Source organism: Mus musculus, chromosome Y, assembly GCF_000001635.26.
Source record: "Mus musculus strain C57BL/6J chromosome Y, GRCm38.p6 C57BL/6J".
Taxonomy (NCBI): Eukaryota; Metazoa; Chordata; class Mammalia; order Rodentia; family Muridae; genus Mus; species Mus musculus.
Window position 1 is genome coordinate 58,473,463 of NC_000087.7, and position 144,179 is coordinate 58,617,641.

Sequence of the window (144,179 nt, forward strand, 5' to 3'; positions counted from 1 at the left end):
TATCTGCACAAGCCACAGTAGGAAAGCCCATGTCTGCAAAGCAGACTGTGGGAACTTTGCCTCCCACTGCAGGAACGTTGGGGTCTACCCAAATCCCTCCGGTGGTCTCAGAGTCTTTGTCATCTGATCAGAAGCCTCTGGGAATTTCTTTATCTTCACCAGGAACTCTAGGCTCTTCATCTTCCATAGAGGCTTCTGGACATTCCCTTTCTGACCAAGGGTCTCTAAAGCTGTCCACAACTAAACAATGGACTGTACAAACTGTACCATCTTCTCCAAAGTCTGTGCAACATCCAACTTATTGCCAGAAATGTATGAGATTTTCTCCCCTTTCTGAACCTTCTGGACATAGATCTTCAGCGTCCTCAAGGGACATTGGGCCGTTACTACCTTGCCAGAAATCTCAAAAATCCATTTCATATTCACCAGCAGATGTAACACACTCACCATCTGTACTAGGTTCTCAGGAGCAACCTCTATCTAGTAAAAACTCTCAAGGATATGTGCTAACCTCTCAAAATTTTAAGGACCTTTGCACAGCTGCAGAGGGGACTTTGCCTGTGCAAAGTTCTTTGTCATCCACCCAAAGGAATCTAGAACCTTTGGCAGATTCCACAGGGATATTGGGCTTGGGACAATGTAAACACACAGAGACTACCTCGGGCCCTTTGCCTCTAGTGAGGGAGAATACAGAATCTTCTACATCTGCTTTGCCTACTCTAGGACCTTTGCCACCATCACCTCGAGAACCTGGTAGACATTCATCTTTTACTCAAGAAGGTGCAGAAACTTTCCCTTCTGGTCCCGGGAACCTAGCACATTTACCATCAGCCCAGGGGCCTCTGACACTTTCCATCTCAGCCCAGTCAATGGTCCATATCTTGGGATCTGCTGAAGGGGCTCTACTGCATTCATCTCCTTCCCCAGCAGTTTCAGAAACAAATACATACTCTACATCTACCCGAGGGACATCAGACATTCCCAGAAGTGATGGACAGCATCTGGATCTTACTACATCACTACAGGTGTCACCATCATCTTTGAGATCTGAGCAAGGAACTCTGGGACCTTGCTTATCTGAAGGGACCAAATCTAAGAAAAAAACTGTAGGGTTTTCTGCATCTGCTCAGGGTACTAGGGGGCATTCCTTATCTGCACAAGCCACAGTAGGAAAGCCCATGTCTGCAAAGCAGACTGTGGGAACTTTGCCTCCCACTGCAGGAACGTTGGGGTCTACCCAAATCCCTCCGGTGGTCTCAGAGTCTTTGTCATCTGATCAGAAGCCTCTGGGAATTTCTTTATCTTCACCAGGAACTCTAGGCTCTTCATCTTCCATAGAGGCTTCTGGACATTCCCTTTCTGACCAAGGGTCTCTAAAGCTGTCCACAACTAAACAATGGACTGTACAAACTGTGCCATCTTCTCCAACGTCTGTGCAACATCCAAGTTATTGCCAGAAATGTATGAGATTTTCTCCCCTTTCTGAACCTTCTGGACAAAGATCTTCAGCGTCCTCAAGGGACATTGGGCCGTTACTACCTTGCCAGAAATCACAAAAATCCATTTCATATTCACCAGCAGATGTAACACACTCACCATCTGTACTAGGTTCTCAGGAGCATCCTCTATCTAGTAAAGACTCTCAAGGATATGTGCTAACCTCTCAAAATTGTAAGGACCTTTGCACAGCTGAAGACGGGACTTTGCCTGTGCAACGTTCTTTGTCATCCACCCAAAGGAATCTAGAACCTTTGGCAGATTCCACAGGGATATTGGGCTTGGGACAATGTAAACACACAGAGACTACCTCAGGCCCTTTGCCTCTAGTGAGGGAGAATACAGAATCTTCTACATCTGCTTTGCCTACTCTAGGACCTTTGCCACCATCACCTCGAGAACCTGGTAGACATTCATCTTTTACTCAAGAAGGTGCAGAAACTTTCCCTTCTGGTCCCGGGAACCTAGCACATTTACCATCAGCCCAGGGGCCTCTGACACTTTCCATCTCAGCCCAGGCAATGATCCATATCTTGGGATCTGCTGAAGGGGCTCTACTGCATTCATCTCCTTCCCCAGCAGTTTCAGAAACAAATACATACTCTACATCTACCCGAGGGACATCAGACATTCCCAGAAGTGATGGACAGCATCTGGATCTTACTACATCACTACAGGTGTCACCATCATCTTTGAGATCTGAGCAAGGAACTCTGGGACCTTGCTTATCTGAAGGGACCAAATCTAAGAAAAAAACTGTAGGGTTTTCTGCATCTGCTCAGGGTACTAGGGGGCATTCCTTATCTGCACAAGCCACAGTAGGAAAGCCCATGTCTGCAAAGCAGACTGTGAGAACTTTGCCTCCCACTGCAGGAACGTTGGGGTCTACCCAAATCCCTCCGGTGGTCTCAGAGTCTTTGTCATCTGATCAGAAGCCTCTGGGAATTTCTTTATCTTCACCAGGAACTCTAGGCTCTTCATCTTCCATAGAGGCTTCTGGACATTCCCTTTCTGACCAAGGGTCTCTAAAGCTGTCCACAACTAAACAATGGACTGTACAAACTGTACCATCTTCTCCAAAGTCTGTGCAACATCCAACTTATTGCCAGAAATGTATGAGATTTTCTCCCCTTTCTGAACCTTCTGGACAAAGATCTTCAGCGTCCTCAAGGGACATTGGGCCGTTACTACCTTGCCAGAAATCTCAAAAATCCATTTCATATTCACCAGCAGATGTAACACACTCACCATCTGTACTAGGTTCTCAGGAGCATCCTCTATCTAGTAAAAACTCTCAAGGATATGTGCTAACCTCTCAAAATTTTAAGGACCTTTGCACAGCTGCAGAGGGGACTTTGCCTGTGCAAAGTTCTTTGTCATCCACCCAAAGGAATCTAGAACCTTTGGCAGATTCCACAGGGATATTGGGCTTGGGACAATGTAAACACACAGAGACTACCTCGGGCCCTTTGCCTCTAGTGAGGGAGAATACAGAATCTTCTACATCTGCTTTGCCTACTCTAGGACCTTTGCCACCATCACCTCGAGAACCTGGTAGACATTCATCTTTTACTCAAGAAGGTGCAGAAACTTTCCCTTCTGGTCCCGGGAACCTAGCACATTTACCATCAGCCCAGGGGCCTCTGACACTTTCCATCTCAGCCCAGGCAATGATCCATATCTTGGGATCTGCTGAAGGGGCTCTACTGCATTCATCTCCTTCCCCAGCAGTTTCAGAAACAAATACATACTCTACATCTACCCGAGGGACATCAGACATTCCCAGAAGTGCTGGACAGCATCTGGATCTTACTACATCACTACAGGTGTCACCATCATCTTTGAGATCTGAGCAAGGAACTCTGGGACCTTGCTTATCTGAAGGGACCAAATCTAAGAAAAAAACTGTAGGGTTTTCTGCATCTGCTCAGGGTACTAGGGGGCATTCCTTATCTGCACAAGCCACAGTAGGAAAGCCCATGTCTGCAAAGCAGACTGTGGGAACTTTGCCTCCCACTGCAGGAACGTTGGGGTCTACCCAAATCCCTCCGGTGGTCTCAGAGTCTTTGTCATCTGATCAGAAGCCTCTGGGAATTTCTTTATCTTCACCAGGAACTCTAGGCTCTTCATCTTCCATAGAGGCTTCTGGACATTCCCTTTCTGACCAAGGGTCTCTAAAGCTGTCCACAACTAAACAATGGACTGTACAAACTGTGCCATCTTCTCCAACGTCTGTGCAACATCCAAGTTATTGCCAGAAATGTATGAGATTTTCTCCCCTTTCTGAACCTTCTGGACAAAGATCTTCAGCGTCCTCAAGGTACATTGGGCCGTTACTACCTTGCCAGAAATCACAAAAATCCATTTCATATTCACCAGCAGATGTAACACACTCACCATCTGTACTAGGTTCTCAGGAGCATCCTCTATCTAGTAAAGACTCTCAAGGATATGTGCTAACCTCTCAAAATTGTAAGGACCTTTGCACAGCTGCAGAGGGGACTTTGCCTGTGCAACGTTCTTTGTCATCCACCCAAAGGAATCTAGAACCTTTGGCAGATTCGACAGGGATATTGGGCTTGGGACAATGTAAACACACAGAGACTACCTCAGGCCCTTTGCCTCTAGTGAGGGAGAATACAGAATCTTCTACATCTGCTTTGCCTACTCTAGGACCTTTGCCACCATCACCTCGAGAACCTGGTAGACATTCATCTTTTACTCAAGGAGGTGCAGAAACATTCCCTTCTGGTCCCGGGAAACTAGCACATTTGCAATCAGCCCAGGGGCCTCTGCCACTTTCCATCTCAGCCCAGGCAGTGACCCATATCTCGGGATCCTCTGTAGGGGCTCTACTGCATTCATCTCCTTCCCCAGCATTTTCAGAAACAAATAAATACTCTCCATCTACCGGAGGGATCTCAGACTCTTCCAGATGTGCTGGACTGCATCTGGATCTTACTACATCACTACAGGTGTCACCATCATCTTTGAGATCTGAGCAAGGAACTCTGGGACCTTGTTCATCTGAAGAATGTCGTCTAGAAGTGACGAAATCTAAAGAAACTACTCTAGAGTCTTCCACATCTGCTCAGGGCACTGAGGGGAATTTTTTATCTGCAGAAGCCACAGTAGGAACGTCCCTGTCTGCAAAGGAGACTGTGGGAATTTTGCTTCCCACTCCAGGACATCTGGCGTCTCCCCAAAATACTCAGTTGCTATCAGAATCTGTGTCATCTGATCAGATGCCTCTGGGAATTTGTTTATCTTCACAAGGAACCCTAGGTTCACAGGGAACCCTAGGCTCTTCATCTTCCCAAGAGGCTTTTGGACATTTCTGTTCTGCCCAAGGGTCTCTAAAACTTCCCATTTCTAAACAGGGGAATACACAAAGTGTTTCATTTGCTCAAGATACTTTGCATCATCCAACTGCTTGTCATACGGATGTAGGATTTTCTAAAACTGCCCATCATTTTGCAGAAAGATCCCCAGGTTTCCCAAGGGACACTGGAACTTCCCTACTTAGCCAGAAATCTCAAGAAACCTTTTATCCTTCACCATCAGATATAGGGCATTGCCCACCTGTACTGGGTGTTCAGGAGCAACTTGTACCTACTCCAGTGGTTCTAGAAACTTTGTCATCTTTTCAAAAGCCAAAGGTACTTTTCAGGGCAGAAGAGGGAACTTTGCCCATGCAAAGTTCTTTTATCCCCAACCACAGAAATCTGGAAAATTCAACAGATGCCACAGGGATATTGGCACAATATGAAGAGTCACAGAGTGCTTTAGGCCTTTTTCCACAAGTGAGGCAGGCTGTAGCATCTTCTCAGTCTACTTCGGCGACTCTAGGTACTTTGCCACCATCACCTCCTACACTTGGTAGACATTCCGTTTCTACCCAAGGAGGTGCAGAGACTTTCCCATTTGCCCAAGGGTATCTAGCACCTTTGCAATCTGCCCAGGGGCCTCTGAAACTTTCTATCTCAGCCCAGGCAATGATGAATACATCACAATGTTCTGAATGTTCTCATAATCCTCTGGGTCTTTCCTCCTCAGAACAAGGGACTCCAGCATCTTCTGATCCTGCTCATGGAGGTGTGAGTCCCGGTCTCTCTGCACAGGGTATTGTACATCTGTCCCCATGTCCACAAAGGTCTTCCCAACATTCTACATCTTCCAAAAGGTTTTCAAGTCCTTCTTTACATACACAAGTTATAGGAACTCAGTCCACATCTACACACTACACAGTAGCAGACTCACCATCTTTCCCAGTGTGTCAGGGATATATGCACCCTGCTCAAAATACAGCAAGGACTTTGAGATCTGACCAGGGATCTCTGAGGATTTCAGCAACTACACAAGGATCTGTAGAACCTTTGCCATCTCCACAGGGGACTCTAGGATATTCATCATTTGCATCAGGTGCACAAAAATTTTCAACAGTTACCCCAGGATATGTAATATCCAATGACTCACCTCTGGAACTTGCAATTTCTGCCCAACTTAGTTCCTCATTTTCTTCCCTAAGCCTTTTGGATCCTTCCCTTTCCACAGAAGAGCCTTTAGATCTCTCTAAACCTACAGAGGGACCTTTAACTTCATTCCAGGGACCAAATGAGTCTTTGAATTCTCCACAAAGGGTTCAACAAACAGATCCATCTGCTTCAGATCCTTCAGAATCTATGCATTCTTCCAAAGGACCCATGGTAATTTCTTTATCTGGACGAGGAACACTAGGATCTGTATCATCTGCCCTAGAGCCTTTGACAATGTCCCTATCTGCTCAAGTGAATCCGGGACCTTTGCTATCTGCTGGAGGCCCTTGCCTGTCTTTACAGGGGAATCTGGAAGGTTGTACCTGTACACATGGCAAGCCAGGAATGTCCCATGCTTCACCAGGACCTTTGGAAATTTCAGCCTCTACCATAGTGAGTCTAGGACCTTCTCCATCTGTCCAATTGGATTTGAAAGTGTCACATTCTGTCTTAATGTCTCAGAGACCTTCCCTGTCTGCCCAAGGTGTACTAGAAACATCAATATCTTCCCAAGGGCTTACAGAAAATTCCTTGTTACTTCAAGAGCCTCCAGGACCCTGTTTGGAAAAAAAGGCTTTAGGATATTCACCATCCAATCCAGAAGATCTTGGACTTTCTGATTCTTCCCAGGACACACTAGAAACACGGGCAGGTATGCAAAATAGTGCAGAAATACCACCTGTCACCCAAGAAGTCATAGAATTTTTGTCAGCCACACAAGATTCTCCCAAATTACCAGCTCCTTCACCACTTAGTCCAGAGGCAGAAGAACCTCGGACATATACACAATCCATTTCTAAGAGTTCAGAATCTGTGCCAGGGACTCCAGAAGCTTTGGCATGTGTGTTAGGGTCTCTGTGTCTTTTGAAACCCAATGAAGATGCTATGGGCCCTTTAGTATCTGAACAAGGGATCCTGAGAACAACAGCATTTCCCCAGGAAAGTCTAGAACTTTCTCAACCAGCCAAGGGGCCTCTAAAACCTGTGCCATCTCCCCAAGAAACCGTGGGTAATTCCTTTTCAACGGAGTTTAAGGGACTGTCCCTTTGTGCCAAAGGGGACATTATTCCTACCCCTCCTCATGAAGATGGCCAGAGAAATTCCTCTTATCTCAAGAAGAGCCCTAGACGTTTCAAATCTAACCAAAGGATATTGAAACATGTCCCATTTCCTGAAGGGGATACCAGATACTGCCTTTCAGAACTTGATGCCTTAAAATGTATCTCTTCTGCTGAAAGTAGCCTCACATCTTCCAAGTATGCAGAAAAGAAATCCAGTCCTACCTCTACTCCTCAAAGGAGCATCTCCCCCTTAAAATCATCACAATTGAGTTTCAGATCTAGTATCCTTTGTAAAAAGGGTCTCAGTCATTCTCCTCCTCCAGGAGATTGCCCCACACCTTCTAAATTGCGGAAAACAAGACCAAGCCCTTCCTCTGTAGATCAAGAGGGCCTGAAATCTGTGCGCTCAAAACATGAGGGCTGGAAACACTGCCATTCTTCCAAAATGTGGGTCAGAGCTTGCAAATCTAAGAAAAGAGGTGTAAATCTTAAAACTGTGACTAACATAAACTTTGCCACTTCTGATTCTGCTAAAGGAGCCTGCAGATGCTCACCATCTCATGAGGTGGGCCTCCGAAGTCCCCTATCAACCCAAGGCATTCACAGACCATCCAAGTCTACTGAAAACCCATCAGAAAAAGCCCCTTCTGACCAATGGGACACCCAAACTTCCAATTCAGAGCATGAGGTTGACAAGCCATCCTCCATCCTTACAGAAGAGTGCATGCGAACCACTCTTTCTCATGAAGACAGCCTCAGGCATCCCACCTCTCCTCATGAGATTCCCAGACATGCTATTTCTACCAGAAGGAAACAGAGGAAATCCTCTGTTACCCATGGAGCCCTGCAAACTTCCCCTACAGATCAAGAATGCATTGAGTCATCTCCAGATGGAGACAGTCCCCGAAGAGGTGTGAAACTCTCATCATCACCCCAAGAGGATATCAGGCACCCTGTTTCTACTAAGGAGGGCTCAAAACATATTCCTAATGTCCAAGAGGGAGAGAAACCTTCCAGAAGTGCCAAACAGGAGCCCATAGCTTTGGTGCCTACCCTATGGGGATTTGTACCTCCAAAAGGGAGTACCACATTCCCTTTTGGAACATTCCCTGTTATTCGAAGATATTACAGACGTACAATACTTCAAGCAGAGGATGTGGTACCTGCTCTCTCCTGTCCTTGGAGAGACCCGTCATTACAATATGAATTTGGGTTCCCCCTTTGTGACCTAGGAGGCCACAAATATACACGCCATATGCAAATCAATCTCAATAGGATTGCACGGCAAAAGGGGAGTTGTTGTTCTTTCCTCTCTCCTAAAGGAGGTGTCAGACCTTCTCAATCAGACCAATGTGGACTCACACTTTCCAGTTCTCACCAGAGGGACTCTGGCTATGTGATCCCTGTTTCAGAAAGGCTCAGAATGCTTCAGGCTGAAAGGGGTGGCCTCTCAAATGCCCCATCTAAGAAACTGTGCCTCACAGATACTTTTTATGACAAAAGAGATATCGAAAATGCTCTAGGAGGCTTACGACTTACTCCTTGCTTCCGACTTACCCCTTCTGCCCAGGGACGCACAAGAGCTTCCCAGCCTGCCAAATGGAACCTGTAACGCAGTCTATCTCAAGAAGGTGGCCTGGGCCCTACTCTCTCTTACCCTGGCATTTTCAGTTCTTTTTTGATCCAGAAGCTGCCCTCATATTTTCCCTTTCTATGCCCCTTATGAGCAACATGAATTTAGAACTTTTTCTTTTCATCAACACTCTATCAAAATTACAATTTCCACTCCTAGCTGCCTCAGATGCACATTGAAGCATCATCTATGCCCCTGTGACTAAAAGCAGGACAAGAATCCCCTTTCTGATTAAGAGTAGCTCACAATTGTGGCCAGATGTATGTGCTATATAATTTTCACCTAATGGAGAGTACTATGTGATTCTTCTGATCATTGAGGACCTAGACCTACCTACTAGATCTGGTCTAGTCCATGACAAATCGACTCCCTTGATCTAAGGTGCACCAAGTGCTTCTTATTCTGATCCTCTGACCTAATTACTCTGTCCAAGGATCAGGACCCGGGTGCCTGAAGTCTCAGAGCTTAAGAGTAGCCAGCAAGTTCATAAACCCAGGACATAGACATTAAGTTGGCCAGCAGAAACGAGAAAGCCTTGCCATTTTCAGAAGTAGTCAGCAGATTTATCAGGAGAACTAGCTGGAAAGTGCCTCCTAGCATACTGGAGATTGATTAAGCTGTTGCATGGCCTGCATGATATGTGTGTTCTAGGTTCCCAGGAAGCCTCGATAATGAAATATTCAGGCCTTCTCTCCTCTCCAAATCGACCCTTGATCTTGTACAGATACAAGAGTCTTTGGCATTTCTACTTTCCCCAACATGGTGTGAACCTTTCTGCCTCTAAAAGATGGCATCCTTTATAGATTGTTTGTGGATACATAAACATTATCACTCTGTCAATGGGTCCTCCAAGTCCTGTTTCTGACACAGAAACCTCAGAATTATTCCTTCAGCACCAAGAAGACTCACACATTCCCCCCATGCTTGAAGTGGAGCTTAAATCACTCTCAGTGGCTCAAGGAGTCATCAGGTACACTTTGTCTAAATTAGGAATTCAAAAACACTCCAGGCATTCTTCTCTGGTAAGGTTCAGACCTACAGCTTAAGAACCACAGATCTTCTAAACTACTGTGTGGACCAAGGGAACTTCTGATCTGCCCATTCTGAACCAGGGATCCTCAGATCATCCCCAATAGCCTAAGTGAACTTCAACTTACCTGTCTAGAATCAATATGCTGGGGCTGGAGAGATGGTTCAGCAGTTAAAAGCACTGACTTCTCTTCCACAGGTCCTGAGTTCAATTCTCAGTAACCACTTGTTGTCTCACAACCATCTGTCATGGGACCCGATGCCACCTTATGGTGTGTCTGAAGACAATGTCAGTATAGCCACATACATCAAAAAGAACCAATGTGACTCACATCTTCCATCAATAACTCAAGGGGGTTTCAGATGTAACCCCCAAAATCAAATATGTTAGAAACTCCCCAGTATTGAAGGCAGCATTAACATATGAGAACAAGAAACCTCAGAAATTCTTTAATTCCCCTCAGAATTACCACTTCAGAACAAAGGTGTCACATAGGTCCTCAATAACTGAAGATGCCCTGATCCATATGACATGATAAACAAAGGACTTCAGACCTCAACAACATTTTAAGAAGGCCACGAAGATGGCTCTTTTACTATCAGCATGCAATAGCATTGATGAAGTTACAATGGGGACTCAGATGTACCCTGCTAGACCCAGGATAATTTATACCTCCAGCATAAATATCAACTCCATCATGTCAGGCCCCCTCAGATGTAAAGTATCCCATAACTTCAAGGGGGCTGACACCCAGTTGGTTTATCTTTTGAAGAGGGCCTAAACCTTGCTTCCTCTAACCATAGTATCCCTTGACATTATGCGTATGCCAAAGGGGTCAGCCGACCTTGAGTAAAATGCTTTATTCTTCCTCCTTCTGCACTGCAAGGGTCTGAGACATGCCTCTCTGATGAAGCAAGGTATAGAACTGACCTTGTGAGTGAGAAGTTTATCTCAAATATTCAGGCTCAGCTCTAGTGTGCTTCAGGCTGAATCCTTGGTACCAAGAATACACAACAGCTTTGGTCTTTGTTCACGGTGGACTCAGGTCTACCACTCAACTAAGAGCTTCTCCCTCAGACCTTATTGGTTAGGGAATATACTTTTGACCACCAAAAACAAACAAACAAAACAAATCTCAGAGAACTCCAGAGTCAAGTCCCATGGCCAATTTATGAAAACCTCTGCCTGGATCCAAGGCTCTCTTTAAGCTGGTCATCAGAAAGGTAACTGTACTCTACAACCACACCTGTGTGCTTCCTTGTAAGTTTAATAGGGAACAAATCCAGGGACTTTGAGCCGACTTGTCAGAAGAAACCTCTGAATGCTGTCAAATCCGCATAGAGTCCTCAGAGATAAGAATTTTTTTAGAGTTCTCTGAAGATGTGGAGGCCTGGAGTGCCTGGAACAAACTCCTCTACAGAAGGTGAACAGGACAACTCCCCTACTGTCCAACAGGTTTGAGAGACTTTCTCTTTTCCAAACCTATAGTATTTTCCTTCCTGTGATGATCAAGGTCATAAAATGTACACCTTTGATGCAATGGGCTCTCATAAAAATCCCTTCTATTCAGGAACCCATGGGATATTTTACCTCTGATCAAGGAGAATTGCTCCCTCTGCTCAAAGTTCACAGAAATCAAGAGGAGGAGGCCAATCCTGGAACCTTATGCCACTTCCTTGAGTATAGTCACATGACATCGTGTGAATTCATCATTCTAACTCAGTTCTGGTTGGTTGAACATAATTTTTAGGAGGCAATCATGCTGAGGATACAATCCAAAGCTTTTCATGAATCATGGTATCTATATTTGGTGCCTTGCTAATTCAGCTAAGGATATGGATACCCCAGGATGTGAAGAACGGTTAGAAGGTGTGGCAATGCTAGGACCTCATGAGCTAAGGTAAGCAAATTAATTTTTGCTCAAAATATTATGGGGATTTTTATACTCTGTTCATCTCTCCTGTTACAAGGATATCAGCACCTCCTTTCCCCGAGGGCTAATCACTCCTTCTACCATTGCTTAAGGAGGCATCACATATTCCCACTGAAGCAAAGGGAGCCTCTGATCATACCAGTTTGTCCAAAGCAGGCTTGGACATTCATTTAGGTCGAGGAATCCCACAAAACTTGCTGATATTATGGACTGAACCTTACATATTTTTCCTAATGTTTCCCAGATTTTTCCTCAGTTCAAGGTAAACTCTAGGTTCAAAAAGGTTTCAATGAAGAATCTTTGACATAGATACTCTTTCAAGGAAGAAACTTTCATTTTATCTTTGAATTAGGGAAATATAGATTCACCCTTAAATTTGACCGGGGATTAATACAAATTCTGCTGCTTATGGAGCCTACAGAAAAGCCACTGACATGAAAAACTCTAGCCGATGTTCTTTTTTTTTTCTTTTTTTTTTCCTTCAAGGAAACTTTAAATCAATTTCCCTTGACTATGCTTACCTCAGAAAATCCACTTTTATCCATAGAACCATGAGGTCTATTCCTCTAGGAGGTCCTAAAGTTTCCCTTCAGACATGGATGGCCAGACATGCTCAAATAAAAGAAGGGATGCCAAACACTCTGAAATGATGTCCTGGGACATGACAGTAATTATATGAACCCTAATTTAATTTTTAATTTTAAGCCTGTCACTTGAAATGGAGCAATTCCATTTTGGTGCCTATGCCTGGGATGCTGCTGTGCAGCTTATGGAGAACATAGAACTAGAGTTTACCAAACAATTTGTAAGAAAAATACTCTGATTGTTGGCAAGCAAAACTCAAAGTCTCAGAACACATGAGTATTCTGGACTATGAGGACATTTGCACTTGATAAGTTATTTTTGACATCTTACAATTCCCAAGGTAAACTTTTGCCTGAGGGATTCTGTGTCCTTCCTGCTCTTCCTTATCCACCCAAAATGTTCTCTTTCTCAAAAATGACATTCACATATATGAAGTATATTTGTGAATGTATACATCAAAGTAGGATTATACCTAGCTGATCAGCCATATTTCCAAAAGTGACTCCTTCTTTAAACAAGGTACCCTAGTCCACTCTGGTTTGAGGTCCCATAGTCCAAGTTACAAATCAGAGCAAAGTACCTGTGCCATCTGCCTTTAGGCAAGTCAATAGGAATGTAATAACTTCATTAATTCTGCCTAGACCTGGATAGATGAACAAAGTCATCAAAAGTCATTCAAAGCCTTTGGAAGAAAAAAATATGTTGCTGCCTTGTCTCTCCTGAATGAACACAAACTATGAAAATACAAAACTCTGAATAAGAATTGGAAACTTATGATCATGGCTGGAAACATTCTCCACTCTATAAGGTACCAGGGACCTTTAACTTTGACAGAAGTGTATATGGCAATTTCACATTCTGCCTCAAGAGGATTCTGCCCTCCTCTTTCAGTAGGGCCTTCGAGATTTCCTCTCTTACATGGGGCACACATTTCCCCATGGTAACTCATTTTTTTTTCTCACTACACTGAATAGAATGTCAGAACTCTCCTAGGGCTAACATTGCCTTAGCCCTATTGGTCAAATGTCGCCTAAAACATGTATTATGCCTTATAAGGAATATTCCTAATCCTACCAAGTAGCTTTGAATCATTTTTCCTTAAAGGGATGTCAGACCATAGGAGACTTACACCACTCATTCTACATAAAAGAGAATCTAACATTCCCTTTCTTCCCAGTAGGAATCTGGGCCTATTGTCTACTTCAATTCACCAAGTGGATTTTAGAACTTCAGTTTCTGCAAAGGGGGTCCTGGGAAATCAAAGACTATTGAAAGGACTCTCAGAACTAGCTCCTGTGTCAAAGGGGCGTTTCAGACATCTACTCTCTGTACTAGGACACTTCAGATCCATCTGTGCAATTATTGAACCACCAGAGATTCTCTTCTGGCTGTGCCTCACAAATACCTCTATTAAATAAGTTTGCTTTAAACATATCCATACAATACATACGCGACCAATGACACCTCACATTTTCTATCCTTTTAGATCATAGGACACTAAATAGAAATCTGAAATTGGCTCTCATATCCTGTGCCTCAAAAATGGTCATCAAAATGCACCATTCCTATCTCTTATTCACAGATGTGTGCAGCTGAACACAGCCTCGAGGAAACATCAATGCTTGCATAACTACTTATGCTGGGAGATTGTTGTGACCACTGACTGGACTCTCAAAGATGTTACACAGGGTATGCATATGGGGGAAATACTTGGAAGCTAGTGAGGCAGAGGCTGAACATTCCTCCAGTACCCAATGAAGCCTAGAAACTTCCCCTGCTGACCATGGGTGAACTGGATATTTCTGACCTGCAAAATATGACTGGGGACCTCTACTTTAGGAACTAAGACATTCACGATTTCTCCTCTGTTTAAGGTGGTCTTAGAACTTACCATTCTGAGAAGAGGTTCTCAGAACTCCTCTGTTCCCCAGATTCCTCTCACACTCCTTTTTTTTTTTGGAAGTAGCCAAGAGAACTAACCTGGGTGAGGCTGAGTGAGGTTCAGTCTTTTCCTTCCCCCAAAATATGGCCTTGGATCTTGTTCACTTTTGCAAGGGAGGGGAGCGTTAACCACTGTGTTTGACCAAAGGAAGGTCACACTTTTCTTTATTCCAAAAATGCCATTAGATATGTTCTTTTGAATAATAGTGCATGGTGCATTGTATCCTCCAGCATTCACTTATGACTTTGAACTATATCAAATGTATATTCTCTAATTAAGTAAGATTCAAGCCTTTCCCTTTTATAAGGATGGCAGGGGAAATATATTGTTTTTCTCTGGTTTGTGGTCCCAGGTCCTATATATAGAATTATTGACTGGATCCTATGTTATGCTTTGCAATCCAGTTGAATTGTTGGTGCATATATATGTACATATTAAGACAAACTGAAGGAGGCAACCTAGCCAGGGACAGACATCCAGGCTGTTTGAAAAGGCTTGGACTGTTGTCTGAACTCCTCCAGGCTAAACACAGGATGTGGAACTTTTACCAACTAAGGAAGATTTGGAAGCTGAAGAGCAGTGGAGGGACTTCCTTTACTGATCAAGGTAAAAGGGACATTCATGCATAACAGGATGTTGCATGGCACTTACCCCCTCTCCAAGTTTTTTCTAATGCATACCATTGTACAACCAGGTCTCATTATTTTCTCTTACTCCTAAGTGCACAGTACTTCCTCTCTTCCCAAGTTACCTCAGTCCTTTTTTTTTGTTTTGTTTTTCACTGAAGAGAATGTCAGACATTCCTCCTATGACTAAGCCTCCTGCAGACCTTCTCTATTTGCCCAAGATTGTCTAAAGTACTCATTTAGTGAAAAAACCCTCAAACTTTCAGTTTCGTTGAAAGTGGGACTCAGTCATTTCTCTTGTGACAAAAGATGCCCCAAACCACTGCCTGCCAAATACAGAAGTGGATGCTCACAGTCATCCATTGGACAGAGCATAAGGTCCCCAATGAAGGAGCCAGAGAAATACCCAGGGACCTGAAGGGGACTGAAGCCCCATAGAAGGAACATCAATATGAACTAGCTAGTACCCCCCAGAGCTCCTTGGAACTATGCCACAAATCAAAGAAAACACATGGTGGAACTTGTGTCTCTAACCACAAGTGTAGCATAGGATAGCCTAGTAGGTCATCATTGGGAAGAGAGGTACTTGGTCCTCTGAAGGCTCTATGCCCCATTATAGGCAAATGCCAGGGTCAGGAAGCAGGAGTAGGTAGGTTGGGGAGCAGGGGGAGGGGGAAGGCATAGGGGATTTTCAGAGGGCAATCTAGGAAAGTAGATAATATTTGAAATGTAAATGAAGAAAATATCTAATTAAAAAAAGATGCCCCAGACCAAGCAAGCTTCATGCCATTCCCACTGAAAAAGGTAGAATGATGTCCACTCACATGCAGTTCATTGTAGTACAAAAGGGGGCTATAATTTCCTCCTTCAACCTCAAGGAACATAGACATCTAATTGCTGGCCAATAGTGTATGTGCCATGGAGCAATGATGACAGAGACCTCAGGTTTGGATCCTATGGCCAAGAGGGTCTCATTTATTCTACATGTAGTCATAGGAGCTTCAGATATAGCCTCTTGGGATGCCCAAGAGTATTCATTCCAAGGGCACCTTAAACTTGACTTAAACTCATATTACCGCAGTGCCACTCTCTATTAGAAAGATTGCAAGGCAAACACAATTGCAACTTCACAGTGGGCTCTCACATGTTTCTGAGTGTAGGGCAGAGGGCAGAACATAGAAAGGAAAAGTAATATACATCCGATCTTCCTAGAGTTAGGTGTCAGAAATGCTGTGTTCCTGTCTCTCAGTTATAGATAGGTACAGACAAATACAACCTCAGGTCAGACAACCACTCTCCCTGTTGGACGAGTGTGCTGATTGTTCCTTGTATTCTTCCCAACAGTATATACAATATATGGATAATGGAAGGTGGGGAGACAAGATGGAAGCAAACTATGCACTACCATTCTGTTCTCCCTCTACCCAAGATAAACTAGATTTTTCCCTTTTGCACAGTGAGGTGACTTGTTCCTGCTATTTGGTTAATCATGGCCTGAAACTCACTTACTTACTTTCTTTCTTTCTCTCTCTCTCTCTCCTTTCTTTCTTTCTTTCTTTCTTTCTTTCTTTCTTTCTTTCTTTCTTTCTTTCTTTCTTTCTTTCTTTCTTTCTTTCTCTCTCTCTCTCTCTCTCTCTTTCTGTCTTTCTTTTTCTTTCTTTCTTTCTCTCTCTCTTTCTTTCTTTCTTACTTTCTTTCTTCACTACCTCCCTTCTTTCTTTCTTTCTTTCTTTCTTTCTTTCTTTCTTTCTTTCTTTCTTTCTCTCTCTCGCTTTCTAACTCTTTCTTTCTATCTCTCTCTCTCTCTCCCTCCCTCCCTCCTTCTCTCTCTCCTTCTTTCTTTCTCTCTTTCTTTCTTTCTCTCTCTCTTTCTTCCTTCCTTCCTTCCTTCTTTAATCCCTCCTTAATTTCTTTCATTTCTTTCCTTCTTTCCTTCTTTCCTTCCTTCTTTCCACCCTTACTTCCTTCCTTCCTCCCTTCCTTCCTTCCTTTCTTTTTTAAGTATTTATTTATTTATTATATATACAGTGTTCTCTATGCATGTGTCCCTGCACATTAGAAGAGGGCACTGAATACCATTACAGATGTTTGTGAACTCAGGAACACTGGGAGAGACGTCAGTGTTCTTAACCCCTGAAATATCTCTCCAACCCCAGGTATTTTCTTTTTAAGCAAAACAGGTCAGGAAGGTCATAGAAGTTGCAGGTATGAACATATGCTACTCAACCTGTTTTCAAGTTATCTCACACCATCACCTTTGGATGAAGGGTCATCAGAATTTCACTTGGGATAGGTGGCCTTCATGACCTACTGCTGTTACCAACAATACTCAAAACCTTCAATTTCTGCCCAAGGTCAGTTATAATTATGACTGTAGTTTACTATTGGAATCTCAGAATTTTCATTTTTCCCAAGGGTACCAATATCCAGGTATCCTAAGAGCATCCCTAAATACATATGGGCCTCAAATATAACACTCCAATCATGAGCTTTAGATCATTTCCCTCCAACCATAATCTCTAGGAAATTATACTTCACTTAATTCTGCCCTGCATTAACAGAGCCTGAAACTTAGGTCATCTATCCTTCGTACCATCCTTCATGCAAACACCCATATAACTGATGATAAGCTTCAAGAGTGCTTAGAGACTTACAGTCATGCCTGATGCATAATGCTTGTATTGCTGCCAGGCTTACCAAGGTGTATGTGAAGATGGGAATCTTCTAAGTTTTGAAGCATTCCTACCTCTCCTGCTTAAGGTAGGCTAGGTCACTCCCTTAACCCTAAAGAGGTTGGGGACATTAAGCAGACTCTAATTCTGCTTTAATCTTCTACTCCTAAACATCAATACTTAGACTACTAATTTGTGTCCATTATATATCAAATACACCCTCTGTATACATGAGGGTCCAATATCTGTCTTTTAAGCCTGACGGGCCTGAGATCATCTCTACCTGCTCCAGGCCCCAAACTTCACTTCCAGTCCAAAAGGTCTTCAATAATTACCCTCTCTGACCAGAAAGAATTACAAACTATTCTCTATCTGATGGAGGGCAAAAATTTCCATTTAACTGTGTCTCACATCGGACTCCTCATTTGAAAGGGGTGCCAGAATGAATCTTTTTGTTCCAGCAGTTCTCAAATTCACATCCTCTGTCGAAGAGGTCTATAAATTTCATCCAGTCATACAAGTGCTTCAGTGCCTCTCCCTCTCCCTATGGGAGCCTCAGACACACCACATCTAGTCATACATATTTCCTGTTCTCCCTCTGTCTATTGGGCAACAAAGCCTTCTCAAATGACTATATTGGACTGACATATTTCCTTTTATTTTCAGTGGTGGACTCATACCTACCCTCTCTTGTAAAGTGTAAATAGATCTTGTCGTATTGACTATGTGTGCCTGCTATATCCCAACTGTCTAAGATTACTTCCAAACTTCTTCCTGCTACAAATATTCGGGGACATTCCCCCATTCAAGAAAAGTGGCCTTGCTCTTATGTCATCTGACTAAAGGTTTCATAGACCAAAGATAACCATCCAACTTGTTGGAATACTGAAACAATTGCTGCCTGCTGTCCACACACCACATAAAATATGTGGATTTCGTAAATTCTGCAAAAAAGGTTTGGAAGCTGATCAATCAATACTGGAACTCCCTCTTCTCCAGAAGGTATTTGCATTTTCACCAATGTGAAATGGTCTTTCTTATTTATTGAAAATAGCCAGAGATTTTACCCCTCTTACAAGTAGGTTTAGAATTTCACATTTGCAAAGTGTCACAGAAATGCTGCTTATGATCAGAGTGCTTAAACTTCCTTATTCTCATGAAGTTTGCCACATTACCTGTTTGATGAAGGGCACAATCATCCTACTTCTGTGCAAAACTGCCCAAGCTCCTCCCCTATCTTACTTAGAAGATTTAGACATTCACAACAGAGAGTGCTCCAACCTGTGTGGAGCACAGTGTGTTTGAGGAAATCCCCCAGATTCATCATCTTCCCAGTGTATGTCCTACCTATAACTTCTAATTTCCATGGTCTGGGAAGCACTGTTCTGACCTAAGAGATTTCAGAACACTCTGTACTGAAATCTCAAACAGAAGAGTATCAAGGTAAGGGTAAATCAGATTACTATCTTTGTTTTGTTTCCTTGGACAGAGACATCCAGGCCTCCATGCAGAGGAATGTGTGGATGGACATATATTTAAGGAAGACACTAAACCAGAAACTACTACATTACACCCTCTTAGAAGACTTCTAAGATTGTTGTCATGCCTACCACAGACATTCAGATGATGTGTATTGTTGATTGTGATTTCATGTTTGGACCTGATGAAGGAGTAAGTACCTGGAATTTCCTATAATTCTCAAGGTATCAATCAGTGTTCAATTTCTGCTCAATAGTGCTGCAGACATAGGAATAACAGGATAAAACTATTCTATACAATCCTATGAAGTTTCTATCACCATCCTCCTATTTTAGAGAATCTTAGATCTATCACTAATCCCGAGATGGGCAGAAACAATTCTTCTCCTGCACATAGGGATACTGCATATGTCTCCCCTTACCCAAAGTATTCCACTTACTGTCTTTTACTGAATTGGCTTTTAGACTATACCTGAAATATTTCACTTTTCACCAAAGGATCTACCAGCCCTCCCTGTTCTAATAGAGAGCTACAGTCCACCAATATCCAAAGGGTTCTCAGACATTCCAAATATGCCCCTGTGGGAGTAAACTTACTAAGTCTATTTAATTGGGCCTCAGATCCTTCTGCTTTGACCAAAAGGATTTCAATCAACTGACTCTGAGTTACCAGGGGCCTCAGATCTCATTTTCCCCAAGTGGTAATCAAATATGCCTTTCTGACCTATAATGACCTTGCAATGTTCTCCTCTGATGCAGACACTTAGACAACCCCCCTCCAATTTTAACTCCCAAATGGACCTCCAGACCACCCAAGCTTAAAGTACCTGAGCCGAACATTAAGAAGTACAGCCCAGAACAAAAGCTCATTTCCTCAAGGCAGAAACTAAAATGATGTACTCCTCACCATTCATACCTAGACCCAGGAGATGAACATATGCCTGAGAAGACGAACTAGTGTGGAACTGTCAGCCAGGTTTTTGATGAGTGCTCAGACTGATTCCTGATCTAGCAACCACATTTACTATAGTGGACAGATGCTCTAGTCTCTGATGAGGAGTTGCTAGCTGTTAGGAAGAACCTGAAATGGGCTCCACTGCATGAGGTAGGCTGTGTCTTTGATCTCACGTCAAGGAAAGAACATGCAAATTTAAACTCTACCCAACCAAACATACTAGTTTACCTGTACAAAGGGGTTTTAGATTTCCAATTTCTCACAAAGATGCCCTCGTGTATTTCCCCTCTGACCATTGAGGTTTTATCTATTTTTCATGGCTCATAGGGTCTCATTTCTTCCCAATATCCATTACCTGCTCACTTCTGACCACTAGCCATACATTTCTGATTAGTGTTGGGGGTGTTCTCGGTTTGACACTAAGGCCAACAATAGTGCCTACATGCCATTTCTGAATAATTGGATCTTAAATTCCACCTCTGTCCAAGTGTACTTCTGAAAGACTTTTCTCATTACATGGGGTCTCTATAGTAGCATCTTTATTCATCAGGCCTCTAGTTGTACCTTCTGGCCTAAGCAGGTCTTATACTTCACTTAAAGAGATGCCAAATTTACACAATGTAGACAAAGAGGCATTGAGCATTCTCATACTCATCAATATAACATTCCTCCCCTCAGGTTTGAAGTCTCCAGAGCAGCAAAGAGAGTGGGGAGTAGAACTCATCATCTTTAGGTCACTCATCATCGATGGATTGTTTCCAACCTTAGTATACAGACATGGATGGTTGAACACAAACCTGTCAGGCTGATAAAGAACTAGACATCTACTAACGTCCTTGGAATCATGTTCAGATTGCTGCACATCCTCCTGAAGATGCCACGGATGACATGGTTCCTTGTGATTGTTGTTCTCTTCTTGTTGTTGCTCTTTTCTTTTAACTTTTGAAGAGGATACTTTATTAGTCTGTTGCTATGTTAGTCATCTCCTGGCATTAGAAACCAACATCCCACTGTTTAAATGTTTTACATTTCCTACTCTTTTTGGAAAACACAATGTATGCGCATCATTTTTTCCTATTGTTTCAAAGACATACCACTATGTAATTCAACTTTACAATTGTAATCATTTTGACCAATATTCACATGAATATAAATTTTATGTGTAAAATTCTTCCTGTGCTGTGTTATTTTTCACCAGATGACAGTTTCATTTGAGGTCATTTGGAAGATCGTTCCTTACTATGTGTCTTTAAAAGATATATTTTGGAGCTGAGGGGTATGGCTGAATATCTTCAGCACAATAAACACCTTCTGTAACATTACTATCTAGTGGATTATAAGTATCAGGTTGTACACAGTAGTCACTAAAATAATGGACAAGTTTGAGAAAGATTTTAGGGTGTAATCTCTCATAATATACAGAAAAAAAGGAAATCATAGATATTAATATAATCTATGCACACCAAATTAACATTGTGGGTTTTGTGGGTTTGTTTGTATATGTCTTTGTAGTTCGAATGTTCAACTTTTATGTCTTAATTGAGGATTGTAAACAATGCTCAGGGTGTGTGTGTGAATTAAAGGGCACCATGTCTTTAGTGTTTAGATTAATTTCGCATATAATTATCTGTCTATCCGTCATCTATATATGTATGTATGTATGTATGTATGTATGTATGTATGAAGTAATGATTGAGTGTATTTATATAGATATGTATGCAACTATTTCTCTATCATCTACCTATCACTCTCGCTCTTTCATTTTTCTCTCACCCTCTTTCTCTGTTTATCTCTTATGCATGAATATATGCATGCAAGTAGCTAGGTAGGTGTGGTAGTTTTAATGTAATTGGTTCCCATTGGCCCATAGGGTGTATTAGGATGAGTAACCTTGTTGGACTAGGTGTATCCTTTTTGGAGAAAGGGTGTCACTGGAGGAGGTGGGTGGTCTCACACATGTTCAAGTTATGCACAGTAGGGCTCTGTGTGTTTGCTGTCTCGCTGTCTTTCCAAGAGTAGCTGTGATAGAGTGTTCAGTGATTCAAGGAGGGGATGTTGGTTAGATGGCATATAAAGAAGGCAAGACACATTTACATACATGGTAGAAGAAGCAAGCTTTAAGAAGCACAAACATTCACACACACACACACACACACACACACACACACACACACACATTTGTTGGACAGTGCAAAGCTTCAACCACTTTAAATATATACTCACATTTGGTGGATGGAACAAAGCACCAACTTTATTTTTCTCACACTGCTTATATATCTCTGCACAATCTTTCAATTAGTATAAAATGTATACTGGTTACTTTCTATTTTCTTCTAGTGAATAATTATGAGTATATATAAGGAAAAGCATCTTCTCTCTATACTTTTATGATGAGCTATTTATAAATTATGTTTATAAATATCCAATATCATTCCCAAGATCCAACACACATTTCTAACTAAAAAACTTGTTATAGATTAACAAGTTGTAAGCAAGTAAGGTAATTTTTTTTTCATCCAGTTTCTCTTACTGGTAGACTGAAATTTGCTGTTATACAGAAAGGATTAGTTTTTATCTATCTCAAAAATTAATCCTTCAAAAATCTTAAAAGAATCACAAAACTAAACTTTCATATAAAAACCTATCATCCCTTTCTACTTTGAATCCACAGGGTGCACATGTGTTCATTAACCATGTTTTTCTTAAATCATATCAGGAATCAGAATGAGGAAATAGGTACAAGGAAATAATAATCATCTGAACACCAGCCTGACTTTTGAAAAAAAAAAGGCATGCTTTTCATAGTAATTCTTTCCAAGATCGTGGTTGAAGTATTAATCTGCATCAGCTGCAATCCTTGAGAAAGTTAGATCTAACTAACACTTTGGGCGGCAATGATATTGCCCAGTGAGGGGCTGGAACCCCCCTTAAATTTTCATACCATCCATAGATTATGAGGGATGTGATGTGAGGACAGCAAGTAGAGAGAAACTCTACAACAGCATGAGTGGTAACAGAGTGGTACCAGCTTTTAAGTGTTTAAGAGTGGTAAGAGCTTTTAAGTGGTTCACCTCACCAAGAATCCATCAAAGCCCAGTATTTTGGAGGTAAAATGTACATTCCTGGAAGCCCCTCTGCCATGCTTAATACTCTAGTAAAATTAAAAATAATATTAATTTCTCATTTAATAGACCCTGCTTACAGTCCCCCCAAATTTTACTCCCCACGGTTCTTTTACTACCTCCCATCCTCTCCAGTTCCTCCCCCTTTCGGTCATCATTCATCAAATACTTCTCTTTCAAATATCTCTTCCTGCATTTCCTTATTCAACCCCATCTCCCTCCACCATGCCACCTGATCTTCTCCTTCTTGTCCACCTTTGTCCAATAATAAAATCCATTCTATTTCTCTATACCATGGGCATCCATGTATGCACCCAAATCCCTTCCTCTATACCTAACTGCACTGGATCTGCAGATTGTAGACAGGACATCACATATGTAATGTTGAATGTCTTAATGTTTCTATTGCTGTCACCAAAAACAATAACCCAAGCACAAGTTGGGGAGGGTAGGACTTATTTGGTTTACACTTCTTCATTGCTATTCATCATCTGAAGACAGACAGAACAGGAACTGAAATGGGCCAGGAACCTAGAGGCAGGAGCTGATACAGAGACCGTGGATGGGTGCTGCTGCCACACACGCCAGTCGAGTCAGCTTGACAGGCCGAGAGGCCTGGAAGTGCTCATGAGGCAGAGTTTCATGGAAGCTCATTTTCTGGAGTTTTGGAGTTCTCATTAACCCATATACTCATACCCTATTCCAGCGTTAGTCTGGTGTATGGATCCACATGCTCTCTTTTAGTGTTATTTTATTATAAGTGCTTTTAAAGATTGAATTCTGATATAGCTAAGCTTTCACCAGTGTTCCAATGTCCTAGAAAGTCCTTGAGCTGACCTTGGGCTTGGAATTCAGTAAGAATGGTGCCTATTCAGTAACATTCAGAATTGCCTCTGGTATTATACTACCACTTTGAATAAAAGCTAAGTCACTGCCCTACACAGGAATTTATCATCATCTAGGAAGAAGGAAGTTTGAGACCTAAGGAGGAAGCAGAATACATACTTAGAACTATAGATTGCTGAGTTCCACACATATACACGTATTTACAATGGCCTAGGGGGAAGGTGGACTATACAATAGACTAAAATAGGAACTATAGCAAGGGCATGACGCCATTGACCCTGGCTTCTAAGATTAAGTGGATCTTTGGTGGAGCTCTTTTTGATCCCAGTTGTTAACAATGAATTGTATCCCTGGTGTTTCCTGCCAGACCTTCTGTGTTTGTATTCCTCCGTTTTCTGTATGAATCCAGTAACCTCTTTGTACCTTGCTTGTGTGTTACCCAACTTCCCTATTCTCTTCTGTATAAAAAGTTTGATGCTCAATTTGACACTTTACATTCAGATTCTACACAACCTCTCCTGTGTGTATCTGTCTATCATTTCATCCATCGCTTTGCCCACCTGTGACTAGAGATCCGTTCCACGCAGACAAAGGGGCCCAGAGTGTCTGCAGCATTCTGCTTAGTGGCTAGTTCCCCATGGTTTCATGCTTTCTCATAGAGAACTCAGAACCACAAGCACATTGTTGGCAGTATCAACAATGGGCAGAAATCCTCCCCATCAATCATTAATTAAGAAAATGCCCTGCAGTCTTGCCTGCACAGACTAATCTTATGGAGACATTTTCTCAATTGAGGTTCCCTCCTCTCAGGGGACTTTACTTTGTGGCATTTTAACAAAAAACTATCCAGCCCAGGCAATATCAACATATAAATCAACACATAGCATATTTATCTTCCTAGGACTGGGATACGTTATTCAGGTTATGTTTTTGTTTTTTGTTTTTTGTTTTTTTCTGTTTCCATCCATTTCATAACAGCTGAGTAATGTTCTATTGTAGAAATATATATGTTATACATTCTTCAGTTTATGGACATGTAGGTTGTTTCCAGTTGCAGATAATTATGAATACAGCAGCAATTAATATGGTTGAGCAAGTGTGCTTCTAGGAGGAAGAAGCACTTTGCGAAACTTTCTGACCTATCAGGTGTCTTTTGTTATGTCCCCACCCATTTAATATCTGATTTTGCTAATTTGGATATTATCTTTTTATTTTAGTTAACTTGGATAATAGTTTGTTGATCTTAGTGATCTTGTCAAAGAACCAATATTTGTTCCAAAAATTTATTTGTATTTTTCTTTCTATTTTATTTTTTTCCACCCTGAGTTTTACTATTTCCTGCCACCACTTCTTTTGGGTGTCATTTCTTCTTTGTGTTTGAGATCTTTAGGATGTGCTTTTAACGTGCTAATATAAGGTTTTGCTAATATTTTTTAACTCATTTTTTATTAGATATTTTTCTTCATTTACTTTTCAAATGCTATCCTGAAAGTTTCCTATACCTTCCCTTACCCTGCTTGCCAACTCACCCACTCCTGCTTCCTGGCCCTGACATTCCCCTGTACTTGGGTATATTATCTTCACAAGAACAAGTGACTCTCCTCTCTTTGATGGCTGACTAGGCCATCCTCTGCCACATATGCAACTAGATACATAGTTCAGGGGGTTACTGGTTAGTTCATATTGTTGATCCTCCTTTAAGGTTGCAGACCCCTTTAGCTCCTTCGGTACTTACTCTAGATTCCACATTAAGGGCCGTGTGTACAATCCAATAGATGACTGTGAGTATGCAATTCTGTATTTGCCAGGAACTGGCATAGCCTCACAAGAGATAGCTATTCCAGGGTCCTGTCAAAAAATTTTGCTGGCATATACAATAATGTCTTGGTTTGGTGGTTGTCTATATGCCCATGAGAGGTATTGTGGGATCCTCTAGTAGTACCATGTCCAATTTTCTGAGGAACCGCCAGACTGTTATAGAGACAAAGTTTGTAGCTGAGACAAAAGATGGACCATTTAGAGACTGCCCTGTCCAGAGATCCATCCCATAATTAGACTCCAAACGATGACACCATTGCATACAGTAGCAAGATTTTGCTGAAAATACCTGGATATAGCTGTCTCTTGTGAGACAAGGCTGGGCCCTAGCAAATACATAAGTAGATGCTCACAGTCAGCTATTGGATGGAGCACAGGGCCCCCAATGGAAGAGCTAGAGAAAGTATCCAAGGAGCTAAAGAGATCTGCAACCCTGTTGGTCAAATATCATTATGAACTAACCAGTACCCTGGAGCTCTTGACTCTAGCTGCATATGTATCAAAAGATGGCCTAATAGGCCATCACTGGAAAGAGAGGCCCATTGTACATGCAAACTTTATATGCCACAGTACAGGGGAATGCCAGGGACAAAAAAATGGGAATGCATGGGTTAGGAAGTGGGGGGGGAGGGTATGGGGGACTTTCTAAATGTACATTCTAAATGTAATTGAGGAAAATATGTAATAATAAAAATATTAACAAAATAAATAAATAAGGCTGGTATGAACATTATAGAGAATGAATCCTTATTACACATCAGAACATCTTCTGAGTATTTTCCCAGGAGAGGTGTTGCTGGATCTTCTGGTACTACTATGTCAATTTTCTGAAGAACCACCAGACTGGTCCAGGTCCCTGCCGAGTGTATTCTGCAAAGGCCCCAGACATCCAGCCACTTTCCCGGCCAGAGGAAAGGGGGTCCGCCCGGTGCAGAAGTGCTTTGCCTGAGCATCGGCAACAGACATCTTGGTTCTGGGACCACGCCAGGTGTATTCTGCACAGGTGAGAGTATGGACTACAGAAGCCAAAAGCTTCTTGGAGAGGCGAGAGCCACAGAGCTTCTAAGACAGCCCCTTTTTCGGGCCCCAGACACCTGGCCACTGTCCCAGCCAGAAAAAAGGGGTCCACCCGGTTCAGGAGCGCTTTGACTGAGCATCAGTAGCAGATATCTTGGTTCCGGGACCCAGCCGAGATTATTCTGCACAGATCCCAGACATCTGGCCACTTTCCCAGCCAGAGAAATGGGTGTGCCCAGTGCAGGAGTGCTTTGCCTGAGCATCAGCTGCAGACATCTTGGTTCCAGGACTCCTCCGAGAGTTTTCTGGACATGTGAGAGTGTAGAATACAGAAGCTAACACCTTCTGGGAAAGGCCAAAGCAACTCAGCTTCAGGACAGGTCCTGTTTTGGGACTTCGTCTTCGGCCAGGAGGGAGGTCTTAAGAACATATATCTGTGCACCTTTCCCGTGAGAGGAGAGCTTGACTGCAGAGAGTGCTCTGACCACTGAAACTCAGAGGAGAGATCTAGTCTCCCATGTCTGCTGATAGAGGCTAACAGAATCACCTGAAGAACAAGCTCTAACCAGAGACAACTATCACAACTAGCTCCAGAGATTTCTAGATGGTGAAAGGCAAATGTAAGAATTGTACTAACAGAAATCAAGACCACTCACCATCATCAGAACACAGCACTCCCACCCCACCTAGTCCTGGGTACCCCAACACAACCGAAAAGCTAGAACCGGATTTAAAAGCATATCTCATGATGATGGTAGAGGACATCAAGAAGGACTTTAATAATTCACTTAAAGAAATACAGGAGAACACTGCTAAAGAGTTACAAGTCCTTAAATAAAAACAGGAAAACACAACCAAACAGGTAGAAGTCCTTAAAGAAAAACAGGAAAACACATCTGAACAGGTGATGGAAATGAACAAAACCATACTAGACCTAAAAAGGGAAATAGACACAATAAAGAAACCCAAAGTGAGACAACGCTGGAGATAGAAACCCTAGGAAAGATATCTGGAACCATAGACGCAAGCATCAGCAACAGAATAAAAGAGATGGAAGAGAGAATGTCAGGTGTAGAAGATTCCATAGAGAACATCAGCAAAACAAAGAAAATGCAAAATGCAAAAGGATCCTAACTCAAAACATCCAGGATATCCAGGACACAATGAGAAGACCAAACCAAGGATAATAGGAGTAGATGAGAATGAAGATTTTCAAATTAAAGGGGCAGCAAATATCTTCAACATAATTATAGAAGAAAATGTCCCAAACCTAAAGAAAGAGATGCCCATGAACATAAAAGAAGCCTACAGAACTCCAAATAGACTTGACCAGAAAAGAAACGTTCAGCATCTCGACTTTACCTTTTCATATGGCTTGCTAGAAATTAAAAATGAAATCCCAACTGAAAGGCCTGATGATCTGAGTAATATTCTGCCAAAGAATTTCACCTTTGCATTGTTTTTATTGTTTGGTTGTTGGATTTTTATTTATTTGTTTGGTGTGTGTTTTGTTTTGTTTCATTTTTGTTTTTATTTTCGTTCTGAGAAAGTCTTCGGTTTCTGACTTGACATCATCCATGGTGGTTATTTTTCACGTTCCAACCTTTCCCTTGGTTATCTTTAAGCTGTGCTTCTTATCATAAATATTGCAAGACTCTTTGAGGAAGCACACTGGATAGCACACCAATTTTCACTTTATGAAAACCCACAGTTAGAGGAGGACTATTTTTATGCAAACAAAGCTGGAATTTGACAGGGTTAAATGACATGTGTTGATACCAATGGCAATCATGAATTATAGATTCTTTGGAAAGTAAGAGGACAACATAGATCTTGGGCATGCTTACAAAGTTGTGATAAACTTAAAACAAACCTGATATCTCCCAGTCATATTTTAAAGGTTTTTAAAATTTACCAGCACTTCTGATTATAAGGAATTTCATAGATTAAATGCAGTAAAACAGGATGAAATAGATGAGGTAATTTTACTTTTGAAATATGTGTAGACAGAATATTGGACACAGGTACGTATAAAATTTTCTTGCAAATTAGAGGACACTTTAATTGTTCATGGCACATAGATCTTCAGTTCTTCAAAAAAATCCTTTTCAGTACCTTCCATGGTCCCACCACACCCTGTACATCTTCTGCATAGGATATGACACTATCCATAGAAAGCTAGATCCTTCAAAAACAGTCATCAAAACAAAACAAAACAAAACAAAAACAAAAAACAAACAAAAAAACATTCCTTAAGGTGTGGCCACAGGCCAATGTGATGGATGAAGTTCTTTATCTGAGATTCTATCTTCCCATGTTGATTTAAGTTCAAAAAAAAATCTAAGAAGGACCACTACATATCCATATCATCAATATTGATTGCCTCACTGTATGAAACATACATGATATGGAGTGATTTTAGATGTCAACTACTGGATGAATGGCTTAGAAATGAGAGAGAGAGAGAGAGAGAGAGAGAGAGAGGGGGGGGGGGGGCATATTAATATATTTCTCATCTATGTGTATTAGTGCAGGGCTTTGTTTTAAAAAAATGGATGGAACGGTAAAATACAATATATTAGGTTAGACAAGTAAAATTCAAAATGACAATTGTGAAAATATAAATTTAATAAGGGACATTAAAAAATAGGAGGTATTTTGGAAGAGTAAGTGTAGCAGCAGGGGGGAGATTTGATAGCAATGGAGGATAGTGGGGAGGATGAAGATGGTAAAAGGACACTATAAAGCTATAAACCTGTGCAAAGGGTCAAAGAAAAGGCCTGCGACTTGTACACTTAAAAAACACTGGTATAAAGTAACAGAGTCCAAATAATATTTTGATTAATTTGCGGATTTTAGCTTCAAGACACTATAAAATGTATTTGTATTTTTCTACTCACGTGTGGTTCTTGCTATTTTAAACTTGATATAGGTGACAGGATATGGTAATGTGCTTCAATGTTTGTGTATCATTTATCATCAAATGCACATGTCACTCAGTGAGCTGCAAGGCTATCACAGGGAAGGAGGTATCTAAAGATCTTAAGTGTACTTGACGTAGGGAGAATAATGCCCCCACACTACTATAGATGTTGAAATAATCACATGTGTTTCCCCAAAATAACTTTCTGAAAATTAATCCCCAGGTGTGAATATATTTGGAAGAAATTGAATGGGTCAGGAGGGATATGACCTACATATAAAAATAATTTAATAATGGTGTTATAGAAAAGGTTTAATTATGAAAGGGAGTTTGGTTTCCTCTTTTCTCTTTCTAGCACATTGGATCCCACTGTGATGACATCATCTCACAAGAATTCATTCATTTGCTGATGGTGTGTTCATCATTGAATATACAGACTCCTGAAAAGAGTCATACAAAATATGCTTCATTATATACTAGACAATTAGTGTCATTCTGTTTGGCAATACAACATGCATGATTATGCCTCAGAATCATGAGCAACTTGGCCATATGTGAAATATAATTAGTGTATTTCTGCTGACTGAAGATCAGATGTGTTGAGTGTTATCATGTGTGCTGTTCATGAGAGGAAGCAGCATAGATGGTGAGTATAGATCAGAGAGGAACATCCAAGGAGGACACAATGTAAGGAACCCTAGGAAGAGCACCATCACTGCTTTTAGCTAGTAGACATATTTTTAGAATCCCCACTTTCTAGGGTGGAAAAGAAAACTGTATTACTCTAATTTACTAAGTATGGTCATTTGATACATCAGTGATCATCACCAAGGTGAACAGGTGTTGACAGAAGTTTGGGGACTCAGAAGAAGCCTGTTCTGGGAAAACCCATTGCCTTCAAAGTACGGAGACTTCTGACCAGCAACACAGGATAAACAGTCTACATTGGCAGCAGTAGCCCCATTGTGTCCAAATTAGTGCTTTTCAAACCATGGAATTAGACTCCTTTGAGTGTTCAAACAACCCTTTCACAACTGTCACATATCATATATCTTGTTTATAAGATATATACTTTACAATTCATGACTACAGCAAAATTATATTTATGAAGTTGCAATGAAATAACATTATTGTTGTAGAGCTGTATATTAAAGATTCACAACATTTTGAAGATTGAGGACCACTAGTCCTGACTTCTCTAAAGCATGCCTGTCACTATGGGCTGGAGGAATAATCCCCTTTATTCAATTAGGCAAACGCAGAAAAATCAAAGCATTACCCAATAGTTATGAAAGTTAAACATCTATTGTACCACAGTCTATAAGGAGGGCATGCTGGCATCTTAGACAAATGAGATCAAATGAAAATCTCTGTGACCAAATGAGAAGCAGAGGAGAATAACCAGTACCCTAGTGGTGACATAAGTGGGTATTAGCCCAGACACTTAGAATACCCAAGATACAAGATACAATCTTCCAAACATATGAAACTTAAGGGTATTGAAGACCAAAATGCTGACACTGTGCCCCTTCTTAAAATTGGGAACAAAACACCCATGTAAGGAGTTACAGAGACAACCTTTGGAGCTGAGACAAAAGGATGGACCATGTAGAGACTGCCATTCCTAGGGATCCATCCCATAATCAGCCTCCAAACACTGACACCATTGCATACACTGGCAAGATTTTGCTGGAAGGACCCAGATGTAGCTGTCTCTTGTGAGGCTATGCCATGGCCTAGCAAACACAGAAGTGGATGCTCACAGTCAGCTATTGGATGAATCACAGGGACAGAAATGGAGGAGGTAGAGAAGGTACCCAAGGAACTTAAGGGGTCTGCAATCCCATAAGTGGAACAACAATATGAACTAAAGAATCCCCGCAGAGCTCATTTTTCTAGCAACTTATCAGTGCTCATATTTCTGGCTGCATTTGTATCAGAAGACGGACTAGTTGAACATCATTGGAAAGAGAGGCCCATCAGTCTTGCAAACTTTATATGCCTTAGTTCAGGGGTATGCCAGGGACAAGATATGGGGGTGGTGGTGGTGGTGGGGTTGAGGTGGGTATGGGGGGACTTTTGGGATAGTATTGGAAATGTAAATGAAAAAATACCTAATTAAAAAAAAAAGAGGAAACCATTGTCAGAACCACCAGTAAGAATTTTAAATAACTGCCCTAAAGTCTGGATTTAGGATTCCTCGAGAATCTTCCAAAACAAAAGGCAATGCAGAATCTTGCTGAAATAATTGGAGAAACAAGAGAAAAGCAAAGGAGAATTCATCACATAAAAACAGACAGAAGAAGTAGGAGTTAAAGACATATTTGTGCAAGATGAATAGTGAAGTAGAGATTAGAGCAAGCAGAAAGGACTGAGGAGAGAGCTCACTGCTTAGGCCTACTGATTGCTTTTGCACAGGACAAGGGTTCAATTTCTAACACCCACATGGTTGTTCACAACCACCTGCAATTCTAGTTCTAGACGATCTGATGACCTCTTTGGACAACACACACACACACACACACACACACACACACACACACACACACACACAAACACACACATCACACACATACACTCACCCACAGAGAAAAAAAAAACTTTTAGAAAACAATTATACAAACAAAAAAGAGGCAAGTATAGTTTTATTCCCCTTTTACACCAGCACTCAGAAGCAGGCTAAACTCTGTAAGTTGAATGCCTGCCTAACTGATAGGTGTGTTTTCAGAATTTTATTATTCTTTTCTTTTTTTTGGGGGGGGGAGATTTTAGGACTATTTCAGTATTTGTTTAAAGATTGTAGATTATTTTTTTTTTCTGATTTAATTTTTCTAATGTTTTAGGCTTTTTTTCAGGCTTTTTAGTATTTTACAGTTTTCAGGTTTGTTTTTTTTTTGGGAAGAGGCGAGCAGGCAGGAGGGTAAAGCCCTTTGGGTTATTTAGAGTTTTAGGGTTTTAATGGTTTTAAATTTGGGAGGTTGTTTTGTCCTTAAAGTTTTTTTTGGGGGGGTAGGGTTGAGGTTATTTATTTATTTATTTATTTATTTATTTATTTATTTATTTATTATTTATTTGTTTGTTTGTTTGTTTGATTGTTTGTTTGTTTGTTTTGGATCTTGATTTCTTTTAGAAATTTAAGGTATTTTAGGGTTTTAGGGCTTTTTAGGTTTTATAAATAATTTTAGGATAATTGTAGTTTTTTGTGTGTTTTTGTTATTCTTGTTTTGTTTTGTTTTGTTTTTGTTTCTTTTTACACTTTTAGTGTTTTATAGGGTTTTAGGATTTTGTAATAGGTTTTTGTGTTCTTGTGTGTGTGTGTGTGTGTGTGTTTTTTTATGAGTTTAGGATTATTTTTATGTCTTAGGATTTTAGTTAATATTTTTGAGTTTTGTAGGTATTTTTTTGGCGGGGTGGGGTTAGGATTGTTTTTAATGTATCAGGATTTTAGTTAGGGTTTCAGGGCATTGTAGTTTTTTTGTTGTTGTTGTTTGTTTGTTTGTTTATTTTTGTTTTGCTTTTTTAAGCTGGTTTTCAAGTTTTTTTTTTGAGTTTCAGAGATTTGATGTGTGAGATTTGATGTGTTTTTATAACTTTTTAAAGGAACTTTTTTTTAAGTGTTTTAGAGATCTTTTGGTTCTTTTTAAAGTTATTGAGATTGTTTTAGAATTTTAGGGTTTTTCTTTATTTTTTAGTTTTTTTTTAATTGAATTAAGGAATTTTTAAAGATTGTTTTAAGTCTTTTTGTTTGTTTGTTTTATTTTGTTTTTAATAAGGTTCGTAAAATGAGTTTCTTTTCCAGTGTCTTTGGCGATTTTTTAAGGCAGTAGAATTTGTAGTTGTTGGGGTGGTGGTTTTGTACCTTTTCATTTTCATTTCCTTTTTTTTTAATTGTTTTTTTATTGTCTCATTAGGGATCTAGACTTGTAGAGTTTTTGGATTTTTTTTAGGGTTTTATAATTATTTTAGTGTCTATTTAGAGTTCTTGTGTTTTCTTATTTATAGAATTTTAGGGTTTTAAAAATGTTTATTAAGAATTTAAAAATAGCTTTTTTGGGTCATTTAGAGTTTGTTTAATAATTTTAGGGTTTTTTAGGGTTTTAGGTTTTGCTTTTATTATTTTAGGATTTTTTTGTTTTGTTTTGTTTGGTGTTTTTTTACAGTTTTTCAATGATTTTAAGGTTGTTCTCAGTGTATTTGGCGAGATTATTTTTTTAAGACTTAGTGTGGTGTTGTTGTTCTTCGCTTGTTTGTTTGTTTGTTTATGGTAATGATTTTATGTTTTTCTGGGTCTTTGTAGAGATCTAGAATTTTTTGTTGATTTTTTTTGTTTGTTTGTTTTTCTTTAGGGTTTTAGGTTCTTTTAGTTTTCTTTTTTCAAAAATTTTATGTTTTTTTGTTTGCTTTTTTGTTTGTTTGTTTGTTTTGTTTTGTTTTTTTTGTAGGGTTTTTGTTGTTTATTTAAAGCTTCAAGTTTATTTTATTTTCTCTTCTTTTTTCATTTTTCTTTTTTAGAGTTGTTAGGGTCTTTAAGGTTTTGTCTCTAAGGACATAGAAACTGAACCTATTGCTTTAGATTATTCATAAAATGTATTCCATTCTGAAAACAAGAAACACTATAAAGTCAAGTTTGTTCATTTGTGTGTATGTCCCCAGGAGCTATAGATTGTGTTTGCCTAATGCAGAGCTCTAGAATATGACCTGGTCATACAGATTTAATTGTCACATCATGAAAGTTCAAGAACTATACTATAAAGCTATATCTATGTATCCTAGTTTATTCATCTTTCAAACAAATATAGTAGAAATGTCACAGAGGGCAGAATTTATTGATCATGATTTCAAAAAAGGACCTCAAAAGTCATTAAATCAAGTATCTTATACTACCCAAACTCTGCCCATCTAATCAGTTCAATCCTGTAAGAATAATTGCACCTGTGTTTTGGTTAATTCTTATTAAATTCTCCAGTAAAAAAGGCCTTTATTAGCCCCCCTTCCAGCTTAGTGAAAAACTCCATTCCCTCTCCTTCTGAAAGCAAAAGCATTTTTCTTTCACAGACTATGTTAATTTTCCAAAATTTGCCTCTGGATGGTTTCCATTTCCATAGTTGTGTTTGCCATGACTCAATATTTCATTTCTATTCAGAAAACTCCTCTCATATACTACATGTTAATACACAAATTCTCATTTGTGAGTCATGCCAATAAAGTGGGATGAGCTTGGGGGATACAGAAGAGGGAAAGACACAAGATCAACAGAAGTATCATTAAGCTGGATACTACTCTAGAATACTGCATGCTATTCATGTATCCTGGGGATCCAGAAATTCATCTAGACTGGACCCTAGTTATCCATTGGAAGGATGTGGTCTGAAGCTTAGCCTATTAACTGGCAGCTCCCATAGCTTTGAACTGATCCAATGATTGTTATTTTCCACACACCAACCAGTAGTATCCAAGCTTCATTCCCTGACACAGGCAAAAGACCTGAAAAAGGAAAGAAAGCACTGTACTGTGTGCTAGGGTAGTGCTCATAGTGGCAATCTGCACTGAATCTATTACCACAACTGCAAAGGTATGTGGCACAGGCAATCCAAGGATCACCATGCTTCCCATTTTATCTCTCCAGTCTATATATCCACTCCCAACTCTACCATCTATGCTCCTAATCCTAGGGATCATTTAGAGGTCTCATAAATATCACCATGTATAACCGCAGACGATGAGAGAAGTTTGAAGCACATTGATAGATTTTAAGTCTGACAGTTGTTGATGTCATCAAAACAATTTTCTGAGGTGTGTTGTGCTTTTGTCAAACGATGGGGCTAGAATGGCCCTGCCAAGATCTGAAGCATTAAAAATAGTTGTTTTTTTTTTTGTTTGTTTGTTTTTTTGTTTGTTTGTTTTTCTATTATTATATTGGAACATGCCATCATCAATTGCACTGCCTCAGTCTAAAATAAGAGGTGATTCTTACAGTTATTTGCTGCCATCTCTAAAGTCTGGGCAAGGCAACTCCTGTGATTCTCCAAGCCTTGCTTATTACCAGTTCTAGGCTATATGCTGTCAGGATAATGTTCTAAACAGGGAATTCTATGGATATCAAGATTTCAATAGTTTTCACTTCAAAAATATAGTAAAAAATTTCCAATTGTACATTTATTTTAGTATTTGTGGTCAACATTTTCCTACTGAAGTGACAGAAATATTTACTATTTTTATATCTTTATACTAACATTATATTTCTGTTTAATTTGTAGAGGACATGTTTATTTGAGACAGTCCTACATTACTCATGCTGAACTCATACTCACTATGTAGCTATGGACAGTCAAAGGCCTTGATCCTTCTGCATTCAACTGCTAAGTGTTGGGATTACAGATTACAGTACCATAGCTATTAAAAGATTTTCTATGACTGATAAAAGAGGTGAGGATTTGACTTTAGGATTTCGGTATTTTTCTAATTGTAGTCATAGTTTATATTGAATAGTCATTATGTGAAAGGTAACAGAGATTCTGGTCTTTCAGATTTCTACTCATTAGTAGATCAGTTAATACATTTAAATATCTGCTAAAAATGTCATTCCATACAGGAGAACAGTAGTTTAAGATCTTGCCTAGGGTGGTTTCTGATTTTTAAAAGATTCAGTAAATAAGAGTAGATTTATGAGTTTAACATGAATGAGCATGTCTTATCTAATTTGCCAATGTTATACATAATACTACAAAACATAAATTTTAAGTTTTTAGAATTATTTTCCTCAAAACATATATATTTTTGACCAAATGAGCTAGAATTACTCATAACAAATATTTAATATTATAAAAAGCCTAAATTTTGTTGAAATAAAATGAAACTTATTCTGTTGAATTTATTGTAGTCTGTTATTTTGATAAGTATTTCTGAGGTTTTTAGAGATCTAAAGACAAAATATTCAGTGTACTTTTTAATGATAATTTCCAAGTAAGGTAGTATACTGAGACTAGGCTGGTAAGCGCAATGCCCACACTACAAAGAGGTTCTAGCTTTTGGTCTGTAAATGACTATAGTGTTTTTTGCCATGCTATGAAAGGTTTAAAAATGGCCTTCATTTGCCGTATTTATTTAATTTTTATCTGTAGTCCCTATCTCTTTCCTGAACTGACTCATAATGGCAGCACCCTCCACGTTGTTCACAGGCAGGAAATGATCTCGTGTTCATTTCAAATTGAATACCCCCCCAAACAATTAACCAACCAAATTAAAAAAGAAATGGTTAATATGGGAATTGCCTCAGATCTTACTTGGAAACCATTTGATGACTACAGTGATTGTTATATTAATGGGGAGATGATCTAAAATAGTTTGGTGATATTCTTCCACAGGAGTGTTTTGCCAGGGTTGTTAGGAAAGTTGTTTCCATACACTTTTTTTTTTTTTTTTTACTAAATAGGGACTAAGTTTAGGATTGTAAAAACTAATTTGCTAGTTTGAGTTGGTTTTCTAAAATAAACGACAGAGTCTAGATGACAACAGTAAGTAATCTTTGTCTATCTTTCAACTATACCTGAGGCTGACATATTGTAAAAACTGGTAATCCTCTCTTCATCTCTCAGCAAATGTCTGCCTCTTGGAAATTTATGATCTCGTCTCCATTAAAATTCTTAGTGGTATTCATTGGTATAGTATGTAACCATACCTCTCTGATTTACAATTCAATAGGACTAAAACAGAACCAAGGATAGTTAGATAATGAGACTTAATATAGTTTCATGTGTCAAACACAAGGCCGGTTTCTCCATTCTTAATTAATACATAGGTATATGAGGTTATTTATAAAGTTATTTATTATACCAACCACTGTTTTTTCTTGTTCTTTATTGAATTTCTGTACACCCACATCCAACTTCTGAAACATATTTTTATACTGCTCATATAATTTGTTGTTGATCATGTCCCTGTAAAGTAAAGTAATGAAAGCAGTCAAATTTATACAAATAGGAAAAGAACTCTCAAAAAAAATTAAATTGTTCTTTTCATACTATAAAAAGAAAAATAGCAGTAAAAATCATCAAATGGGAAGTTATTACAGATTTTTTTTCCTAAGAGATTATCAGAGAAGTTTTATTTCATGTTTTAGATTTTCAAAATTAAAGTTTACAGACAGATAAATAGATAGATAGATAGATAGATAGATAGATAGATAGATAGATAGATAGATAATCTTTTTTAGAAAATTAATTGTATTTCAGAGTAGGGTTTTATTCTGTTCTACCAAATAGAAGGTCTAATTTTTTTTCCTATATTGACTCAGTTAAGACTTAATGTAAAACATAATTTAATTAAAATATACAAATTGCCTGCCTGTATATGTAACTGATTCTTTTCCATACTGTTAAACATAATAAACCATAAAGTACATTTTTAAATCTTTGTGGAAAACTTCTGAATTTCCACAACAAATGTAAAACAAAATTTAAAATCTTATTAACATTTACTTAAAGTAGAAAATACCTTTCTGTTACTCGCACCAAGCAAGTTAAAGATCTGTGTGACAAGAACTTCAAGTCTCTGAAGAAAGAAATTGAAAATCTCAGAAGATGGAAAGACCTCCCATGCTCATAGATTGGCACGATTAATTCAGTAAAAAATGGTCATCTTGCTAAAAGCAATCTATACATTCAGTGAAATCTCAATCAAAATTCAAACTCCATTATTCATAAAGATAGAAAGAACAATTTACAAAATCATCTGGAATAAAAAAAAATCCAGGATACGAAAAAACTATTCTCAACAATAAAAGAACTTCAGGGGGAATCATCCTCGACCTCAAGCTGTAGAATAGAGCAATAGAGATAAAAATATATGCTAATGACAAAAAGACAATGACTTCATTAAATACACAGGCAAATGGAAGGATATAAAATATATCATCCTGTGTGAGGTAACCCATTCCCAAAATTACAAACATGGCACACACTCACTATTGAAGGGATATTATTCTAAAAATTCAGAATATCCAAAATGTAATTCACAGACCACATGAAGGTCAAGCAGAAAGAAGATGAGAGTGTGGGTGTTTCAATCCCTCTTAGAATGGGGAACACAATACTCCTTGGAAAAAATATGGAGACAAAGTGCAGAGCAGAGACTGAAGAAATAACTATCCATTGTCTGCCCAACCTGTGGATCCATCCCATATACAGACACCAAACCCAGTCACTGTTGTGGATACCAACACGTGTTTGCTGACAGGAGCCAAATATGTCTATCTCCTGAGAAGCTCAGCCATTTCTTGGCAAGAAAAGAGGCTGATGCTCACAGACAACTATCAGACTGATCATGGCATCCCCAGTAGACGAGTTACAGGAAGAACTGAAGGAGCTGAATGGGTTTGCAACCTTATAGGAAGAACAACAATATGAACCAACCAGACAGTCCAGAGCACCCAGGGACTAAGCACCAACCCATGGTTCCAGCTGCATATATAGCAGAGTATGACCTTGTCAGACATCAGTGGGAGGAGAGGTTCTTGATCCTGTGAAGGGTTGATTCCCCAGTGTAAGCATGTACCAGGGTGGGGAGGGTAAAATGGGTGGATGGAGGAAGGCCCTCGTAGAAACACAGAGAGGGTAAATGGAATAGGGATTATCTGGGGTGAAACAAAGAAAGGACTAATATTTGAAATGTAAAGAAAGATAATATCTAGTAAAAATAAATAAATAAATAAATAAAATAAAAATAGTTACAAAACACCACATATAAAAAGTATAATTCACTATGATGTCATACAGTATATTAACTAATATTTCCTAATATAGAAACTATGCTAATACTATATAGTTTTAAAAAATTATATATCCAAAAATGTACCTTCAAATTTTCCCAGAAGATTTTGTACTGGAAATCTATAAAGAAATTAAAGTTTTAAAAAGTAAGAATGCAGATGTTAGAGTTTGATGGCTCATCTTTTGACCTACAGGCATGACAATGAGAGTTTGACCCACCACTATACCCTCCAAGAAAACCATTAAAATTAAAGATTAATCATATAGAATTATTGTTTGGAATATACATCATATGCAAAATATTAATATAGATTACTTGCTATAAAATCAATTATACTTTCATTGAAATACTTACACTAAGAAGTAAATAATAATAAGTTTGAACATATTACAGTGTATATCCAATCACTTCTTCAGAATTTGCATTCTAATTATCATTAGTTACTGGAGATTCTGTTCTTGGTTGGTAATACAACACGATATATAAATTTTTTTTTTGCAAATGTTAATGAAATACTTTTCGCCTGACTGGATCCTTCTGCACACGTTTATTGGGAGAGCATTGATCGCACAGGTGAAAGAAGAACAACGAACAAGGAAAATGATGCTGCTTATATACCCCTCTATGTGATGTGTCAGCTCCTGATTAGCTGCTCACTCATCACCCCACTACTACGCCCCAGGATGGGCAGTGACTTGGCACAAATTTACTCTTGCATCTGCGCACATTACTTGTTTACCAGTTAGGTACAGAGGAGCTCATGATGGCAATTGCTCACGGCTCCCCACACCTAGGGACTAATTGTGTTACTGCACAACAATCTCTTGACTGGACAAAGACAGCTGTAGCAACACATGGGGTCAATCTGGTGCTACAACCCCCCAATAATAATTACCAGGTCATAGAAACTGGAATAGTCCAGGTATGATTGCAGAGGTGTCTATGAGAAGTAGGCATATCTCCTATATATTTCCCTAACCCTGAAATTTCGGCTAAGGTGAGCCTATTTTTATACTACCCCCAGGGTCTAGGGCTTGCAACTGAAGTCACAGCAATTGATCCATCTAGTGCTTCTCCTTCATAGTATGTGGGCCCAGCTGTTTGTGATATTGGTTGCTGAGAAAGAGTCAGAAAATCTCCCCAGCAACCATATCCCGGCTAATCCGGAGTTGCTACACCTGCACCAGACTCTTTCCTTATACCCCTCCCATACCCATATCCTTAGAATAGACATTTTTTTAGATCTGGAAATCCCCGACTCCCCACCTTCTCCTTTCCCCGTGATGGCCTATAAAATCTGGAACCTCTTTCCCCTCGTGGTCGACTCCTCTACCCCTACATGGGATCTGAGTTGTCCCCAGAGCTCTGACTTTCCCTTGTATAAAGCCTCATGTGGTTTACATCAATCTTGGTCTGTCGTGAGTTCTTGGGTGTCTGATAAAATCCAGAGGCCTGAGCAAGGGGCTCTTCTCGGAGTCTTTTATTTTGGGGCTTGCCTTGGATCAGCATGACCACCCACATCTCCAAAAACCCACTTGGCGGTGAAATTTTTTGTCTAAAAATATTTCTGTGAGCCGGCGAGTTTTAGTCCTGAAACTTGCAGTAACTACGTTTTGTGAGAAACAGTGACTTTGCCTTGGGGTTAGGCACTGAGTGTGAACAGCAGACATGCTGGAATCAATGGCTGCTGCTTGCTCTGAGGGACACTGTGAGTGAGGGCGATGACTCCAAGATTCCGTCTGGAGCGGGTATTGCACTTTCCTGACCTTCTGCATTTCTGAGTTGATTTTGTTTGTACGTTAGAAGATGGGCATTTGTCAGTGTGTATTTGTTTTTTGTGTCTGTTTTCAGGTATTTGTCAGTGGTTGTGTGTGTTTTGTGTCTGTTTTCCATGATATTGGACAGACTGTAATGCCCCCCCCCGAAGTTTGACTTTAGGCCACTGGACTGAAATTGGATCAAGACCCATAATTTTTTAGTAGAAATTAAGAAGGGACCTAGGCAGACTTTCTTGAGCCTCCGAATGCCCTACTTTTAATGTAAAATGGTCACTAAAGGGGACTTTTGTTTTGAAGCTTATCGTTGAAGTTAAAGCCATTGTTTTTCAGAGCGGACCTGGATCCTACTCGGATCAACAGCCTTTCAGAATCAACCACCATAAATCAAACCATGGATTCCCGCATGCCTCTCAGAGCTCTCCCCCAGCTGTTCCCATGCACGAGGGTGGGTCAGCACAGTGCCCTCGCTTTCTGCCCTAAGAAGCAGTAAGCACAGTGGTTATGGTGGCAGCAGTGGTGATAGTGCAGACCCTGCCTGAACCAGTGCGATTTCTGAGCTGGCGGTGAAAAGGCATGCAGGCCTACTGCTCAAGCCGCTCCCACTCCCCAGGTCCCTGCACCCGGCTCTAAGTTTGCTAAAGGCACAGTCTGAGGACCGAGTACCTGCAGCTGGGTCCCAGAGCCGACAAGCCCAGAGTCCCCAGCAGATGAAGCACCTGACACCACTTTTGCCTTTTCCTTTACTAGCTGTGGGCAACCCACACACAGACAGGCAGTCTCTGCAGACCCTTCAATATTGGCCTTTCTCATCGGCTGATCTGTACAATTGGAATGCTGCATTCCCTCTTGACCGGCCAGATTAGAACTACAACATGGCTCAAGATAGGCTGAGGTTGACAGTTTACCGGCCAGGATCTAGTCTTAAAGGGAGCAATGAGAAAACCCACCAATTTGTCTAAGGTAAGAGAAGTGATGCAGGGCACTACAGAGCCCCCATCTGTTTTTCTAGAAAGATTGATAGAAGCATATAGATACTATACTCCTTTTAACCTTACCTCTGATGGTCAACAAGTCGCGGTTGCTATGGCTTTTGAAGATTACATGTCATGGCTTTACAAGATTTAGTTAAGGAGGCAGAAAAGGTATATCACAAGAGAAAAACAGAGGAAGAGAAGAGAGAGAGGGAAAAGTGAGAAGAAGAAGAGAGGGAGAATAAGAGGGAAAGAAGACAGGAGAGGAATTTAAGCAGAATTATGGCCCCAGTAGTAGGGGAACGTAAAGGGAGAAACAAGCCAGATAATAGACAGACAGGTTACCTGGGCAACAATGAACCCAGACCTGAAGGAAGAAGGTATGCCCAGAAGATTTTAGAGAAGGACCAATGTGCCTATTGCAATGAAAAAGGACATTGGGTACAGGAATGCCCAAAGAATGGAAGCGTCCCTAAGGACCTACCTCTGAAAAATGATGAATAGGGGCGGGGGCACCCCGAGCCTAGGGTAAACCTGATGGTGGAGGGGACCCTCATGGACTTTTTAATTGACACAGGGGCAGAGCATTGTTTGTTGAAATATCCACTGGGAAAATTAAAAAATAAAAGAACCATAGTGATTGGAGCCACCGGTCAGAAACAATACCCCTGGACCACTGCACGCACAGTAGATCTGGGTAAAGGCCAAGTGAGTCATTCCTTCTTGGTCATTCCTGAGTGTCCCACACCGCTTCTAGGAAGAGATCTTCTGACTAAATAGTTGCTTACATTAGATTTATCCAAGAAGGGCAGAGAGTAAGTTGGGAATCTCACACCTCCGTAGTCTTAGCCCTGCAGCTTGAGGAAGAATACTGATTCCACAAAGGCATAAAGCAAACGGAGGTGCTAGACCTAAAAATTGGTTGAGTGCTTTCCCTAGAGCATGGGCAGAGACTGGAGGAATGGGAATGGCTGTCAGAGTCCTGTGGTTGTGGGACTGAAAAGCGGTGCAACCCCTATAGGAGTGCAACAATACCCGATGAGCTGTGGAGTAAGAGATAGAATCAGGCCACATATTCAGAGACTATTACAATTAGGTATTTTGGTACCTTTCCAGTCACCCTGGAATACTCCTCTACTGCTGGCAAAGAAACCTGGCACCAGTGACTATCGACCAGCCCAAGACCTGAGAGAGGTCAATAAGAGGGTTCAAGACTTTTACCCAGCTGTTTCTAATCTCTATAACCTCCTCAGCTCACCCCCTCCAAAGCAAAAATGATACACAGTACTTGATTTAAAAATGCTTTCTTTTGCCTGAAGTTACATCCCTCCAGCCAGCCCATATTCGCCTTTGAGTGGAGAGATCTTGACATGGGACAAATGGGACAATTGACCTTGAAGCGGTTACCCCAGGGGTTCAAAAACTCCCCCACCCTTTTTTCATAAGTCTCTACATCGAGATTTAGCCTCCTTCTGAGCTGAAAACTGCCAGATAACTCTGCTTTAGTGTGCTGATGACTTGCTCCTTGCTGCAGCCAGGGAGAGAGAATTCTGGCAGGGGACCAAGAGATTGCTAGCCGAATTGGGTGAGTTGGGTTAATGGGCTTCTGCTAAAAAAAGCCCAGCTATGTCACATAGAAGTAGTCTACTTGGGATATACTCTCCAGGATTTAAAACAGTGGCTGACAGAGGCTAGAAAAAGGACTGTGACTCAAATACCAACACTGGCTACTCCAAGACAGGTGAGAGAATTCTTAGGCACTGCTGGGTTCTGCAGACTTTGGAAACCTGGGTTTGCAACACTGGCCACCCTCCTGTACCCCTTGACCAAGAAAAGTGGAGAATTCAGATGGACATCAGAACATCAGAAAGCCTTTGAAAATATAATGGAGGCCCTGCTGACTGTTCCAGCCTTGGCACTGCCAGATCTAACCAAACCCTGCATCCTCTATGTTGATGAGAGGGCTTGGGGGCCAGAGGAGTTCTTACTCAGGCTCTTGGGCCCTGGAAGAGGCTGGTAGCATATTTGTCTAAGGAGCTGGACCCAGTTGCCAGGAGATGGCCCACATTTTTAAAGTCTGTTGCTGCAGTAGCACTACTCATTTAGGATGCTGACAAATTAACTCTGGGACAGCAAATAACTGTGGAAGCCCCTCACTCTCTTGAAAGCACTATTTGTCAGCCCCCAGACCTCTGGATTGCAAATGCCTGGATGACTCACTACCAGAGTCTGCTCCTGACTGAAGGGGTCATGTTTGCTCCTCTTGCTATTCTCAATCCTGCCACCTTTCTGCCTGAAACGGACATCTCCTCACCCGGACACTGCTGTGCAAACATTCTTGCAGAGGAAATTGGGATTCAAAGTGATCTACGTGACCAGCCATGGCCAGGTGTTCCAAGACAGAAGCAGTTTCCTAGTGTAAAGTAAGAGGATGGCAGGGGCTGCACTGGTAGATGGTAAGCGAGATGTGTGGGCTGGCGGCCTGCAGGAAGGTAAGTGAGCTCAAAAAGCTGAATTAATTGCCCTGACTCAGGCCCTTTAGATTGCTGAAGGGCAGTCCATCAATATTTACACGGATAGCAGGTATGTTTTTGCTACAGCCCATGTCCACGTTGCCATGTATAGGCAAAGAGGGTTGCTGACGTCAGCAGGCAAGGACATAAAAAATAAAGAGGAGATTCTGAGCCTCCTTGAGGCTATTCATCTGCCTGCCAAAGTGGCCATTATACATTTTCCTGGACATCAAAAAGGACACAATGCTGTGACAAGGGGTAAAAACATTGCTGATGTTAAAGCTAAACAGGCTGCACTTGTCCCTAAGATACTGCCCTTCAGACTCAATACTGCCCTTCAGGACGCAACAGATGGAACCTCTCCAGGCCCTAAGATACTGCCCTTCAGGACTCAATACTGCCCTTCAGGACTCAACAGATAAAACCTCTCCAGAAAGTTGCTCTCCCAGAACCACAAAAAGAAGGAGAAAGATTTTTGGAAAATATACAATACTGTCCCACCTGGGAGTCAAACACTTCAAACACTGGTAAAAGCTTCTACTTTTTATGTTTTAAGACTCACTGATGTTGCAGAAGCAATAGTTAAGAACTGTGTACCATGCGCCATGACTAATGCAGGACATTCAAGATATGCTCCAGGGAGAAGACTAGGAGGAGATCGCCCTGGAGCCTATTGGGAAGTCGATTTTATTGAAGTAAAGCCAGCTAAGTATGGTAATAAAAATATTTTAGTTTGTATAGACACGTTTTCAGGATGGGTGGAGGCCTACCCAACAACAACAACAACAAAAAAAAAGAAAATTCCAATGCTGTGGTTAAGAAAATCCTAGAAGAAATTTTCCACGGTTTGGAATATCTAAGGTAATTGGGTCTGGCAAAGGACCCACCTTTGTTGCCCAGGTAAGTCAAGGACTGGCCATCCAACTAGGGGTTGATTGGAAATTACATTGTGTTTATAGACCCCAGAGTTCAGTCTAGGTAGAAAGGAAAAAAAAAAAAAAAGAAACTTGACTAAATTGACCTTAGATACCCACGGTGGGAATAACTGGACAGCTCTCCTTTCCTTTGCCTTGTTCCAAGTCAGGAACACACTGGGAACATTTAAGCTCACTCCATTTGTAATCCTGTATGGGGGAGGGGGTCTCCCCCGCTTACTGAAGTGAGACAGTGTTATATCCTTTAAAATTTAACCCTGGTTCTTCCTTGTTTACACTCATGAAAGCCCTAGAACTAGTAAGAAACACCACCTGAGAGCAGCTCAAGGAGGCCTACGAACAAAGAGATTTGGTGGTACCACACCAGCTCCAGGTGGGAGATGCAGTTCTCATCTGACGACATCCAGCTGAGAATCAATAACCTTGTTAGAAAGGCCCTTGAATCATGCTGCTGACCACTCCCACTGCTATCAAAGTAGAAGGCATCTCTCCTTAGATTCATGCCTCTCATGTAAAGCGAGCTCCTGAAGAATAAATCCTCTTAGTTGACCACACTCATTTTTATTCTGATATAGCTTCAGGTCAGGGATGGTGATTTCTCCTGAAGTTCCTTTATTGTTAATTATTTCCACTATTCTAATTTTTTTGTTTTTGTTTTTCCAGATGAATTTAAGAACTGCTCTTTCCAAATCTTTGAAGATTTATGTTACAGTTTTGTTGAGGATTGTGGTTTTTTTTTTATAGATTACTTTTGGTTGGATTGTCATTTTTACTATGTTAATTCTACAAATCCAAAACATGGGAGATCTCTGTGTTTTCTCAAGTCTTCTTCCATATCTTTCTTGAGAGACATAAAAATTTTTTCATACATATTTCACAGTACACTAATCAGAATGCCCAAGATCAAAAATTCATCAGTTGGAAAGGAGTAGAGAAAGAAAAACACTTCTCCATAATGTTGTTTGGATTTCAAAGTGGTAGATCCACTCTGGAAATCCATCTGGAGGTTCCAAGATAATTGGAAATATATCTACCTGAAAACCCAGAAAACCACTCTTGGTCATATACCCAAAAGATACCCTACTATGCCACAAGGGTATGTGCTCTATTATGTTCATAGAAGTCTTATTTATAATAACAAGACAGTGCAAACAACCCAGATGTCCCACAATGAAAGAGTATATACAGAAAATGTGTTCCATTTACACAATGGACTACTACTCTGCTATTAAAAATGAACATATCATGAATGTTGCTGGAAAATCCATGGAAGTAGAAAATATCATCGAGAGTGAGGTCAGCCAGATTCAAAAGGACATTCATGGTTTGTACTCACTAAAAGTTCATATTATTCAAAAAAGTACTGAATACTCTGGATGCAACCCACAGGACTCAAGAAGTTTAACAGTCCGAAGGGCCCAAGTGAGGATATTTCAAACCCACTTGGGAGCAAAAGAAAGCACTCACAGAGCAGGGGACAAAAGGGAGGGAGGAGATAGAGAGGCAAAATTGGGAAAATGATGAGGTATTGGGCAGGGAACATCACTGAATCTCTGATAGTCAGCAGACCTAATTGAAACAGGCATTCTCAGGAGGTAGAAGGTGGGGGAACCCCCAGAATGCACAGTAGATCTGGGATGTAAGAGACTCTCAAAACTCAAAGGGAGGGACCTTCCTATGCTCTACAGTATGGAGAGGGATCTTGTAGTTCCCACTTCCGGTGGATGGACAGGACATGAAATGGTGAGATGCAGTTGACAACTCACAGTCAAAAATCTGACCAAGAATTGTTCCTCTTTGAAGGGTAAAAATGGAGAAGATAATGAGAGAAAGGAGGTCCATTGACAGGCCCATATTGGGATCCAGTGCACAGTGAGGCTGGGAATCATGACACTCTCTATTGATGCTGTGGTGTGTATGCCAAAAGGAGCCTAGCAAGGCTGTCTGCTGAGAGACTTACCAATTACCTGAAAGAGTCAGATGTAGATACTAGCTGACCAATAGACAGAAGTTGGGGACCCCTGCAGTTGAATTAGGGAAAGGCTGGAAGAAACTGAAGAGAAGGACGACCTGTAAAAAGATCATAAGTCTCAATTACCCACGATAACAGAGACCTGTCAGACACTGAACAACCAACCAGGCAACGTATATCACCTGATGTGATAGGAGGCCCCGACACATATACATCAGATTACATACAGACATTCTGGTCTGTCCTGAATGAGAGAAGATGCAACTAATTCTTGAGAGACTTGAGGCCACAGAGAATAGGGAGGTGTAGTGGATTGAGAGTAGTTGTGAGGACATCCTCCTAGATATGGGAGGGAGGGGGGAGCAGGGGAAAGAGGTAAGTGATGGAGAACAGTTTGGTGTCAGACTAGGATAGGAATGAAATGTGAAGTTTTAAAATGATTTAAATAATAAAAAAAGAAAAGAAAAATTACTTCAGACCAAGTTCTCTTCTGAACATTGATGAAAAATCCTCAATAAAAGACTCATAAACTGAATCTAGGAACTAATCAAAAATATCATCCAAAATAATTGTGGTAGATTAGAAAGGAGATGGCTACAAGCAAAATTGGATGGATGAGCAGTTAGGCATTCCAAAGAGCAAATGGTGCTAGACTAACCTCCCTAAGCTATCTCCCTCTATTCTCTGGGACTGATTGTTGCTAGTCTATTTCTGTTTGTCCTTATATATCAGATTGATATTCCCCAAGTGTTGTTCCTCCATGCCCAGAACCCTTATTTTTATTCTTACACCTGAGCAAGCTTCCTTTCATTTTCAGCTGATCTGCTCAGTTTTCAATATTAGAGAGCATCTCAGCAGAGCTTGCAGCTCTATAACCCTGCCACTCCCACTGCTGCTTTCCAACTAGCTGTTCTGGACCCATCACATGTTCACCTGCAACTTTACTCCAAGATGATTTGGCGGGAATCAGGTCCCTACCCCTGCTTCCTAAATGAGTTTTAGAAATAGTAAAATTGAGCTTTGTTCAGAATTTTGTTTTAGCTACATCTTTCTCTTCTTGGCCTAGCTCCCTGTTCTCTTCCAGGTTTCCAATATTCCTTTCCAGATTAGAACCCAGACATGTGAGTGGCTGGCCAGACACAACACATTTGAATTGGTACTTGTGTGTGAATTACACATCTACATGCTCCTGAGGCTGTCAGGAGTATAATCTGTTTCACACTCAGCAAAACTGAGTCTAGGAGGCTAAAGGCAAGCTAATGGCTAACAGAAAGAAGGTATTGAAACAAAGTTGCAGAGTGTTGAGTCCTGAAACAATGAAAGGCAGAGATGACCATGCCTTAAGTGCTTCTCTCTCTGACAGGCAAATACCAAACAGAAGTCAATCTCTTTCTTGATCCCTTGAGGTTCTATGCCCCTTCAGGGTTCTCATTCTCTAAGCTTTGCATGCATGCCCGACATGACTAGGTCATGTTTTGTCTTCTGCTGATCAGAGGAAAGATTTGTCCTGCTTTAGAGCCAGGCCCCAGGAAGTTAGAACCCAATAAAAGCAGACCTAATGATTTATATGAACTCAGGCTGTGTCCTTTATTATCATAGCACAAGGAATGCTAAAATATGGATAGTTATGGTGAATTTGATTTTGGCTCATTTCCACAAGACTCTGGGTGGTTGTGTAAAGGTTTCTCTTGGCTGCATGAGCTTTGCTAATTTAGATATCTGAAGCCTTATGTCATGGACCTTGGCCCACAAGAATCCTGATTCCTTTTCTCCAGTTTTATCCAGCATGAATCCTAGATACTGCTGAAATATTACTTCTGAGTCAGACATTGAGCAAAATTTTGTGTATGAGACCTTACAAGAGAGCTTTATACAATGCCCAAGTCTGACTTCAAGATAAACAGTTCAGATCAGATCTACCTTTACTGGGATCTTCCATATTCTCTGCCCAGAAATCACTCTATTTTCCCCAGGACCACTTTTTTTTTTCTCAGCTGGAAGTCTAGATTACATCTGCCTCTCTCTGATCTCTATGCTCCCCATTCTCTCTCCCAAGTAGATGCTTCAGAGATGAATCATCTCTATAGAAAGGGTCTGAATGATTTAAGAGAAGTTCAAGTTGCTACAACAGTAGTGGTATCAGAGTGGATGACCAGAACTCTCCAGGTTACAACAGACTATTCAGAGAAGGGACTGCAGATATCGTGGTGAATTGTGGAGAGCCGGTACATGCTGCGAGCAATCGCCTCCATGCCGCCAGTAATCTCTGAGAAGAGCCATGTGTGCCGGGAGCAATCACCATTATAAGATGGTGCGGGCCTCCGCTGTGCCTAAGTAGTAAACAAGCCTTGTACGCAGGTGCGAGAGTGAATTCACTCCTAGTCACTCCCATTCTCGGGGTGTAATAGTGGGGTGATGGGCAAGCAATGAATCAGGAGCAGTCACGCCATATCAGGTGCTGAAATGTCACGCTGTGGGTTATAAAAGCAGCGACATTTTTCTGGTTCGGGATCTTCCTGAGAAGCAAGCAATAAAGCTCTTGCCGCGGAAAATTCTGGTTTGTTGCATCTTTCTCGCCGGTCAAGCGGGACGCAATAAGTGGTGACGAAACCCGGAAACTGTCATCACACCAGCGCAAGGAAGATACTTCGTTTGCGGGGCAGAATCAGAACCGTGGGACAAAAGGCTCTACAAGTTACGTACAATCTTGAAATTTCTCCAGAGTTAGAAGCCCTTTTGATTGTTTGCACGGCGATTACACTTTTCCTTTCAGTTTCGTTTTGTTTCCACCACTGGAACTGCTGACTGGTTCTTAGTCGTGGTCAGGCCTGGACAGCGGCAGTATGGGAATCTCCCATTCTATAGTAGTGGCCTTATGCTTGGTCCTGAAGCAGTGTGGCCTAAAAATCGCCACGAAGACCTTAGAGGGATTTGTCAGAGAGATAGACTGTGTTGCACCATGGTATGCTTGCTCATTGTCATTAACTGTCGCCTCTTGGGACAAATTGAAAGGAGATCTAGTTAGTGAACAGCAGAAAGGCAAACTTAAAGCAGGGATTAGGCCGCTATGGAAATTGGTGAAATCGTGTTTAACAGATGAGAATTGTCAGAAAATGGTAGAAGCAGGTCAGAAAGTTCTGGACGAAATTCAAGAAAGTCTATCAGAGGTAGAGCGGGGAGAGAGAGTAAAAGTAGAGAGGAAACAAAGTGCACTGAAGAATTTAGGCCTTTCCACAGGCCTTGAGACTGAGAAAAAAGGAATGTCAGGGAAAATATCTGGGGAGAGATTAGAAAAAGGGATGGAAAGGGAGAGAAGAAGGGAGATCGAGCTGGAGAGGAACATAAGGAAAGGAGCCTCTACCTGCCACTAGATGAGTTTAAGCAGCTAGCTGTCAGTAGCTCAGAATCAGATAAGGAACTTAGCTCCTATGAGGAAACAGACTTAGAGAAGAAAGTGACAGGCTGTGAGGGAGAAAGATACCAGTCAGATGAAAGACGAGTTAATCAGTTACAGAATAACACGAAAGCAAGTAGAGACAAATGTCAAATCGTTGCACGGTCTTCGGATATGCAACTTTAGGGTTCTAGTGCACCTCCGACTTATGTGCAGAGGCACCATTCGGAGCCTTATGTGCAGAGGTATCATTCAGACTTATTTATTCCAAAAGAGGACAGAGGAAGATGCAACAGGCATTTCCAGTTTTTGAAAGAGCTGAGGGAGGGAATGTTCATGCTCCAGTAGAATATATACAGATTAAGGAGCTTGCAGAAGCAGTCTGTAATTATGGAGTCAGTGCGATTTTCACTGTAGCACAAGTTGAAAGGCTCGCGACTCATGCTATGACTCCTGGTGATTGGCAGACTGTAGTAAAAGCTGCAGCCCCCAGTATGGGGATGTATCTTGAATGGAAAGCTTTGTGGCAGGACTCCTGTAAGACGCAGGCAAGGGCCAATGCCACCATGGAAGGAGACCAAAGGACATGGACGTTCGAATTGCTTACATGTCAGGGACAGCATGCTGCTAACCAAACAGATTATCATTGGGGAGCGTACGCCCAGATCTCAGCTGCCACTGTTAAAGCATGGAAGGCACTCTCTAAGAAGGGAGAGGCAAGTGGTCATTTGACCAAGATCACTCAGGGGTCCCAGGAGTGGTACTCAGATTTTGTGACTAGAATGACAGAGGCAGCAGATTTGGAGATACAGAGCAGCTATGCCTTTAATTGAACAGTTGATATATGAACAGGCTGCCCGGGAATGCAGGGCGGCTATTACACCTAGAAAAAGCAAGGGACTGCAGGACTGGTTGAAGGTTTGCCGTGAACTTGGAGGGCCACTCACTAATGCCGGTTTAGCAGCTGCCATTCTACAATGGCAAAAATGCCCTGACATGGCTGAGCTCAAACTCTGCTATAATTGTGGCAAACCGGGACACTTAAAAAAGGACTGTAGAGCCCTTGTCAAAAGGAGAGTGCCAGGATTGTGCACTAAGTGTGGAAAAGGATATCATTGGACTAGTGCTTGTCGTTCAATCAGGGACATTCGAGGCAGGCCCCTGCAGCCAGGATTCCCTCAAACAGTAGATCATGACACCATTTCAAAAAACCAGTACAGGGCCCTCAGGTCTCAGGGCCCGAAAACATACGGGACCTCGACAGGCGAAAAGTGGACCCCACAGTCCGCAGGGCAACAGAAGGCTCAGCTGGATTGGACCTCCATACCACCACCCAATTCATGCTGATCCCTCAAATGGGAGTGCAGCCTATTCCTACTGACTATAAAGGACCTCTGCCATCCGAGAGTGTCGGCCTAATATTGGGCAGTGCTTCCCTTACACTACAAGGTCTTATTGTTCACCCTGGAGTTGTAGATCAAGATTATGAAGGGGAACTTCCAGTTCTCTGTTCCTGTCCTCAGGGTGTCTTTTCTATTTCACAAGGAGATAGAATAGCTCAGTTAGTAATTCTGCCAAGCCTACATGGCTGTTTTCCCTCTTCTGGTGTCCCTCAAGCTGCCAGAGGGATTGGTGCTACTGGAAATGATTCGGCTTATTTAATAATGCCTTTAGATTCCAGGACTTCTTTAGAGTTAGTTATAGAAGGGAAACAATTTAAGGGGATTTCAGACACAGCAGCAGACAAAAGTATTATTTCTTCTCACTGGTGGCCGAAAACTTGGCCAGTTATTCAGTCGTCACATTCTTTGCAAGGTTTAGGTTATCAGTCCTGTCCCATTATTAGTTCCCGTTCTTTGAGCTGGACAGCGCCTGAAGGTCAAATGGGACGATTCACTCCTTATGTCTTACCACTCCCAGTAAATCTCTGGGGGAGAGACATCTTACAGGCACTAGGACTGACCTTAACTGATGAATGCTCGCCACAAGCTGTTCGAATGATTAAGAAAATGGGCTATAAAGAAGGAAGGGGATTAGGAAAAGGAGAGCAGGGTAAACTTGAACCTATCCCTCAAAAAGGTAATAATGGGAGACAAGGTTTGGGTTTTTTCTAGAGACAGCTGTTGAGGGTTCCATGCCCATACCATGGCTTACAGAGGAAGTTGTATGGGTTCCTCAATGGCCTCTCTCCTCTGAAAAATTACAAGCAGCCACAAAACTAATTTCTGAACACTTGGGTCATTTAGAGCCTTCTACCTCACCCTGGAATACACCTATTTTCGTAATTAAGAAAAAATCTGGCAAATGGTGCTTATTACATGATCTTAGAGCAATTAATGCACAAATGCGTCTGTTTGGACCAGTTCAGCAAGGGCGAGCACTACTTTCTGCCTTAACCAAAAATTGGGAAATTATAATCATAGACATTAAAGATTGCTTTTTCTCTATACCTTTATGCCCTCAAGATAGGCAAAGTTTTGCGTTTACCATCCCAGACATTAATCATTTAGAGCCGGATCAAAGATACCAATGGAAGGTCCTACCTCAGAGGATGGCGAATAGCCCCACCATGTGTCAACTGTATGTACAATTGGCACTTAAGTCAGTTAGAGAACATTTTCCATCATTAAAGGTGGTAATTTATATGGATGACATTTTGATTTGCCATAAATATTCACAGTTATTGCAAGATGCATACCCTATATTAATAAAAACGTTAGGGCAATGGGTATTGCAGTTGGCCACTGAAAAGGTGCAAGTTGCTCGAATGGGAGCCTTCCTAGGGTCACTCATTTATCCTGACAAAATTGTTCCTCAAAAATTAGAGATTCACAAAGACCAACTACATACCTTGAATGATTTTCAAAAATTGTTAGGAGATATTAATTGGCTGAGACCATTTTTGAAAATTCCATCAGCAGAATTAAATCCATTATTTGACATATTAGAGGGAGATACCCATATCTCCTCCCACAGAGCACTTAGCCCAGCTGCATGTCAAGCTTAACAAACTGTAGAAAAGGCCCTACAAGATGCTCAATTACAACGCATTGACGAGTCAAAGTCATTTGAATTGTGCATATTAAAAACGGCACAGTTACCCGCAGTAGTCTTATGGCAAAATGGGCCCTTGTTGTGGGTCCATCCTAATGCTTTCCCTACAAAATTCATTGAGTGGTATCCTAATACAGTTGCTCAACTTGCACTTAGGGGGATAAAAGCAGCCATTACTTATTTCGGGAAAGAACCTTATATACTGTGAGAGTATACAACCGAGAGGAAATTTATGTCATAGGGGTTAGGATAATATCCTCTGATCTAAATTGTTATGATCATGTCTTAATAGCTATGTATCTTAGTACCTGAAAACTATTTCCCTACATTCATTTGCTTATTCATGATTGGAATATATATTGTACGCTTTCTCATTTCGTGGTATGTTAAATTTGGAACTTGGTATGAAACTGTTAATAATCCGAATGTGCAGTCTTCAATTGCATTATATATGCCTTAAACACCAAGACGGAAGGAAATGAATATAATAAATCTTTTTTTTTTTGCCATGTAATACAAACTTATTCAGAAAACCTACTGAAAGACCCCCGCGGGGAGTCCCTTCTCAGGGAAGCACGCACCCCATAGGACACTGAGGCCGAACTCGCTGTAACTATACAAGACTTTAATGGCACACAAACACACAAACAACAAAGGATCACTCAAGCCAGCGTGCTGGGGATGATACTCATGCACCGCGCAGGGGGCAGGGGAGATCAACCCCAGCCCAAACTTTTTACAGGCTTATAAAGGCAAAAACCACAAACCAAAAACAGGGGAGCCAAAAGAATTCGCACCATTACACATAATTGGCTTATTTAAATGGCGGCGGGATGATTACAAATTAACAGGGTAATATGTGCCTGCTAAGATGTAGAAAGACACAAGGGCTTGGGACTTCTCGAGGTCAGCAGGACACCTGGTCAATGTAGGAAGTAGCTGCCCGGGAGGCGCCATCCTGCACGTGGCCATATGGTCCTTTCTGATAGCAGTGACTAGTTCCTGCATTCTCTTTTTCATCTTTTATGGCTGGACATTCTTAGCTACAGGGTGGGTTTGGCTGTGCCTGGACCTGCCTGGGTCTATTCTTCAGCCCTGAATTTCTTGAACTTAGATACCACAATGCTATAAGACCCAAAATTATAAGTTTTTGCTGTTCATTTCCCACTTCTTTTAGTGGATAGCTCTAATTTTAGAACGACCTTTCTTCTTGTTGAAGAGTCTGATATTGCTGTCTGAGGACCATGACTTGTATGGTGTTTATTTTATCTTTAACAAAAGCAACCAGCTTATTTAAAATACATGGCCCAAAAGAAAGCAGGAGAAAAAAAAATAATCAGAGGGCCTGCCAGGGTAGATATCAGTGTCGTAAAACAGGGAGACCTGTTAAACCAATTTTCATACCATCCTTAATATGCTTCTCTTTCTTTGCTTCGTTTTTCTAACCTTTCTCTGAGCTTATCCATGGAGTCCCTGATAAGACCAGAATGGTCTACATAAAAACAACACTCTTCTTTTACTGCGGAACAGAGTCCACCTTCTTTGAGAAAAAGTAGATCTAGCCCCCTCCTGTTCTGTAGCACTACCTCTGATAGCGAGGTCAAAGATTCTTCAAGTTTGGTGATGGACTGCTCTAGTGCTCCTAGGTCTGCATCCATAGCGTTTGTGCAATTCATGGAAATAGTGGGGGGTCTGTATCAAGGCAGTTGTGCCTGTGCCGACCCCAGCTGCTGTTCCTAGACCCAAAAGGACTGCTAAGGTCATGGTAATGGGTTCCCTTTTATACTGGGTCCAGTGGTTGAATCCATTGACAAAAAACTGTCATCATGATACAGAAGCCTCGGAACACTCTGAACTAAACGACAATAATCTTTAGAAGTATTAAAAACAGAAGTAAATACACAGGGAGTGAGTCCAGTGTTGCAAGCCCATACTGTGTCTAAGGGAGGAACTAAGTTCTGACCTCTATTATTGGAAGACTGGAGATGATGAGTCTGATTACAGAGTTACCGTTTGTCATGTGGGACTTGTTCCAGGCAAAGTCCATTTCCCGAGACAGCTGCTAATGTTAGTTTTCTGTTTTCTCCCCAAGGACACTGAGAATTGTCCTCAGCCTTATTGTATGTCCTGACTTGAGCAACTCCCTCATAATATGGGGGATTGGAGGCATAACACAGCCAACAAGACTTAGTGATGTTGGGATTGGTACAATTGAGTACCAAAAAGCCCCCTGTACCAGACTAAACAGACAGTTTTCAGTATCTGGGGGAGTAGGGGCAATGTAAGTTTCATGTCTGAGGAAGAGGTATAGACTTCTGTTGGAATAGCTGGACCAACTAGGGTAGGTCCGGGAAAGGTAGGTCTGGGAAGGGGCATTGGAAGTTTTTTAACAAGAACGTGGTTAGGTCTTACTGCCTGGGTTGGGGGACACTTCATCTTTAGCCGAATCTTAAATGTGAATCCAGGGCCTGTCCCTGTCACATAAAATGTTAGGCCCCACTGTCTTCCCTTTATCCAATCTTTTTTGTCTCTTTTGCTTTTTGAGTAAAAGTGATGTTTAAGGAATCATGGCCCTTATTTCATCTGGATACTATAATAATATCGAGCTAGAGGATGGGTCCCAATGAGTGGTACCAGTGGTTTCACATCTCTACTGACTACAGAAGATGCCCTCTATTCCCCCACACCAGCAAGCCTCTTTTTTATTTACCCTGTCCCTGGGACAGACATAAAAGGGCTCCTGACCAAGTCTCCTCTGTTTAGACCTACTACTACAGCCTGGTATATCTGCAATGTACTTTCCTTGGGAACTTAACCCCTGGTGATATGGCAGCTTGTGATAGATTACCTCATCTTGGGGCACCGTTTCATGTGACTATTCAGGGATATCCCAGGCGTCTAATCCATCTATCAGGGCACAGATTTCAGGAAACAGAGGGAGCCACCATGTATAAGGGGGGGCCACCTTTGAAGTACTCCATACAGTATCTCCAGCTTGAGAGATGACCTCCCATGTCAGGGTCATAAGAGTGTGAGGATTATTACCCAAGGTTGGGGTACTGCGAAGGCACAGTTTAAGAGAATTATCAGTAGCGGCCACTGTCCAATTTTCTCCGAGGTCGTCTTCATCCTGGTTGGGTGCCTTTTTTTATGTGGGATGTGTGGATCCAGGCGGCGATCCTGTCTACCTTTGCGACCTTGGCGGTGGTCAGCAGCACTAGATAAGGTCCCTTCCACCGGGGCTCAAGCATGCCAGCTCGATGTTGTCAGACCAGAACTGAGTCCCCGACCTGGAACCCGTGGGGCACTGCAGTGGTCCCTGGTGTGTAGGCTTTTTTGATCTGGTCCCAGATCTGTGTTTTGACAACTTCTAAGGCCTATAATGGGTAAACAGAGAAGAGGGTGAGGAAGAGTCATCACTGGAATCCAATATCCCATCAGACTTGGTCAAGGCGGGTGGTCCCCCATGTAGAATTTCATAAGGAGTAAGGCCGAAACATCCAGGTGTATTTCGGGCCCTAAGGAGCACAAAGGGAAGGACGGTCACCCAGTCTTTACCGCTGGTCTCAATAGCTAATTTAGTTAGGGTTTCTTTTAGAGTCCTGTTCATTCCTTCTACCTATACTGATCTCTGGGGTCTATAAGCACAATATAACTTCCAATTGTTCCCCAATTGTGTGGCTCATTCCTGACTTACCTGGGCAACAAATGCAGGCCCATTATCCAAGCAAATTACCCTGGGGATCCCAAACTGGGGTAGGATCTCTTCAATGATCTTCTTGGTCACCACCTGAGCAGTTGCAGACTTGATGGGGAAGGCTTCTACCCATCCTGAGAAAGTGTCTATGAAAACTAGTAACTCTTTATTACCATATTTTCCATGTTTGATCTCAGTGAAGTCTATTTCCCAGTAAACTCCAGGTCTATCCCCCCGTTGTCATTTTTCTTGTTCATTAAAGGGGCGTGCAGCATTAATTAGGGCACACACTTGCAGGATTTATAGTTACTTGTTCGTCTAGAAGCCTGAGCACATAATAGTTTGAGGACTGGATTAAATCACACAATTTCTTTGCCCCCAGATGTGTCAGGGGATGGATGCCTTTTACATATGCCTTTCCTTCTCTATAGGGCAAAATAATTGTTCCTTCTTTTGTTCTTGCAATCCCATGATAGCTAAATCCTTTGGACTTCCCTTGTTCTTCAAGATCTTCAATCATCTCATAATCTTTGGAGGTGTATTCAAAACTGATCTCTGGGGTTCCTTTTGGTTCTTCTATAGTCTCTAGAGGCAGCACAGGGATGCCTTGTACCACCTGTTTGGCCGCCCAATCTGCCATCTGATTTCCCTGGGCTACAGGACCTTGCCCCTTTGATGGCCAGGGCAGAGGATGATGGCCACTTTCTTGGGCATGTGTATAGCCTCTAGGAGTGCCAGGATTTCTTCTTTATATTTGATTTCCTTGCCTGCCGAAGTAAGTAGCCCCCTTTGTCTATAGATGGCCCCATGAATTGCCTTACCTTCTGTCAGCTGCAGAGCTTTAGTTAGCATCAGGAGCTCAGCCTTCTGAGCCCAAGTTCCTTCTGGAAGGCTACTTGCCCAAATTACCTGTTTTCTGTCAACCACTGCCTCTCCTGCTCTTTATTTTCCCTTTACCACAAAGCTGCTACCATCTGTGTACCAGTCAGGCACACCTGGCCAAGTTCGATCAGTCAGATCCTTTCTCGTTCCAGTTTCTTCAGCCAGGATATCAGCACATTGGTGTACCCAGGTGGAGTCATCCGTCTCGGGGAGGAGGGTGGTAGGATTGAGGATGGCAGGTGGGGTAAAAGTCACTCGGTCATTTAGCAACAGGCTCTGGTAGTGGGTCATCCGGGCATTTGTCATCCAATGGTCAGGGGGCTGTCTTACAATACTCTCTAACACATGGGGAGCGAATACAGTCACATGCTGACCTAGAGTAAGCTTGTCAGTATCTTTAACAAGTAGGGCTACTGCAGCGATGGCTTTTAGGCAGGAGGGCCATCCACTGGCAACTGGGTCCAATTTTTTTTGACAGGTAGGCCACTGGCCGCTTCCAGGGTCCCAGAGTCTGAGTCAGGACTCTGCGGGCTACTCCAGCTGGCTCATCAACGTATACGGTGAAATGCTTAGTCAAATCTGGCAGGGCCAAAGCCTGGGCTGCAATCAGAGAAGCCTTTATGCTGTTAAAGTCTTTTTGGTGTTCCTCTGTCCAGGTGAACGGGACGTTTTCTTTAGTGAGTGGGTACAGAGGGGCCGCCAACATTGTGGACCCTAGTATTCAGAGTCTACAAAAGCCTGCCTTTCCCAGAAACTCAAGTACTTGTCACAGAGTGGTGGGGGTTGGGATCTGCATCACAGTCTTCTTTCGAGCTTCAATGAACCACTGCTTTCCTTCTCGGAGGGTGTATACTAGGTAGGTCATGTCCATAGGGCATAGCTGAGCTTTCTTAGTGGTATACCAATTCACTTTTTTCATTTAGAAGCTTTTTGGTCTCTTCAAGGCACAGTTCCTGGGTTGAAGCTGCAAGGATTAAATCATCTACATACTCCAGGAGAGACATTTGGGGGTTCTGTTCCCTAAAGGGCACAAGGTTGTGGTGGACCACTTCATCAAAAAAAGTGGGTGAGTTTTTGAACCCCTGTGGCAGCCTAGTCAAGGTTAGCTGACCCGTATATCCTCCTTCAGGGTCTCGACACTCAAAAACACACAGAAGTTGACTGCTCAGGTGTAATCTGAGACAGAAAAAGGCATCTTTTAAATCCAGGACTGTTTACCAGGACCGTTCAGGTGGTAAGGAACTTAGCAAGTTGTGAGGGTTGGGCACAGTTGGGTGAATGTCCTGTACCCGTTTATTGACTTCTCTTAAGTCCTGGACAGGCAGATAGTCATTTGTCCCAGGTTTACACACTGGCAGGAAGGGGGTATTCCAATGGGACTGGCACGGGACCAATATACCCTGTTATAGCAGTCTCTGGATATGTGGTCGAATGCTGTTTTTAGCCCCTTGACTCATGGGGTATTGCCTGACTGAAACAGATTTGGCAGCCACTTTTAGCTCGACTATGTTGGGTGGCACTTGCCTAGCTAATTCCATCCCAGCCTGCTCTGCCCAAACCTCTGGAAAAGCTGTCAACCATTCTTTAAAGGGTAAAGTCTCAGACTTCTGTTCGTGGAGGTGATATTGTTCTTCTAAATTTAAAACTAAGCATGCCACTGGATTCTTCTTCCATGATACCTCAGATCCGTCAGAAGTAAACTGGACTTGTGCTTTCAATTTTTTCAAAAGGTCCCTGCCTAGCAGGGTGCTGGGCACTCAGGTATCACAAGAAAAGAATGTGTCACTTTATTTTTTCCTATGTCTAAAATCCTTTTGGTTGTCCAGGGATAAAGCTTGCTACCAGTGGCTCCCATAACTAAAATCTTCTTTGATCCTAATTGTCCTAAAGCTTCAGTCAAGACTGATTATTCAGCTCCTTTGTCTATTAGAAAATTAACGGGGGTCCCCTCCACAGAGTGAGTTACCCTAGGCTTGGGGAGGGGGACCGAGCCCCGACTTCCCTGGTCTTCTTCAAGGGCCAATACTTTGGGGCCCCTCTGCTTCTTCTTTGGGCAGTCTCTGGCCTAATATTCTTTTTTCTTGCAGTATGTGCATTGGTCTTTCTCAAGTGGCGGTCTCTGTTCTCCTGGAGGTCTTCTTGCCCTGTTGGGCAGGTACCCTGACTGACCCTTCTATGAACTTTCTCCACCTACCACTGCGGCCAAAATCTTAGTCAAGTTCCTATCCTGCTGGCGTTCATGCCGGTTTTCTCTTTCCTCTACCTCTTTCTCTTCTCTCTCTTGCTTTTCTTCCTCAGTCTCTCTCTTGTGGTACACTTTCTCAACTTATTTTACTAAATCTTGCAGAGTATAATATTGGAGCCCCCCTAACCTCTGTAAATTTCTCTTAATATCAGAGGCAGACTGACCAATGAAAGCTATGGCTACAGCTGCCTGCTGTCCCTCCAAAGAGGGATCAAACGGGGCATATCTCCTATAAGCCTCCATTAGTCGTGCTAAGAAAACGGAGGGCAGCTCCATTGAACCATGAAGGACTTCTCTTACCTTGGCCAAATTGGTGGGTCGCTGTGTGGCCCCCTCTATCCCTGCCACTAGAGTCCAGCAGTAGACTGTGAGACGCTCCCTATCTTTCACAGTATTGAACTCCCAGGCAGAACGGGCCAAGGGGAAAGCTGCATTTATAAGGTTGGGGAGATTAGTGGGGGTCCCATCTGGTCCTGGGATGATTTTTTCTGGCTTCTAGCAGGATCCTCTCTCTCTCTTCAGTTGTAAAGGAGACCTGAAAAAGTTGCTGGCAGTCATCCCAAGTGGGCTGGTAGGAGAACATTAAGAACTCAAGGAGTCCTTTTAAGCCTGAGGGATTCTATGAGAAAGAGGAGTGATTAGTTATACATATCTGTTATACATATCTGCCAACATATCTACCAATGAAAATGGCCAGTACTGCAATGGGACTAACTGCCCGGGGCAGGGGCAGGTCCTCCTACATAAGCTCTTAAAGGCAAAGCAACAGTGGAATCTGGTTTAGATTCACTTCCCTCTGAACTATGGCCTTCGCAGCTAGGAGCCCCTCCCACCGGTCCTGTCACAGAGGCCACCCTGGGGTCTGCTGGGGTGGGCAGCTGTGAGTGACCAGGATTAGAATTTCTTTGGGGGTAAGGGGGTGAGAAGGAGTCAAGGAAAAAGGCATCATCAATTTCAGGATAGATCCTCAGGGGGGCCGATGGAACGTGCTCTGGCAGACCTGCAGGCATCATTTTCGGTTTCATGGCTACTGCCACCATCGCTGCCTCAGCTCCGGAAGTCCAGGAACACAGTCAGGGTGGCAGATTTTGTACCAGGTCCTGCCACACAATTATATACGGCACCGGATCAGGATGCCCTCCTGCGGTCTGAAAAATAACTTTACACCTAGAATAAAAGGCAGGCTAAAATTTCCCTGCGAAGGCCAGCCCACACTGAAAGCTGGCCATTTAGAGGAGCAAAAAGTTTGCCAAGGTCCCTTCTTGACATTGAAGGAAAGATTGTTGGCCCTAGTCATAACGTCTGTCCAATGGTTCTGAGTAAGTGTTAGTGGGGTCGTCACAGTCTTTCCCACGTTAAGCTCTGTCACACACATGATAAAAACGATTACAAAGGCTACAAGACTCAAAAACAAAACCAGTCGCCTACTCTGTGTCAACCAGAGTTCCTGAAAAGAATCAGAAGGCCTAGTAACAGGTCTCAGAAAGAGATCGTCAAGGAGAAAATTTATCTCCTGACTTTTCCCGAGGGGGTTCACTAGGCATCCCTGGCCCTGCCCCTGACTTCCCTGAACGTCTCCCAGGGCGAATAAATGGTGGACCCCTAGACACATCTGTCTTTATCCACTTTGCTCTCCCTTCAAAGCGCTGTCTCATAAGAGCATTTGCAAAACTGAAACTGTGATCTCACAAGATTTTCAGACAGAATATAGAGACAAAACCAAGACAAGATAGAGGGCCTTACCTCCAATTGGGTCTAGGACCCCTGGGTGGTCACGCACTTCCCGGCCAATGCACCACATGAAAGACCCCTTCAGTGAGTCCCTCTTCAGGGAGGTGCGCACCCAGTAGGACACTGAGGCGGAACTCGCTGTAACTATACAAGCTTTAATCTCACACAAACACACAAACAAAAAAGGAGCGCCCCAGACAGCATGCTGGGGTCGAAACTCATGCACCGCGCAGGGGGCAGGGAAGTTCAACCCCAGCCCAAACTTTTTACAGGCTTATAAAGGCAAAAACCACAAACCAAAAACAGGGGAGCCAAAAGAATTTGGGCCATTACACATGATTGGCTTATTTAAATGTTGGCGGGATGATTACAAATTAACAGGGTAATATTTGCATGCTAAGGTGTAGGGAGGCACAAGGGCTTGGGACTTATCGAGGTCAGCAGGACACCTGGTCAATGTATGATTTATGGGGAGCTATAGGGAGGTGCCATCCTGCCAGATGGCCATTTGGTCCGCCCTGATAGCAGTGGCTAGTTCCTGCATTCTCTTTTTTATCTTTTATGGCCGGACATTCTTAGCTACAGGGTGGGTTTGGCTGTGCCTGGACCTGCCTGGGTCTATTCTTCAGCCCTGAATTTCTTGAATTTACACACCACAATGCTATAAGACCCAAAATTATAAGTTTTTGCTCTTCACTACAACATCCAAGATTTTACCTCTTAATCAGATCTCTATCTTTTTAGCTCCAAGTTACTTTGGGTTTTGCAATTTTCACAGGGTGTCTGACAATCTCAATCACTACAGCCTGCTGCTGTTCTTCAACAATTGTCTAACAGGCAACCAAGCTCCTGCTGTTTCTATCAAAGAAAGTCCCACCCATTCCTCTTGTTCAAAAGTGGGGCTGGACAGGCACTCTCAGGCCAAGGAGGCCTCAGTAAACTTTATCTGAACATTCAGGTGCTCTCAGGCACTCCTTTGTTGAGCCATGCCCAGGCTTCGGAAAAAAAAACAGCCCAGTGGATAAAAGTCATTTCATTTGTACCTGGCTGTCCACTTTGAACAAATGAGCAATAATTCTGTTTTTGTGAAATATAACAGGTAATGAATATTTTAGTTTCAGTCAGTGGAAACTAACGGCTGTTCCCATTAACTCTTTCACACCAATTAACATTTTTGCTTCATAGTCCCTTTAACATTTTCAATTTCCACAGTATTCACACCAGGATGAATACTGAGACATTAAGACCAGGGACATCATTAGAGCAAAGGTAAACAACTCTGTCTCAACATATGTCCTTTCACAATGGAAACAGACCAGAGACCATGGGGATGCACAACTCTGAATAGTTTATAAAGGTATCTGTTCCTGTATATTGAGGGGTGTGTTTAAGTGGAAAAAACTTACAGCTGTCATTTGGGAATAACACATATAAACCTCAAGTGTTTTTTTTTTTTAATGAAAAATGTTGACAATTACGTTTCTTATACATAGGGAATATCTTGATTAAGAACTAGTCCATACCCAGACTTCACACTTCCTCTGACCCTGACTCTGTACCTTCCAGGCTAAGAATAATCTTGATGGCCTGATTTCCCCAGTAACAGGCTATCCAGTAGAAAAGAACAACAAACTTCTCAAGATGCAACCAGTATACTAAGACATGGTTCATGTCTAATTGTTTACACAGACAGGCAGAATACAGTACCACTACAAAGATTTGGGAATAAGAAGCCAGTGTCTATGAAAATCAAAGAAACCTTCTGCAGCATCATGATATGAGCAGTGGAAACTGCAAGCTTTGTGGCTGCAGTGGTAATACTTCTTCACCTGATAGCTCATGCCAGATTTATCACACTAGCCTCATAGGCCACTGTGAAGAATACAAACACTTTGGATGTGCACAGCTTAAGACAGAATGCTACCCAACAGGATGCCTTACATAGGCTCTATGTGGTAAGGTTGTTACAGAAAGTTAGAAGTGTCTGAAGGCATTACTTGGGAACCGTGATGAGGACATCTTCTAACGAAGTATTGTGAGACAGAAAATTTAAAAAAAATGTTGATGTCTGCTTAGAAAGGGGTTTAATCTCAGGATTTGGTGATAAAATCCAGTAGATTTGAATTCAGGACTGAACTGCACAAGAAGGCCCAGAATTGCTAGGACTATACAGAAAAATCCATTTCCAGATAAGTTAAACAGAAAAAAAGGAGAGGAATGAAATGAAAAAAGAAGAATGTCAGTGTCTTGATGGTAAATTCTGTCTTTGTGAGCAATAATCAACAAACTTTGAAAGGAATAATGCAACAATGTGAAAAAAATGGACACACCATTTGAAATATCTTACATAAATCAGTAAAAAAAAACATTAAAAATATCTCACTAAAAATGGCAATATTTGCAGGGTGTTGGTGGTGCACAGCTTTAATCCCAGCACTTGGGACGCAGACGTAGGCAGATTTCTGAGTACAAGGCCAGCATGGTCTACAGAGTGAGTTCCAGGACAGCCAGGGGCATATAGAGAATTCCTGTCTCGAAAAAATCCAAAAATCAGACCATACACACAAATAAGAAAACAAACAAACAAACAAACAAAAACAAAAAACAAAACACACACACAACACACAAAAAAACAGAAATACAACAACATAAGGCAATATTCCCTTTCTGTCTTGTGGTTTTCTTTTTTAAATGTGTTATTGCATCTCAGAGATGCCTCCTCCTTTATAAACACTGGCATCACAAACACATCATAGATATGAACTTGCATCATCGCCACAGGTGTTTTACAACTCCTACTTCAGTGACACAAGGGACTCCACACACATACTCCTTCCATAGAGTAAATGTATCCAATATCATACAGATTATTCAAAACAATGGAAATATCTTCAAATTATCTCAACACTTATGCCCAGTGATCGGGTGTCTCAGCTTGACGCTCCCAATGATCAATTGTTTATAAGTACTAGCTTGTAAAACTGTAAATGAGTTGTCTATCTGGAACCCTTTATAAGATCCTGTCCTCAGAAAGGATCCTGTTCAAAGCCATTAGCCACTTTTTTTTTTTAATGTGCACATTTAATGGGATAAAGTAATGAGACTTTTCCTAATTGTAGAAACGACCTCGTCTCTTTATTTTCCCACACATTTTTTATTACATATGTTCTTCTTTTACCTTTCAAATGCTATCCCAAAAGTCCCCTATACCTCCTGCTCCCTGCTCACATACCCACTCACTCCCACTTCTTGGTCTTGGCATTCCCATGAACTGTGGCATATAAACTTTGCTAGACCAAGGGCCTCTCTTCCCAATGATAGCCGACTAGGCAATCTTCTGCTACATATGCAGCTAGAGGAACAAGTTCTGTGGGTACTGGTTTTTCATATTGTTGTTCCACCTATAGGGTTGCAGACCCCTTCAGTTTTTGGGTACTTTCTTTAGCTCCTATATTGGGGGCCCTGTTTGCCATCCTATAGATGACTGTGAGCATCCACTTCAGTATTTGCAAGGCACACTATTTCATACACCAGCAAGATTTTACTTAAGAGACCCTGATATAGTTGTCTCCTGTGGTATTTTGCCCTCAGTCACTTCTATGCTTCAGAAGAAACAAAGCTCTAGTTGTGTGCCATGCAGATCTGACCCATCCAGCAGGTCCAGTTATTCGAGGATCTCGAGGGGACCTCCTCCTAATAACCAAATGGGGGGTAGAGAGAGACGAGGGTCTTGTACGAGTAACGACACGGAAACCGTTCTGAAGTTGTATCAAGACCCTCAAATGTATTAGCCAGGCCCAAGGTTTAAATACACAAGCAAAAGGGGAAGTGCCTTTCAGCAGGAAGGATGGGGCAGTAGAATTGTACAAGGAAACGGAGAAGTACAGATACTTAGCGGGAGGGATGGGGCAATACAAGCAAAAGGAGAAGTATTTATCAGTGGGAGGGGGGCAATAGAATTGCACATTCTTAGGCAGTTAAACGGGGAAGCAGGAACTTGGTGGTGTCAGGGTGTGGTCCGGAGAGCGGTGATGACCCAGGGCTGGAACATCCTGTGGTTCTCGGAATCCATGTGTCGGTGGCCCGCCTTTGACCCTCTTTTCTTCTCGGGGGGAGAGGCCCAATTCAGAGATCAGGACAATAGCGTTGCCTTAATGGCTCCCAACACAGATCATGTAGAGGGCTGTCAATATCCCCTCTCTTCCAGCAAAGCCTCACAAACAGTCACAACGATTGTCTTCAAGGACAACTTTGAGTGCCTAAGATAAGGATCAAAGCACCTCTGCTTGCTCCAATGTCTAAATGCCACTGCAGATTAAGAAATTCCCTAGCAAGACCCTAAGATTCACAGTCCAGGACCATTTCAGCAACCCATTACTTTTCTAGGGTCCAAACTTGTTGCAATTCTACAGACCTATACATTGTACCCTTAGAGTCCTTCTCAAGAGCAGGCAGCAACTGCTCCAACTGCTTTCTCCAAAAGCAGCTAAACAGAAACAACCTGCAGAGTCAGGTGATCTGCTCCTGGTTCCACCAAGGTGACTTTGCCTTGTGTGTGGGGTGGTAATGGGAGTTCCCTGCTGTGAGACCCTTTTCCTGTAGTTGTGCTCATCCTCCAAAGCACTTGGAAAGACAAGGAAAGAGTTCCTCATTCAAAATCCCTCCTCCTGCCTGTGGTGTTTGTGTTTCTAAGGAGTGGTAAATCGGCTCTATTTGGGGGGTTCTTTGTGTCTTTGTGAGTCCACACACAGTGATTGCTCTCTCCTATCCTACCTTTCCCAGAAAAATTAGAATCATAGTCTAGACATCATTTCTTTTATTATATAAACTTTGATGGTGGGTATGGTTGTTTGTGTACATGTCATTTTGCTTGGACACTTCATGTGTAAAATACCTGCAGAGGAAAGAAGACACTACAGCAGCATATGCTGCTGGAAATGGAGGAAGTGAGAAAGAGAAAGGAAGAAGGGGACTATTAATAAATTTTAAAGCTTTCTAGTTAAATCCGCTCTTCAAGATAAACAACTGAAAGTGTAATTAGTCGCTGGCCTTGTTATATTAATACTGACTATAACAGTAAAGCATTTGAAATGTTTTGTAAACAATTTATTAATTTTCAAATACAGGGTAATGTGGAACTTTAAAAAAACTCCTCTTCTTAAAAAAAAACAAAGGACAAGATAAATTATATCCCCATGCACATTATTTAAATCACACTTTAAGAACTTTGAAATTTGGATGTCAAAGAACTTAAAAATGCCTGATAGTATCTTAAATAGGAGACATAATCATATCTAGGTCAAATGAAAATAATCTACTTATTGGTATATGGCTTGATCCTAAGTAGCTACTTTATTGGGAAATGGACAAGCATAGGTTCTCTTCACAGAATGCTGCATATATGAAGGCTAATTTTTGTGACAAACTAAAAGGTGTGTTTGCTTAGTGCCCTGACTGTAGTGACAAGAAAGCTGTATTGTGTATATGTTTTTGACCCACCTTTGTTTATCATTTTCCCAGTTTGGACAAGCTAAGATGCATTACTTCAAGGTTTTTAAGACTTATGGGACATAGCACAGTAGAGACTGTGTAATCTGATTTAGAAAGATTAGTCTCAGAATAGAATTATAGTGATTCATCTTCTAACCTCACTGTGAGCAGTTATTCTAATTCAATATTGGACTGGTCTATTAATAATTTCAGTATTAGAAGAATTAGGGAAGATAGCTAAAATCTTAATTAGCTAGCAAATTTAATTTGGATCACAGCCTCCACTCCCAGAGAGGCTGCAGCCTTTCTGCAATTCTCAAAGCCACCTCCCCCACACCTGGATCTCTAAGACTAAGCTTGATCATTGCTAATTTGCAACTGAATGGGGTACCTGGACTTCACCAAAGAAACTTTCACACTGTTGCTTATCACAGTCCCACCTTTGTTTCTCAAGCAGGTCATCCAAGTCCTTCAGCCTGACTGTATCAGATATACAGCCTTGCCTCCAACAGCCCAGGTGGCAGTTATTGATCTTCATTCTAGTACATATTATGACTTTGGTCTGAATTGGGAATAAGGTGTGCTAATGAGGGCTGGATATTCAATGACAGACATCCAGATCTCAGAACCATGCCAAACTAAGACAGAGGTACATGCCAAAGGCCATGACTGTTGATAACACAACACAGAGCCATGTTTTGTGTGAAATATAACACAAACTAGTTGCACATAGCATCCATAATGGAATTTGATGCTTCAGGAAGATCTAAGATTTCCTAAGGTAGGTGTGGCCTCCAGCCACCATAACTCCCAGGCAAGACTATAGAGCATAAATACATTTTATGCCTCAGTACAGCACTTTTTAAAATATTATTAACGGGGGGGGGGGAGTATAACCTCCTCCAACCTATGCAGGTTCAGACCTTATGCCATTGAGGCAGGGCCACCTGCAGTGCAGCTCCTCAGCTAGTTTCCTTTGATGTGACACTACCTGCCATCTGCCATGAGGCCAAATTGGTTCTCCAAGATTTTCTGTAGTTAACTGCAATCTGTGAATTTGGTGACTTAGTGCTAAAAGGCTGTGCTGGCAACTTGGTATCAGGAACGCAAGAAACTTGGCATGGCAGAGAATGGGTTTCCCCCTTTATAAGTGCAAACTTTTATTAAATATTTGAGCCTAGATCAGAAAATTGTCTTGGCTCCATTTTTCTCTCACCTATATAGTTCCCCTCTCTTTTCAGCCTCTGTTTGCCTCCCAGGTGAAACACAGTTCAAGTTAGGTAAGGCCTGGTTTCCAACAGTTTTGGTCCTGATCTTTATCACATTGAACACAAGACAGAATTTTACACTAACACTAAAGTTATTTGCCTGTGCTTAAAATTCTGATTACAAAACACTTCCTTTAGAACAGTGGAGTGGTTGATGAACACCAGACTCTTACTTAGCAATAGTTGGCCTATGAATTTGGAATAAATTTCTTATTATGTGGAAGATTCAAATTGAATTAAATAGTTTTACAATAAGCTAGGAAGGAAGTAGACATGAAGGAAAAAAAATTCTAGAGTAGATCAGTACTTAAACTGAACTAATCTGAGGGTTATCTGTGTGGTAGTGGGGAGGCTAGAGGGAGAGGGAGAGGGACAGGGAGAGGGACAGGGAGAGGGACAGGGAGAGGGACAGGGACAGGGACAGGGACAGGGACAGGGACAGGGACAGGGGCAGGGGCAGGGACAGGGGCAGGGGCAGGGGCAGGGGCAGGGGCAGGGGCAGGGGCAGGGGCAGGGGCAGGGGCAGGGGCAGGGGCAGGGGCAGGGGCAGGGGCAGGGGCAGGAAGGAGGAGGCAGAGGCAGAGGTAGAGCAGAGGCAGAAATGGAGGCAGTGGCAGACTGAGGACCTAGAATTCCAAGCCACAGAAAGGAGTGTAATTGAGACAATGTCTCCATAACAACTGAAAGCAACATAACCTAAGGGCATCTGTCAATTTCCTGGACAACTATTCACAAAGCTAATCTTTCAAATTCCAACCAAAATTTTCATAGAATGAGAGGATTGGGATTTCAAAATCAGGTGAACATATTTCTTATTATTCATTAATATTTTTTACTTAAACTAGCAAAATATATGTATTCATTTTTTTAATTTCCAATGTATTTCATTATTATTATTATTATTATTATTATTACTATTATTATTATTATTATCATTATTTTTGTTACTAAAAATCAGTTTTTCAGTACAGTTCTTGTTTTCCTCCTGGTTCAATTTGGTTAGAATAGCCTCTAATTTTCTCTCATTGATTAAATAGGTTGTAACTTCTTTTGCTTTTATGTTGTGAATATAAGTTATGGTTGATAAAAGCCTGTTAAATATACATGACATTTTCTAAAGCAAAAATTCATATATGTTAAAACTGTATTTAAAATCTATTTGTAATATTAACCACGGTAGAAACAAAAAATACTCTCAAACAAAGTCCTGTATGAAAGGAAGAAGTGACCAGTTCCTCATTAGGCAGTGACCATTCCATCTCCACAGGAGAATATGCAGTGTAACTGTGGCTTCATAGAATGAATTGGGTAGTGTTCCTTCTGTTTCTAATTTGTGGAACACTTTCATGAGAATTGGTATTAGTTCTTCTTTGATGGTCTGATAGAATTCTGCACTACAGCCATCTAGTCCAAGGGTTCTTTTGGTGGGAGATTTTCATGATTGTTTCTATTTCTTAAGGTGTTAAGGGGCTGTATAGATGGTTTATCTTATGGATTTGGTATATGTCTAGATAGTTGCATATTTCACTCATCTTTCGCAGTGTTTTTTTTTAATTATTCATTACTTAACTATGTAGTTTATTCATTTCAAGTTTCTTTTTTTTTTCAGGTTGCATTCCATGGAATATCTTTGGCTGAACTGGAATTTGCTCTATAGACTGTTGCGGCCGCCAGCAGCTCGCAACGTGAACGGTTCGACTGAGAAGGCCGCTCGAGCTGTAAGAGAGGAATCTAGACGGGGCGGAAGAAAGAATGTAGCCAAGACAGTTACTCTGATCAAGGCTCAAATTTTATTGTTGCGACACCAGTTATGAAGGAAGGGGGAGGGGACCCGATTCCCGCCGAATAATCTCTGGTCCAGTAGAAAGGTGCACGGGTGTGGCTCCGCAGGTTCCAGCAGTGGGCGTGGCAGAACGAATGAGCAGGAAGCTCCACCCCAAGCAAGCAGGTTTCAGGCTGGGGGAGGGGAGACTACATCTCCTCCCTATTATTAACAAAATAAAAAAAAAGGAAAAAGCTGGCCTGAGGGGGGAAAATTATCTATGCTCAATAGTTCTGCCTGGAATCTAGGGCTAAAGAAAAAACTTGCTTCACTGGGATTCTTTAACCTTTCTTATGGTAAACTGTATCTGGCTTAAGACTGTCCTTTCTAGTAAACAACTGAAAGGCCTGGAGCTGCAGACTCTGACTTTATAATGCTAATTAGTACTTGGTAGGTAACTTTCTAGTTGAATTTTAAGTAGGGCGTTGGAACTCTGGCTAAGTTTGACTGAACGATGTGAAAATAGCACTAAGTTGAATTCCTCCGCATTTTTGGAAGATAGGTGGGAAACAGGGAGAAGGAGTGACCGGCTCTTGTAGTACAAGGCCAATTGGCTTTTTTAATTGGGTGGGAGGCAGTGAAGGGCTTGCCCTTTCAATAGTACGTCTCCAATCTCTCTCCCCCCTATTATTAAGTTAAATAAGGCAACGCTTAACTGAGGTGATCAAATGATTTTCTCATCCGTAGATGAGTGGGCTTTTAACCTTGGCTTGGGTGGACATGGACCCGATTCCTCCCGTGGGTAAAACCCACACATGTGGCTCTTGGTACCTTTTGGGGAGGCGAGGTAGAGCCGGAGAATATTTTTTATTTTTAACCAAAATATGATACCAACCTCTTTTAAACCGGGTTTATCTCACAGGAAACTCAGAAACGGTCAAGCCGGACCTTCCCTTGCAGTAAGTATCTCTGCACCAAGCGGTGCCCATACTGAATTTGTACAATCACAAACCAGTATGCACAGTTCTGAGTGCTGTGCAGCTCCTAAAGGAGAATTATCAACCTCAGAATTAGCAAAGCCTAAGCAAGAATTATGTCGTTAATAACACCACGATTTGTGGGTAAAATAGGAGCTGGAAGTCGTTTCTCCTCATCCCTGTTTTTTCCACAGCCTATTGAGCTAAGGACACCTTGCAGTAACAGCAAGGGTGAAAAGCCAGAGGTCAGCTAAGGGGCTAAGCCTGTCTATCAAAATAAAAACCAATCTTTATTAATATAGAAAAATCTACTCTTCTAGCCCTCTAGGTAAACCTAAATTTTTAACTCAGACTGAAAGCCACATGCTGGAAATGTCCTGAGTCTGGGGATAACAGCTGCCACCTGTGTGCTCTAGGGGGGCGGGGATGCACATCCGCTGGTCCGCTTTGAGAGTGTTGATTTACCTGCTTGAAAGACAAAATCTTGAAAGACAGTGAGAAAGTAGGAAAGCAGAACTTCTTTCGGGGAAGTCTAGGTACTTTATTCAAATGCAAATTGTAAAACTGAGGCTAGTCTCCGGCCTCCTGTCGGGAGCTGGTTTAGAGAGCAGCTGGAGACACAAACAGCTTTGAGAGCTGTTGCTCTCAGCTGAATTTTAAGCACAAAAGGAATTTTAGTCTTTAGAATGATACTTACCAGAAGAGTCAGAATCTGTGTTCATCTGACGAATTAATCTCTCTGGCAGCCACCGCGCTCCATCTTCATCTCGTGAAAAAACACAAACTGAGCCCCTACCCCAAATTAGAACTGGATCTGGACCCTTCCATTCATTAGTCAGGGGGTCCTTCCATTTTACCAATGCATAAGAATTAGAAGTAACTGGATGCCAGTGGCGATCCGCTGCAGACTGGCCCTTGATATCGGTGTGCAAGAAATTTAGGACAAATAAAGTGAAGGCAAGGTGGGCCTTTGGTGACCTTGGGGGATATAGCTGACCCTCTTTTGTCTTAAAAAGCCAATTCTTTAAGGTGCGATGAGCACGTTCAACTATTCCTTGTCCCATGGGGTTGTAAGGAATTCCAGTTTTATGTTTAATACCGAATTCTTTACAGAATGAAATAAAGTTTTTACTGGAATAAGATGGCCCATTGTCTGTCTTAATAAGTTTAGGCAATCCCATGGCATTAAATGCTTGTAGGCAATGATCAATTACGTTTTTTGAAGCTTCTCCTGTATGCAGAGAAGCAAAAAGAAATCCTGAACAAGTATCAATGCAAACATGTATATATTTTAGTTTTCCAAATTCTGCATAATGGGTTATATCCATTTGCCAAATATGATTAGGCATAAGGCCTCTAGGATTAACTCTTAGATGAGGCACTGGAGATAAAGTAATACATTTAGGACATTGTTTTAGATCATTCTCGCTTGCTCCTTTGTGATCTTATGTCGGAGTCTTAGGGTATGGCTAGAAAGATGAAACCTTTCGTGATCCCGTTGGGCCAAAGCAACCCAATCTGAAACTAAGGCTTCTCCTATTAGAGCTCTGTCAATGCGATCATTACCCTCTGCCAGAGGTCCAGGAAGACCAGAGTGAGACCGTATGTGGCCAATATAAAACGGATTTTTCCGGGCGAGAATGATGTTTTGTAATTCTGAAAATAAAGATCCTGACGGCGTATTGAAGTTAAACGTACCACAGGTTTCCAGTAAGGGTACTGACTGAGCAACATATAAACTGTCAGTAAAAATAGTAAAAGCCTCATGCACAGACTGAAAAACCTTCAGTACTGCTGTTAATTCGGCGAGCTGAGCCGAGAGACCAGGAGTCTCTACGATAACCTGTTGATTACTAATAAGATATCCAGCTCGCCCTTTAGAGGAGCCATCAGTAAAAATCAATAGAGCATTATTTAAAGGCTGTAAGGAAGTCATCTTAGGAAATATCATATCATGCACATTTAAGAATTTTATCAACCTATCTTGGGGGTAGTGGCTATCTAGAGTTCCTTCAAACCCTAATTGCGCAAGCAACCAATCTGTACTATGCTGTTTCAGCCAAGTGTCCTGACTCACGCTGTAAGGCTGGACAATGATATCTGGCTCCTTTCCAAAATAAGTCAATGCCTGCCTTCTTCCAGTGATAATCATCTGAGCCACTGCTTCGTGATATGGCAAGATATTACGTTTGGGAGAAATCCTCGAATGTATCCACATTATAGGAAATTTTTGCCATAGCAATCCCGTAGGCACATGAGTCGTATTAAAAATTAACAGGTGCAGCGGCAGGGAGTAATCTATGTAAGTGACAAACTGTTCTTTAATAGCCTTTTCCACTAGCTGTAAGGCCAGTAATCCTTCTGAGGTTAGGGATCTAGGGGAAGTGGAGGATGTGCTCTGAATTAACTTGCTAGGTAATTTAGAATATAGGAATCTCTAACATTGGACTGAATATTAGGACCAGTCTAAGATTGAGTTAGAATGGCTGGTCACACTGAAGAAAGGAGAAAAATCATTATGACTCTATTAAATGACTAATTTTACTAAGTCTGAATATACAGTCTCTGATGTACTATTGCCATAAAGTTAAAAGGCTAGAAGCTAGTCTAAACTGGAAAAATGACAAGTAAGGATGGATCTAAAACATGAATTTAATTTAGTTTTTTAGTCAATTCAATCAGGACATGAGTCAACTTACCTACCAGCTCGTCACACGAATTAATATGTTTCTGAAGCGTTCTGTGGAGAAAACCTGTTTTTCCCTTTTCTAATAAGGTAGCTGTTTTAGGATCAATCTATAAGCCAATAAGTAGATCTCTTTAAGATACTATAAAGCATTTATTAAACTCTTTGACATTAAAATATTAAATTTTGAAAATAAAGGTAAGACTTAGATAGTGTGCATGGGAATGCACTAAATAGTATGCACGGGGATACAATTTCTCTCTTTTTTGTCTTTTAAGAAGTTAAAGTTTTAAAATTTTACAATACCTAAACTTTTGAATTAGTAACTAGTTGACAAAACATTTTAAATACTTGGCTGTAAAGGGCAGTGACTAATTGCACTTTCAATCAATTTTCTTAAGGAGCAGTTGTAACTAGAAGGCTTGTAAAGTTATTAAGAGTTACATGTGCATAATTTATTTATTAACTAGAAATATGCATAAGCAATTGTAAATTTGAGAATTAATAGTATCTGAGGGATGAACAATTTAAGCAATTGCGAGCTCAGAGATATGGCATTGACTATTAATATACAAATTAAGGTTTGATTGTTCAGCATTTTAAAACACCATCTACAGCACACAACTAGATCATCTGTGCTGGAACAGGGGAAACTGTGTCTTAAGACTCCGCCCCACAGAAGCTAGTTGGGCCCACGTGGGCCAACGATTGGCTGGGAGGATGAGAAAAATGACTTTACAATAATCTTTTTTCTGGCCAAAAGAATTGTTTTGGGCACAACCAATTTTTAATTACCAATTAATAACAATTATAAAAGCTTTATTTTTTGTAGAAACTTTTGTAGTAAACTAAAACCCTAAGTAATAAAGGGATATTGTCTCTGAATCTTTTGGGTGAGAGCAAGTATTTAAGGTAAACTTTAAGAAGCATTAGTTAATAAAATACTTTTCACTTAGGAAACAATATACACTGAAAGATTAAAACTCTTGGCTTCTTGTATAGAAGCAGAAACAATAAAATTTTTTCTTACATAATGTAAAGTTACATTAGCCATACCTAGAGGCAAAATTTTCTAGTGATTACAGTTCACTAGAAGCAAAACTCTTTGAATTTAAGCATTATTTTAAACATCTGAATAGATCTGCAACACTGTTAAAAAGAATTTCTCTTGAACACAGGGAAAAATCTTTCTCAGGCACTGTTTGCAAAACAAAAGAAAGGCCACAAGCCGCTCTGGGGCTGCCCAGAGCCCTGCATTGACTCAAACGTGAAATACTTTTTAATCTGAGCATCCTGGCCCTCCTGTAATAAGGACCGATTTTAGAGAAACAATATAGCTGTCTACGCCTCTAAATTTTGATACTCTTTCTTAAGATGACTTACAGTTAAAACGTTCTTCACAACTTTAATGTTGTGAAAAAATTGCCTGTACTACAGTTTCCTGCCAGGCAGCAACTATAACCAAACTGTTTGTCTAATCTATTTACAAAGACAAACATAACTAGATAACTCTGTCACAGTTTTGTATGAAGTGAGCTGTATGAGCGCTCTCATAAGATGATTACTCTTGTAATTATCTTAATTACAGTATACAGGTGAATTAAAGATCTTAAATTTGAAATCAAACTGCAAGCTGCAGTCAATGGAACAATAGCAGTTTTAACCATAATTTTTAAGTTTTTTGTGCAAGGTTAGGATAATACCTGTAACCTTGGGAAAGCAAAACCCAAGTTTAAAACAATTTATTATCTTTAAAATCAATATTAGAAGCATTACTATCATATTACGAAGTTTGGATGTCAATTAATACCTATGAATACCTATTAAAGCAAGCTTTAATGCTTTAATAAAGAGACATTGCTTTAAATCTTATTTTAAATTTTACTATTTAGGATACGAACCACATTAATTATTACCTAAACTAGAAATATCTTTAGAGACCCAGCCTCTTGGGCTGCCTTATGCCATGTGTCGGAAGGACTCTAAACTTGAGTTATCAAATTTAACACTAACCATCTGTAGCAATGTAACAATTATTAATCTTAACCAACAACTTATGAGCTGATTGTGAAAACACTTAGAGCACATTACCAATAAAAAAGAACCAAATGAAGCAGTTACATTTAGACCAATCAGAGAATAATAATTTTTGTAGCTACAATCATAAAATAAAAAACACTTTACCATTGTCAAACACATTAATCATGAACCATTTATTAGCTTTTTTACTCTGAAACTTAGAGGCTGTGCACTCGCCCTTATTTCCTAAAACGAACAGTTTTTTCAGCAGGGGCCCTCTTGCCACGTGTCTGATTCCTGGCTGAAACACGTGGCAGCTCTCGGCTTTGCAGATAAAGTTTTTTATACCATCTTTATTATCCAACACAAAACATAGAACATTCATTCATACAGACTGGACACGAACATACATGAATCGAACACGAGAACAGATTGGTGCACCGGACATTAGACAAGACACAAAAGGGAACAGAGTACTCCTGCTATAAGGCCCAGAGAGATATTTCTCTCTGCTTTTTGGGACATTTTCCTCCCTTATGATGCATTTTTTATTAACTGGGGCAATCCGCCTATTCCTTTTAATAAACCCTTTCTTTTCTCACACCTCATGTAGCTTCGGAGAGCTACGGCCTACCGCCTGATCCATAACTTTAAACCCTTTCTTCTTCCACCTAAGCAGCTTCCTAAAAAGCTGCGGCTAACCTGCCTGTTTCCGTTTCTAGTTCCGATTAACACGCTGCTGACCCAAGCAGAACCAGCGTTGGGTTAGCACTGATTCAAGCTTAATTCGTATCCTACCGCATCCTTAGCAACACTTTACAAAACTGAAATTTTAAGCTAGCGCTAGCATGTGTACCTGTCCGTTGCTCCGATGTCCGATACGAAGATCCTTTCCTGTGGAGCTCCAATGCAGCGTTCCTCTTAGCATCTCTCTGCCATTCTTCAGGTCCCAGTTCTGGCGCCAAAATGTTGCGGCCGCCAGCAGCTCTCAACGTGAACGGTTCGACTGAGAAGGCCGCTCGAGCTGTAAGAGAGGAATCTAGACGGGGCGGAAGAAAGAATGTAGCCAAGACAGTTACTCTGATCAAGGCTCAAATTTTATTGTTGCGACACCAGTTATGAAGGAAGGGGGAGGGGACCCGATTCCCGCCGAATAATCTCTGGTCCAGTAGAAAGGTGCACGGGTGTGGCTCCGCAGGTTCCAGCAGTGGGCGTGGCAGAACGAATGAGCAGGAAGCTCCACCCCGAGCAAGCAGGTTTCAGGCTGGGGGAGGGGAGACTACAATAGACGAGACTGACAAGGAATTTAGAGATTTTCCCACCTCAGCATAATAAGTCCTGGGATTAAATGTGTGTTTGCCCCCATTCCCTGGCACCTAGTAATTAATTTTGAAGACTACTTACATACCTTCATATAGTTCAAACCTTATAATATTACAAAATGGAAGCCTTTCACAGCGACTCCTGCTTTTAACCAGAGGACTATGGGTCTTATGAAATCGTATCTCTTTTGACTTCTAAGACAGCCACACATACATAGCCAATTTGAGGCCAGCCAGTGCTAATCAATACAATTTGGCCAAAATGGAAAGAAAAAAACAAAACAAAGTGAAAGCACCTTTCTTATTTTAAGAATGGGCTACATTATAATAACACACACTCACTCACACTCAGACTCACAGAAACAGACACACACAGAAACACACACAGACACGATCAGACAGAAACAGAGAGTGAGGCAGACAGACGGAGAGAGAGAGAGAGAGAGAGAGAGAGAGAGAGAGAGAGAGAGAGAGAGAGAGAGAGAGAGAGAGAGATCCACAGTGTTGGTGTTGGGAATCATAGCTACCTCCTATGTGGTAGCAGCAACTCTGTGTAACAGATAAGTCATCTTTTTAGATGCTGGCTCTACTTTTGAATTGGCAAAGAAAAAACTGATGCGATGCAGTCTGGAGCTGACCTTTTGGATTTCATAGGATCCCTGAAAATGGTTTCTGAGCTAGAGAACATAAAGTTTAATCATTCCTGGTGCATCTCACATATCTTCTGCCCAGTCTCCAAATGAGACACACGGAATTTACTGTTGGGGAATTGATAAAGGGGGTTTATTTCTGACAAGAAGCCCCTGAAGGATTACACCAATACAGTTGAAACAACCTTAGCACTTGTCAGAATGTGGTACCTGCCTTCTTTATGCTTCTCAGTGCAGCTTCATTTAGTGTATTCATTTATTCCTGGTCAGAACACACCACAGAGCAGAAACAAACATTCTTTTCAATTTTTACACACCTTCTATTTTTTCTTGTTTTTGTTGTGCATCTTGACAGACCCTTGCAAGCATTAATTTATTCTTAGATGAATTTGGACCTTTTGAGTAATGTTCTCTTCCTACACCTTCCTTCTCTCTCCAGAAATGTGGAGATCTTTACATGACTCAGAATATAAAATCATTGGCTGCTCTTGCAGAGGGTCTGGAATTCAATTCCCAGTGATTATCCTGTGTGTCACAGCCACATGTAAATCCTGTTCCAGGGGATCTGATGCAAGCTAACTTAGGACCTCCATGTAGTCCAGGAATGTTCACATCCAACAAATACACTCCTTCAGGTAAAAATGTTTATCCAATAAAAATAATGAAAAGTATGCTGTTTACCAATCGCTATGTAGAACTTGATTTCCAAATGAACACACATATTATCAAGAGAAGACTTTAAAGTATGCATGTAGGTCAACCATTGTGATATGTTTGGTACTTATTTTCTCTTTCTTTTCTGTTTTGCATCCCCTAGGACCTCGCATCCCTATGACTTGGAGGAAAGTAATCCAGAGTTCTTCCATAGTCTCTGCTTCAGTTTCTGCCTCTACTTACCAGCTCTGAATCAAGTTCTGTCCTGACTTTCCTAGGTCATGCAATTTACAAGCTGAGACTTGTAAACAGAAGGAAACCATTACCTCCTTTTGTAGTTTTGGGCCCCGATCTTTATCACATTGAAATCAAGACAGGCTTGCATACTTACACTTATGCTATCTGCCTGTGCTTAAACTACTGGTTACAAACAGCTTGTTCAGAACAGTGGAGTGACTGTTGAATGCCAGACAGTTACCTAGCAATTGTTGCCCTATGAATTTGGGTTACATCTCTCATTATACTGAAGATTCAAATTCAAATGGTTTTAGTACAAGGTAGAGAGGCAACTTAATGTTCATAGAAAACCAATTCCACAGTAGATCAATTCTAAAACTAAACTAACCTGTATGTTATCTCAGCACTAATAAGTAGCAGTGGGACAATCAAAGGCATAGGAAGGTGCAGAGGCAGAGGTTCAGATACAGGCTGAGGTAGAGAATGTAGAGGCAGAAAAAGAAAGAGAGGCAGAGTCACAAGGACAGTCATAGGAAGATTCAGAATCAGAGAATGAGTCAGAATTTGTGGTGTGCATGTACCTGGTGTGTGTCTTTGTAATTCTTGGACATTTTAGGAAGTTACATTAATTCAAGTCCTGAGAGGTGGGGTGATTGGTTACGACAAAGCTATCAGATTGCAACAAGTATACCAAGACATGGTTTCTATCTAATTGGCCACGCAGACACAAGGAATACTTATAAAAGAAGAGATTCCAAGATAATGGCTTTCTTCCTACTGATAAGCCTGACTCCCCGAGTCTCAGCATAAACGTTAATTATGATTCATTAGAAAAGAGCACACACAAGACTGCAGAATCTCAGCCAACGCTATTGAGAACACTTTTTTTTTTTTAATCACAAAGCCCTCACACAACATTTTAAAAATCCTTTACTGGATTCATCTTCTAAGTATACACTATATGTTATATTTAGTGTATCATAAAATACTAAAGAGGAGTATCTACTATGCACACTGAAAGTGTACTTCAAACAGAAAGCATTAGTACTGTTACTCCATAGATGAAACATGTTTATGAAGTAACACTAAGGGAGATTTACACACAATATTTGCATTTCATATGAGGTCCCCAGATGAAACTTAATTGCATCAAAACACATGGCAAAGCATGGAACAGGTATGACTAATATTAAAATAGTAAACAGCTGAATGCAGGAAGTATGGAATACAGAGTTACTAAGTTTGGTGGAATACTATATTTACATACAACATACATTAGTGAAAAACTCCTGCTGCATTAACTTTGCACAAGATTGAGTGTCAAAGCTAGTACTTTTTGTCTGGTGTTTGGTGGTTGGTTATGCAAGTTGCTTGTGGTGTTTTCGTAGCCATAGTTAAAGAAGAAGAACTAGGAAAAATAATTAGACTCAGAGACTTTCTAATTCCTCTCTCTACCCTTATTTCTGTCCTATCTAGTGTTTTGGGTTATAAAAAGAAGAACTTAGAAAATATCAAACACAAGCTATAAAAGTGAATCTTCCTTGCCCTCCACCAGAAATCATCAACTGTGAAGAAATACACTTCATCTTCTTTGTCATAAATTTTAAAGGACTCTCTTCAATAGCTTCTTGACTGGACTGTTTCTTTTTACTTGTGTGTGTGTGTGTGTGTGTGTGTGTGTGTGTGTGTGCCTTGCTGTGCATAATTCCTTCCTGTGTTGCTATCCATTCATGTTTGTGGATTTACTCACAACAAAGCAGATACAGTGCATTGGAATATCTTTTGCTTTTTTTGCTTGTTTGTTTGTTTGTTTGTTTGTTTTTGTTTTGTTTTGTTTTGTTTTGTTTTGTTTTCTGGTGGTGGGGAGTGCATCTATGCTTTTTGTTGGGAGCTATTACTGCAACGCTATTGTCCTGATCTCTGAATTGGGTCTCTCCCACCCCACCCCCGATAAGAAAAGAGGGTCAAAAGCAGGCCACAGACACGCTGCTCCGAGAACAACAACAGATTGTTCCAACCCTAAGTCAGTGCTGGATGTCCTGACCTCAAGATGTACCCTGATAACACCAGTTTCCTGCTTCCACCAGTAGTTGCCAAAAGAAAAATTTCCGCTGCCCCTTCCTTCCTGCTGAGAGGTACTTCCTCTCCCCCCTCCCTACCCCACTGCCCCTTCCCTCCTGCTGAGGTGCATTGCTTCTGCCCCATTCCTCCTGCTGAAAGGCACTTCCCTTTTTGCTTGTGCATTTAAACCTTGGTCATGGTAAATACATTGGGGTCCTGATGTAATTCAGAACGTTTCCATATCTTTGTTCGCACAATACCCTCATCTCTCTCTACCCCCCATGAATTTCTTAGGAGAAAGTCCTCTCGAGACCCTCGAATAACTGGACCTGCTGGACGGGTCAGCTTTTGAAGTTACAAATCAAATTCTACCATTGAGTGACAAATCTACCTTAGACATGGTTTTGAATACTTTAACAGAAAGTATTTCTCTCTTTATTACTAAGAAATTATAATCTTGTTTTTCTTGTACTCATGAACTGTTACAGAACTTTTAGTTCCATTTATACCAATTTTATGCAGACACTAAGCAATGTCAACCCATTGCTGACATTTTTTATTGATAATGCAATTTGATCAATACATGAGTTCTTGTTTCTGCCTTGTGTCAGATTGTGTTTTCTTGAAGACTTGTATCTCATGGGCTATAACAAAAACTTGGAATGCTTGTAATGTACAGTTGAGGAAGGTGGTCTGGAGACTCGGGGGGTATTTCTGTGTATAGAATGAATGACAAGTGCCTGGTGTTCTATCAGGGAAATGTTGCTCCTTAGGCTACATGCTCATTGTTTTGTCCTCATACATTTGGGGACAATATTTTTTAGTACCACAGAGCAAACATTACAGGTACTTACTTTTTAAACTGTCAGTAATCACTAAATCTGAAATTTGGGCCTTGGAACATGCTGTTCTCTCAAAGCTAGTCAGAAAATGCTTAGCCATATGAGCCCAATCCTTGCTTTTTATCCTGAGAGTGGAGGAAAACTGGTTTTTCCTGTAAGGGTTTTGCAATTAGAGATTCTGGTGTCAGCAGAGCTTACATGATCCCTATTGAGGTTGATCATTTGTAATAGCAAGGGAAAGGTGGGAGGATCAGTACCCTGATGGCTCAAAATAAGTCTAGAACACACTGCATTCTTCCCCCTTGTGGGTGCCATCCCTGTCACATTTTGAAGAGAAACAGTGCTCCTCCAGGAAGCTGGAGGAAATTGGCCTGTATTCCTTTGGATGCTGTTAGACCCAGCCTCCAGGTCTGGACTGACTATCATTAAGGCCCCTGTCCCTGCCCCTGCTGCTCTCTCAGTTCTCCACAAAACAAGAGACTCTCTTTAGCTTTTGTGCTGAGTGATGTCAGCCCTGCTTCTCATATACTGATTAACTAGGCTATTTGGGCCTTAGAAGAATGTCTTTTTCTCAACTATCTATTTACCAGGTAAACTGTCAGTGAGAATGATGAGACATATATTCTTGGCAAGGTTACCATAATTAAGGACAGGGAATATGAAGATAAGGCAGACTTATTAATATATTTCCAAAGTCTAGCTTTAATTGACACTCTAATGACTGGCACAAGAAACATGAGATTGTAGGTTGACTTCAAAGTGTAACATATGAGGTCCGTATAGAAAATCAGGAGATGACTGTTGAGAACAGCACAGGGCTTTAAAGAATTTGTTCCACCATTTCTTTCCACTATGTTACCATCTTAGTAAGTACGTTGTGAAGGCAGGAGATGGTGTAAGAGTGTTCTCATCAGCATCTAGGTCCCCATGGATGCTTGTACACTCAGTCACTTCAAGATATCTGTGGCACAGTGGTACCTGATTAACAAAGAAGCCTTTGTAGTGCCACAGAGCAGCAAATAGTGGCCTAGGAGCAGGAAGTAGGAAGGTTGACCATGGCCCTCCTTTCAGGATTTACACTTTAAAGCCGAGACACACTGTAAAAACACACGTGGTTCGGACATTTATCCCATGGAATGTACAGAGAATATCTCGGTCGATTGGTGTGATGGTTTTAGACATGACTGAAAATGCTTTTATGTTAATCTGAGTGTGCTAGTAATCTTATGCCAACTTGTGAAAAACCTAGAGTCACCTACGAAGAGGGAACATCAAATAGGATCTTCCTACATTAGATGGGTCTATAGGCATGCTTTTTGGATTAAATAAAAGTATATATTAATTTAATTTTTTCATGTAATATGGGTTGAACAAATTCTTTCCCTACTTTATATCCCTACCATTCAACTCAGAGACACTGTGAAACTTATAGAAGTCATGGACCAAATGGATTTAACAGATACATGTGGAACATCTCTCCCTAAAACAAGAACACACATGGTATGCACTCACTGTTATGTGGATATTAGACAAAGAACACAGAATACCCATGATATTATACAGTAAACATCTGCACCGAAGCAGTACCCATACTGTATTCATATCATCACGAATCAGTATGCACAGTTCTCAGTACTGTGCATCTCCTAAAGGAGAATTGCCAACCTCAGATTTAGCAAGGCCTCAACAAGAATTATATCACTGGTAACACCACAATTTGTGGCTTTTAGGCTATATTAGGAGCTGGAGGTCATCCTCCTCATCTCTGTTATTCCCACAGCCTGAGGAAATTATGGGAGCATGCAGTAACAGCAAGGGTGGAAAACCAGAGACCAGCAAAGGGACTAAGACCGTCTATCAGAATAAAAACCAATCTCTTCTAATATTTGAAATATCTGCCTTTCTAGCCCTTCTAATAAACCTATTTCTCAAATCAGACCTAAAGCCAAATTGCATGGTAGAATGTCTTTAGAATGAAAATAGCAGTTGCCACCTTAAGCCTTTGTTTGCAGGGATGCACTCCCACTGCAGTCTGATTGGAGGATGTTGATTGACCTGCTTGAGAAAAAGAGACCCAGACAATGAGAAAGTAGCAATGCAAAGCTTCTTTAAGGGAAGTTCAGGTACTTTATTCAGTTGCAAATTGCAAATCTCTGAGAGTAGCAGGAAAACAGCTTTTCTGGGAGGCTGAGTCCCCAACTAAATTCTATGCAAAAGAGGAATTTTAGTTCTCAGAGTGATACTTATAAGAAGATTCAGGATCTGTGTTCAGCTAACAAATTAATCTCTTGGGCAGCCTCTGTACTCCATCTTCTCGTAAAAAAACACAAACCGAGTACCTTCCCCAGATTAGAATCGGATCTGGACCCTTCCAATCCTTAGTTAGTGGGTCCTTTCATTTTATCAATGCATACGAATTAGTAGTAACTGGATGCCAGTGGTGATTTGCTGCAGACTGACCTTTAATATCAGTTTGCCAAAAATTTAGTTCAAATAAAGTAAAGGCAAGATGTGCCTTTGGTGACCTTGGGGGATATAACTGCCACTGTTTTGTCATAAAAGGCCAATTCTTTAAGGTGTGATGAGCACATTGAACTATTCAATTTGCCATGGGCTTATAAGGAATTCAAGTTTTATATTTGATTCCAAATTCCTTACAGAATGAAATAAAATTTTTACTAGAATAGGATGGCCCGTTATCTGTTTTGATATGTTTAGGAAATCTTATTGCATTAAATGCTTGTGGGCAATGATCAATTACCTTTTTAGAAACCTCTCCTTTATGCAGAGAAGCAGAAAAAGGCAAAAAAGAAATCCTGAACAAGTATCTATACAAACATGTTCATATTTTAGTTTTCCAAATTCTGCATAATGGGTTATATCCATTTGCCAAATATGATTAGACATAAGGCCTCTAGAATTGACTTATAAATGTGGCACTGGAGATAATGAAATACATTTAGGACATTGCTTTACAATCATTTCGCTTGTTCCTTAGTGATCTTATGTCTTGTGTGTGTGTGTGTGTGTGTGTGTGTGTGTGTGTGTGTGTGTGTATGTTTGTGGGTATGTTATTAAAATAAAAGTTAAAAAAAGCTTTGAAATTTTGTAAGAAGAAAAGCTGAGAAAACTGTGCTGAGAAAGCAATCCAATAAGCAGCCTTTCTCCATGTACCCTTCCTATACTCCTACATGTGTCCTGTCTTGATTTCACTCAGTGATGGAGTGCAATGTAGAAATATAATACAAACTAAGCCTTTTTTTCAAAGGGAAGGGAGGAGATGGTGGGTGGGATGGGGATTTGTTGAATGGAAAATGGGAAGGGAGCTATCATTTAAAATGTAAATAAATCCCAAAATTAATGAAAGAAAATATAAGTCCTGTGCAGAAATCAAAAGTGACAACATGAAACTGCTCACCTACAATCTCCTAAGCTCAAATGTGTAGGGCTTGGGCATGCATGACTTCCATCTGTGCCTGCAGGCCACTGAAATCTGCATCAACTATGTGGAGATCTACCCTGACTTCCTGGCACAGATGCTCCCCAAAATGAAGTGGGAAGTGATTGTGCTGGGAGCAGACACCTCAATCTTGGCTGAGGTACTTAAAGATCCAACTGAAAGCTATTAACAGGATGAAACGTTTTTGAGGAAGATGTACCCACATGTGGCTTGAGATTGATGTATTGGATGGTACCCTGCAATACTCAGAATCTGGACATCTCTTCCCTATAAGCTGCAGGATCCCCAATATGGTGTTGAATGATGAGGATACAGAGATATAAACTTGCTAGCCACCACACTGTGAGGTGGGAATGGGTGCACAGGTGAAGGAACACCCTTGTGGAAGAAGGGGGACAGGGGATGTGATAGGGGGTTTCTGGAGGAGTGGGAAACTGGGAAAGAATACAACATTTGAAATGTAAGTTAAAATATATGTAATTAAAAAAAAAAAGACCAACCATATAATTCAAAGTGAGGGGCCCATCGCTGCCACCGAATATGTAGCAAATGATGGCCTAGTTGGACACAGTGAGAAAAGGGGATCCTGGTTCTGAAAGACTCTATACCCCAGTGTAAGGGAATGGCAGAACAGGGAAGCAGGAGTGCTTAGGTTGGTCAGTAGGAGGAGGAGGGGCATGTTAATGGGTTTTTAGAGGGGAAAACATGAAATGGGATAACATTTAAAATGTAAATATATCTAATAAAATAAAATAATAAAATAAACAACCTTGGGAACAATATTTTAATAGCAGAATAAAAAAAAATCAGAGAAGCTGGGTGTGGTGTTGCAAGCCTTTATTCCCTTGACTTGGTAGGCAGAGGCAGGCAAATTTATGAGTTCAAGGCCAACCAGGTCTTCAGGATGAGTTCTACAACAGCCAGGCCTACACAGAGAAAACCTGCCTCGAAAAAAATTAAAAAATTAAAGAGAAAGAAAGAAAGAAAGAAAGAAAGAAAGAAAGAAAGAAAGAAAGAAAGAAAGAAAGAAAGAAAGAAAGAGCAAAGCACCAAAGCACTCATGTGCATGCAGAATAGCACTGGTTCCAAAGACAGCCCTGTCCAAATGATACAACAGCACATGTTTTCACAAAATGGATTCTGAACATGTCCTCAGATTGGTCCTTTGACTATACTATCTAGGTTATTCCCCTCATGGTCACAAGAAACAAAAGGAAGCAAGATAATAGTTTGAAGCAGATACCAGACTGATGCCAAGACGAGCCTATGACTCCATCATGTTTTCTGTTTTCAAGCATCCAGAGAGTGGTTCTCAACCTTTCTAATGCTACAGTTCCTTCATATATATTCTTCCTCATGCTTGGTGAGCCCCTACATAAAATTATTTTTTCCTACTTCATAACTGTAATTTCCTACTGTTATAAATCCTAACATACATACCTGACATAAAGATAGTCTTAGACAACTCCCATGAAGTGTCACAAGGACTTACAACTTGTAGGTTGCCATTCACAGTGCCAGGCAATACTAGTAAGACTAGCCAGCTCCTTGATATTTACACTTTCTGCCTTCCAGAACTGTACTACAATAGATGTGGTCTATTTAAGTTGTTTAATCATGTGATCATCTGTAAAACTACTTGGAAACACATACCCAAGTGGATGATGGAGTCTATTTTTCCTGTCTTGGAATCTTGGCAGGGATGAGTCAGCTCTAATGAAATAGATGAGAAAGGTTACTGGATGAATTCCTACTCAAAGTCATTGGAAACAACAGCAAATCTGTTTTGTCCGCATGGAGAATGGATGAGGATTTTTGTTCCATTAAAAAGGTCAATAAATTGACTAATTTGATTCCTGCCTGTATATTTGTGTGTGCTTTGTACTTTTTTCTGCTTTGTGTTGTGTTCTGTGTTCTTGATTATTAACTCTAGGGTCCTTACCATACTTGCAAAATGAAACTTTTCTCAGTTGGAAAAGCTTTCATTTTTGTCCTCTGTATAAAATATAATTCTTAAAAAATCAGTTTTTGATTCCTTTGTACTAGTATTAAGATCAAAATTTCTGGGAAGAGACTTTTCATTTAAAATACAGCTTTTCATTCAATAGATTCAGATTACTGTCCCCCCAAATCCTTCTACAACCTCTCCACTTCTCGACCCACCCAAATTCACACTTTTTCTTTCTCCTTTATTAAAATACAAACAGGCATCTAAATAATAATGACACTATTAATGATACTAATAACAATAATAATGAAGATTAAGATACAAAAAAAAACACAAAAAAAAACAAATGAACCAGAACAGAACAAAGCAAACATAATAAAAAAGAGGTGAAGAAAAAGCACAAGAAATATACATGTAGACACAGAGACATATATGTTCACAAACACTCAGAAATCCCATAAAAACAAAAAAACTGCAAACCATAATATATAAACAAAGGACCCTTAAGGTATTCTTTAAAGAACCCTGCCAATACCTTATTATATAAAGGACCTCCAAGATTGTTATCCAGTTCGACTTTCATTTGCCAGGCAATGCTGAACTAGAGACTTAGATTTAAGCATGGTTTGCATACCCAGTGATACCCTAGTGGAAATTCGAATGTTTTCCTTTCCAAGCTACAAACTAGAAATAACTTCTGAGATAAAGATAGTGGCATGCATGTCCTTCCCTCTCATTGCTTGGGCTCTTTCTATCTCAGACCTTGCAGGCGCTGTGCATGCAGATACTGCTACAGACACTTTTAGTTCAATGCAACTCATATTAGAAGGCCTTGGGTGAGAGTTTTAACCACTTCGACCTATGGGAGTAATAGGATGATAAGAAATATCAATGGTTCATTTAAACTTTGATTGTTTCATTTTCTATACTCATGCTGGTTTGCAGCATGACCACCTTCATAGTCTCTGTGAGTTTTGACATGATGAATGAACAGGCAATCTTCAGAGGATGTAAAGAATTAAAGCTCAAGGAATGTATGAGGTGGCCCACTAGCCACTCAGGTAAGGTTACTAGCCACTCAAGACCGCGTGCCTGAACTTCATCTCTGAAATAATATACATGGTAGAAGAAGAGGATTGGCTCTTCCACACTGTCCTGCAATCTCTACACATGTGCAGTGGTTTGTGCACAGTTACACACATCTGTACTTAATCAAACACATGTACCCATAATGTAAGTACATTAAAATGTATAAAATCATATAAAAACAAGCAGACCTCCTACTGGAAGTTTCAGGGAGACTGCATTTATAGGATTTGGAGCTTGTTTGTTTCCTACAAACCTTCCATGCAGATGGGAGGTTTTACATCTACTTTCTCACGAGTAAGTCTTCGCTTGAAGCACTTGCCTGGGATTCCTGTAGAGTTGGTTTTTCTCACCACATATGAAGAATCCTCTGTGTATTCTGAGTGCCCTAGATGCTGCTGAATTGAAAAATGCACATGTAACACAGACTTCCCACAATTGCTGAAGGCAGTCCCTCCTTTCTTTCTTTTACTGTAGAAGTATCTTTTCCATTTTCTAAACAACAGACAGTAGTAGTTTCCTTCCTAATACAAATGTCTCTGGTTTAGTTAAATAGATTTATTAGCTTCAAATCAGACAATACAATGAAAGTTCATTTTCAGAAGGGTTAAGTGGAATTGAATTTGTGTTGTGTATTACTAACTGAGAGACCAATTTATAACCACAGAGCACTTTGAGGTGAGTGGAAAAATTTTTTACAATTATAAAATGCATAAAATTCCTTACCAAATTTTTATCAAACTTGCTTTATATGTAAGATCAACCAAAAATTAACAGACAACTACCAAACAGTTAAAGCATACAACATGCCAATAAATTAAAAGAAAATGCTTATTTAGAAGTGGGAAAAGATAAGCTTTTATGGAATCTGCTTAATTGTATAAGAAAGAGAAACATCACTTTTCTTCACATGCTCAGAATTTAAGAGGGGGAAATGATCCATGCGATAATCCAGTTCTATGTACACAAAATTAAGCAAGATCCTCATAATTAATGTGTTAGTACACAATGCCTGACTCAAATTCTATCATAGACGCTAAAGTCCTGTCACTGCAGGCTCATCAGTCTCACTGTATTTATTATTATTATTATTATTATTATTATTATTATTATTTATTATTATTATTATTATTATTATTAATTGCTGTTGTTTTTCTTTTTGTTGTAATTAAATAATTTAAATTTAAAGTTTATTAAATTTCAGTAGGTGATGTTCAAGAAATGTATAAAACTTTTCATATTGACCAGGGACAAATGACTCTGCACTAAAAAACTAGATCTCATTACCCATACTATTATCTGGTAACAGTGTGCACAAGCAGACCTGAGACCTAACAAAGTTGTCCTTTAGTTCCTCATTTTGCTCACATCAGCATATGTAAACCATTGCCAAGTTCAGAGGCTAAGAATCTGCATAGTATGTTTCACAGACCAAGTACTCATCGATGACAGAAACTGTGGCTATGTACTGTGTTTATACTTTATTTCTCACGATGAAGGAACAGCTGAAAGCAAGAAACTGATGCTCTAAAGGGCTTACCAAGAAACTTCCCTGGACAATATTGGTATGAATTAGTACAATTTGACTAAAAGAACACTTTGTCCACCAGGCTTGGAAGATGTAAAAAATGTAAAAATATTAAATAGAAAAATGCAAAGCTGTACTTGTAATATAGTTAACAAAACACCCATGGAAGGAGTTACAGAGACAAAATTTGGAGCTGTGACGAAAAGATGGAGCATCTAGTGATTGCCATATCCAGGGATACATCCCATAATCAGCTTCCAAACGCTGACATCACTGCATACACTAGCAAGATTTTGCTGAAAGGACCCAGATATAGCTGTCTCTTGTGAGACTATGCCGAGGCCTAGCAAACACAGAAGTGGATGCTCACAGTTACCTATTGGAATGGGTCACACAGCCCCCAATGCAGGAGCTAGAGAAAGTGCCCAAGGAGCTAAAGGGAACTGCAACCCTGTAGGTGGAACAACAATATGAACTAACCAGTACCCCAGAGCTCTTGACTCTAGTTGCATATGTATCAAAAGATGGACTAGTGAGCCATCACTGGAAAGAGAGGCCCTTTGGACTTGCAAACTTTATATGCTCCAGTACAGGGAAACACCAGGGCCAAAAAGGGGGAGTGGGTGGGTAGGGGATTGGGGGGATGGGTATGGGCGAATTTTGGGATAGCATTGGAAATGAAATGAGGAAAATACCTAATTAAAAAAAAAGAGAGATAAAAAAGAGTTTATGGTTAATGAGGGTACATTTTTGTTAAGATTTGTTCACATAGCCTGTCTTCCACTTAGCTCTATTTCCATAGCCAATGGGATGAAATTCTGCCAGGCCTGTCTATCATCAATATGAGTGGATGTGCAACTACAATAGCCAAAACTAGGAGTTATCATGGAAGATCTATTTTCTGAAGAAAAATTGAGGAAGAGTGGATAGGGGTAGCAAGAGTGGATGAGAAGTCGGGGAGCAGAGAAGAGAAGGAATACTAGTTTTGGGATGTTGATTGATTAATTTAAAAAATCAGCTCCAGGACAGATTATTTTCTGGTTTTAGAGAAAACTCATCTCAACAATTATTATTAAGGAGAATTTTATTCTCTGTGATCCTAGAGTGAATTCGTATTGGTGTGTGTGTCTGTGTCGGTGTGTCTCGGTGTGTGAACCTACCATGTTGCTTAAAGTAGCTAGCACAATATAATTTGTCTTTCATGAACTCACAAGCCAGGATTCACTTCTCTGACTACATGGCCATCTTAAGAAGAATCCTCCTGGCCAAGCAGTTGTTATTTAAACATAAACCTGGGATTCAATCTACCCTGCTTCTAATTGGGACCAAAAGTATAAGCCACATGTGTTTCTCTGCCAGACTACTAGTGGATGAGACCCTCGAGTATCCCAGATGCATACCATGTTGGAGAGGGTACATAAGCTCCCATGCACTGACCTTATCAATAAATTAAATGCTCAAACTTTTCTATAGAGAAAACAGCTATACTCATTTAAAATTAAGAAATCACAAGTTGTACATCCCTTTAGGCACAGGAGTAGTATGCAATCATTTAAAAATTCCAGTGTGTGTAATAAAAGCCAAAATAATCAAAGTCACTTTACTGCTCTCTTTTACTTCCACAGAGATGGATAACTAGTATGGACAGTGAGATCTGTAAGTGGACTTCAAATGCTTACAAGTTTCTTAGGTTTGTGCTGGCTTTCAGGTCTTCTTGTGTTCCCCAAACTTCCTTGAAAATAGACAATGTCAAGGGAGAAACTGAGGTGACAACTACCATGCTTACACTGAAGGAAGACACAGTCTTATCATCTTGTTCATAAATTTACCTGAATCTTTGTTTTGGTATTCTATGACAGTCAACATTATAGCCACTGAAACTATGCCATGAATATTAATTCTTTCTGACTTCAAGGGCCCTAATAGCATTTTACATCTCTTCTGAGAAAAGTGAAGAATTAAATCATAGTCCATGGTACCTGAAACCAGAGGATAGTGTCTAAGAAAACATTGCTATGGACACAGATGTCTAACAAAAACATAGGTATGGATACAAATGTTAAACAAATACTCATTTCTTTTATTACTAATACAAAAAAATGTGTGGATAACACAGATAATGAAAGACAGTGGGAAACAACGTAGAATTCTATTGTATCTTTTTTTATGATATGAAACATAACTCTCCCAAATTTTCTAGATTTTAAACCTTCTTTACATTCTGTCCCTGCAATATGCTAATTTTCCTTAGCTTGGCAATTCTGTCTGAGTTTTCTGACTAAGTACATTCTGGTGTCTGAGAAGCCTTGATCATCTGTTAAACATTTTCTCACACAGGTTACATGTATAGGGATGGTCAGCAATGTGGGTCAGCTGGTGCTTAATGAGGTGACATTTTTGAAGGAATGGTCTCCCACATTCAATACAGTTAAACAGGATTCTCTCCTGTATAAAATCATTGATGTTCAACTAAATTTGTATTATGATTAAAGGTTTTCTGGCACCAGGAACACAGATGTAGTTTTATTTCTTAGTGAGTCAGATAATATATTTTAAAATCTGAACGATGTTTTTCTGTGTGTGAGGGTGCATGTGTGTGTGTGTGTGTGTGTGTGTGTGTGATATGTATTCAGGGTCCAAAGAGACCAGAAGACTTAGAGACACAAGTAGGTTTTTATTCTTGTTTTTTTGTTCTTTTGTTTTGTTTTGTTTTGTTTTGTTTTGTTTTCTAGACAAAGTTTGTTTGTTTACCCCTGGCTTTCCAAAAACTCACTCTGTAGACCAAGGTGGCCTCAAACTCAGAAATTCGCCTGCCTATGCCCCCACCCCCCAAATGCTGGGATTGAAGACCTGTTCCCACACTGCCTGACATTAGACAGTTTTTTTGTTAAACTATATTTGATGCTATAAACAGAACGGGAAGTTTAACATGTACTGTTTAAGAATTGAGCCATCTCTTTCTTCACAATGCAAAGAATAACAAGAATGAATAAAGTAGAAAAATATTGTATAATAGATATGAGGGCTTATCTATAATTGTTTAAGAGTTAAATAATAACAACAAAAAGTCAAACAGCTCAGTCTGGACATATGTATACAAATTGCCAAGTAACTTTTAACAAAACACACAAGCAATTCAATGAAGAAAGGCTATAAATGTCAATAAATGATGGGGAGCCAATTGGACAATGTGATGAGTGTTCTTGGGTTTGAACTTTACTGCATCAAGAATTAATTAAAATCCAACTGACTGGGCAAGACCTTAAAGGATTTTTTTCTTAATAATTTGAAATGGCAAGATCCATTTTGAATCTGAATCTTTCAAGTGGGAAAAGTCACTTTAAACCTGGCACACACTTATATAAATGTTCTGCAACCTATATGAAAGACATGGAAGAAGAAAGTTTGTTTTCTTTGCCTGTTTGCCCTCATTGGGAAGCCCATTCCTTCACTGTCAATACAGGCCATTTTCAGTATTCCATAATACACTGGAGACTACCTGAGACAATCCACCTCATTGACTGAATAACTATGAGGTTCTTAGAATATCAGTTGGTAGACAGCTATTGTTGGATCACACCCTGTAATTCACTTTAAAGTATATTTAAACTACATTTAAAGTATATTATATAACAAAATATTATAAATGATAAAATATATTACATATAAAATAAATTATATATAATATATACACCATAGTTTTATAAAATTATGCATATATATAATTTGTGCTGTATGTTTTGTTTCACCCGAGAGCAGTGACACATAATAGGTAAAAGAGTCAGCCTCACACTCAATCTCAACTTCGTACTGTATGTAAAATAATTCACAAGGGCATGTAAGAACAAAAAAGATTTAGGAAAATTGGAGTATATGTATGATTAAGAGAGTTAAGAGTTCTAGATTTCATGGAAGAAATATTCATTCTAAGAGAAATAATTGATCCTCACTAAAATTAAGAACTTTCACGCTGAGCTGGATGGTGGTGGTGTGTGTTTTAAACCCAGAACTTGGGAGACAAAGGCAGGTGAGTTTGTGGTAAACATGCTGTACAGATTGATCTTGAGGAGAGCCAGGGTTATGCAGAGAAATTGTATGTTAAAAAAACAAAGAAAACAAACAACCCCAAAACAAAAAATAACATAGAAAATATTTTTTTTTCTGTAGCAGTTCCTGATTCAACAGTGAAGAAGCAATCTAAATCAATTATAACCCAAAAGGCAATATCTCCCAGAGTATATTTTTCACTGTTACAGTCCAGGTTACACAATGTATACACAAAGGAAAGGAGTTATAGTTAACCAGTTAAACTAGTCAGGTGGTTATCTTGTAGATGGCCAGCATTACAACACTGTAAAGTGTCTTCTTCCATGGGTTAGCATAGCCCATTCTTCCTTAGATAAATACATTTGTATATCGTCAAATATTAACATTCCTGAAGAAGAGAAAGGACTTGAATTTAATACTGAGGCAGAAGCAGTTGTTGTACCTGTCTGTGAATCATGGCAGGCTGCATACTGAGGAAATTATCAGTAACGAATTTAGGTGGAGAAACTGGGATAACCAGAGGTAGGCAAGTGGACCAGATAATTGGTTGTAAAATATCCAGTTTCCACTCTGATCCTGACAAGTCTAGTCGCCTGGAGATCAGTAAGTTTGAATGTACCAGAGAACACTAGTGGTCTTAGCAGCAGGAAAAATCAAAAATGAGACTGCCTGAATTCAAAAGGGAAATGTTAAAATAAAATAAAACAATAACATAAAGCAATCTGACTTTCTCCAGCCCCTCTATGGTCCAGTAGCCTCCATGGCTATTTAACACCAACAAACCACTAGTAAACACTAGTGTTGGGCAGATTTGTGTGTTGCTATAAAGCTGCCTTGATCATTTGCTTTCTTGGGTGTTATCCTTCATGAAGTTATTTCTCTCTTTTCCTTCTCTGTAAAATATATAAGACTAAACTTAAAAGCATTTTCTGAAGTGATACATGAGTTCCACCCTCTCTATATAAGATCTGTTTACCATGAGTCAGCCAAAATAAACTCTGCCTGACATTCTTAGGTTGGATTCTGAAAGAGGTGGTTTCTGTTGTCACTGGGGTGTCACTTAGTTCCCCATTCACTAGCAGCACCTAGAACATGGCACTAGGGTACAAAGGCCAGTGGAAGTCCTCCTCTCTCAACTCATGGATGTATTTTCATAAAAAAGATATTAATCCCAGCATCTATTCCACCTCTAGAGAACATGAATGCCAGCCTAGGCTCCTATACCTAACAAAACTCTCAATCACCATAGACGGAGAAAACAATATATACAAAGACAAAGCCAATTTTACACATAATCTTTCCTTAAATCCAGCCCTACAAAGAATAATAGGTGGAAAACAACAACACAAGGAGTGAAACTACACCATAGAAGAAACAAGAAAGTAATCTTACAACAAATCCACAAAAACATGCTTCCACCTCTAAGAATAAAACTAATAGAAAGTAACAATCACTTTACCTTAATATCTATTAATATGAAAATTAATATTACCATCATAACCTAATTGAATGAAATTCAAAAATATGAGGAATTAGAAATTGTCCGTTTTTCATTATGTTGTTCCTAATTTGGTAAATAGGATTAATAAGTCCAATATTGTATAATCCATATATTCTTTCTTCTTTTTTGTACATAACACTGTATTGCTGTGTGCCACATAATGGTCTTGAAAACATGCTTCCCCTATCTCAGCCTCTGTATTAGTAGGATTGTTTATTTGATATTTTTACACTATACTATGGTTTTCAGAACACCTTAAATTTTTCAAAACACTTTATAAACCAAAATAAATGTAGACAATTAATTTGGGAGGTGGCTTATAAGAGAACAGCAAAGAGTGAGACTAAAGGCTTTGCTTGATATTTATTATTATTGTATAAATTCTGAAGAGGACTTTATAAGTTACTATTATTCTAAGATGAATGCTTTTGAAAAAACATCACATCCAATGAAACTGAATTCTATCATCAACTAACTTCTGTGACACTCTCCAAGCAGAACAATTCTTCATTGAAACAGTTGATCAATGACTTCATGGATAGACCATCTTAATAAACACCCATTCCTTAAGTGAATGTACCCTGTTACCTGTGGCCTGAGAATGACAACAATCACTCAAATCAAATAGCTTTGAACATAGCAGGAAATTAGTATCCAAAAATCATGCCTACAGTTCATTCCTTGCCACAGCAGATATGTCAACTCTACCCTTAGTACTATGAAGGTAAAATACTTTGGTGATGTGAGGGACATTCAAGTACAGCCTTATTACAATGAAATCCAGTGTCCATAAATTGTTCTTCTTTTTTTCTTTTTTTTTTGTATCACAGTAAGCCAAGATTTTTTTTTAATTTTACAATTATTATATACTTTCTTCGTATACATTCCAAAAGTCCCCTCCTGCCTCCCCCCTTACCTCTCCTTGATCCCCAACATACCTACTCCCACCTCCAGGCCCTAGCAGTACCCTGAGCTGAGGCATATAACCTTCACAAAACCATAGGCCTCTTCCCCCACAGATGGCCTACCAGGCCATCTCCTGCTACACATTCAACTAGAGACATGAGCTCTGGAGGTACTGGTTAGTTAATATTGTTGTTCTTATTTAGGGTTTCAAACAACCTCAGTTCCTAGGGTACTTTCTCTAGCTCCTCCATTGGGGGTCCTGTGTTCCATCCAATAGATGATTGTGAGCATCCACTTCTGTATTTGCCAGTCACTGGACTATCCTCACACAAGACAACTTCAGGGTCCTGTTAGCATAATCTGTAAGTCAAGAATTTTAAGATCTCCTAAAAACACAACAAACAAACAAACAAACAAACAACAAACAAACCAAAAGACTATTTATGTTCACCAAAAAAACTAATAGTGATATATTATTTTAATATATCATACAGTTAATATATTTGGATTTATTTAAAATTTATGAGAAAAAAGTATTTTCAGTATTGCTGCAGACAAATATATAAATAAGACTAATCATTGATTGTTGTTTCTATCAAACACATTTTTAATATTCATTTTTATTGTTACAATATTTTAGAAATATTAAGGAACATGATAAAAAATGGAAGGTTTGATAGGTTTTGAGTGGGCATCAGCTGGAGGAGTTGGGGTACAAAATAAAAAGAAGAATGTGATGTAAGTCTGTTTACTCAAAATATGTTTTTAGATGTTAACAAATTCAGATAAATTGAAATTATGTATATTTTCTTATCATAATGCAATAAAAATTAAATCAAAACATATTTCTAGAACTGGTGGGATTGCTCAGCAGTTATGAGAACGGGCTATTATTTTACAGTTCCTGAGTTCAATTCCCAGCAACAACATGGTGGCTTACTACCATATATAAAGTGATCTGATGTCCCCTTCTTTCATGAAGGTGATCCCATAAGAAGAGGACTCATACATTTTAAAAATGATAGACTTAAACACATTAAAATGTTTCTATTATTATTATTATTATTATTATTATTATTATTATTATTAATATTATGAAAGTGTCTAACTACTTCCTTTCATTTCTTTCCACCAAACCAGCCTTGGAAATCTAATGCACAAGTAGGAAAACACTGCAAGTAAATGGGCGGAATGCTCTTGGATACATGAAATACACACTAGACTAGTTGAAAAAATGGAAAAACTAGCTGTTAAGGGCAACTTTTGGTTGGGCAGTGGTGGTTCATGCCTTCAATCACAGCACTTGGGAGGCAGAGGACAAGGATTTTTGAGTTCAAAATCAGCCTGGTGTAAGTTCCAGGACAGACAGTGCTACACTGAGAAACCCTGTCTTGAAATTTAGTAATAATAATAATAATAATAATAATAATAATAATAATAATAATAATAATAATAGCACCTATTCTATGCGGAGGACCAGGCACAAAGCACCCACATTGTGGCTCATAACATATGCACAATCACAGTTTCAGAGAAACAGTGCTCTCTTGCGGCCTCTGTAGGCAACAGAGGCATAAGTGAGAGAGAGGGGCTGCTCAGCCTAGCACATAAGTGAGAGAGGGGACCTGGGCAGCCTAGCATATAAGTGAGAGAGAGACCCTGCCCAGCCTAGCACATAAGTGAGAAAGAGGGCCTGCAAGGACTAACATCTAAGTGAGAGAGAGGTCCTGGGAAGCCTAGCACATAAGAGAGAGAAGGGCCCTGGGCAGTGTAGCACATAAGAGAGAGAGAGAGAACATGTGAAGCCTAGCACCTAAGAGAGAGAGAGAGAGAGAGAGAGAGAGAGAGAGAGAGAGAGAGAGAGAGAGAGGACCTGCCCAGCCTAACGCCTAAGTGAGAGAGAGGGCCTGAGCGGCCAAGCACATAGGTGAGAGAGAGAGGGCCTGCACTGCCTAGCACACTCTTCTATCAAGCTGAGGACTAGGAAAGTAGAGAGAGGAGAGTACCAGAGGTTGTAGGAAATCTGCATGTTCCCTTCTGAACTCTTAGGGCAGCATAGACTCTTCTGGTGTGCATGTGTACATGCAGAAGTCCACATTATTAAATGTTTATGCACATAAATAAATAAAAAACCAAAAATGCTTACAAGAGCCTCTACAGCTGAAATTAAGTAGAGCCATTTGCTGTATTTCATATGTTACATATTTGTTCTGGATTTTCAAGTTTGTAAGCACTTGTCAACCAACAAACTGGAAATCATTTGTCTTAAAGCCAGTAGATTACTCCCACCTTCTAAAATCTCCCTTCAAAGTACTTGGTATTCCGTGAACGCATGCGCAGGGTGTATTCAGCCAATCAGCACAGTTCTTTGGTGAGACCTATTTGCTCCAGCTGGCATCACAAAGGATCCTCTGAGGCTTCTGTCCGGGTGTGGCCCCTGACAACGGGTTTTTTTTTTTTTTTTTTTTTTTTTTTTTTTGCCATTGAGGAGCTAAGCACAGAAGGGTGCGGTTGGGAAGGTGTTCTCCTCTTAGATGAGCTGTAAGTGATAGTCTGCCCTGATCAGGGTTGTTGGACAGTTAATCGAGGTGTGACAGGGTGGGGAATCTCAGGCCCAGGAGGCCACTATGTGAGGAAAAGCCTCCTGATCGCCATTTTCTGTGGAATCTGAGGGTGAATGGAAGGTGGAGGACCATATTCATGGAAGAGGATCGAACAGGTCAGGGCCATAGAGAATTGGGAACCCTTGGAAGAGAAAAGCTTGGGGCCTGGGGATAGGATCAGAGAACCAGCTGCAGGACTGTGGGTCAGGGAACAGGGATCCATTGGTGAGATGCCTTGGCGATTGTCCTGTGTGATATTCAGGATCCCTTAGAAACACACTGAGGATTCCTCCCTCCTCATTGTCTTCTCTATGGTGTGTTCCTTTGGTATAGACTGTATGAACATTGCAGACAGTAGAATGGCATAGGAAGATGAATGAAAAGAAGAAGAGGAGATAATTGTAAGAGATTCATAAGTCATTGGGGATGGATTCTGACCACAGATCTTTCTGTCTCAGTCTCCCATGTATTGGGATTAAAGACTTGCACCACCAATTTCAGCTTTTTCTCTCAGTTTAGGTTCTGTAGGATGGGATCTATCTTTGTAGTTTCAGCTGGCCCGGCTTGGCCTGGCCTTGAACTTACAATCTTCAGATGTTTGAAATCCTCGGCTTCCCCAAATCCCTAATTTCTCCAATATAAGATCTTTCTGTGTGGGTGGTGGTGGTAGTTCATGTTTTTTTGTAGACTTAGTGGTGGATCTTTTTGATATGAATATACAGTTACCATGTTCTTTATCTTTCTGGATAGAACTGTGAGTTTACGTTACACTGAGATAAACTGGTAAACAGAATTGCTGATGTTTTGTTTAAAAATATTCTGTGGGAGATAGGACCAAAATTCAGATGCCTCAAAGGTTAAAGGATGTTGCTCATCATTTTTTTGGGAGGAGGGGAGGACTCATATGTTGAAGGTTGGCAAGTTTTTGTCTCTTTTTAAACTGAGAAATGGCAGATTGATAACTTAGGTTCTAAAGAAGGTTTTTAAAGAAGTGAGTTAAAGAAGTTTTTAAAACAAGTTGTGAGGGAGAGGGACATGATAAATGGGATACACGGAGGAAATGGTACGGGTAAGTATATATATATGCATCACCATATTGAATATGTACACAGAACTCTCTGATAAAGGCAATTGATTAAAAATATACATGTTAAGTAAAAAAGAAATGATCTTTCATTGAGCTAAAATAATTATTTGATGTTTTGTTATTTTTAATTATTTAAATGATAATTTTTAATCAGGTAACTAAGTTCTTTTTTTTCCTTTTTATTTTTATTGTTTTTTTTATTGTTTTTTTTCTTTTTTATTAACTAAGAAGACTACTGAGTTCTTATGAGAAGAATGGCTCTTAAGAAATTGAAGGTGATACCAAAGGAAGGTTACTTATTACTTTTGGACTTTGATGATGAGGATGATGACATAAAAGTTTCAGAGGAGGCTCTTTCGGAAGGTATAGCATTTCCAGTATTAATTGTGTCCTGCAGTTCATTAGACTTTACCTAGTCACCTGAAATGGAAGAAGTCTTTGTTAAGAGCTTACATATACTTCATTTCTAATTTTACCTATATCTCTCTATTCCTATATACAAGGTTTTGCAGCACATAAACCTACTCTTGGAACTATATCAGCATATGTTGAGAGAGAAGAACTTTCTTGATTTCACCTCAAGAAAAGACGTGAACATTGTTCGTATAATATGTTTGCCAAACATGAATTTATTTCATAAAACCTGCAAATAAATTATTTCCTTTCTTTTTCTATTATATATTTTCCTTATTTACATTTCAAATATTATCCCCGTTTCTAGTTTCCACTCCAAAAAATCTCCTGTCCTCTCCCCTCTCCCCCATCTCCCCAACACACCATCTACCAATTCCTAACCCAGGTATTCCCCCATACTGGGGCATAGGATCTTTACAGGAACAAGTGTCTCTCCTCCCATTGATGCCTGACTAGTCCATCCTCTGCTACATATGAAGCTGGAGTCATATGTCCCATTATTTGTTTTCATTGATTGGTGGTTTAATCCCATGGAATTGTGGGGTACTTGTTAGTTCATGTTGTTTTTTCTTCTAGGGGCCTGCAAACTTCTTAAGCTCCTTAGGTATTTTCTCCAGCTCCATAATTGGGGACCCTGTGCTAAGTCCAAAGGATGTCTGTGAACATCCACTTTTTTATTTGTCAGGCATTAGCAGATCCTCTCAGGAGACAACTATATCATTCTCCTGCACCCAAGCCCTTGTTGGCATCTTCAGTAGTGTCTGGATTTGGTGGTTGTATATGGGATGGATCCCCAAGTGAGGCAGTCTCTGTATTCTTTTATTCTCAGCTCCAATCTTTGTCTCTGTAACTCCCTCCATGATTATTTGGTTCCCCATTCTAAGAAGGAATGGAATATCCACACTTTGGTCTTCTTTCTTCAGTTTCATGGGTTTTGCACATTTTACCTTGGTTATTCTGAGCTTCAGGGATAATATCCACTCATCAATGTGTGAATATCATGTGTGTTTTTTGTGATTGGGTTAACTCTCTTAGGAAGATATCATCCAGATCCATCCATTTGTATAAAAATTTCATGAATTCATTGTTTTTAATAGCTGTGTAGTAATTCATTAAGTAAATGTACCATATTTTCTATATACATTCCTCTAAAGAGAGTCATCTGGTTTCATTTCAGCTTCTTGTTATTATACATAAGGCTGCTATGGACAAAGTGAAGCATGTTTCCTTATTACAAGTTTGAACTTCTGGGTATAACCTTATCAATTTTATGAGGTCCCATTTGTCCATTTTTAATCTTATAGCACAAGACATTGGTGGTATTTTTTTTTCAAGAATATTCCCCCTTTGCCCATGTATTCCAGGCTATTCCCCACTTTCTCCTCTATAAGTTTCAGTGTCTCTGGTTTTATGTGCAGTCCCTTGATCGACTTAGACTTGAGCATTGCACAGGGGATGAGAATAGATCAATTTACATTCTACTACATGCTAACTGCCAATTGAACCAACACCATTTGTTGAAAATGCTGTCTCCTTTCCACTAGATGGTTTTAGCTCCTTTGTCAAAGATCAAGTGACTATAGGTTTATTTCTCTGACTTCAGTTCTATTTCATTTATCTACCTGTCTACCACTATACCTGTACCATGTACTGTTTATCACAATTGCTTTGTAGTGCAGCTTGAGGTCAGGCATGGTGATTCCACAAGAGGTTCTTTTATTGTTGGGAATAGTTTTTCCTATACCAGGTTTTTTGTTGTTGTTGTTGTTGGTTTGTTTTTTTTTTGTTTGTTTGTTTGTTTGTTTTTATCAAATTCCAGGAGAATTTGTAAATTGCCCTTTCTAACTCAGTAAAGAATTGAGTTGGAATTTTGATGGGGATTGTATTGAATCTATAAACTACTTTTGGCAGAACAGCCATTTTTACTATATTAATCCTTCCAATCCATGAGCATGGGAGTTCATTCCATGTTCTGAGATCTTGTTTCATTTCTTTCTTCAGAGACATGAAGTTTTTATCATATATATCTTTCACTTTCTAAGTTAGAGTCACACCAAGCTATTTTATATTATTTGTGAGTATTGTGAAGGGTGATTTTTCCCTAATTTCTTTCTCATCCTCTTTTTCCTTTGAGTAGAGAAAGGTCACTGATATGTTTGAGTTAATTTTATATTCACCTACTGCACTGAAGTCATATATATGGTTACGATTTCTCTGGTACATTTTTGGGTCACTGATACATGCTATCATATATTCTGGAAATAGTGATATTTTGACTTCTTCCTTTCCAATTTGTATTCATTTGTTTTCCTTTTGTTGTCTAATTGCTCTGGTTAGGACTTCAACTACTATATTCAATAGGTATGAAGAAAGTGGGCAGCCTTGTCTAGTCCCTGATTTTAATGGGATTGTTTCATTTAGTTTAATGTTTCCTACTCGTTTGCTGTCTATTGTTTTTTTTTTTATGTTTAGATATGGGCCTTGAATTCCTGACCTTTCCTGGACTTTTATTATGAATGGGTGTTGTGTTTTGTCAAATGTTTTCTCAGCATCTAATGAGGTGATCATGTTGTTTTCGTCTTTGAGTTTGTTTCTATAGTGGATTAAGTTGACAGATTTCCATATATTAAACCATCCCTGCATTACAGGGATGAAGCCTACTTGACCATGATGGATGATCGTTTTGATGTATTCTTTTATTTGATTTGCAGTGATTTTATTGAGTATTTTTGCTTCGAAATTCATAAGGGAAAATGGTCTGAAGTTTCCTTTCTTCATTGAGTTTTTGTATGGTTTGAATATAATTGTAATCTGGCTTCATAGAACAAATTCAATAGTGTTCCTTCTCTTTTGATTTTGCATAATAGTTTGAAGAGTTTTGGTATTAGGTCTCCATGTGTAAGACCCCGAAGATGGACCTCCTCTCAAGTCCAGTAAAGTCCCGGGATGAGCTGGCCAGCACCCCAATGACTTGAGAGAAATCCACACCTGATGCAAACTGCAAGAGGTTTTATTATCAGCTAGCTAAGGACAAACTCCTTCCACTGTGCAGGGCAGGGGCGTATGACTCTGAGATGTGACAGAAGAAGGTTTTTATTAGCTAGCTGAGGAATTGGGATGAGTTGGGAGGAGAGTTTGGAGGAGTTGGGAAGAGTTGGGAGGAGTGTTCTTCTCTGCCCGGATGTCCTTGGCAAAACTCCAATTTTCGAATCTCTAGCTGTAAGGCTCAGAAACCAAAAGGCTTTTTGGTGGCTGTAGATAACATAGAGTCTCTTTCTGGCTGTATTTTTATAAATCAGGGAAAACAATCTTGGAGAATATCCAGGTGCTTTACCTTCCAGGGAGAAACGCTCTAAGTTGTAGTCTCACATTTCCCACTCCTTCTAGTACATAGTTCTGATCTTATAAGTTAGAAAATTAAACCTCTGGCCCAGCTGCCAAACAAAGCCAACATGAAGTCACAGCTTTAGGATATGTAAGATTGAGAACCTCAGAAGCCCCTTGAATGAGACAAAAGAGCCTCTTGCCAGTGGGAGGAGGGAGGGAGGGAGGTTCCTGTGCAGTGCCCACTGTGCGTGAGCAGTGCCAGGCCAGTGGGCCATGGCAGGCTGGATGCCAGAACTGGGCACATGCTGGAGGTGTGGCAGCAGGGCTTGTGAGAATCATCAGGGAGAGTCCTTTTGATCTGAGTTCAAGTTTGCCAGAATGGTGGCACCAGACCAGGACAGGTACTCCTGTTTGAAATTTATGTGGCACCAAGATGGTTTCTGGTTCGTATGTTTTTTGTTTTTGTGTTTTTGTTTTAGTTTTTTATTGTGTTTCAACATTTCCAAGGCATCTTTTCTGACCAGTTGTAGGTCCTTCAAGTGAGCTAGTGGGAGTTCTGAAAAAGAAACATGAGTGTCAAACATTCCCCCTGCTTCTGTTAAAGGGGGGGGGGTCCCCAGTTGAGGAGTTCGAATGGTGTAAGTTTAAATTTCCCTGTGGTGTTCCATACTCAGAACAAGGTGAAGGGAAAAAAGAGCTGCATAATCTTTTCTGCAGGTCTCTAAAACCAATTTAGTCAAGGTTTCTTTTAATGCTCTATTCATGTGTGTTTTTGAGCTTTACTAAAGTTTCTTTTATGAGTGTGGATGACATTGCATTTGGCGTATAAATGTTCAGAATTGGGAATTCATCTTGGCAAATTTTAACATTGATGAATATGAAGTGTCCCTCCTCTTTTTTTTTTGATAACTTTGGGTTGAAAGTCGAATTTATTTGATATTAGAATGGCTACTCCAACTTGTTTCTTTGGAACATTTCCTTGGATAATTGTTTTCCAGCCTTTTACTCTAAGGTAATATCTGTATTTGTCCCTGAGATTTGTTTCTAGTATGCTTGGTCTTGCTTACACATCCTGTCCGTTATTCTATGTCTTTTTATTGGTGAATTGTGTCCGCTGATATTATGAGATATTAAGGAAAAGTAGTTGTTGCTTCCTGTTATTTTTGTTGTTAGAGTTGGAATGTGATTCATGTAGCTTTCTTCTTTTAGGTTTGCTTCAAGATCAATTTCTTGGTTTTTCTAGAGTGTAATTTCCCTCCTTATATTGGAGTTTTCCCATTATTACCCACTTGATGGGCTGGATTTGTTCGAGCATATTGTGTAGATATCGTTTTGTTTTCTCAATCTATTGTAAAATTTTTTGATGCGTCTAGTAGCCTTGTCTGGCATTTCTTTTCCCTTAGGGTCTGTATGACATCTGCCCTGGATATTATGGCTTTCATAATCTCTGGGGATAAGTTAGGTATAGTTTTGATAGGATTTCCTTTATAAGTCACTTGACCATTTTCCCTTAGTGCTTTTAATATTCTTCTTTTTCTTTTCTTTTTTTTTTATTATGCATTTGGAGTTTTGATTTCTATATGATGGAAGAAATTTCTCTTGTGGTCCAAACTATTTGGAGTTTTGTAGGCTACTTGTATATTCATAGGCAACTCTTTCTTTAGGTTAGGGAAGTTTTCTTCTATAATTTTGTTGAATATATTCACTGTCCCTAAATTTGAAAAACTTACTTGTCATTGATACCTATTATCCTTAAGTTTTGTCATCTCCTTGTGTCCTGGATTTTCTCGGTGTAAATATTTCCTTTCTAAAATCTCTTCCAAAAATTTACATGGAGAGTTTTTCGAGAGAAATTCAAATCGATAGTACTTTATTAACTATTACTTATATAGAATCCTTTCAAATGTTTCTGTTTTCTATTGTTAATACAGTAAAGAGCCCAGCGTTTGATAAAAATGAGAATATATCGCCTCAAGCAGAAGCAGATGAAGATATGGGGTAACATTTTCAATATTTTTTGCCAGCTCAATAGATTACTTCATAAGTAGTGTTTGTATTCCCTTCACTGGAGAAGTAGATTCAGGAAGATAGCAATACAAATCAGACACTGCTATATGTTGAGTTCAAGCCCAGCTTGAGGGCCTTCAGACCTTGTGATAACAAACACATAGCAACTAGTACAATATGACCACCTGCCTGAGATCTTCCAAGATATACACAAAAAGAAAAGGAGAAAAATCATGAAAATAAGAGGGGGACCATCTGGCAAGAAGAAGGGTCTCAGCAAGAGTGGGAGACTAATGAATAAACTACTGTGGGTGTAAATGTATGAATTGGTAAAAGTAAAGGATACAAGATCACTTTGATACTCCACCATGTAATATATATATATATATACATATGTATATGTATATATATATATATATATATGACATTTGTTCTTAACCAAACATTATATATTTATTATAAATAATTAAAAGAAAGTTCTTTTTAAAGTTTTGTGTGGGTAAGAAAAATGTCCTACCAGTCCACTATATTTCTTGCATTAATTTTTTATTTTCCTTTCTTCACAGAGATGAAGTAGACAGTATGTTGGATAAATCTGAAGGTATGTGTTTTTGGAGGTATTTGCCTGTTTTTTAAAGAGGTCAGAAGAGGGCATCAGATTTCTAGACTGTATAGCAAAAGGGGACAATTTTAGGGTTCACAGTAATTGTAGTTTCCTTTAAAACAAATATGAGATAACTTCTCAGCAAACATTCAGAATGCAAGATTAGCTGAAGATGTAGCTCAGTGGTAAATCACCATTTAAAAGTGATGAGTTTCATCTTCAGTGGCAAAAATAAACAAACAAAAACAAACAAAGAAACAAAACAAAACAATAACAATAAAAACCCCAAACAAACCAACAAATGCACCAAATTAACAAAAATCCTACCAAACAAGCAAAACACAGTTATAAGTCTTGCAAATGAAATGTTAGGTTGTCCAGTTTGCCAAATTAACTGCAAATTGTAAAATGAGCAAGAAACCGAGTTTGCTCTTGTAAGGAAACAAGCAAAACCAGCAATAAGCATTTTAGGAGCCTAAACTTAGGCATGATTAGAGAAGAAAAAAAAATATACAGTGGCTACCACAAGAGAACAAACCTCTCAGAGGGGCTAGAGAGATGGCTGTTTTGGTAATGTGCTTTCCTTGAAAGTATATAAATTAAGGAGGGGGTCTTAAATCGGCTTTAAAAATGCAGGCTGCAACCCAGTGAAAAGTAGGTGGAGACAGCTTGCTGCTAGCCAGGCTAGTGGCATTGGTGAGCTGCACAATCAGAGAGAACCTGTCTCAAGTTTTAAGTTTGGGCAGTCAGAGGTGGTTCATGCCTTAATCCCAGCAGTTGGTAACCAGGGTGAGGTCCAGGACTACAACCCTGCCTTGAAAAAAAAAAAAAAAAAGGAAGTTGGAATGTGATTGAGAATGAAGCAAATGTCTATTTGACGCCTTCTTATGCATACTTATACTGAAATGTATATGCATCAGTTTTTTACAATACTCTTTATCTGATTTACACAATCCATTAAAATGATGGTTTTTGTCTTTTTGTTTTTTCTCTTTGAGGAAATTGTCAATATTAAGAAAGTGTTATAATTTTGTAATCTCCACTGTATAGTACAAATAAACATGTTTCAAGAAAAATGATCAGCACACCTTAAAAGACACAAAGGACAGGGATGGAAAGATGGCTTAGAAATTAAGAGCACTTGTTTTTGGACAGAACCTAGTTTTAGTTCCTAGGACCCACACAATGGCTCAAACCCATTTTTAATTCTATATCCATGGGTTTTGGAATTCTCTTCTAGTTTCTATGTGCACCACACATGCATGTTTATAAATACAAACATGCAAAAACAAATTACTTAAATAAATAAAACAATTGAAAATTACAAACAACAGCACCTTCATCTGAAACAAAGTAGGAGAGTCTTGTTTGGGGTCCATTTTATTTTAGCTTTCAAGTTAGTATTGTAAACTTGGAAAATGGAAAGCCTCTGGGTAGTAGTGGCAGCTAAAATACTACCTCCTTTTTGCTCTTCAATGACAGACGACTGATTGAGCCTTTCTCACCCTTAGTACACATGTACAAACACTGCCAATCAGCAAGGGCCTTGGCTGAGATTGTTTTCCGCTATCCAAACCCTGTTACCCAGTATGCTTTGTGGTAGTCATCAAGCCGAGTTCTTGTGGAAGCAAGGTTCTTGAGGAAGCATGGTAGGGAGAAGTCTCAATAGAGGTAGTCAATTGTCTGTTGAAAGATGATTAATCCTGTTTGAGCTGGGGGCCTGTGTGGGGAAGAAGGTGGAGGGGTGGAGGTGTTACTTTAGGAGTAAGGAGAGGAGGTGACCCTCACTGGACTCAGGAAGGTACTGCTTCCAGGCTCACAATCAACTTTTCCCACTTAGGTCTCTGCTGAGAAAAACAGAGAACTTCGCTAAGGGCAGGGGTTTGAACAGAATTATTTTCTAACAGAAAGCAGGAAGGCCAGGGAATTGGAGACCCTGGAAGTCTTCTTGGGGCTTGGGGAGGTGAGGAGTGAGTAAATTGGAAGTCAGTTAGTGGAGCCAACAGACTAAAACCTTCTTTTAGCTGCTGCTGCCTGCCAGGAATTCATTAAAAACGAACTGAAAACCAGTCTTCATTTACCTCTACCTGTTGTTAAAATGGCAGATTCCCGAAATTTCTATGTATAGGCTCCAATTGCCTCAAAATACAGAGGCTCCTCTCAGCCTCAGAAGTGCTGGGACTTCAGACATAATTCAGGCCAGGTTGTTGTTATTTATTTGTTGTTTTGGTTTAGGACAGTAAGCTCTAACTCTATATCTCAGGATTGTCTGAAACCTCACCTGCAGCTTTGACTGGCCTTGAAACTGAAGTCCCCAGCCTTACAAATGTACCTGGGCCTGAGGAAATATGTGTTCTTTATTTTTTATATTTAAAATTTGTTTGTTTGTTTGTTTGTTTGTTTTTTATTCCTTTTTTCCTTGTTGAAGATTGAAACCAGAGCTTCTTGCTGTAGCAGTAACATATTTGTCCAACCAGAAAAACTTTATATTTTAGATCTGCTTTAGATTTGTATTATGATGAAAAATATTGAGGAGCTTGGTTATGATAAAAGCAACCATGATTTCATTTGGAGATTGAGATGCAAACACATTTACTCTAATTTATCAAAACCCTAGCAACAATGGGACCAAAATTTAGATCATCGTGTGATTGCATATAAACCCACTTGAAGTCACAGTTAAAGCCATCATATTAGGTGTGTGTGTGTGTGTGTGTGTGTGTGTGTGTGTGTGTGTGTGTGTGTGTGTTTATTTACATTTCAAATATTAGTCATTTCCTGGTTTCACCCCAGAAATTCCCTTTACCATTCCACCCTCCCTCTGCTTCTATGAGCATGTTCCCCCACCCACCAACACCCATGTCCCTGCTCTAGTATTTGCCTACACTGGGACACCAAACTTCACATGACCAAGGACCTCTCCTCTCATTGATGTTTGACAAGGACATCCTCTGCTATGTATTTAGCTGGAGCCATGGGTCCCCCTCTTTGTTTGCTGGCTTCGTCCCTGAGTGCTCTGGGGTGGGGGGCGGTCTGCTTGGTTCATATTATTGTTCTTCCTGTAAGGTTACAAACCCCTTCAGCTCCTTCAGTCCTTCCTCTAACTCTTCCACTGTGGACCCTATAATCAGTCTGATTGTTGGCTGTGAGCATGAGCCTCTGTTTTTGCCAACCTCTGGCAGAGCCCCTAAGGACACAGCCATATTAGGCTCCTTTCAGCAATCATTTGTTGGTATCCACAATAGTGACAGGGTCTGGTGTTTATATACGGGATGGATCCACAGGTGGGGCAGATTCTGAATGGTCGTTCCTTCAGTCTCTGCCCTGCACTTTGTCTCCATATTTCCTCCCAGTAGTATTTTGTTCCCCATTCTGAGTAGGACGGAAACATGCACACTTTTTTCTTCCTTCTTAAGGTTTATGTGGTCTGTGAATTACATTTTGGGTATTCTGAACTTTTAGGATAATATCCACTTATCAGTGAGTGCATACCATATTTTTTCCTTTGGGATTGTGTTACCTCATACAGGATGATATACTTTAGACATATACGTTTGCGTGTGAACTTCCTGAAGTCATTTTTTCTTTATGGTCACTATACATTTTTATCACTATTTCTCTATAATACAGCTTGAGGTCAGGGATGATTCCCCCTGAAGTTCTTTTATTGTTGTGAATAGTTTTACAATATCCTGGATTTTCGTTATTCCAAATGATTTTGCATATTGCTCTTTCTATCTTTATAAAAAATTAAGTTTGAATATTGATGGAGAGGGCATGGAATCAGAGCTTACTTTTGGCAAGATAGACATTCTTACTAAATTATTTGGGACACCAATCTATGGCCATGGGAGATCTTTCCATCTTCTGAGAATTTCAATTTCTTTCTTCAGAGACATGAAGTTCTTGTCCTACAGAACTTTGACTTGCTTTTTTCGTGTCACACCAAGGTATGAGACTATTGTGAAGAGTGTTGTTTCCATAACTTCCTTTTCAGCCTGTTTATCCTTTGAGTAGAGGAAAGCTACTGATCTATTTGAGTTAATTGTATATCCAATCACTTTGCTAAAGTTGTTTCTCAGGCTTAAGGGTACTTTAGTGGATTTTTTTGGGGTCACTAAATATACTATCTTATTACCTATTAATAGTGATATTTTCATTTGTTCTTTTCCAATTTTTAACTTTTTGACCTCTTTTTGTTGTCTATTTAATCTGGCTAGAACTTCTAGTACTATAGTGAATAGGTAGGGAGAGAGTGGGAAGCCTTGTCATATATTAGTGGGATTGCATTGAGTTTCTCTCCATTTATTTTGATGTTGGATCCTGGTTTGCTACTATGTTTAGTTATGGGCCTTGCTTTCTGAATCTATCCAAGACTTTCATCATGAAGGTGTGTTGATTTTTTTTAAATGATTCCTCAGTGTCTAATGAGATAATACTGTGTTTTTTTCCTTGAGATTCTTTACATATTGGATTACATTGATGGATTCCCATATATTGAACCATTCCTGTATCCCTGGGATGAAGCCGCTTGATCATGTAGGATGATCATTTTGATGTGTTCTTGGATTGTGTTTAACAGGATGTTATTGAGTATTTTTGCATCAATATTTATAAGTTAAATTGGTCTGAAGTATCCTGTCTTCATTGGGATTTTGTATGGTTTGGGTATAAGAGTAAATGTGGCTTCATAGAACAAATTAAGTAGTGTTCATTTTCTTTTGTTTTTGCATAATAGATTGAAGATTGTTGGTATTGGTGTTTCATTGAAAGTCTGATAGAAATCTGTACTAAACCCATCAGATACGGGGCTTTTTTTTTTTTTTTTTTTGGAGGGGGGAGCTCTTAATGACTGCTTCTATTTCTTTGGGGGTTATGGGAGAGTTTACAGGGTTTATCTCAACCTGATTGAAATTTAGTACCTGACATCTGTCTAGATAATTGTCCAATTCATCCAGATTTTCCACTTTTGCTAAGTTACAGGCTTGTATAGTAGGATCTGATGATTTTTTTGGATTTACTAAGTATCTGTTGTTATGTCTCCCTTTTCATTACTGGTTTTGTTAATGTTGATATTTTCCCTGTGCCCTGTAATTAGTCTGGCTAATGTTTTATCTATCTTGTTGACTTTCTCAAAGGTCCAGCTCCTAGTTTGTTTGATTTTATGTTATAGTTCCTTTGTTTCCACTTGTTTGATTTCAGCCCTGAGTGTGATTATTTCCTGCCTTCAACTCCTCTTGGGTGAATTTCCTTCCTGTTATTCAAGGGGTTTTAGGTGTTCTGTCAACCTACTACTGTATCTTCTCTCCAGTTTCTATTTAGAGGCATTCAGAGCTATGAGATTCCCTTTAACACTGCTTTAGTTGTGTTCCACAACTTTCAGTATGTAGTAACTTCATTTTTTTTAAACTCTAAAAAGTCTTATATTTATTTTTTTTATTTCTTCCCTACCTGATTTATCACTGACTGGATTTTTGTTCACCTTCTACGTGTACATGGGTTTTCAATTATTTATATTATTATTTCAGATCAGCCTTAGTCCTTGGAGATTAGATAGGATGTATGAGATTATTTGGATATTTTTATATCTGTTGAGGCATGTTTTGTGACTGATTATATTGTTAATTTTGGAGAAGGCGTCATGAGGTGCTGAGCAGAATGGACAATTTTTGTTCTAGAATAAAATGTTCTATAGATATCAACTAATGTATTTGTTTCATAACTTCTGTTAGTTTAACTGTGTCTTTTTTTTAATTTTTCTTTCCAGGATCTTTCCATTGATGAGGGAGGGTTGTTGAAGTCTTCTGCTATTATTGTGTGTCGTGCAATGTGCATTTTGAGCTGTACTAAAGTTTCTTATATGAATATGGATGCCATTGCATTTGGACTATAAATGTTTAGAATTGAAAATTCATCTTGGTAAATTTTAACTTTGATGAATATGAAGTGTCACTCCTTGTCTTTTTTGATAACATTGGGTTGAAAGTCAAATTTATTTGATATTAGAATGGCTACTCCAAATTTGTTTCTTTGGAACATTTGCTTAGAAAATTGTTTTCCAGCCTTTTACTGTGAGGTAATGTCTGTCTTTGTTCCTGAGGTTCGTTTCTGGTATGCTGGGTCTTGCTTACACATCCAGTCTGTTAGTCTATTTCTTTCTAATTGGTGAATAGAATATGGCGATATTAAGAGATACTAAGACAAAGTCTTTGTTTCTTCCTGTTATTTTTGTTGGAACTTTGTTCATGTAGCTATCTTCTTTTAGGTTTACTTCAAGATTAATATCTTGTTTTTGCTAGCATGTGATTTCCCTCCTTATATTGGAGTTTTCCCTTTATTATCCCTTGAAGGGTTTGATTTGTTCAAAGATATTGTGTAAATATTGTTTTTTCACGGAATACCTTGTTTTCTCAATCTATGGTAAAATAGTTTTGCTGCATATTATAGCTTTGGCTCTTATTTCTGCTCTCTTAGTGTCTGTATGATATCTACCGTGGATCTTATGGCTTTCATAGTCTCTGGGGAGAAGTTAGGTGTAATTCTGATAGGAATTCCTGTATATGTTACTTGACCATTTTACCTTACTGCTTTTAATATTCTTTCTTTGTTTTGTGCATTTGGTGCTTTGATTAATATATGATGGCAGGGATTTTTGTTTTTGTTGTTGTTTTTCTGGTCCAAACTATTTGGAGTTCTGCATGCTTCTTGTATGTTCATGGACATCTCTTTCATTAGGTTAGGAAAGGTTTCTTTTATAGTTTTATTGAAGATATTCACTGACCCTATAATTTGGAAATCTTACTTCTCATCTATACCCGTTATCCTTATGTTTTTTCTTCTTCTTGTGTACTAGATTTCCTGGATGTACTTAATTTTACTTAGTTTTTAAAATCTGTTTCAAAAACTCAAAACGGGCAGTTTTTCCAAAGAAATTCAAATTGATAGTACTTTATTAACTATTACTAATATGGCATACTTTCAAATGTTTACATTTTCTATTGTCAATACAGTAAATAACCCAGCAATTGGTAAAGATGGATATATATCGCCTCAAGTAAAAGGAGATGAAGACATGGGGTAATATTTTCAATTCTTTTTCTTTTTTTCTTTTTTTTTTTTTTGCCAGTTCAATAGAGTACTTCAAAAGTAGTGTTTGTGTTACCTTCACTGGAAAAGTAGATTCAGGAAGATCAGCATTTCAATGTCAGATGCTGCTATATGTTAAGTTCAAGCCCAGCTTGGGATCCTTTAGACTTTGTGATCACAAACACATAGGAACTCATACAATAGGACCACCTGCATGTGATATTTGACACACTCACAGAAAAGGAGAAACATCATAAAAATAAGTAGGGGACTATCTGGGAAAAAAAAGGGTCTCGGCAAGTGTGGGAGAGTTATGAATAAACTCCTTGTGGGGTGTAAACGTATGAATTGTTAAAAGTAAATAATCCAAGTTCAAGTCGGTAGTCCACCACATATTTTATATGCATATGACATTTGTTCCAAACCAAACATTATATATTTATTATAAAAAATTAAAGAAGGTTCTGTGTAAAGTTTTGTGTGTGGTAAAAAAAATGGCCTACCAGTCTACTATATTTCTTGCTTTAATTTTTTATTGTTCTGTCTTCACAGACATGAAGTAGGCAGTATGTTGGATAAATCTGGAGGTATGTGTTTTAAAAATATTTCCCTGTTTCTTGAAGAGGCCAAACGAGGGAAACAGATCTCTATAGAACCTATAGCATAGGGGGATAATTGTAGGCTTCACAGAAATTATAGTTTTCTTTAAAAAATACACACAGATAACTTCTCATCCAACATTCAAAACTAAAGATTAACTAAAGATGTAGCTCAGTGGTAAAGCACCATTAAAAGTTATAAATTTCATCTTCAGTGGTGAAAACAAAAACAAAAACAAAAAACCAGCAAAAAAAAAAAAAACCCAGCAAATTAACAAAAAAAAAAAAAAAAAAAAAAGCACCAAAGAAACAAAACACAGCAATAAGCCTAGTAAATGAAATGTCAGTTCGTCCAGTGTGCCAAATTAACTGCAAATTGTAAAGTGAGCAAGAAAACCAATTTGCTGTTGTAAGGAAACAAGCAAAACCACCACTAAGCATTTTAGGAGCCTAAACTTAGGCATGATTAGAGAAATAGAAAAAGAAACCAAACAAACAAAAAACAAACAAACAAAAAATTGCAGTGTCTATAGCAACAGAACAAACCTTGAAGAGAGGCTAGAGAGATGGCTGTTTTAGTAAAATGTTTTCCTTGAAAATAAAAGTGGGGGCCTAGAATCCACTTCTAAAATGCAGGCTGCCAACCAGTGCTGAGTAGGTTGAGACAGCTTGTTGGCTAGCCGAGGTAGTGGCATTGGTTAGCTGCATATTCAGAGAGAACCTATCTCAAGTTTTAAGTTGGGTCAGTCAGTGGTGGCACATGCCTTAATCCCAGACATTGGGAGGCAGAGGCAGGGAGATTTTTGATTTTGACGCCACCCTGGTATACAGGGTGAGTTCCAGGTTAACCAGAGCTTTTCAGATAAACCCTGACTTGAAAAAAAAAAAGAGAAAATGAAAAAGAAATTTGGAATATAATTGAGAATAAAACAGATGTCTATATCTGGCCTCCTTATGCACCCATATACTGAAATGTATACACTCCATTTTTATCCTGAAACTTTTTATGATTTACACAATCCATTAAAATTATGTTTTTTTTTTGTTGCTGTTTTGTTTGTTTGTTTGTTTGTTTTTCTGTTTCTGGAAATAGACAACATTAACAGAGTCATTTTTTATACTATCCATTATATAGTAAAATTAAACATCTATCGTTAGAAATGATCCAGCACACCTTAAAACACACACAGGATAGGAATGGAAAGATGGCTTAGAAATTAAGAACACTTGTTGCTTTTGTACAGAACCAAGGTTTAGTTCCTAGAACCCAGATAATTCTCAAAATCATTTTTAATTTTAGATCCAGGGATTTTGGCATCCTATTCTAGTTTCTAGGGGAACTAGTCATACATGTTATATAAATACAAACATGCAAAAACACTTTAGTTTAAAAAAAAAACAAAAAAAAAAAACAAACAAAACAAAAAAAAACAATTTAGAGTTACACAGAACAGCCCCTTCATCTGAAACAAAGTAGGAGAGTCGTCTTTGGAGTTCATTTTATTTTAACTTTCAAGTTAGTATTGCAAACTTAGAAAATGGAAAGCCTCTGGGTAGTAGAGGAAGTTAAAATACTACCCGCTTTTTGAAGCTTTAATCACAGATGATTGAAAGAGCCTCTCTTACCCTTAGTACTCATGTGCAAACACAGCCAATCAGCAATGGGCTTGGCTGAGATTGTTTTCCCGCTGTTCAAACCCTGTTACCCAGTATGGTGGCTACAAAGAGTTCTTGAGGAAGCAAAATTCTTGAAGAATCATGGTAGGATGAAGTCTCAGTGGAGGTAGTCAATTGTCTGTTGGTTAATCCTGGTTCAGCTAGGGGTCTGGGTGGGGATGAAGGTGGAGTTTTGGAGGTGTTTCTTCAGGAGTAATGAGATTAGGTGACCCTCACTGGACTCAGGAAGTTGCTACTTCCAGGTTCACAATCGACCTTTCCCTCTTAGGCCTCTGCTGAGAAAAACTGAGAACTTCACTGTAAGTGCAAGAGTTTGAACAGACTAGCTCCTAGCAGAAATCAGGAAGGCCAAGGAAATGGAGACCCTGAAAGTATTCTTGGGGCCTGGGGATGTGAGGTGTGAGTAAACTGGACTTCACTTAGTGGATGAAACAGACAAGAACCTCTTCTGTGCAACTGCTTCCCACCAGGAATTTATTAAAATGAAACTGAAAACCAGTCTACATTTTAACGTGTTGTGAAAATGCCACATTGCCGAAATTTCTATATATAGGTTCCAAACTGCCTCAAATACTAGAGGCTTCTCTCTGCCTCAGAAGTGCTGGGAATTCAGACATAATTCAGACCAGGCTGTCTTTATTTATTTGTTGTTTTACTTTAGGAAAGTAAGCTCTAGCTCTATATCTCAGGATTGTCTGAAACCTCAATTGCAGCCTGGACTGGCCTTGTACCTGAAGTCCTCAGCCTCAGAAATGTAATGGGGCCCGAGGAATCATGCCTTCTTTATTTTTTATATCTAAATTTTGGGGGTTTTTATTTTTCATTCCTGAAGATTGAAACCAGAGCTTCTTGCTGTAGCAGTAAAATATTTGTCCAGCCAGGAAGAATTTTATATTTAAGATTTGTCTTAGATTTGTATTGTGATGAAAAAGGTTGAGGAGCTTGGTTGTGATAAGAGCAACTATGATTTTATTTGGAGATTGAGATGCAGACACATTTACTCTAATTTATCAAAAAACTAGCAGGAATGGGAAAAATTTAGATCATCCTGTGATTAGATGTAAACCCACTTGAAGTCACAGTTAAAGCCATCAGAGTGTGTGTGTGTGTGTGTGTGTGTGTGTGTGTGTGTGTGTGTGTATTTATTTACATTTCAAATATCAGCCATTTCCTGGTTTAACCCCAGGAAATCCCTATTCCATTTGACACTTGCTTTGTTTCTATGAGCCTGTTCCCTCACCCACATACTCCACCTCCCTACCCTGGCATTTGCCTACACTGGGGCATGGAGCTTTCACAGGACAAAGGACCTCTCCTCCCACTGATGTCTGACAATACCATCCTCTGCTCTATATGCAGCTAGAGTCATGGGTGCCCCTCTTTGTTTGGTGGCTTAGTCCCTGAGTGCTCTGGACTGTCTGCTCGGTTCATATTGTTGTTCTTCCTGTAAGGTTGCAAACCCCTTCAGCTTCTTCAGTTCTTCCTCTAACTGCTCCCCTGGGGACCCCATGATCAGTCTGATTGTTGGCTGTGAGCATCAGCCTCTGTTCTTGCCAAGCCCTGGCAGAGCCTCTCAGGAGACAGTCATATTAGGCTCCTATCAGCAAGCACTTGTTGGTATCCACAATAGTGACTGTGCCTGGTTTCAGTATATGGGATGGATCCAAAGGTTGGACAGAATCTGGATGGTCATTCCTTAAGTCTCTGCCCTGATCTCCACATTTCCTATCAGGAATATTATGTTCCCCATTCTAAGAAGGACTGAAACACCTACACTTTTGTCTTCCTTCTTCTTGAGCTTCATGTGGTCTGTGAATTACATTTTGGGTATTCTGAGCTTTTAGGATAATATCCACTTGTCAGTGAGTGCATACCATGTTTTTTTTTTCCTTTGAGATCACACAGGATGATATATTTAAATCTCTCCATTTCATGAAGGCATTGTCTCTGTACCATTACCATACATTTTTTTAATCACTATTTCTGCATAATACAGCTTAAGTTCAGGGATGATTCCCCCTGAAGTTCTTTTATTGTTGAGAATAGTTTTGGGATATTCTGGAGTTTTGATATTCCGAATGGTTTTGCATATTGCTCTTTCTGTCTCTACGAAGAATTGAGTTTAAATTTTGATGGAGAGTGCATGAAATCTGTAGATTGCTTTTGGGAAGACAGCCATTTTTACTAACTTAATCTATGACCATGGGAGACCTTTCCATCTTCTGAGATTTTTCAGTTTCTTTCTTCAGAGACTTGAAGTTCTTGTCATAGAAATCTTTCACCTGCTTGGTTTGAGTCACATCAAGGAACTATAATTTGTGACTTTTGAAAGGTGTTGTTTCCATAATTGCCTTTCAGCCTGTTTATCTTTTGAGTAGAAGAAAGGTACTGTTTTGTTTGAGTTAATTGTATATCTAGCCACTTTGCTGAAGTTGTTTTTCAGGTTTATGGGTTCTCTGATGGAATTTTTGTGGTCACTTAAGTATACTATTTTATTATCTGCTAATAGTGATATTTTGATTTATTCCTTTCCAATTTTTATTCCTTTGACCAATTTTTGTTTTCTAGTTGCTCTGTCTAGAACTTGTAGTACTATAGTGAATTGGTAGGGAAAGAGTAAGAAGCCTTGTCTAGTCCTGTCTTGTCTTATTTTAGTGGGATTGCATCAAGTTTCTTTCCATTTAATTTGATGTTGGCTTCTGGTTTGCTTCTATATTTAGGTATGTGCTTAAAATTCTTAATCTATCCAAGACTATTATCATGAAGGTTTGTTGATTTTTTTTTCAAATAATTTCTCTTCATCTAATGAGAACTGTGTGTGAATTTGCTTCAATATATGTGTGCGTGTTTCTTTGTGTGTGTCTGTGTGTGTGTGACAGATACATATATATGTATCTGATGAATCCGATTGTTTCATAACTTCTCATTAGTTTCACAGTGTCTCTTTTTCATTTCTTTTTTTCAGGACCTCTCCATTGCTCAGAGTGGGGTGTTGAAGTTTCTCACTATTATTATATGGGGTACAATATGGACTTTGAGTTCTAGTAAAATTTCTTTATGAATTTGGTTGCCCTTGTATTTGGAGCATAGATATTCCGAATTGTGAGTTCATCTTTGATGAATTATCCTTTGATAAGCATGAAGTAACATTACTTAACTTAAAAAACAAAAAAAAAGTACTTTGTGAACCTCCTCTTTTCACAGTAGGCCCTCTTGACTACTGAGGCGTTTTTGTAACAGCTTTGAAGGAATTTTAAAAGGAAAAAAAAATAGATGTAAACAATTTCACAGTTCCATGTACTCATAGCTAAGTGATATGTATACAAAATTCTATACATGAAACATATTTTCATTGATCCAGTGCTAATTTTATATTAAGTCAGTTTCTTTTCTAGGAGTCTTCTGTGCTTCCTTCTTTATATGGCACAATGCAAAACTGAATTCTTTAATGTAACCCTTATAACTTATTTTTAAATTTTATGTTATGGTTATTGTTTTTTTTTCTTTCACGTGTGTATGTGCACAACTAGTGTGTCTTGTACCTGAGGAAGCCAGATGAAGGCCTTGAATCCCCTGAAACTGAAGTTATAGGTAGTGAGCCACCTTGTGGGTTTTGGTACTCCAATCTCAGAAATCTGGAAGGGAACCAGTGCTCTTAACTGCTGAATCATCTCTCCAATCCCTTCATTGTTTTTTTTTTCTTTTTATGAAATGAATTATCTAACTGTAAGTGGAAGACAACTTACTAAACAATGAGAGAATGATACTCAGATTCTAAAGTATCTGTTTTAAATTATATGTAACTGAATGCTAAGTGAGCTTTCTCAGAAGACAGTAACTTGTCTTTGAGATATGGTGTCATTATGTAGTTCAGGCTGGCCTGCATTTTCCTATTTAACCTATGCAGTCTTTACACTGGAAATCTCCTGCTTAAGCTTCCAATACTAGGATCATACACAAAAAAAAAACATCTTACATGGCTTACTAAACAATGCTCCTAATACCTATTTTTGGACTTATTTATGTGTATTAGTGTTTTGCTTACAGTTATATATGTGCACCACATGTGTACCTGTTGTTCAGATATCAGTTGATTATTTCAGATACCTGGAACTGGAGTCAGATAGTTGTGAGCCACCATATGAGTGCTAGACACCAAACCTATGTCCTTTGCAAAGAACAGGAAGTACTCTTAACTGCTGAGCCATATCTCTACCCCCATGAAACAATATTATATTTTTAAAAAATAATATTTTGCTTCTTTCAAGTTACCCATTTTACCAAATTATTTTTTTTCAACTGAAGGATTTGCTCTATTTAGAGGAGGCAGAATAATCATTTAATAATCTGATTTTGTCTAGCACTATGTATGGTGAGAATATTAAACATGTATACCGAAATATAGCTTCATCCTAGTTACTGAAAGCTAACTGTGCATGCTAGAAAGGTACTAAACATTTTCTGAAGCATTACAATTTTCATGAACTGCAGCAGTTACTGATCAAAAGTTCCTACCATAATTTTCTTCAATTGTTTTTTTAAAGGATATGTTCTGAAATATAATTACCAATTCACTTTAGAAATAATTTTATTTTGATTAAAAAAAAAACTTGGAGATCATTGTTTTAAACATAGATTTTAACATTTTTATCTATTTTTATTTATATAGGTATTTTGCCTATAAGTATGTCTGTGAGTCATATACATATGTACCTGGTGCATGCAGAATTTAGAACAGGGCATCACATCCCCTGGAACTGGAGTTGGAGATATTTGTGCACATTATGTAGGTGCTAGGAATCAAATGCAGGTTTGATTCTGACAGGGTCTCATTTGTAGCTCTGACTGTCCTGGAACTCAGTATGTTGACCAGGTTAACCTGGAACACACAAATATCTCTCTGCCTTTTCCTCCAGAATACTAGGATTAACATGGGAACCAATATGCCCGGCTGCCCTCTTATTTTAATTGAATATTTTAAACAATGGGTCTAACAGTTCCACAGTCAAGTTTGTTCTTTCAGTTGCATCATCTTTTTTTAGATTTGGAAAAGAATTAGCCTTTATTAAAAGTGTTTCCCTATGAAGAATTAAGTATACTTTTGATCCTTTGTTTTGTGCATTTGTTCTTTTGAAAACTGTTCTTGAAGCTCAAAATTATTTTCCTTACAGAAATTAAAATTCAGATAAGATTAGATATTTCTTATCCAAAATACATGGACTGTTTTTTTCTATGTTGTGGAACATTTCTGTAGACTTTACAGGTTGAACATCCTTCATCTGAACATACCAAACCCTAAGTATTCTAAAGTATGAAGCATGTTTGTGATATCTATCATTTAATTTTAAGTTTCCATAGCATTATTGAATGAAATTTATCTATATCTATTTTTACTTGAATACATGGAATCATCTATTTTTTCTTCAAAATGACCCTTTATTTTTAATATAGATGACATTTATAAGACGCTTCACATAAAGAGAAAATGGATGGAAACTTATGTCAAAGAATCTTTCAAAGGCAGCAACCAGAAATTAGAAAGATTTTGCAAAACGAACGAACGAGAGAGGTAGAGTTGTTATATTTGTAGGGTCAAATGTGTATCATTTTAAAAATTATATGTGGCTGAAGTTTAAAAAAAATTATATCATGTCTGATTCTTTAGTAAAAATGTTTGGCTTTGATTTTGTCTAAACAGTTAACCCTATAACATCATGCCTTCAAGCAAACTAAATCTAATTCATAGAAATCTATGAAAATTTTATTTTCTGCTTTAAGTCAATGTTAATGAGATTTAAATTTTAATTTACATTCATTGTGGAAATACAGAAGTCTTGCACATAGTCTTAGGAATGTAATTTATGGATTATTATGTTTAACAATATTCAAAAGGAACAACTACAATTACATATGCAGACAATTTGTATATTTTAGTTGACATGTTTTGCACTGTCTTTACTAAGGCAATGTATGAAAAATAAATTAGAACTTATATTTGGTAGAAAATAATGAAAAAAAACACATTGAAATATAATTAAATTTTGTACATGTATATATATGTGTGTGTGTATGTGTGTGTGTGTGTGTTAGGTGTGTGTTGTGTGTGTTTATATTTCTTTAATTTTGAAAAGCTAAAACGTAAATGAAAACCTCTCTGATAATATGTTAGAGGAAAAATCTATAATGATTTCCCATTAGATATTTTATACTGCTATTTTTCTTTTTATAGTATGAAATGTTCAATTGAATTTGTTTTGAGTGTTCTTTTTCATATTGGTATGAAATGTGCCTGCTTTTGTTACTGTGCTTTACAGGAAGAACATCAACAACAAATTTTGTGAGCAGTATATAACTACATTTCAGAAGTCTGATATGGATGTACAGAAATTCAATGAAGAAAAAGAAAAATCAGTGGTTGGTACCATAAAAAAACTTAATATTTAACCTAGTATTACTAAGTAGGAATGGAACAACTAGCCTTGAGTTCAGCATATGAAACTAAATTAAGTTCCATTATCTATCTATCCTTGCTTCTGTTCTAGTCTTACTGAGATATAAACTATTGATTGCATACTCTATCAATGAAAACGACTAGGCATTTTATGGTATACCAGATCATAAATTTTCAAGAGGCAGACATTTGCAGAAAGATCAAGAGATGATTACCAGTGACTACAAAAAAAAAAAAAAACACAATATATCAGAGTTCAAAGAAGAGAGAAAGCTTATTTATTGGTTTCACCTGGACTCTGTTGTTTATATTAAAAAACCAACTCAATTTGGTAAATCAGTTCTTACAGTCCTAAATTTAGTAAAGATTTAGTAACAACAGAGGATGGAAACAAACAATCTCAACAGCCCTGGAAGAATTTTCCTGTGGAAGAATATCATATCAGCAAACAATTTTAGATCATGCCTCCATTACTCTACCAATCACTGTAGTCATCATATGGTTTCCAAGTAAGATCTGAGGCAACGATAATCATATTAACTATTTTATTTTATTTACTGGTTAATAGTTTGGAAAGTATTCAATTTGAAAGGAACAGCAAATTCATTCTTGCCTCAGAAGGCATTGAGGAACCTGCCATTATGAGTCAGTTCTGGAAAGAGATAGGAACTAAAGATAAATAATAAATACTCCAATTGAAGACAGTTTTTAAACATTGGACTCTGGATGACATTTCAAGGGAAAGTGATCATCCCTGTAAATAAGGAGTCTAAAGACAGAACAGCAGGGTACTTCAAGATTTGTAATTCTGCATATGGCAGCTGGTGAGAGGGAGCCAGTAAAGGAAGAGAACCACTGGTAGAAAGAAAACTACCATGAGTGAAGGAAAGTTTTAAAGAAGAAAAGATCCCTAAATGTGTCATATGCTGCATGTGGGCCCAATAAGATTGATTTACAGGGCTGGAAGATGGTTTAGTTGGTAATCTTTCTCCCGTGTAGGCATGGAGACCCCAGCTTATATTCCCTGCATTGGGATGAATGCCGACACCACCACCACCACCAACAAAATAAACAACAACAAACTAGCAACACTAAAAACAAACCACCACCACCACAACAAAAAAAAGTTGGTGTGGTTGTGAGCATTTTAAAACAACCAATCTCAGATTTAGTTCAGAGAAAAGAAGATCTCCAGATCTTTGTAGCCACCAGGTGTAGCATAAATGATGAGCTCTAGGTTTAGTGAGATTCTGTCTCTGAAACAGTACTGTGAAATCAAAGATGACACCCAATATTAACCCTTTGTCTCCAAATGTATGCAGGTGCACTTTTTTTAAAGATAAGCATTGCAAATTAGAGGTAATTTTACTTAATTATGATGATTTGAGTGCAAATGTGAGGTAAAAAATTGATCACAGTGAATAAAGGGCAAAACAGGATTGTAGTAGCCCAAGGTGAAAAGGTGTAAAGGGCTTGTCTTAATTTTTTTTTAAATGCAAATTATCATGGTTGTGTGCAACCCTAAAGAATACAATGAGAACTTTATGTTACTACTTCTATATGTTGCTTGAGATTGGAACCTAGAGAAAACCAATCTAAGCTTCCAAGACTAGGATTTTACCGAGTTCATGTATACATGGTGCATGCCTATAAACATAAGAACTTGGGAGGCTAAGGCCAGTCTGTGCATTATGAAAAACTCTTTCACATTAAAAAAAATTCCTACCCCACAATTGGTAGCATAATTTTATTTCATGTTATTGTAAAAATATACACATATTTAGTCAAAATAGTTGTTAAAATTTTAAATCAGTTGGAAAACTATTCCTTTTAACTTTCATATAGAATTATTTTTGCTCACATAAATGTTTTAGTATTAGATATACATTTAGTGTTTTATTGTTAGACTACCATGCATGTTGCATGGCAGTATCAACAAAAATAAACAGAATTGTTATACTAATGTTTTCCTTTTACATTTGTAGAATAGTTGTCAAAAAGAACAACAAGCATTGAAACTGTCCAAATGTAGTCAGAACCAGACCCTGGAAGCAGTTAAAGATGCATGAGAAGTCCATGGAGGTATGTTGCACATGGTCCATAAAATGACCTTAGGAATCTAAATATGTTTTAATAATCATAAAGTTTTAACTACTTATTATTTTGAATTATTTCTGACTGAAATGACTGCTATTATCCATAAAATCCTAATGGCTTTGTATGAATTATTAAAGATATGAAATGATAAAATGGGAATTTGACCTCAGATGTACCTCATACTTTAATAACACTATAATTATCCTGCTTTATTAAACATAACCCTAACACTAACCCTAATCCTAATCCTGACCTTAACCTTTACCCTATACATCATCTGCACAGAATCTTTCATATTTGTATCCTTGGGAATTTATTTAATAAGAGGTACTTTTCTGTTTTAGGTTTTGATGAACTTGGGGACCAAGAACTAAGATATGCTTTTTGGTGTAGATGGTGAACTGAGAAAAAAAAATGTCTATGTTTAAAAGAGCCATCATGGAGAATAATCTGAAGTACTCTTCTACTTTCCCATCTTCAGAAAAATGAAGCATGAAAAAATTTCACTTGCTGGTTATATATATATATATATAAAACAAATAAAAAAATCTCTAACTTTTTTGTTTCCTATGAAACAGAGTTTTAAAGCTTCTTTAATCCTTGTTATTCTGATGATTCTGAGAAGGAAGTTAATCCCAGTGATGTGATTACAAAGTTAACTAGCAGTTATACCTTTAGAGTCAAAATAGAACTTCTTTATTTTTAAATATCTTTAATCATTTTCTTGTTTAAGTGTAAGTGCATCTTTATATTAACTTCCAAAGGAAATCTAAATGAATATGTGAATGGTATATAGTCCTGTGGACTGAAATTCCACACGCTAATATAGTTGAATTATTTAAAATTTATTCTTATACTTTTTTTTAAAGTCGAGATTTTATTCTTCTCCTAGTTCCCCCTCTTACTGTTCCACACCCCATATCTCCTGCCTACATGCCCCCATGCTCCCAGGGCCCCAAGCCTACAATCCCCATCTCCAAGAGTATGTCCCCACCATCCTGTCCCCTCTCCACCAGACCTCCCTGCTCCCTGGGGCCTGAAGTCCCTTGAGGATTAGATGGACCTCATCTGACTGAGTCCAGACCTGGCAGTCCTTTTCTGTATATGTGTTGGTGGCTTTATATCATCTGGTGTATGAAGCCTGGTTGCTGGCTCAGTGTCTGAGACATCCTGGGAGGTCCAGGTTATTTGAGATTGTTGGTCCTCCTACCGGGTAGACCTCTTCCTCAGCTTCTTCCAGCTTTTCCCCAATTCATCCACAGGGGTTCCCAGCTTCTGTCTATTGGTTGCATATAAATTTGAGCATCTGACTCTTTCACCTGCTGGCTTGGTCTTTCAGAGAGCAGTCATGATAAGCCCATTTTTTGTGAGCACAGAATAGCATCAGTAATAGTGTCAGGCCTTGATGCCTCTCCTTGAGCTTTATCACAATTTGGTCTTGTCACTGGATCTCCTTTTCTTTAGGCTTTTCTCCATGTTTTTTCCTTGCAGTTCTTTCAGACAGGAACAATTCTGGGTTAGAGCTTTTTACTGTGGGATGGTAACTCAATCTTTCCACTTGATGTCCTGTCCCTCCACTGGAGGAGGACTCTACAAGTTCCCTCTCCCCACTGTAGGGCATTTCTTCTAAGGTCCCTCCCTTTGAGTCCTTAGGGTCTCTCACCTCCCAGGTCTCTGATATAACCGAGGGTTTTCTCACCTCTTACCTCAAAAAGTTGCCTGTTTCCATTCTTTTTGCTTTTCCTCAGCACTTCAGTTATGTTCCCCACACACACAATACCTGATCATGTTCACGTTCTTGTCCCATTTCCCACCCAGGCTCTTTCCTCCCCATCACTGTAGTGATTTTTTTAACCTTCTTAACATTTAAAATTGTTTTCATCCATACAGATAATTGAAATTTATTTATTTTTTGATTCATTATCTTATTAGTTTCCAAAGGTAAGAGATACAAATAAAGAAGGTACATTGGGTTGATTTTATTTCACTTCATTTCATTTTTGAAATAGGCACATAGTATGTTGTGTATTGTCCAAGAAGTTCTAGAATGTTTAGGTTCCGGGTGATCTCAGCATTCCATGTAGGTATTATTACAGGTATGTGACAACATACCTGGCTTATATTGTTCTTAAGAAAGTAGTCCCACAAAAATGTACTATAAACACTTTAAAATTAACATTGCTCTCAGAGATGAAAATATTTCCTGTTAACTTACAAAATTCATTGAAAGTATATTTCTTCTTGAAAGAAACTAAACTGCTAACTTCAAGGCAGGATAAAAGGACTGATTAGCCCCCTCTCTCTGTTCTAGGCCCAACCTCTCTGTTCCCATTGTTCTTGTTTCTATAGCTCTGTCTCTCTCTTTGTTTTCAGCTTCCCCTCTATCTGTTCTTTGCCCCATATTTTTCTGACTAATGGTTTTGTTTCTGTCTCTAAGCCTCTATACCTCCCCCATTTCCTCATTCCTCTACCCTCTCCCAATCATTCCCTTTATACCAGGTCTGTTCCGTGGTGTAATTTCTGAAGGTCACAACATGCATGGGCCCAGCAAATGTATTCCCTTGCCATGTAATATTTCATAACACTAACACATTAAAAGCAACTGACAAAATCTATAAATATTAGTTTGAGACATGGATTTTTGTATTCCCAAAAAGGAATCAAAACAACATTTCATTTGGCTTGGCCTTCAGATAAATTCAGATAACCTAACCTTACCTAATCACTAAGAATGCTAAATTATGCACTTGTTTTTCTCCTTGCAGCAATGTATGTCCATCAGTGCCCTTTGACACAAATAAATCCACAAACTTGCTCCATTGACAAGAGCATTGCTCATTTAATCCTGTGATAACAAAAGCAGGTGCAGCAGGAGCAGCATCTGCCCTAGGTCCTCTCAGGAGCTCTTTCTTTTATACACTCTCAAGAATCACTAGAATTTCAAACAAAAACTATCTGCAGCTGGGGACAGACATGAGATTAAAACAAAACAACAAAAAAAAAACTACACATATAACATTGCTGGGTTTTTATAGGAAGCAAAATTCTCATACATTTTTTCCTATAAGGAGGATGGAGGATCCTACAACTCAGAAGCAAATAAAACTTCCAAGTTTTAGGAAGCTCAGAAAGCGCTAGGTTTGCTGAGGCCCTCCCAAAGGCAAGAAAAGAGGAACACAATTGCTGGGGTGATGTTTCGCCTACCTCTTCCTTTTAAAGGAAGGCTATGCGTCCTGCTAGGGTTGGTCAGTCTGCAGACATCTTAATTTGCATGCACCCACTCAGGAGGGGTTGGTGCCAGATTTGGTCTAGCACCTGCTCAGTGGTGTTGTTTACTGCGATGGTGTACCGGAGACCAGCACCATCTTTTAGGTGCTGGCTGCCTACAGCATGAACAGATTTTTTTTTTTTTACTACTTGCTTGGAGTGATCTTCCCCTGCTTTGTGGGCCCTGCTAATTCTGTTATCTACTGTATTTGTCTGACTCAGTTGGGATAAGGATTTACTTGGACCCAGCTTCATTTGTCACATCCATTTTCAAGTATAAAAAAAATCACATACTCCATCTACCAACATGGGAGACATTATTTTTTGATATGCAGTTTTCCCCAACAGTGGAATGACAAGAAGACCAGAGCCATCCCTTAGGACAGGGACAAATGATCCAAAAGTTACTATTCTCTAACCTAGGACAACCAGTGTCAATAATTTTATATGTCTCTGCAAACCTAGATTATGGCTGATCAACCTCATTGAGTCAGTGGCAGCATTCAGAGTGGGCATACAGGCTAAATGATAACTATATATGTGAACATCCTTCAACTCTGGCCAGATGTACCCCTAAAGCCCATTTTTACATTTCCTACTGGAAACACATCTTATGAACAACCTGGCACTACAAGTGCAAAAATGGTGCTCCTTCAAAAGGAGCCTTCTGCATCAGACTGTCAACTAGGGACCTGGAAACATTCTAATTTCAATATCACTAACTTAAGAAACCCCTGACAGAATACTGGCTAGCAGATTGGAAAGGGCACGATCACAGGGTCTGTGTTAAATGTCAAGAGAGTTTCTATCATGCATTAAGTGACATCCAGATCTTCCATTCTTTTCATGAGGAAATAAAAATTAGCCCATTTCTCACTGCTCCCATAGCAAGAAATCTGTTTTTGGTCCTGTTGCCACAGACCCTCTGGGTCCCTCTTTCTGCATGGAAAGAGTCACTAGTCCGAGATGGGCAAAGAGTCTGCGAATGACAGAAAGATGAACACGTGAGATTGTGTACTATCTGAATGTCATTTGTCAAATTGAGCATCAAACTTTTTATACACAAGAAAATAGGGAAGTTAGGTGACACATTGGCAAAGTACAAATGAGGTTACTGGGTGCTTAATGGCTCTTACACAAAACAGAGGAATGTAAACACAAAGACAGGCAGGAACTGGTCAATAAAACAACTGAGACAAAGTCAGCCCTATCTAAGGTCACCTAAAGTCTTAGAAGCCAGGTGTGAGGTCTTACACTCCTAGGGCAATGGCTTTCACACCCAAGTCATATTTCTAATTAGGGAGTTTGGCTCTAGCTAACCATCTCATTACCCTAAAACCACAGCCAGATCTACTGCCTAAACCATTGTAAATTCCTGTATGTGGGAGTGATTTGGCTTTTATTCTAAGTGATAGTGTAATACCAAAGGCAATTCTGAATGTCACTGAATAGGCAACATTGAATTCCAAACCCATGGTCAGCTCAAGGACTTTCTAGGACATTGGAACACTGGCAAAGGCTTAGCTATGTCAGAAATCAATCTTAAAGGGCACTTATGATAAGATATTACTAAAAGAGAGCACATGGATCTGTACACCAGACTAACAAGGGGATAGGGTATGAATATGTGGGTTATGAGAATGCCAAAGCTCCAGGAGTTGAGTTCCTTTTGAAACTCTTTGACTTATGAGTGCTTCCAGGTCTCTTGGACTGCCAAGCAGACTTCACTACAGTGTGCATGTGCGGCATCCTGGTAGACACTAGTCCAGTAGCTAAGGGTGTATTTTGGCCATGCATGTGAAAAAACTAACATGGAAGAACTATGGCCTGAATAGATAAAAAAAAAAAGAACTGGATTCCTGTAATCCTTTGTATGAGACAAGGTTCCCCGGTCCTGCTACAAATCTTGACTCACTAAAACTTCAATTATTGGGACTAGGAGTGGTAATAGCACTTGTGTTTAAACCTAAGCACTCCAGAGTCAGAATCCTCTGTGATTTTGAGGCTAGCCTGGTTTACACAGTGTGTTCCAGGTTACTCTGAGCTACATAATAAGATCCTGGACAAAACCAAAACCAAAATTGAACTAATACTTAAGTTGTTGGGGAAAACTGACCTACCTAATGGAAGGGTGATTTAAACTTCAGCTGGAAGCCCCACATGCCTGGGCCAAACATTCTTTAATGCAGTCACTTGGGAAATTCAATGGTGTGGATTCCCAAACCACTTTGAACAAAACATCTATTCCTTGTCTAGTTTCTCTAATCTCTGACAGGACCGAAAAAAATGTCAATGCAGGTATCAGGTACCATGCCCTTTGTGGGCTATACTGGATATGTTGGGTACACAGCCTCGATTATACTTTTTCTCACCTAATCAGGATTGTGTGTTTTGGGGACTAGCTGTACAATTTTCTTCCTGTTCCAACTTACCAGAGGGGACCATTTAGAAATCTAAAGTACTAGCCAGGTGGTGGTGGCACTCGACTTTAATCCCAGCACTTTGGAGGCAGAGGCAGGCAGATTTTTGAGTTCGAGGCCAGGCTGCTGTGCAAAGTGTGTTTCAAGACAGCTGGGGGTATACACAGAAACCCTGTCATGAAAATAAAAAAAAAAATCTAAAGTACTGGTAGTCGCAAAGTAAATGGTGTGCCCTTGAAATTGGCAACTAAAAATAAAATGAATGGCAATCTGAGTGTAAAATTCATTAACATGATCCAGCTACCTGGACAGAGTCCTGAGGCTACCAAACTCCCATGTATATGTGAAACCATATTAGCAGTATAAGACACAGTTTAATAATTATTAGTATAATATTATTTTGTGACATAAAATTATTAACTGTACATACAAGAAACATTGAATTTATTACTACTATAACTCCAAAAGCCCTTAATATACATTTGTATAATAGTATCCTCAGAGGATTGAAACCTTCCACCCTATAGGAAGCTCCTTAAGCAGAGAGATAAACAACTCAAAAGAAATCCAGGAAGCTCTTTAAGCAGGAAGGCAAACACCTTCAAAGAGCTTCAAGGAGTCCCTCAAACTGACAAAAGTCAGTAGGCTTCTCCCTGCCAGAGAAAGGAATAAAAGCTGAGAGTCCCTCTCATATGCAGAAAGATGAGGTACAAAAGAGAAATATGAGGCCAAGGCTTAGAGCATTTCTCCCTGGAAGGTAAAACCCTGGACAATCCCCAACCTTGTTTTCCCTAATCTCTAAAATACATTCAGAAAGAAGCGCTTTGTTCTCTATAGCCAGCAAAAAGCCTTTTTGTTTCGGTGCCTTACAGCCAGAGATGTGATAATTGTAGGAAGACCTATAGGGATATGGAGATAGAGAGGATATGCAGACTACTCCCCACCCATAGCCAAGTTTACTCCCAACTCCTCCCAACTCTCCCCATCTCCTCCGAACTCTCCTCCCAACTCCTCCCAATTCTTCATCTAGCTGTTAAAACCCCCTGTTCTTACTGCTCAGGGTCAAACTCCCCTGCCCTGCAAGGCAGAAGGAGTTTGTCCTCAGCTAGATTTAGTAAAAACTCTTGAATTTGGCATCAGGGGGGGTTTTCTCTTGAGTCTTTGGGGTGCTGGCCAGCTCATCCTAGAACTTGAGTGGAGGCCCAGCTTTTGGTGGTCTTACATGTGGGTGCTCATTTGCTGAGATTTGTGGCCTACCCCAGTTCTCAGAAATCCCCGCTGAGAGGTAAGATCCTGCCTTTGTCTATGTCATTGTCTATGTCTTTGTCTGCAGGCTTTTTTTGAATTTTGTATTCTTAGTTTACAGTAGCCTGTGCACATGAGAGCAACAAATTCCCTGTCTGGGATGGAGGGGAGGGTTACTGACAGATGTGTCAGGAGTAACTGCCTGCCAACCTGGGAGACATCCCAGAAGGTCTGAGGGAGCTCCAGGGATGCCTGGGTATTTCCCATCGGGGAGCCAATTGAGACTGTGCTCACTCACCCGTCTGTTTCTGTTACTAGGTGCTAATTGAGTGGTGCTCACTCAACCATCTGTTTCTGTTACTGTGTGCCAATTGAAAGGTGCTCACTCAGCAATCCATTTCTGTTACTGGGTGCCAAGTGAGAGTGTGCTCACTCAGTCATCTGTTTCTGTTACTGGGTGCAAAGTTAAGAGTGTGCTTACTCGGCTGTCTGATTGGGTACTGGTTGCAGTTATCGTAATTTATTGTGTGTATATCTTGTTTGTCTCCCTGAATGTGACTCTGACAATGAGACAGACTATTAGCACTCCCCTCGTATGAGTCTTGTGATTTGGACTGAAATTAAGACTAGGATTCACAACCTGTCTGTAGATGTCAGAAAGAGATTTTGAAGAACTTTCTGCTCTAGGGAATGGCACATTTTTGGTGTTGGTTTAACACCATAGGACACTCTTGATTTGATTGTGATTTCTGCCCTTTAAAATGTTGTTTAGGCAGAGGGGAACAGGGTCTCAACCAAATCAAGTGCCATAGAATCTCATCTAAAAAAATTTAGCCAAGGACCCCCCCATCCTTGTTGAAACCTTGAGTTCAGTGGAAAAAGCCAGACTCCTGAGACCTAACTCTCTGCCACTCAGAGAAAAAAAAAAAAAACGAGATAAAAATAGTGGAGTCTGAACTGCAACCCTGGCTCCCACAAAGATATATCCAGAGATAGAAGAACCTCCACAATGGCATAACACCCTACCACCATATCCCCAACTCGTCCCCTCCCAGACCTCTCAATATGTCTGAGGTGCCGCTGGAGATGTGGGGGTGGGACCAGCAGCTGGAACCTGAGGCTGTTGAGTTCGGAACCTAGAGGAAACAGACTGCACAGTGCTGCCTTTATATACTTATGGCCCTCCTCCATCAGAACCCAGACAACTGCAGTCCCTTTAGTACTGGCCATTTTCCTCTACTGATCCTATAATTTGAAGGCATATCATGCCCCCTTTTCTGGAAACCCCTCTAGCCATACTCATCTAATGTAATCTCTCATGTTCTCTCATCAGCCCACTAGGGATAACTGTCAACAGAATTTGAGCATTCTTTTCACCACAGAGGAGAAAAAAAAGATACTGCTGGAGGCAAGAAAGAACATGCTAGGGGTCAATGAATGGCTGTCACATCTTCTGAATGAAATAGATGCAGGCTTGCCTCTGACAAGTCCTGACTGGGACCCTAAAAGTCCTCACAGTAGGGGGCAGTTGACAGTTTTCCTCTGGGCTCTAGTAACAGGGCTGAAAGGAGCTGGCAGGTGCCCCACTAATTTGGCCAAGGTAAGAGGGATCCTACAAGAGGAAAAGTAGCACCCAGCAGTGTTTTTTTGAGCACCTCTTAGAACCATACAGGCCTTACACTCACTTTGACCCTACATCAGAGGGCCAGCAGGCAGCGATGGCCATGGCTTTCATTGGCCAGTCTGCTTCTGACATTAAAAGGTTACAGTGTCTATAGAGTCTGCAAATATTATCTTTGAAAGATCTGGTTAAGGAGACAGAGAAAGTGTACTATAAGAGAGAGACTGGAGAAGAAAAAAGAGAAAGAGTAAAGAGAGAGTCTGAAAAAAGATAAATTATACGAGATAGAAGGCTGTAAGAAATTTAACTAGGGTTTTGGATATAATTCCAGGTGATAAGGAATATTATAGAAAGGGAGGAGGATGTAGGCAGACAGTGTACCTGGGTAACACAGCACCAAAAAGATGTCAAAACTCCAGAGGACCTTCGCAACCACCTCTAGATAAGGACCAATAAAAAAAAATGGACACTGGGCAAAAGACTGCCCCCCCCAAAAAAATAGATATCAGTCCTCCCAAGGTCCTTAACCCAGATGACAATGCCTAGGGCAGATGGGCCTCAGGCCCCCCTCCCCGAGCCTAGGGTAATCCTAACTGTGGAGGCGACCACAACATATTTCCTTGTTGATACCAGAGCAGAATTTTTAGTTCTGAAAGAGCCACTGGGGAAATTGAAGAACAAGAAAACTGTAGTAATAGTGGCTACTTGTCAGAATCCATACTCTTGGACCACTGATAATAAAGTTGATTTAAGAAGAAGCCAAGTAACTCATTACTTTCTCATCATTCCTGAATGCTCCACCCCATTGTTGGGGAGAGACTTACTATCAAAATAAAAGCCCACATAAGTTTCTTTTCAGAAGGAACTTCAGTCTCTTGGATTCCACTATCTCTATAATTTTAGCTTGAAAATCAGAAAACTAATATAGATAAAGTGAGCCTCAAACCTGTTAGAGAAAAGTTCTAGAAGGGAACTGGTTAGAGAGATATCCTCAAGCCTGGCCAGAGACTGCAGGTATAAAAATGACAAAAAGGGTGCCCCCATCGTTGTGATGCTCAAAGCTGGTGCGACTCCTATTGGGGTATGATAATACCCCATGAACAAAGAGGCCTTCAAGGGCATCAGACCTCACCTCAAAAGGCTCTTAGAACTGGGTGTTTTATTCCCTTGTCAGTCTTCCTGGAATACTCTGTTGCTAGCAGTTAAAATTCAGGCTTCGCCCCGGGAAAGCAGCTAAGAGGTGACCTGCTAGGGGCATACTGGGCAATAAATTTTACTGACGTTAATCCAGCCAAGTACAGTAATAAATATTTATTAGTTTTTTTAGACACTTTTTCAGGGTGAATGGAAGCCTTCCACACTAAGAAGGAGACCACCAATGTCATGGTAAAGAAGATATTAGAGGAAATTTTCCCAATATTTGACATCCCTAAGGTAATTTCATCAGACAACATCCCCTCCTTCGTTGCTCAGATAAGACAATTGCTTATAGACCCCAGATTTCAGGACAGGTAGAGCATATAAATAGAACATTAAAGTAAACCTTAACTAGATTGGCTTTAGAGACCAGCAGAAAAGATTAAACAACACTCCTAACCTTCTCCTAGTTCCCAGGGAAATTTATACTTACACCCTTTGAACTCCTCCATGGGAGACCTAATGAAGCAGGGAGAATGTTTGACCCTGGTGTTCCTTTTTCCCAACCCCTGCCAGCTCACTTGAAGGCCCTATAACTGATCAAAAATGATTCCTGGGAATTCCTGAAAAAAAATAAAAAACAGACACACAGACACACAGACACACACACAGACACACACACACACACACACAAACAAACAAACAATACATAGGTACCAGGAACCACAATGGGACCACATCAATTTCAAATAGAGCATCCTATCCTGGCCTGACACCACCTTTCTAACAACCATAAACCCAGATGAAAAGGACCCTAACTGGTTCTTGTGACAAGCTCTGCTGCTGCTCCTCCAGCCTGTGTCTGGCTCCTCCTATTGGCCCCACCGAGGCCCACTGGCCCAGCCCTGCTTGCACTAACTGGGCTTGGCTCAGGAACTGAACCTCCTCCCTCCATCCCACCTCTGGTGAGAAACTCTTTAGTCTCATTAAAGGGCTTCTGGGGCTCTCAATGTAACAAATTCTGAAGATGTGACCTCATGTTGGCTTTATTTGACAGCTGGGCCAGAGGTTTAATTTTCCTAGTTCTAATATTAGAACTATTTACTAGAAGGAGTAGGGTATGTGAGACCCTGTCTTATAGCATTTATCCCTGGAAGGAAGAGCCCCTGGACATTTCCCAACCTTTTTTTTTTTCCCTTGATCTCTAAATAAACATCAGAAGGAAGCTCTTTGTATTCTATTGCCAGCAAAAGGCTTTTTGTTTCTGTGCCTTACAGCCAGAGATGCGATAATTGTAGGAAGACCTACAAGGATATGGATATAGAGAGGAGGTGCAGACTACTCCCCCACTACACCCCCACCTATAGCCAACTCTCCTCCCAACTTCTTCCAATTCCTCAGCTAGCTGTTAAAGTCCCGTAATGTTACTGCTCAGGGTCAAACTCCCCTGCCCTGCACGGCAGAAGGAGTTCCTCCTCAGCTACCTGATAATAAAACCTCTTGCAGTTTGCATTAGGTGTGGTTTTCTCTTGAGTCTTTGGGGTGCTGGGCAGCTCATCCTGGGACTTGAGTGGAGGCCCAGCTTTGGGGGTCTTACAGAGTCTTGGTGAAGTTGAGACTAGTTGTCTGAAAGAAGCAGAAACAAGAGGGAGCTGGAGCTACCTTGCCTGGAAGAGGTTTAGATCCACTGAGCTACATTGAAAGGATTCTCTCCAACCTGTTGAGCTGTCTGCTCTATTCTCCAGGTTCCCGTTTTTGTGGACCATAGTGGGGTGGGCTTTGGTGGTACAGCTGTCCCTGAGTCATTTCTGCTCCTGTAAGTAATCCCTCACACATATTCCTGTAAGGAATCCCAGTAAAACTCATTCATCAACCAATTTGGAATTCAGCAACATTTATAACATAACCAGTTCTAATTCCACCACAGTTAATGCAATAGCCAACATTTGGCCTTAATTATTACAGATTGATTATTTTTGCTTGTTTATTGTGTATAAGAATAACTCAGTGAAATTCTCCCTTTCTCCCATATGGATTCAGTCCTTGAAATCCAGATGCCAGGGAGCAAAAAATGAAATTTGACTTGCTGAGCCTTCTTGCCAGCTCTGATTTTGCCAACTTTAATGCTTATAGCAGAAACATGGCCTAAAGTCAAAATATTTGTATTTATTTATTCAAATTCATTTGTTTATTTAATATATTCGTGTGTGCCTATTCTCATGCCACAGTACACAGGGTTTTTGGGCATTGCGGTTTTTAGTGTCTTTTTTGGGGTTCTATTTTTTTTAAGGTTATTTTAGAGTTTTAGGGTTTTTTTTTCATTAGTTTGTTTTATATTTTGTTTCTTTATTTCATTTGTTTTTTTAGTAAGACTTCTTGAATTCTCTTTAGAAGTTTAGATTTTTCTTTAGGGTGTGTAAAGTTTTAATTATGGCTTTTAGGATTTTTTTTTAAGGTTCTTTCATATAAAAAATAATTTTAGGGTTTCTTCAGTGTTTCAGGCAACTTTTTAAAGACATGTTGTTGTTGTTGTTGTTGTTTGTTTTGTTCTTCTGTTTTTTTTTTGTTGTTTTTTTGTTTTTTTGCTTTTACAATTTTTAAGGTCTTTTTAGGGTTTTTGAGATTTTGGGGAATTTTAAGGCATTTTTAAAGTGTTTTTAGAATTTTTAATGGTCTTTTTAGAGTTCCTGTTTTTTTGTTTGTTTGTTTGTTTTGTTTTGTTTTGTATTTTTGTTTTATTTTTTGTTTTGTTTGTTTGTTTAAGTATTTTCGGGTCTCCTTTCTGTGATGTCCAATGGCTTTAATCCCAGCATATGGCAGGCAGAGGCAGGCAGATTTCTGATTTCAAGGCCAGCCTTGTCTAAAAAGTGATTTCCAGGACAGGCAGAATTACACAGAGAAACACTGTCTTGAAAAACCGTAAAAAGTATATAGATAGATAGATAGGTAGGTAGGTAGATAGGTAGATAGATAGATAGATAGATAGATAGATAGATAGATAGATAGATAGATAGATAGATAGATAGATAGACAGATAGACAGATAGATAGATAGATATAGATAGATAAGATACATAGATAAGATAGGTAGGTAGGTAGTTAAGTAGGTAGGTAGGTAGATGATAGGTAGAAAGGTAGATAGGTAGATAGATAAATATAAAGTATTTTAGGTTATTTTAAAAGCTTTTTAGGTATCTTTTAGTGTTTGTTTAAAGATTCTAAAGTGTTTTAGGGTTTTCTTTTTTAAGATTTTAGGAGTCTTTTAGGGAGTTTTAAGTATTTTAGAGTTTTTAGGATGGGGGGCTTGAATGACAGGGATTTTATGTAGGGTTTTAGTTTTTTATGATTTAAAAATATTTCTGGATTTTTTGGGATTTTAGGGTTTTCTTGAGGTCTATATTTGGAGAGGGATGGATGTTTCTTGATTTCTTTTGAATTTTAAAGTATTTTAGGGTATTAGGGTCTTTTAGGGCTTTTAAAGGAGTTTAGGATTTTTTTTAATTTCTTTTTTTTAAGGCTTTTGTTTTGTTTGTTTGTTTGTCATTGTTTATTTTATTTTATTTTTTAGAAATTTGGTATATTTTGTTAGGGCTTTAGGGTCATATATATATATATATTTCTTTTCTTTTTTTTGGTTTTCTTGATTTTTTTAAACTTTCAGTGTTTTTTGGGTCTTTTACAATTTTTATATTTGCCTCTCACCATTTGTTTATCTCAGATTTTTACTGGCCTTATTGTTTCTGACCCGATCCTGTTCCTCCAACGAGCTGATTGTGAACTGGTTGTGGTGGAGCTTCCGGGAATCAAAGTTGTCGATGGTTGTGGGACTGGATCTGGAGCAGTGGCTCTGGCCCAGGCCCAGTTTTCGGCCAGAAGGAAAATGTATCTCTACCAGGGCAAGACAGATATGGATTGCTTTCACTGGGCCCCTTGAGGTCCCAGGTAGGCACAGTATTGTGGCAAGCGGTATCTCATCTGTGAGCTTGGCTATGACAGACCTCTTAGTAGTCAAGATATCTCTGTATGTGGGAGGAGTTCTGGAACACCAGCTCTGCTGCAGGGAAGAGTTGTGGCATCATGATAAAGTCTTATCCCTCTGGAATGATAAGACAAAAAAAGCTTTCCTTCTACTAGTTGACTTGGTAATAGTGGTTGATCACAGCAATAATACAGCAATTGCTAACTCCCCTTTATGTTCATTATGATAAGTAATATATTAGGTTTTCTATCTTTCTGCAAGAGAATACTATCACTCAACCTCACACATGCACGAAATTATATAAAAATGGCCTCAAACCCGTAGGAGAGCAAAACTATGTTAATTACCTTATTCCAAATCTGTGTTAACTCACCTAACAAAACACTCTCCTTCCATCCATTTTCCTCCAAATGCCTTGATTTCAGCTACTGCTACAAACACACCAGTAGTGACCCACCTGACAGGCCGAAAAGCCTAGACATGGTCCCGAGGCGAAAACTTCACGGAAACTTAGTCTCCTGTATTCATGGTAACCTGTATAATGAATGTTCCAATGTCCTTGCTTTAGTCGGTAAATGGATCTGTGTGCTTTCCCTTAATATTGCTTTTTTGTAAGTGCCTCTAAGGATTGATTTTGACATATTGCTAAGTTAGATACCTCATCTAGGAATTCCTGTCCTAGGCATTCCTTGAGCAAACTATGGTCTTTGAATTCACCTAGGATGCTGCCTATTCAGTGACATTCAGATTTACCTCTAGTACTGTAAGAGAGATAATGAAAGAAATCAGGCATTACTATCTGTTCCACAGAGTTAGAATTCTCAGGGCAAACTACTACCATATGCAAGAATTTACTATTATCTAGGAATAAGAAAGGTTGTGTTATAAGAAGAAACCAGAATAGATAATTAGAACTATAGATAGTTGAGCTTCAAACATACACAGGAATTTGCAATGGCCTAGGGGCCCGGGGTACTATATGATAGACTAGAAGAGGAACTATTGCAAGGGCACAAAACCATTGCCTATGACTTCTAAGATTAAGCAAACCTTAGGGAAGGCTACTTTTGATCCCAGTTTTTAACATTGAATTTTATCCCAATTGGTCCCTGCCAGTCCTTTGTAGGCATTCCTCTATTTTGTGTAAAAGTCACTTATAAGACTATTGCTCCCTTTGAGACAAATTACATTCAGATCCACACTCCTTTGTGTCCTGTCTGTTTCTCAGCCTCTCTTCTTGTTAAATCCTTGCCCACCTTTACTCAGAATCCAAGATATGCCCATGGAGCAAGGACCCAAGTGAGGTTTGTCTGTGGCAAGCTACCTTTCAGTTGACTAAAATTATATCATATATATATATATACACTCCAGCTCTATTCAGGTACCCCAGGAGAAGGCATTAGATCTCATTATGGATGGTTGTGAGCCACCTAGTAGTTACTGGGATTTGAAATCTGGACCTTCAGAAAAGCAGTCAGAGCGCTCAACCACTGAGCCATCTCACCGGCCCTATATACCACATTTCATCTATTAAGTTCATAATGGAAAAGAAACGATTCCATTTCCTAGCTATTGTGAATATTGCAATAAACATGCATTGAACATATATCAGATGTAGGACGTGGGATCTTTAAGTATTTGTCTTGGTGTGTGACAGCTAGACTATCTCATAAGTCTAGTTTTGAAAACCAGTGTACTAATTTACACAGTGCTGCCCATGTTTACATACCACCATGGATACATATGGGAGAGGAAGTAGTCAATTGATCCCTATTTGTAGAAAATGCAATCCTGTCCTTAATATTTTCAACAGAAAACTTATATACAAACAGTTCCAGCAAATTGGAGTGATACAAAGTCACATTAAAAAATCAACATATTTATATATGCCATCAATGAACTTGCTGAGAAAGAAATAAAGGAAGTAAAAGCCAATTCCTAATAACATTTTTTTAAAAATAATAGGAGCTGGGAAATAGTTAAGGGGATATTGTGCTTGCCACACAAATGTGAGGAAAAGAGTTCAGATAACCCAGTACCCAGTGTTGAGTGAGTGTGTCTGCTCACCTATACTCTGAGCAGAGGAAGACTGGAAATCCTGGGTCAAGCTGCCTTGCTAGACAACCCAAACCCTGCTCAGTAAACAGAGTGAAAGTCATCAAATTACACAGCTTTAACATGTGGTCTGTACATGCACATGCACACACATGAACATATACACTTACATATATGTAAAGCTTCATACATGAAAAAACATTATACATACATGCCATTAAGATCCACCTCCATTCTCCCTCATCCACCCTACACACACACAAACACTCACACACACACACACACACACACACACACACACACACACACACACAGAGAGAGAGAGAGAGAGAGAGAGAGAAAGAGAGAGAGAGAGACAGAGACAGAGACAGAGAGACAGAGAAAGATAGACAGAGACAGAAAAACAGAAAGACAGAGACTGAGAGAAAAAGAGAAGGGATGAGGAGGAGTCATAAGAAGATAAATTGTAAGAAAACATTAAGACAGGACAAACAAGAGTGTCTTACTGTTCCCACAAAACTCTGCTAGGAGAAATAGCATAAAAGCACAATGGTGTCATCAATACAGCTCCAGTCATGAAAAAGAAAGTACACCAAGGCCCTATTAAATATCCAAACCAACATTTTGTTTGACTGACTTCCAGTGTCAAGCTTTTAACATGCCAAATGTCAAAAGATATTAATTTAGTTTACAAAAAGACTTGGTCTTATGTCTTTCCTGGTCATTCAGTTGTTTGTTCATGTAAGAGAATAAACTTAAGAAAAGGAATAGATTTTAAAAGCTTTATTAAAGAATATTAATTACTGTGTTAAATGCTACAAACCTATTCAGTTATTTTCATTATTACATTTACAATGAATAAAAGTCATTTTATTTGAACAACATTATAATGCTGTTATTAATAATGATATGTTTAAAAACATATCCAATATTTAGAAAAATTCACCGAAAACTTTTCAAAACATAAGTCAAGTAATCACCTTCATAGATTTAATTTCAAAGTGAAAAATTGAACTTTCTTTTCAATATCACCATGCTTAAAACAAGCATTTCTCCATTTATAAACCACTACTCATTTTGCCTTTATAGATTATCTGAAAGAAACATAGTAACAGTAACTTAAATCCAGAAAGCTATTTTGTTCTGACATTAAGAAAAAGGTGTATATTATCTGAATCGATACATATAATTTCCTACCCATTTTACCATGCAGCAAGTTCTTCATGCCTAGCAGGATTGTTCTGTTACTTAAATTCAATGTTTTCAGAGATAGCAAAAGACCAACTAGAAATTCAGATAAGAATAGTTAATACAGAATTAGCCAGGAATACAAGTTACCCCAGATTGTAGGAGAAGAGTGGATATTCTGACAGCAAATAGCTTTTAAATATAAACTCCTGAGATAAGTTGGAGTTAAAAAAAAAAAGAGAGGGGGTGGTAAAGCATTCAAGAATTCCAAGAAGAAAGAACTTATGGCATAGCACTGAGGCAATGGCACAAGGAAATAACTGGTTGATAGAAAGTGTCCCTGAGTTTCTGAATGATGCAAGCCTTTATTGCTGCATAGCCAAAGGGAAACAGAAATCTTTCACAAAAATCAAAGAGAGGAGCCAAATAAACACCTTTCATCTAGCAAGATCAAAAACTGCTCTTAGAAAACTGGCAAAGTGTACAAAACAGGCAAAACAAGTTTCTGTGTCAGTAAAGTAGGACCTTCACTTATAGCCTCAATTTTACACTTTCTCAGTGTACCAATTTCTATAAAACATGACCTTTCAAAGAATCAGCTTGACTAAGTGTTTAATAAACAATCCTGTGCAACTATATTCTAGCTGCATCATTGGACTCAAACTGAATTTTCCATGTGTTGCCACTGATGTGAGCCATTATCCTGTTGTGCTTCAGGAGATTTATATGACCTTCAACAAGCAATCCAAATATGAAAATGAATAAGAACCCAACTTGCTAACTGTGACAGACAAAACAATTCTTTAAGGCCACTAGTGCTACATTCAGGAGTCCAACTTTGTCTGTGTTCTGAATCTAGTCAAAAACAGTTAAAATATTGGAAATAAAACTTGCATCTGTACTATAAATAGATTACTGTTTTGCCCTTATTCTCTGAACAATAACATGTTAATTGCACAGTAATATTTCAGTAAGTATTAGTCATTCAGAGATGTCTTTCAGCATCCAGTTAGACTCACAGTTGTCACAAATTTATCTAGGAGAGGTCGTTTTTAAAATACAGAATAATATCTGTGATATCAATTCCATGCATTCTTTGCTCTATTCAAATACTATCACCTGTTCTTTCCCTAGCAAGTATGCCAGTGTTTGTCTATCCCCATAGCCTCTGAGGAGGAATTGTATGGATAAAACTTACCCATTCATTTATGAGATGGAAACTGACGTCACTGAAAATCTCACTGACTACCTCAGGTTATAGGGATCTATCCTGGTGTAAAATGGACTTGAGATCACAGCCTCCTAAGAACATGTCCATTTTTTCATATCATGCTCTGACTTCAACAATTCCTTGTCATGACCCCTTAGAGTGGGCACCAGACCAGGTAGCATTCTGAACCCTAAAGAAGAGAGTCCTCGGGGTCCCTCCTCATTCAGAAACTTTGGGCGATTGCCGTGCTACCTGAAGCAGAACTGCAAAGTGAGGCAGCCTAGGATTGGCCAGTGCAAGAACAAGGACAACCAATCTACAGGTTCCAGATTGGCCTGTGCAGGCAAGAGGATAGCCATTATCTAGGCTCGGGACAGGCCCGAGAAGGCATGAGGACAGCCATTCTCAAAATTTGCTTGATTCCTGAGACCACTGTTACTTATATTCTGTGCGATTTGCCTTACGATATGTCCAAAATTTTCAGGAGAGAGCATCACTCTTAAAGGATGCTGCTTCATTGTTTCTTTCTGCAAGTCACCATTGGCAAGTCCATTCCTTGCCCCGTTAAGGGTCAGTCGCCCATTTCATGTTTCTTGAACAATTTTCTTAATGATTAAATGGCAAGACATGTGGAGAGATGGCAGCGAGCCTCAGCACAGACTTGACCCTATGACCACAGACCACAGGTTTCCCTGCTTCCAGAGCATGGTACTGCCTTCAGTGTCGCCCAAAGAATAGTGATACCCTACCCCAATCGGGGAATAGCCTGGGGCCCACTTCACTGACCCCCAGCTGTATTTAACACCTTAAGCCAACAGGGGAAGCATTTGACCAGCAGAGACCCGAGGGACTTTGTGCCTCCAGGGCTCCTTATACAGAAACGGCACAAGTTCAGGTGCCTAAAGCCCTATGAAGACCACACATTCAAAAAAATCTGATGCTCAAGTTGCAGAAGAGCTACAGAAACCCAAAGCTCTTATAAAGCGTTCAGCCATTAACACGACCCTGGGCCCTCTGAAGGAGCTAAAAGAGAACAAAAAAAAAAAAAA